Source organism: Carex rostrata, chromosome 19, assembly GCF_964058835.1.
Source record: "Carex rostrata chromosome 19, lpCarRost1.2, whole genome shotgun sequence".
Taxonomy (NCBI): Eukaryota; Viridiplantae; Streptophyta; class Magnoliopsida; order Poales; family Cyperaceae; genus Carex; species Carex rostrata.
Genome location: NC_135936.1, coordinates 8308028 through 8429923, shown reverse-complemented (window position 1 = coordinate 8429923; position 121896 = coordinate 8308028). Strand labels below are relative to the sequence as shown.

The following is a 121896-nucleotide window of genomic DNA, read 5'->3' as shown; positions in this document are numbered from 1 at the left end:
TGTTGATAGTATACTCTATAGTGACTGTTTTTCAATAAAAGGGTCAGTGTTGCCTCACCCTACAGTGACTGTTTTTTTAATAAAAGGGTCGGTGTTGATAGTATACTCTACAGTGACTGTTTTTTTAATAAAAGGGTCAGTGTTTCTCTCCGTTGTGTTTCATAAAAAACCTAGCTCTCTGACGGGTTTAATAGAACCGTCACTATTGAACTTTTTACTGACTTTTTTTTCTTATTAACAGTCAGTGTTGGTTTATTTTTGAAAGTATATAAGTCCTCCTTCCAATTCCAGCCGCCATTAATCTGATTTTTTGCGTTTTTCGCATTTCAGCTCTCAAATAGTGTTTTTTTTTGCACTCTCTCTCTCTCTCTACTTTTGTTGGGCGTTCTCTCTCTCTACTCAAATCTGTTGATCACTCTCTCCACCACAAGCATATTGATCACACTATATTTCGATCTACGGTTATATATAGGTAACTTTGTTTACTCTTAAATTTAATTAAATTTGTTGATGGCCGGGTTAGATTAATGGCTTTATATATGTTGATTGGTATTTCTAATTTTGAATGAATTATATATTGAATAGTTGGTAGTTTAATATTATTGTATTGTGCAATCTATCCAATTTGCCTTGAACATTTAGTATGCCTTTTAGGTCGATGCCCGTTCAAAATTAATCCAATAGGGATTAATTTTGAATTGTTCCCTGTTGGGACTGCTCTTTGAATGTTTTGTCTCATTTAGGATGTGGACACATGTCAGCAGATTTGGTATTTGAGAAAAATTCAGTAGCATTTATCCTTGTTGTTCCCACGAGTACGTATTGGATTTCATTTCCAAACGGATGTGATATTTACTCGTACTTGGGGAACAAAGGAGAAATGCTGCTGAATTTTTCTCAAATACCAAATCATGCTGACATGTGATCACTATTGAGACAAAGCATTCAAAGAGTGGGTTAGGATTGTGCACCGGCCCTATGTAAGCCCCAAATGGTAATTTTAAGAGTCATTGACCTCTTACCTAATTATTTTTGCAATTACAGATGGATCGAGATTGGATGTATGGAGGTCGTAATACCATTGAGTATTTGGAGGGTGTGAAAAGTTTTATAAAATTTGCTGAGCAAGACATGAAGGCAAAGGGTGATGATACAATTTCGTGTCCTTGTAAAGACTGTTTGAACTTGAAGAGGTTTCACACTATTGAAACGGTGAAAAATCATTTGATTCGTCGTGGTTTTAAAGAGCGATATATACGTTGGACTAGGCATGGAGAGAGTTATGGAGAAACAAGCACCGCTACAAATGCTGAGATTGACCAGGAGGGTGAGGATGCCAGTGTTGATAGTGGTCAGGAAATGGATGTGGATAATAATTTTAACCCGAATGAAAATTTAGGAGAAATGTTTAGTGATGAGGAAAATGACAATTTACATGAGTTGTATAATGAATCTGAAAAACCTTTGTATCCTGGTTGCGAAAATTTTACCAAAATACATGCTGTATTACAACTATATAATTTAAAGGCAAGTAATGGTTGGAGTGATAAAAGTTTTACCGCCTTATTAAAAATCTTAGGAGATATGCTTCCAGATGAGAATGAGTTACCAAGATCATGTTATCAAGCCAAAAAATTATTGTGTCCTTTGGGTCTAGACGTAGAAAGAATACATGCATGTCCGAACGATTGCATATTGTATCGGAACGAGTACGAGAAATGTGAAGTTTGTCCAACATGTGGTGAATCTCGTTATAAAAGAAAGAACCAAACTGATGGTAATGATGATACAAATAGAAAAGGACCTCCAGCGAAAGTGATATGGTATTTCCCCGTGATACCGAGATTCAAGCGTTTGTTCAAAAATCCTAAAGATGCACAGTTGTTGCGTTGGCATGCTGATATCCGAAAAAAAGATGGAAAACTCAGACACCCTGCTGATTCACCGCAATGGAGAAATATTGACAGAAAGTTCAAAAAAAAATTTGGTGATGAACCAAGAAACCTAAGACTTGGGTTTAGTTCAGATGGAGTGAACCCATTTGGTAACATGAAGGTGCAGGTGGATTCTGCCGTTGACGATATCTATCTCAAGTTTCCTCTTCCGACTAAAATTAATAAGGATTTTGTCAAAATCGAAGACACCTTGGGAAGTTTCATTCAATGGCCGAAAGATTCAATTATTTTGGACGAGGTAACATAATATTTTTATTTCTGATATATTTAGAAGCATGTGTTCTTTTCCTATTGCATGTGTACATAACATTTTTCTTTTTTGCTAGTCAACAGCAAGGAAAAAAAAAAACATGTTTGAACCAACATAAAAAATCCTAATCAGCATCTAACAAGCTCATTGCGTGTACCACAATTATTTTTATTTAACAAGTTATTATTTGTTCTAGTGTATAGAACAAGATGTCTCAATGCCAACTGAGTCAGCATCTAAAGAATTTGAGAAATCCATGCATCGTGAGGCGCTTATTTCAAAGAAAATGTTAGCTAAGGTGGGACCGGAATTCCAAGCCATACATGAGAGGGTGATGAAAGAACCGCCTGAAAATAATGGGTTCCTCTTGCCCATTAAGGAGGGTCTGTTGCTTCCTCAGTCAACGTTAATCAACTTAGGTTTTAACGACTTGAAGGATCTAGTGAAGCAAGACATGCTCGATGTTTCAATAATATCCATCTGGGTTATGTGAGTTTGTTTAACTTTACGCGTAGTGATTATTTTTACAATTAACTCATTTTAAACATTTATGTAATGATTTTCAGATATATGAAGAGATGTGTCACTGATCTAGGTCGCGAGGCTGATGTCGGTTTTTTGGACCCTAGTAGGATATCTCAGTCACTTTTTAGATCTGAATCAAGTAGTGCCGCTTCAAGCTACTTGCTCGAGTCATTGAATAATATGCAGGATAAGAAATTTATCCTTGCACCATACTTTGAGTTGTAAGTTGCTACTTTTATTGGAGTAGTTTATATATTTTTAACAACATATGTAGATTGATTATTATCATGTATGATGTAGTAAACATTGGGTGCTTCTTGTTTTTGTCATGCGTGATAATACGGTGTATGTTATTGATTCTCTAGCGCCAAAGGAACCAAATTATGAGATCATGGTGCCATTTATAGAGTGAGCAATAAATATAACATTTAGTCTAACTTCATTTACTTACAATCAATGTATTATTTGTTGGTAATACTAATTAATTCATTGACATTTAATAAAATTTCAGCATTTTTGAATCTTATGTGGAGTTTGGAGGAGTGCACAAGGAGGGATCCATGCAATGTGTGTGGCAATTCATTAAGGTGTGAACTTGTACACTTGAGTTTTAGTTTGACACTTAATTTGTTGCCTTCTTTGCTATTGAGCTCTCTTGGGTAATTATTTCACTTGCATTGAACATTTCAGAGCCCTAGGCAAAAAGGTGGCAAGGTGTGTGGATTTCATGTCATGAAACACATGCAAGACATAGTCACTACGCAATTTGACATTTTTCCTAATGTATGTATTTTATGATTGAAATTGATTCATTTTTCATATAGCTTGGATAAAATTAACTTCTCAATTTTTATTGATGCAGTGTGATTTACCGATAGAAAAATATACACCGACGCAACTTCATGCAATAACACGACAATGGTGTACATTTTTCTTGGACAACTTCTAAACTAGTCATAACAAATGCAATGTTGTTAATTTCAAATGTATATTTTGTTACTATATATGTGTTATGTACATTTTACTATAGTGTGGTTTTTTTGTGAATGAATATGTTATGTTATTAAATTGTGTTGTCTTTTGTTTATGTTGTGTACATTATTTGCATGATCTTCTATTTAATAGTCAATGAATGTAGTATAGTAATATATATGGCTAGCAAAAATATGGAGGCTAGCCCCGATACAGGCAGAACCATGCCAAAAATTTTACGTCAACAGTGACTGTTTTTTAACCATCAGTGTAGGGTGCCTACAGTGACTGTTTTTTTTAAAACAGTCAGTGTAGGGTGCCTACAGTGACTGTTTTAAAAAAAAAACAGTCAGTGTAGGGTGCCTACAGTGACTGTTTTTAAAAACAAACAGTCAGTGTAGGGTGCCTACACTGACTGTTCTAAAAAAAAAACAGTCAGTGTAGGGTGCCTACAGTGACTGTTTTAAAAAAAAACAGTCAGTGTAGGCACCCTACAGTGACTGTTTTTTAAACCGTCAGTGTAGGCTATCCATACTGACTGTTTTTTACCCGCCAGTGTTGAGTATCTATACTGGCGGCGCCATCACTGACGCCTCAATAACAGTCAGTAAAGAGGTTTTTTAACAGTCAGTAAATGAGTTTTTTGTACTAGTGTGTTTTAAATATCCATCCCCTGAGTTTGATGGGTTAACTTAGTCCTAAAGTTTAAATTGTGTATATATATATACAAAAAAACTAGAATCCATATATTTTGATATTTTTATACATTTAATAAATTTTAGTGAGACCAATATGTAAAAATATATTAATTATGAGCTTCATTATCTTACATATTTTGCACCCTACAATGATTTACAACCGTTCAACTAAAAATTACTGATTTAATTGCTAGAAAAAAGTATGAAAAAACTCAAAAATTTAGAGAATCCAAACCCTCTCATGATGTATGAGAGAGAGTGTTAATGTGATGAACTCATTGGATATAAATCTGCTGCGATGTGAAGTTCGGAAACAATAACCTTGAAATTTCTGCTTTTTCAAATCCAACCGTCCAATATTTTTTGTGCACATATCTCAAAACAGCTAGTTTTCTATGCACGCATCTCAAAACAATTCGATAATTGTATTTGTAAAAGCAGGGATTTCAGAATACTGTTTACATGTGAAGAATTGCAGTAGATTCGAATCCTGAACTCACTATATATGTGGATAGAGGAATTTATACGCCTGATTTATCAAAACATATTCTACTCATTTAATTAAAAAATATAGAAAATGTAATATGTATAGTACCATAGCCTTACTCCAACAGTCCTACTGCAATATAATATTTATTATTATTAATTATTCTAATATAACCTATTGTATAAAAAAAAATCTACTATTGATGTTTCTGACTGACAAAAGAGAAATCTTAAATGTTTGATTGATATAATGTTAAGAATTTAATACAAATTAAACAATAGAAAATAACAGTAGAGGAATAGTGTTGAGAAAACTTTGAGTACTATCAACTAGTTTATGGAGTATATATTAATTATGGACTTGGCACTAACTAAGAACTAGTTTATGAGTTTATTACGGGATTACTAGTGTCCTTCAGCTCCTTCGAGTCATTTTCAAATTCCATAGAAAAAACCATTTGCTAAATCCATGGCCAAGCACTAGAGGTATACATTATAACAACAAAACTAGGCAGTCATTTATTGCACAATTTCTGTCTTTAATTTTTGGACAGTCTTCAAGTCTAAATTTATTTACACTCCTCGTTCATTATAATACAAAGTAAAAAAAATTATAATATAACTAAGAACCAGCTTTTGACTTAGAGTTTTGAAAAAAAACCAGCCGGTTCAGATCCGGACCGGACCACCTACGAGACTGATCTGGACTAATCTAGATCAGGTCTAAAACCATGCCAATCCAGATTGGGGTCACGGGACGGATCTAGTCTAGGTTTGGGCTAGTTTTCTCTACTAGAACCGTGCCAACCCGGCTGATTCAAACCTCGTGATCCATTTTAGTCCAGACCGGACCATACTAACTCAGACCAACCCGGCCTAACCCGAACCAAACCCGGACTAACCCAGACCAAACACAAACCAACCTGGACCAAACTCAGACAAAAACCGAACCAAAACCGAACCAAAATTAATTTTTGTTAAAACAATTGATTAATAAAAAACAAATCATATCAGACCAACTTGGACCTGTCGGACCGAGACCATGGCCATGGCACAGATTTGGGTCGTTCCCTCCAAATCTGGCCTGCCTAACCCAGACTGTGCCAACCCGTAGACTGGACCAACCCGTGGACCGGTGCAACTCATAAACCGTGGAGATTTGAACTAAACCGAACCAGACTGATCCGTTTGCAAAATACTACTTTAACTTAGTGATAAAGGCAATATTTTCTGTTTATAAAGTTGTAGGTTCAAAATAAAAAATATTATTTATAAATATTAATAATTAAAGTCCAACCTTTACTTAAAAAAACTGTGATATAACTTAATTAGTTTATTGTTTATTAACTAATATATTATTGTCGTGTTCTATCACTGGAACGAGAATTCGTTAAGAAGATTAATATGATATTAATATAAATCAATATGATATTTGTTCTTTCAAAATAAAATGTTTCTCATATTTATTCTATTAAACTTTTAAAATTATATATTTTCTCCCTTAATTGTTACAAAATTAATACGATAACTCTCACATCCCTTTCAACGGTCTAGAATGCATTTTCGGTTTAGTTTCAAAATGGTTGCATATCAGAATGTAATATATTAAGCATCTTTGCATTACTTACGTCAAATAGATTAGCATTTGATACTAAGAGATAGGATGTAAAGATAAGAGAAGAAATTGATAAGGTAATAAATTCTACTTCACCACCTGTGCAGTGCACCTAGTTTCGAGGGAATACAAGTCGCAATCTTTTTTTCCTTTTCACTTCTTTTTATTAAATTGTGGAGCAAGTCGCATTGTAATTCTTCTGCAGCAAGATTTTATTATAAGATCTAGATGCCATTAATTTCTCGATTCTTTCTATTCTATTTTCTCAGCAGACAATGGTATGCAAAATGGCAAATTCTTTTTAGGGAAATTGCCTGTTCTGATTCTCTTCCTGAAACAAAACGGGCCTAAAATTCGGCAACGATCACATCAAATTTCTATTATCTTAAGTTAAAGGGAAATTAAGCTTACTTCCTTTTTGGAGCAAAGAAAATGAGCTTGTAATTTGTATTTTTGGTTTTCTGGAGTCTTCTTACGAGCTAGGCAGCTGGAAGGCTGAAACCAACGACTAAATATTATAAACTTAAAGTAAACAAATAATTGAATAAACAAAGAGATCTGTAATTGATTTGGAGTCGTAGTCAGCCGTGTCGTTGATCTTATCTCCTTCTCCCATTAGACTTTGAATGCCTTCTCTCTCTCTCTCTCTCTATCTCACTAGACTATTTCTTCCTGTCTCTCTCTCTATCTACCCCACCACTAACTCGAATTATACCAAAGATTCATTTCTGTACGCGACGCCTCGACTTCGTGTCCTTTTTAACCCTTCTTCCCTTTTTTATCCTTCTTTATTTCTTCTCCTTCGTCTGGCCGCCTCTTCTCATCTCCCTTTCACTTCATTGTATTTTCTTTTATTTTTCCTTTCTTTTGCTTTCCTTTTTCCTCTCCTTTCACTTCTTCTCCTTAGAAATTAACGTTGCATGCCCTGTTTTATCCCAAATTTTTCATGAGCGTTCATTATGGATCAGAAAATGGTAGACAAGAGAGAATATCTGAGCGCTCTTGAAGAAGAGAGAAAAAAGATTGAGATTTTTCAACGAGAGCTTCCTCTTTCCCTCCAGATTGTCAATGAAAGTACGCTTATTCCTTCTTTAATTTGTTCCAGCTACCATGGCTTTTACTTCAATTGAAGACATTATATATAGCAATTCTTTTTGTTGAATCTGAATTTAAGCATTAGAGAGCTCTCTTTAATTTTTTCTTGAATAAAAAAGGAAGGAAAAAGTTCAACCCTTTTACAATGATATGGGTTTTGGGTTGCTTAACCAACTTATTTAATTTCTCTTCCTTTTTCCATTGTTTTCTTTCCTTTATTATATGTAGCAATTGAGACTTTGACAAAGCAAATAGAGGAGCAACAACAGCAAGCAGTTGTGGAGGAGTCTATTCCAATAAATCTGAACCTCTCTTATTCTGAGAATGATGATGCGATTGAACAAGATAAATCTGACAACAACAAAAAGGATTGGTCCTCTTCTCTTCGGCTGTGGAGTCAAGAATCTGAAAAAGACAACAGTACAACGGTAAAGATAATATTTAGCCTGCTAATAATTTTATAGCAACAGTAACTGCTACAAACAATTTTTTTAAATGCATAATTTTCTTTTTATACTTCAAGTTTTCATCTAAAAAGTTAATCTATATTATATATAGCTGATAGCCTCTATCAGTTTTTTTCAAAAAAAAAAAAAAAAAAGTTAATCTATAATTCTATATTCATGATATTTAATAACTGAAACATTTTTTTTTTGTTAGAATTCAGGAACTGAACATATTTTTTTCATCTAGGCCTAATTTGATCTCCCATTGAAAACTCAAGCTACGTATACCATTAAAATTACTTAATTTGCAAACAATGGGAAATAAATAAAAATGTAGTGTTAGATAAATGACACTTTTGGTGCTGTTATTGTATAATACACTCGTGCAGGGCCTCTAACCTAGGCTGTTATCGATCCTTATTTCATTTTTTTTTTCTTAACTTTGTTGTCCAATATATTTTTTTTCTTTTCTTAATTTAAGGATAAGAGGCCAAAAGAAGCTGCCTTTGTGGATGCTAGATGTATTAATGAAGAAGGATTTAGCAATGTTGAAGAAGATTGTCAAAAGAAAATTGAGTCAAATGAGCAAGACAAAGAAAAAGAGAAAGAGGAACAAAAATCCGAGGCTAATAAAAAGTCGAGGCGTAGCTGGTCACAGGAACTCCACCGCCGGTTTGTTCATTCACTTGAGCAACTCGGTGGTGCCGATGGTTAGTTCCCAACCATATATATATATAGTAATTTTCTAATGTTCTAAACCAAACAATAATCAATAAGGAAACAAAAAAATTCATTTTTTTTTTTGCGAGGCTTTTATATACCATATGTTTCTAATATATATAGTCACGAGCCCCTTCCAAGGCTAGAAATTACAGAGAAACATTCCTTTTTAAACAATTAATGGTCTATATGACATCATGAATCTACAAAAAATTGTTGTTATGTCTACTTAACATAGCTCTCAAATTAGTAATTTTAGAATAAGAGTGCAAGTCCCTCCAACTGCCTTCAATTCTTTGCCAAAATTTTGAAAATGTTTTGAAGTTTTGAACTGATGGTTGCAGTGGCGACACCAAAACATATCAGGGAGTTGATGAAAGTGGATGGTCTAACCAATGATGAGGTCAAGAGCCATTTGCAGGTAAGATTAGTTACATGCATTTATATCATTTGAAACACACTGTTTTCATGTAATGCATTAGATTACTTGGAATAAACCCACCTTTAATTCGACCAATACAATCTGTCACCTTTAATTAGTTAAAAAGAAAATTTAGTAATAACTAGTTATTTAATTAAACTTAAAGAGACCTTGCTGTGTTTTACTCATAAATTGTTTATGATCACTAGCTGAATAAATTGATGGGTACTTTGGGCTTCACTTGCTTTGTAGGAGTTTTACTTGGAGAGAGAAATTAAGTATTCCAAACATGTTCCATTCGAAGAAAAATATGTTTAATTGTTTCACACTGCTATGTGATAGGAAATCAACTTACAGTGGAGGATTTACTAGTGTGTGTGTGTTTGTATATATATGCAACTTAATTTGGGTTTGAAAGTAGCTATCACCCCACATAAATGTTCTCCAATCGAAATTAGACAGCTTGAACCTGAATCTTGCAATATATGGGGTCAATTATTGATATAGACTACCTGTCTAGCTAGATCTGATCTGTTTTTTTTTTTTTATCTGATTTGATCCTTATCTAAAAATTTGTAGATAAACTTGTAGATAGTTTCTGAAGTTATCGTTTTATTTCTACAATTTAAAATAGTTTTATTTTGAAAAGTTAATATTTTTTAAATTAAATTTATAAAATCTGAAGTTAATCACTTTCCGCAACAAAACTACTTAATTAAGGTTTTGGCAAATGCAAGTAATACTTAGAAATTAAGCATAAGCTTTAAAGATACTTTTTCTAGTTGTTTTATATCTTGTGTCAAGTCGTATTCCTCTAATTAATCATCGCCATCAGATGGTACCCAAAATGGAAAGAATAATATATTGGCCCCATTAACGTAGTATTTACAAGTTAAAAGGACTATCTTCGTTACAGAGGAGTTAACTCATGATTGATTATTTTATAAAACATATTTTACAGAGTGTATATTTGGAATTTGAACAGTATTACCAAACAGTGAATTTTCAAGTCAAAAGATCCAATTTATTTTTCTAGAGCATTTGTATTTCTCTAGTTTATATGATAAAAAATTTATGAAATGTGGTTTTACTGTTGAGTGACGTCAATAAAATTCACTGTACATTCATTATGTATTTAAATATGATATGTGCATGAGCACTTGAACTAACATTTTATGATTGGTAATGTTTTGCATTTTGCATGTTTCTGCAGCAATTAATAAAACAGAAATGAATGTCATGCATTTATTGAGCTTGTATTTTCCCTTTGACATTTTATGACTGCTTACATTATTTCTTCATTTTGGTTGAATTCAAGCGCAACAATTATTTTTTGGAAGTACTCATAAATTCCTCAAAATTTACAGAAATATCGACTGCACACAAAGAAACCAAGCTCGAGAGTACGAAGTAGCAGTAGCAATGATTATGCATCGCAAGCTCCTCAATTTGTTTTAGTTGGAGCATGGGTCCCTCCAGCAGACTGTAGCGGCAGTGAGGACAGTGGTAGCCCGGCCAATTTTATACATCCTTCCTTGGTATCACTTCCATCACATTTGATACTGCCCCATCAAAACAGAAAAAAGAATTTGCATGGATCGCCAACAGGTCCACTGGAGAATCATCGAACTAGAGATAGAACAGCCAAATCAGCCTCTTCACAAATTACCAATGCCTCATTCTAGGTAACTTGCACCTTAGCTTGTTCCCTCGTCTTAATTTCAACAAGCTTCTATTTTGGATATTACTATATTCTCTATTAAGTCACTTGACTGTACTTCTGTCACCTTTTTTCACTAGGCAGTTCTAGTATACATATAATTTTATGGTGCTTTTGTTTTATATCTTGAACAATTTCGTTCAAATTAAGAAAATTCATGTAGAAGATTTGATTTTAGTTCATTAATTAGGGTTAAGGATAATAAAAGAATGTCACTGTAGATGTCGTTATATATAATTTTAATGGGGTTACGACCAACATTAACACAGACCATAAATGTTGATTTTTTTATTGGGACAATTTCAGAGACCGTAAATGTCAAAATGATTTACTGGACCCAATTAAGGGGCATAGGTTCGTTTCGGGAACATCATCAACCAACTTGTAGATTTAATTAATTTCAAAGAAACAAATTGAATCATTCTAATTTGTTATCAATATGCTATTTGTGGATCTAAATTTTAACCTTGCAATTTAAACAACATGCAGATTTAAGCGAGCAAGACATGAAAGAACAGAAGTTAGAGCTCCAAGAGGAAATCCGTGGCATAATATTTGATTTTTTTTAAAGAGTTGGTCATAAGTTGCTTCTTGGAGCTATGGTTTTGAGGTGTTTTCGGTCACAGAATCTAACTTCTGACAGTGGTCCCTACGAATCACCTATATTACTATACGTCTGATGTATATCTTTATGATTTTTTTGGGAAGATTCAGATATAATAATTCCTTATTTCTTGTAAATCATGTTTGTACTTTGTGGGAGAGAGAATTTTGCTATCTTGTTTACTTTATAGTTCTTATGTATTTGCATGAAATTTGAAAGATGCATGTTGTAATTACTGGATCTGAATCATATTTTTACGATTGTTTTATCCATCGTGTTTGGCATTAGCAGTCATATAGCTGGATGCAACTTTCAAGGGTCCGAGTGCCTTAGAGTTTGCCATCTATCTCTCCCTCTCTATCTATCTATATCTATCTCTATCTATATCTATATCTATCTACACACACACACCCCACACCCCTATAAGTAATATTTACATAATGGATTAAGCGCGCAAAGCTGCAAAAATTAGTTATTTGGAACGTTTGTAAAGCGAAAATTGTGAGTATATAAATAAAAAGTTTAGACATGTTTCCTAGCATGCATGCTGCATCTTTAAGACTAGAGAAGAAATATGAAAACATGCACATCCTATGAAGAGGAGGTAGCATAGTTGGTTAGGAAAAAAATCCTAAAAATAATGATTATTTAAATATCGAGAGTTTGATTTTTTTTTTTCACATTTTTTCTGTCTTTGTAGAGATTTTCAAAAAAGAAAGAAAGAAAGATTGACTTGTTGGAGTTGGTAGGCAAATTTGTCACAAGCATTATGATTTGAGGATAACGATTAATCCGTTGTCAAAATCTATCAGTCAGTTGTCAAATTGGAATTAATTGATCCAAGGATCTTCAAAGACTATGAGTCATGAGAACACGTTACACTCTAGCTTTGTTCTTCCTTTGAGCAAAGCTAGGGTGTGATGTGCTCATCAAGAGAATTTGGTGAGCACAACTCCAAAAGCATATCGGATCGGTTTCAAATGAAAAATCCAAACCGTTGAAATTCATGTATTTTATGAGTGATACATGTATATGCAAAATTTTGAAAGTATTGAATTTATTTGCTACATGGTCAAGCGGTCAAAGAAATGATGAAAAATGAACATATAAAACAACTCATAAAATAACTTATAAAATTTTTATTTCTTTGACCGCTTGGCCTTGTAGCAAATGAATTCAAAGCTTTCAAATTTGTGCATGTACATACATCACTTATGAAGTACATGAATTTCGACGGTTTGGATTCGTCGTTTGAAGCCAATTTAATATACTTTTAGAGTTGTGCTCACCAAGAGGGTTTGATGAGCACAACTCCAAAAACATATTGGATCGGTTTCAAACGGAGAATCCAAACCGTTGAAATCCATGTACTTCATGAGTGATGTATGTATATGCAAAATTTTGAAAGTATCGAATTTATTTGCTACAAGGTCAAGCGGTCAAAGAAATAATGAAAAATGAATATATATAAAACAACTTATAAAATAACTTATAAAAATTTCATTTCTTTGACCGCTTGACCTTTAAGCAAATGAATTCGAAACTTTCAAATTTGTGCATGTACATACATCTCTTATGAAGTACATGAATTTCAACGATTTAGATTCGTTGTTTAAAGCCGATTCGATATACTTTTATAGTTGTGCTCATGAAACTCTCTTAATGAAAACATCACATCCTAGGTTTGCTTCATTCGAGCACTTTTATCAAATGTCCCCATTTGCATTTGCATCCACCCCAATTTATTTTAACAATACATTACTTTTTGTAATATTTGGTTAGCTACTTTTTACAATAAGTTAGTTATTTTAAATATATATTCATTGAAAATATGCGTGTGATTGTGTATTTTAACCTAAAAGAGTTACTAGTAGTAAGAATATATATATATTTTTTTGAAATTGAGAAAGAATATTGCTCTTGTTAATATTTTATTAGTTTATTTTAACATTTGGTAGTTAGCTTTATCACTTGCATATATAGTTATAATCAAGGTGTTTAATAATATTATAATAATATAGATGTCATGTGGCCTGTCACCAATACATTTTTGTATGATCATCAGTCACTTCTTGAGAAATATAATTGTACAAGTGTTTAGCATAAATATATAAATTTTACAAGTAATAGTTAAGTTTTATATGTATACATTTTTGTTTAAACTAACTAATTTAACAATAAAAATAGACAGTAACATTCACATTTTTTGATAAAAATATGTGAAATATCTAAATATTTACATAAACAACATGCATGCATGTCTTTTAAATCAAGTCGCCAGTGTACACATCTAGGTGTGAAAACAAAGATGAACTCATGAACACTCATTGGCATAGTGACAAATGAATTATTCGGGTTCGGTTCGGCGAGATCAAAAATTCGTGATTCGGGTATAATTCGGGTATAATTCGGGAATGATTCGGAATTATCCGGACTAGAAATCTCAGTCCTGCAAGGGAGCAAAAAAAGAAAAAACCAAAAAAATAATTGTTCTTGGAAAAATTCAGGAAAAATTCGTGAATAATTCGTAAAATTCGGGAAAAGTTCGTAAAATTCGGAAATTATTCGGGTTTAATTCGGTCAAAATTCGGTCAACCGAATAATTCGGTGTTCGGTTCGGCATCACCCCAAAAAAGAATTAAACGGGTGTAATTCGGTTACCTTGTCACTATGCTCATTGGTGCATCAGTCGACTCTTAAAACATTCGTCTCCGCATATTTGTTGCCTTTGATACAAACGTATTAAATGATCCAAGTTAAATAAGCAAGCGACATCATGAGAATCAACATTCGATGTAGTAATAAAGATATCGTTCTCTCTAGAACAGAACTAGAAAATTTTGATATAAATAACTGAAAATTAAAATATACAATTGTAGTGAATAAAATTTGAATTTAAGATCTCTTAATTATAAAATAGAGTTTTAACCACTAGGCTACAATAAACATATATCAATTATTGGAGATGACTAGACTATAAAAAATTTAAAAAGGATAAAATTCAATTAAATTTATATACATATAATTAAAGTTTTAAAATCATAAAGGTGGCTTAGCCATCTTTGATTAAGTCTTAAATTTGTCCCTGAATCCTGATCCTCCCCCTTTAAGAGGTTGCATATTTGATTTTTTTTTTTTTTTAAATATTAAATAGTAAGGTGGTTGACCTCAACTCTTACTAATAAATTAAGAAGAGGTAGATTAAGATCTGGATCGAAGAACATTTTGACATATGAGATTAAAATTGCCAACCAGTGAAATATTTATCATGACCCAGTTAATTACCCGAAGAAACATTAAAAACTTGAAATGAGATGTTATGGACGGGTGGTCCCATCTTATCCACACAGGCATGAACTTTGAATTTGAGAAAAGTCTATGGGGGGTGTGGATAGGGATGAAAACGGTATGGATAATATATATTCGATCCGTATTCGAAAACTTAGATGTGAATATTTGATATCTGAATATCTGTGTACATAAGGATACTGGTATGATTTTACGTGTCAATTATTCGTATTCAAATAATATATATATATACTATATATTTCAATTATCCGTATCCGAAATTTTATGTTATTTATCATTATAATTAGATAAATATTATTAACTTTAATATTTCTTAATATTTTTCTATATTATTTTAATAAATATTCGATCTGGTCCGGATCCAAACCCGTATATGTCTGATATGTCTGATATCCGTTCTGTTTCCATATCCGGAAAATAAAATAAAAAATATAGACATGATTTTACTACTATGAGTCCGTATAGATCCACTCCATTTTCACATCTAGTTCCGTATCTTTCAGTCATGGGATGTGGGCATGAATTTGTAATAAATTTGCTTGAAATTCCTGAGGTTATGAAGTACTATTTTCACAATTAATGTCAAGGCTTGCCTCTATGAGAATAGGAACCAACTTTGTTGCTCTTCAAATAAGAGAGCAGAACTCTATCTAATCGTTGAATTTTTTTTATGCACGAATCTTAACACATATAAACAGTTAAATTTGAAATAACAGAATCAAACTCTCCTATTTCAAGAGCAGCGAAGTCAGATCCATGAAAATATGGGTAAACTAACACTGATCTGTTTTAAACTTAATTTAGTCTATCACTGTGCTTAACAATATTAAATTATTTACCCACTTCGCAATCAGCGCCTACAGCTACAAATTAAGTATTAGGTCCGTCAATATATTGATTCTCAATTGGTGTATTATCACGACTCACGAGCTAAAGAGATAAGATTAAATATATATACGGTACGGTCGTCAAATATAGTAATAGGTGGATCAGGTCGCGCACCAATTGCAAGATAAAATAGATTAGCTAGGCTAGGTAGGTTCCCGTGTCTTATTTCTTGTTTCAGTACCTTTCAGTTTCTGGGATATGCTTTTTATCCAAAGTCGCATTCTTCGGCCCCCCACTTCACATTACTATTCTGGAGTAAGCTTTTTTTTTTTTCTTCTTTTTTCTTATGATAGAGAATATCTTTTTATATATCGTACATTTTTTTTTATAAGAAACTAAGTCAAGTGGCGTTCAAGCCACGTTGGGTCATTGGTTGATATGGCTATTGAGGTTTTATTTATTAACTTCCGAAAAATGTAAAAAAAAAAATTAAAGTTGTTGTAGCTTGGATCCAATGTGAACAGGTCTGGAAATAAGCAATGCGGTTAGCGTGGTGAAATTTACTTTTTAATTGTAACTATAGTTACATGATTCACGAATTAAATTCAAATAATTTTTTTTTTTTGATGCCGAAGCAAACGCTGAATTATTCGGTTGACCGAACTTTGACTTAATTAAATCCGAATAATTCGTGAATTTTACGAATTATTCACGATTTTTTTTTTCTAAATTTTTCTCAAAACATTTTGTTTTGCTCTCTTGCAAGACTAAGATCTCTGATCCGAATAATTCTGAATTATTCCCGAATTACAAACTTTTGATCTTACCGAACCGAATCTAAATAATTCATTTGTCATTACGATTGTAACCACATCAATGGACATCTTCCCCTTCAATTATGGGTCAATTTAATGGTGGAGGAATTTTATGTGTATCTATTATTTTTTTTTTGAAATTATCGTATTTCTATCTTTAAAATTCATAATAAAATTATATTTATCATTCTAAATTTTTTAAAACTCATAAATTTATCCAGTTTATTGTCTTTTTTAGAGCATCTACATCCCTAAAACTCAAAAGGATTTCTAAATAACTGTTAACTACTTTTTAGAAATTATGGTCTTTAAAGTTTCTAACTCTCACATCCCTGAAAATCATTTTAGAGTTTCTATTAAGCCACGTCAGCAACAAATTAAAAAGGAGAAACAATTTGAGCCAATCATTTGGCCAACATAGAGTTTATAAACAGTTTCTTAATAAGAAATTTTCCTGCATAGTTTCTAAATAAGAAACTCTCCCACATCCCTGAAACTGGATTAAAAACTGCCACATCAGATTAGAAACTCTAATAGTTTCAGGGATGTAAATGCTCTTATTAAAACTAATTTCAAATTATAAAGTATACTTTTTTAGTCTTTATTAAAAAAATAAAAGAAAGTGTGATATGTTTAAGAGAAATGTTCAATCTTCTGATTAGGTGGTTGTGGGACAAATGGTTTATTTTCTTACTTACAATGCAGATGCAAATGTACGCTTAAATGTCAATGTGTATATACTTGTCAGAAATATAGTAATAATCATATGTCCTTAGACACTGACCAATTAGGAAATTGAACATTTTTCTTATCAGCTTTAGAAGTAATAAAATACTATCAAAATATGGTATTCAAATAGCTGAAAATTGTCGAACTAGTCTTTTCTATTTTAATTGTTTAATTTTTTTTATTATTATTTTGAAGGTTAGAAATAAAGGAGCATGTAGCATTTTTGGCTTCCATTGGCTTTAATGTAATTTCAAAAATACAATTCATTTAATTTAACAAGCGTTATTAATTTACTTATGATCAAATTTGCCCCTGATATGAAAATATTCTAGCTTCGTGGTTGCTTTATAGTACATTTAGCATGCCATCATATTAGTAGGAAGTGTTTTGATGAAAATTTAAATAAAATTGCATAAATTTTGACGCAATTCATTTCATCCTAACTATACAATGCAATTAATCTTATAGCACAAGATTTCATTCTCTTTTAGATGCGTTTGGATGAGTCAAGAATTAATAGAGCTAATTTTGATATAGTTCTACTATTTTCAAACCTTAATGATGCAAACATAAATTAGTAAATTGGGTTAGCTCAAGAATATATAGATTTATTCTAATCTATAGAAATGATGGATTAGCAAGAATAGAACTAATGGGGTGAGTGATATTAATAAAATATTTAATTTCTCTCAATTAGATTTAGTTTAAATATTAAATTAGTATTGAATAAAAATATTAGATTAGTATTAAAAAAATATTAGTTTAAATGTAATAAATATTAGTTTATATATTAATTATAATATAATATTAGTTTGAATATTAAATTAGTGTAATTATTATTTTATTCATTCCCTCTATCACTATTCCAATTATACAATCCAAACAACATTTTTGCTAACTCGAATAGTTCAAAATCAGCGCTATTCTCAAACCACTTGAGTTAGCAGTACTATTCTCAACTACTATCTCAAAAATCACTATTCTTTTTTTTGAAAACTTGGTAGTAGCTACCAAGGTTTGTGAGGAGAAATCGAACTCTCGATCTTTGAATATAACAACACTAGGACATTTTTCTAGCCAATTGTGTTACCTCCCTTTCTCCAAAAATCACTATTCTTGCACTAACTCTTGCACAATCCAAACGTATCCTTAATGTAATCCAAGAAAATTGATTTTAAATTTTTGTGCTTTATGCCAACTTACGAACTAATTGTGTGTGTTTCTGTTTTCTTAATGATATTGCTTGATGCTGATCAGTTGCTGACTGTTATGCTAATTCTGTTTGTGACTTAACAATATAATATTATCTCTTTCTTAAGGGAGCAAATCGATTCTTATTGTAATGCTGCTATTTTTTATTTTACTTTATTGTTAACTACCAATTAAGTGATGGAGCATATGCTAAAACTAACACTAGTAAGATATATTACCAAAGAATATTCGTACCCCCAACCACTGTACATGAATCATTTCTTAATTGTTGCTTTTCTTCTTCTCTAACTTTAATTCATAGACTGTCAATTTATAGAGCATTTTTTTTTTAATATAACATATAAAATACAAGTAGATATTGTTACAAAAGCACAAGTGGAATGTATCTTTCCTGTTTTAAAGAACAGCAAAATATATATATCTGAGAAGAAAAGGCGTAACTATACTATTGATGATTTGGCCTAGCTCCCAAGTTTGGATCTAACACTTCAAACAGCATTTTGCATAAGAGTTGAAATTTGGATTCCCAATTGATTCAAACAACTATAAACCACTAAAAAATGAAAAAGAAAAAGAAAAAGAAAAAAATGGATTTCCAACTGTGTGTTCTCTTATTGCCAGATGGCTGGGAGCAGCTGGATAAGGTATAGCTTAATTCTTTATTTTCTGTTAAAATGTTACAAATTTACTGTGCTATTTTTCTTAATAATTATTATTATTTATAAATAATGATTTTCTGTTTTGAGGAGAGGACTAGTTTTAGGATATTTTTTAAAATAGAACAAATTTTAATTATTATAAAAAAAAAACAGCTCCACCGATTTTAGGGATCGATGATGGGAGAAATAAGTTGAAATAACCAACGCAGATTCCTTAGAACAAAATTTAAATTCTCCACCGCTGTTTTTTTTTTATAAAAATCAAATCAATGGTGCTTGTTTTATAAATTAATTAAAATTGATTCTATTTTTTAAAAAAAATCTAGTTTTTTAATGAGCTTAGAGATAAGTTCCAGATAAGCCCAGCCCATTTATATTACAGCCCCAGAGGACTAACATGTTATAAATCATTCAAGACTTTTTCTGAGTCAAAAGAATTCAGAAAGCAAACCAGAATGGGAATACCATTTGTAAACCGTTACTTAGATATGCAAGCAAAACCTGAACATTTAACTTTACCTCTTATATATTGCTGTGGGCCTGTATATATATCTTCAAAGCCCAAAGAAGATGCCTCTTTCAGGTGCCACTCAACTAAGGAACCGAATCCTCTGCCCCTAGGGACAGGAAGTCTGATATATTCCTGCTCCCAGAGTCACTGCGTGTGAGTCTGAGTCTGAGGTGGGCTCCTAGTTCGAAAATTAAAAGTAATCGGCCTCCTTTCACAGTGACCGGCTCCACACGCAGTGGCTGAGGGGATAGAAAATTCCTGCCCCCAGGGGGGCAGAGGATTCGGAGTCCTCAGCTAATCCAGTAAGAACACTCTACATGCGTTATGCCGAAATTTTTTTATTAATATTAAAAAAATAGTCAAATTTCACAATCTATACTCGTTTTTAACAAAATTTCAAATCTAACCAATCCGCTGAATAATTTGGCGGATTTCAAATTCCTATCTTCGTTGAATAATTCAGCAGACAGATAATTTTCTAACTTTTTATTTTAATTAAATAGAAGATGTTCTGATTTTTTTTATTTGTTTGATTAAAATAATATAAATATTTTTTTTTTATTTTTTTTCAATAATAGATGGAGTACTATAGAATTGATAAATTGATGGAGTACTTTATAATTGAATTTACTTTTATTTTTTCAATTCTAAAATACTACATCTATTTTTCAAAAAATATAAAAAAATTATAATATTTGAATAGAAGAAAAAAAATCAGAACAACTTGTATTTAATTAAAATAAAAAATCAGAAAATAATATTTTCACTAAATAATCCAACAGAAATAGGAAATTAGCCAAATAATTCAGCGGAAAGTTCTGTTCCATTTTTGCTGAATTATTCAGCGGGTTTGGGCTGAATTTCCGTTAATAATTCAACATATTGTTGGATTTGGAATTGTCCATAAACAGGTGTAGATTGTGAAATTTGAATTATTTTTTTGATATAAAAAAAATTTCGGCGCGTTATGTTGTACTAAATCTATCTGTTCAATTGGTGAGCAAAAAAAAAAATCTATTTGTTGGACAAACCATTGAAATATAGAAAAAGTCTCGTAAAACAATATAAAGAAAGTTAGAAAAACAATAGAATTTTGAATAAATTTCAATTTCTCACTATTTGATAGTGTTCGTTTGAAATGAATCAATGATGGAAGAGTAAAATTATAAAAAGTATCGATAAATGAACAAATTTCCTTAATTGTAAAATGCAATTTTTTTTTAATTCCACCATCTCTATAAAAAAAAAAAAAATTGACTCATAAAAAAATAGAGAAAGAATCTAGTTATAAAAGAGAAAACTGTAACTACAAAAAATTATACTCAATTCCATTTTTTTTTTTTTTCATTTTCGCAGTTCTAATCAATTCTTTCCCCGTTCGACTGAAAGAATGTCTCTATTTTAATCTATTCCTCATATCCGAACGCATGAGTTGGAGTTTATATCTTGGAATGGAATACGGAAGTGAAAAAAACGCATGATACGAAGATAAAATATCACAAGACAAACACTGGTTAACTAAAAGTGATAGCCGTATGAATGCATATATCCTCTGCATTAACTCAAAAAGGAATCTTTTGAGTTAATGAATCACAACCGTTTGATTTTAAACGGAGCCAATCCGGCCTTGCTAATGATATAGGGGGCCCTTTAATATTAGTGTGTATTTAGTCTGCATGAATCATAAAGCAGATCGGATGGTCAATATTCATTAACTCAAAAGATTCCCTTTTGAGTTAATGCAGAGGATACGAATTGATACTGATGACCTACTGGGCTACGATATTTCCAGCCGTTCGATGAACATCAAGATTCGTACACTGATTCTAATGGCTGATTGAGGCAAACGGAGACGCAAATTACAAAATTTATTCGTTCTCTGCGCTGCAGGAGGAGCTGTAAGGCGGGGAGCTCTCGTTCTCTCTCTCCCTCCTCACTGCAGCGCTCGCTCCCTCTCTTCACTGCAGCAGCGACAACAGCTGAATAAGGTATGGTTTCAGATCCTCTCCCTCCCTCTAAATGCTCTCTTTCTTTCTTTCTTTCTGTCTCTTTGGATTCACGCTGGGCCGCTTTCACCACAAAACCCTAGAACTGATTTTTTTTTTTTTTTTTTAATTTTACCAATTTTGTTTGTCCTTTGAAATTTATATAAAATTAGCTAATTTATTGCAGAAAATTGCTTCATTTAGGAATTGTTTAGGATAAAAGATTGTTATTTTTCTTAAGAAGTTGAAAGAGGGATGGATCAGAAAAAAAATGAAGGGATTGTCAGAACTGGAAATCAGTAAATTGATGTGTTTTTCACTTTTTCCTGTAAAATTTGAAGGTACTTTGGAAGGCAACAAAATCAGGTCAGGTTATAGGTTAGTTCAATTAGCTTCCAGATTAGATAAAAATGTGAAGCTTGAATTCTATACCCTAAATCAGGTCAGATTATTATAGAATTGGCTGTGGTCTGATTGATCTTTTGTACTGTATATTATAGGTATTTGGAGGGGCACAAATTTTGCATTCTATGGATGCTAATGTAGAAGCTGGTGATCTAGTTTCCATTTGTGATGGAGGGGAGCCTGGAGGTGGTGATATTGAGGAAGAGGAAGTTAGACATGATGAGAATGTTGAACCTTTCGTTGGTATGGAGTTTAGTAGTGTTGTCGAGGCACAACAATTTTATACCGCATATGGTTGTAGACTCGGATTTGGTGTCCGGATCAATACCAACACCAAGAGAAAAGATGGACTTTCATCTGTTAGAATGGTTTGTTCCAAAGAAGGTTTCTCTATACGGCATAAGCAAGAGGAGATGAGAATGGTATCTGATGGCAACCTAGGGACACCTCAGAAAGAAAAATCAAATAAGAGGAGCGGTTGCATGGCTTACATAAGGTTTAAACGGCTGAATAATGGAGCCTGGAAAGTTAGTGCTTTTAATGCCAAACATAACCATGATTTAGTTGATAGTCCGGCCAAAAAAATAATTTCAAGATCTCTAAATGGCATGACCCAGGAGGAGAAGCTACTAGTAAGTGAGATACGAGCTCAAAATGTGTCGGCCTTAGAAATTTTGCACTACTTAGCAGAAAAGGCGGATGGGATTCATAAACCTTGTTCTAAAAAGAAGGATGTGAGTGATGTAATACCTGAGGAAAACAGGAGGCTTGTTGGTGTAGATGTCGAAACCACTTTGGTGTATTTTCGCAAAAAGCAAGAGGAGGATCCCGAGTTTTTCTTTGCCGTAGAGACAGATGATGATGGAGTTGCAATAAACATACTTTGGGTTGATGGTAGAGCGAGACGGGCATATGTTGAGTTTGGAGATGTGGTGACTTTTGACATGACACACAACACTAATAAAGATTGCATGCCACTAGGAGTGTTCATCGGGGTTAACCACCATGGACAAAACATTATTTTCGGGTGTTGTCTTCTTAGAAATGAGCAGGCCACAAACTTCAACTGGCTGTTCAGAACTTGGATGCAAGCAATGTACAACAAGGCACCAATTTCGATAATCACCGATCAAAATCTCACAATGAGAGCTGCTATACAAGAAGTTTTTCCAAAAGCTGTCCATAGATGTTGCCAATGGCATGCAATGAGGAAGGCGAGGGAGCAATTGTTGGTTTACTATGACACCAAGGATGGTTTTGAAAATGAGTTTTGTGATGTTATCAATCGAAGCTTGACAATGGCTGATTTTGAAAGCTCATGGAAGAAGATGCTTCAAAAGTACGAATTGGAAGACAATAGCCATCTCAACACGATGTATAAAAAACGAGAGGAATGGGTCCCTGCCTCCTTTCGTGGTACTTTCTTTGGTAACTTGTCCACAACTGAAATAAGTGAAGGAATGAATGCAGTCATGAAGTTGTTGGTAGATAACCATACCTCTATCTACCGGTTTGTTCTACAACTTGAGAAGTTGGTCGAAGAGATTTGGCAGAAAGAGAGTGATGAGGATTGCCGAACAATCAATGGAACCCCTCAGTTATGGTCAAGGAACAACATGGAGGTAGATGCACGTCGGGTTTATACTAGGAACATCTTCTCCATGTTTAAGGAGATTTTGAAGGAGAGTACCAATGGTGTTGTTGTGGAGGTCGAGCGAGATAGATTGTACCAGGTTGACATCACATGCCACCCTTTGGTTCCCAATTGGGTTCCTGAAACCCACAGGGTTTGGATAGACAGAACTGATGACACCATCTCATGTAGTTGCAAAGGGTATGAATTTATTGGATTATTGTGTGCGCATGCCATTAAGGTGATGCAACATGTCGGGATAGAAAGCCTTCCTTGCAGATATATTGTCAAGCGCTGGACCAAAGGTGCAAATGAGAATGCCAAATCTGGGGAGCTATATATTGTCGGGATGGAAAACCTTATGGGTCCCAGAAAATCTGGTGAGGTGGAAACTATGAGGTATGCAACTTTATACCCCAAATTGGTAGAGCTCGTGAAGTTAGCTTCAAAATCCGGAGAAGCATATAAATATGTGGATGGTAAACTTGATGAAATGAAGGCAATAATTCTGTTAATGATGACTTCAAAAGGGGTTGGGGCATACGATCCACCACGAGCAGGAGAGGTTGAAGCAGGTGTAACAACAAGCAGCCAAATTACGCATGCTGTCATTTCAAGCCAAGAGAAAACCTCACAAGCTGAAGAGTATGATGGCCCACCTTTGTTGCAGTGCAAGGGAAGGAAGAGAAAACTGCGGTAACCAGGAAAAGATTACAGTAGTCTGTAGTGCTGATGAAGAATCAAGAAGGAGAGAGCTGGAGAGTACTGATGAAGAATTAACATTGTATTTTGTTTATGTTGCAATGCTCTATGTTTAGATATAACCACAGCCCTGATACAAGTGGCTTAGCTGTAGATAGACTGATGTTCTGGCTATTCCAGGTTTTTGCTGATTGCAGGCTCTGTTGGTAGCCTTTTCTTTTGTGGTTAGACAAACAATGGTACTCTAGGGATGTAAGGTTCCTGGCACTGGATGTTAGTGCTAGGAGGGGTTTAACAATAACAATTTGCTAAGGGCCTAACAGAGTATGATCGATGTAAGTTAATATGTTTCAGTTAATGGAACGGGCTTCAAAGCCTTTTTTTCTCAAAAAAAGAGAGAAAAGAAGTATGTAGTGCTTGCGAGATCCTGCTAAGCGGATGAAAAAAAATAAGAGGAAATGAAGTCATTGGTGACAAGGAATCGAAACAAATGTGTCTTCTGGTTTTATTGTAATTTTGGTGCAATTGATATGCTAAATCCTTACATGTAATGCACAATGCAAGCTGTGAGTTCTTATAATTTTAAAGGATAAATATGTAATTATTGATTTTGAAGGGAGAAATACGTAATATTAAAACGTTTGAGGTGATACATGAAATTCCCCCATAGTTCTAAGTAGTCTTTGCGATGTCTTTATTTTATTTTTTTTATTTTTCTGGTGCAATAGTTGAACTTTAACAGTTTTGAGTTCAGATGGTTCTTTTTCAGAAAAAAAAAAAAAAGAGTTTCGGATGGTTCAATTCAACTCTTTAGCACTGGAACATATTCAACTCTTTAGCACTGGAACATATTCAACTCAACTCTTTAGCACTGGTACAGATTCAACTCTTTAGAACTGGTACTAGCATTTTATTCATGTCTATATATACTTTGTACAAATGTACGAGGCAATGTTCTTGCATACTACTTGTGATTGATACTTTGAAATAATTTAATAGATCAGGGATGGCAAAGAATTGAACTTGAACGAGCTACCCTTAATTCCAGGTTAATTTGAAATGTTACCGAATTGAACCCGCTTGAAATGGAATTCTTGTTTTGAGCTCATGGGCAGACTTTTTGATTCGTTAAGAATTCAAACTAGTTCGTTTGGTGGATTAATAACTTATCCTGTGTAAATTCGACTTTTTCTAGACATATGAAGTCATAATTTAGCAAATACTTAACAATATAATTAGCATAACCATTTTCTCGGTATTATATACATACACCTATAATATATGACAGTTTACATTATTACTAGATTAAATAAATCAAATGAACCAAAGCTTTAGCTAAACTATGATTCTGTGAAATCCTGCTCTTTCAGTATTATTGTATGTGCTTCAGCCAGAATTTTCATATGGGTGAAATTCAAGATATTGATGAAAAGGAGATCTCCAGTGGAAAGCCCGGCGTAGGCTCCAACAACTTTGCCTCAGGTATCTCCCGTGCCAGCATCTCCTGAAAAATGATAATTATATGTTGATTTTCTCATTAAATAATCATAACATAGATCAATCACCAACATCAACACAAAATAGAATACTAGTAGTATATATCTTAACAAAGATGATTACGAGATATAATTGCAATCGAAGAATGATTTGCAAAGCCCTAATTGGTCTAAAATATTTATATATGATATAGGAAGGAAAGAAGAAAAACAAAACTGAAATTAAACCTGGAATGCTTCCATGGTACCAGCAGATGAGAGAATGGCAGAGAGTATTCCTTTTGCATCTACATCACCATTTCTCATTGGAATTATATACCTGAAATGATTCAACATACATGACCAATTTCATTTCTTCCAATTTCAAAATAAACAAACAAAAGTGTTTTACTTGAATGTTTCTTAAGCCTCAAGAAGAACCTTGACACTTCATTGGATCCCAAATAAACACAATCAAGTAGAGTGAGGCTATGGTAATATGCATATTACAGATCGAAATGTAGATATGAGTCCCAAATAAACACACTTCATTGACTGTTTGAACTTTCTAAATGTAGATATGAGTCCATATAGCGGGCCTTTGTGTAATATACTAATATGTATATTACCATAGCCTCACTCGAGTCAAGTATCAGTATGTGTTGTTTGTTTTTGTGTGTGTGTTTATAGTTAGGTAGAGAGAGAGAGAGAGAGCGTGTATACTTTGCTTCTAGTAATTTAGCTAGCTTAATGGCGTCTTCTTGTCCGGAAACTAAAGTGAAGAAAGGAAGCAGTTGCTTTATGACTGGTGTTATTACTACATCAGCTCGATAATTTTCTAGAAAGGATTCATTATATACACAATGTGGTTCGTAGTAGAGCGACAGACCATTTTCACCTGCCTTCACAATGTACCTATCATTATCAAGTCATACAGACCAATAAATCTTTGTCAGAACCATCACAATGTACCTATCTATTACAATTTTTCAATTATACTGCTGATTGACAAATATTGTTTATGCCCAAACAAAAAATGACAATAATTGAACTTCAAATGTTTTCTATTTTGTTAAAGATGACAAACCAAATTACTCCTTTATTTACGTCATTTCAAAGGGAAGGAGGGTTATTTTTGTGACTATATTTTTTTTGAAAAAAAGTTAGTAAGGGTGATGAATGGGAAACTTAAAGTTTTCAGCTATACAAGACTATGAAAAACTTTTCAATTGTTTATAGGAATAGAAGAATATTATCATTTTCTATGATTATTCAAAAAAATTCAGGTTTACAAGGATACAAATTAAAATTACCCATTTCATTTTATGATGAGTTGCCATTGAAATGGTCTATTATAAATTCATAAAAGTTCCTACTTGAAAATGGATACAAATTAAAGTAAAATTAGGAACTTTAAAGTACCCATTTTCTGGCCTCTGCCAAGGGGGACCCAGTACTGGCCCCGCAGTGGCAGAAATGTTGACCTTTGCACCACTTTTTCCTTCCAGATCTGTTTTTTCGCCAGGCTCTAAATAGGTCACCTGAAAAATTTTCCAATACTTTTATAAGTTCAAGGATACTTAAAAAGTTTTAGTTCATAACAGAAAAGTAGCACAATTTTTTTTCAATTAGGAATTTTACTCTTATTACATGGTAAGACCATATTAAAATAAAATGCACCAAGTTTCTACAAAGGAACAACAAACTATACAAATGGATAACAAAAATGAACTTACATTACGAAAGAGAGGTTCCAAGATAGATTCTGCATTAGGGGTGGCAACTACAGGCAAGTTAGGGTTTCTTTGTGAGAGAGGAGTGAGAGTTCTTATGTGGCAGTGATCATCAAGACTCTGTGTGATTAGCAAGCAATCCAGCTCCGGCAAGTCGTCAATCTGCCATTTCCGATTTTACGCATTCACACAATTCAACAAAAATACCTCAAACGGTTTATAATTGTAGGTTCCAACTTAATAACTACTGGTATTGGCGAACACATTCATCCAGAAACAATGTAAAATTATACAAAAATAATAATCAATATTATTCAAATACCTTATAATTTTTGACGAATTTCTTTGCTCCATCAAAAGCCCAAGGAGCCCCAAAATCCAAATTTCCAACTAAGATTGGATCCACCAGTATATTAAACCCACTGATATCCCATATCCAACTGTTAATCTAAAAATTTGAAAAGAAATAAAAACACCAGTAGAATATAAGAATTGATTGATAAAATCAATAGTGCCTTCATATATATATATATATATATATATATATATATATATATATATATATATATATATATATATATATATATATATATAAGTCATTTTTGCGTTTTCAATGTCCAAATGATTGTTCTGAAGCACTCAACATGTTCTCCATATTAATACGTGTTTGGAGATCAAATTTTACATTTTTTGGAATTTTTTTACTAGTTTTTCAGAATTTTTCAAAACAGGATTTTTCATATTTTTTATTATATTTTTTAGTATTTTTCATGACTGTTTTTGAAAATTTCTGAAAAAATAGTAAAAAAATTTCAAAAAATATAAAATTTGGTCTCCAAGTACATTCTAGTATGGAGAACATGTTGAGTGCTTCAGATCGACAATTTGAACATTAAAAACGCAAAAATGACTTATAAGCATATGCCTTAATATGCTTATGGAAGTAGAGTAGCCAACTCCTCTCTATATATATATATATATATATATATTTGACAAAAGTGACACACCAGTACACCACATGTGCCACCTGTTTCATTCAAGACACTCAAACTATGAAATGTTTAACAATATTAACTGTTCACACTTTGAGCCCACATATCAGTCAACAAAGAAAATATACTTTGGTACCCACTGTACCGATACCCCCAGTACCAGTACTACCTAACCTACCTCCCTACTACAATTATTTTCATTCTATAGCTCGGTACCATTCGTACCAGTATCCAGTGTCTTCATACTTCCCTACAGAGGAGAAAAATAAACAAAACTAATACCTCTAGGTAAGTGAGCCTTATGGAGCTAGAAGTCGCTGATACGACAGGAGAAGAAGCAGCGGAGGAGGATATCCTCAGCCTGTTGTTGGTTCTCGTGTGGCTTTTTGTGCGGTAGGCAAAAGAGAGGGAAGAGAGATTCACAGCCTGAAGCGCCATTGAGGTGGGTGATGATTGGTTCTTCTCTTGCCATGGCTTTTTTTGAGGTGGGGAATGAGTAACGATTCGAGTCAAATAGAAGTCAACGGAAGGAGGAACGAGATTCGGACGCGATATCTCATTCTAGGCCACCCGTTTAAACGATGAGTGGTCGGCCCATTGGGCCTGATACGGACTGAGCGTCTTTCGTTGAGATATTATGCGCTGTTATCGACCTGGAAGCCTGCAATTAGATGAACACTTTCATAGAGCTCATTTCTTCCGTGGATTAATTAATATATTGTAAGGTTTCTAGCATTTTTATTTAGGATCATGATAACAATCCCTGCAGGTCTATCTCCGCAAAAAACTCCGCACAAACTGTCAAAAAAGTCATGGGGGGGACAGCTCAAATCATTAATACTCCGCAAAAACTGTTAGTATTTAACTTGAAGCATCAAAGTATTTATCGTGGATTTGCAAAGTATTAATCCCTATGCAATGATCTCTATTTATGACTGAATAAATCAATTCATTAATTGTCCCCGCACAAAACTTTTTTTTTTTTTTAATTGTCCCCGCACAATTGGGGACCATTAAATAAACAATCCCCTCATAAATACTTGTCAGTTATCCCCGCACAAAATTTCTTTTTTTTTTGGATTGTCCCCGCACAACTGGGGACCATTAAATAAACAATCCTCTCACCCAATGATAAATACTTCTCACACATAATGATAAATACTTTATGTTACATAGATAAATATTTTATGTTACATAAATAAAAACTTCTCAGACATAATTGCAATTTTTTAATAAAACATCAATGATAAATACTCTAAGACATAATGATAAATACTCTATGTTATATGGATAAATACTCTATGTTACAAAGATAAATATTTTATGTTACATAGATAAATACTTCTCAAACATAATTGCACTTACAGTAAAACATCAATGATAAATACTCTTAGACATAATGATAAATACTCTCATGTATAATGATAAATATTTTATGTTACATGGATAAATACTTTATGTTACATAGATAAATACTTTATGTTACATAGATAAATACTTCTCAAACATAATTGCAACTTACAGTAAACATCAATGATAAATACTCTCAGACATAATGATAAATATTTTATGTTATATGGATAAATACTTTATGTTACATGGATAAATACTTCTCAAAAATAACAAATAAACATTTATTAACGGGGATTGTTATTAGATAACAGTATAATTAATGCGGGAATTGTTTTTAAAGGAATAATTAATGTGGGAATTGTTATTAGAGGAAAGCATAATTAATGCGGGGATTGGTATTAAATGACAGTCTAATTTAATGCGGGGATAAATGAAAATTTTTAGTAAAATAAGTGAGGAGATATATGGCAGTTAAGGAAGAAAGAGAGTGCAGGGATAAATGGGGGGAAGGTGTGGGGGATTAGTATAATTATTCTTTTATTTAATATTTTCGTTGTACGTGAATAGACTGGTCCAATTTTAAATCAACTTCATTCCTAATATTAATCTTTTGGAATAGAAACTTTTTGTTACGGCATTGTTCTTTCTCCAATTCATTTGTGTAAACTTACAACTTCAAATTATTGATGTTATTTAGTCTTCATATCATGTGTATAACTTTAAACCATTATTTCATTTGTGAACTGGAACCAATAATTTTATCTTGGATACACAAATATTATATAATATAATGTGTGATTTAGTTATGACTTATGACTTATCTATTTCTGAAATATACAGTAATTAATATGGTAAAGTCGATCGGAAGATATTTAAAATGGGCCGTAATTGTTTACATTGAATAAAATTGTATTCGTAGCCAGTGCCAAGTTATTAAAAATAGATAAAAGAAGAGAGAGAGAGCATTAAATCAAGAAATGACAAAATCTGAATAAACTCATGTTGTTATTTGGAGAACATACTTGCTTCCACAAAGAAAATTCTCGAATTATCATATTAACCATAAAACAACAACATAGGTGTTAATATGACACAACTCAAACATGTATAAAAAATCCACAACATAAGTAGTTGGGTTTCTCTTCATAATTCCTAACGTTTATCTGGAATATTATATGACTTTAAAATCAAAGAAAATTCACAATTGGATCAAAGGTAAAAAGCAAACTAGTATTAGGTACAATAAGTACAAAGAAAATAAAATGGAAAGATCAAGACAGAAGTCTGGAGAAAACTTGCGGATCAAGCTTGCCCTAGCCTGGTGAGTGGCCGGTCCCACCTCCTTGGCAAGCAATGCCACGACACGTACACGATCCATGTAGAGTATGTAAAGTCCATTCATATTCTCTAGAATTTCTAAATCCTTACTTGCTTTTAGAATTGATCGCACCCATTCCTCGAATATTTCTACAAAATGTGTCTAATCTATCACAAGAACTTCAACTAGTTGAGTTTGGTTCAAAATAGCCTAAATTATTGTCCAACTGTGCTATTATGGTTCAATTTGGATCAGGGACAAGGGCACACCAGTGCACTTTTTTTTTTTTTCTAAATTTACCAAAATTTAGGCTGTACATAGGGACAGAGGGAGGGAGCACTAAATCTTGTCAAATTGCTCTGAATTAAACCAGGTCCTGATGTAGTCAGATATCATGAACTCAATTAGTTGAATCCTGTCAGATCAAGCAATCAACCGAGTTAGTTTCTGATAACAGTAGTTACTAAGACTAGATTGAAGAAACACAGAAATTTTAGTCACAAATTGGAATGTTGCAATTAAGCTACTGTGGGTCCAAATGAAAACCTTAATGAATACCAACCTACTGACCTGTTTACACCCCTAAGAATACTTTCATTTTAGCCTCTACAAAATATATATTTATATCAAGGTTCTAAATAGCTAGCTATGGGTACGCAATAGCTGAGCTATAGCTTTTTAGGACCTTAAAAGCTATAATGCTATTAACCGCTTTTCTTTTATAATGATTTTAAATAGCTAGCTATGGTTGCGCTATAGCCTTTTCGAACCTTAAAAGCTATAACGCTATAATCGCTATTTAGAACCTTGATTTATATAAAAAAATCAATAATAATAATAATAATAATTTGGGAATATTGTATGTTACATCCAAAGGAGTGAACCAATTTTCACTTTTCCACGGAACACATAAAAGCTGCCCCAGAAAAGAAGATCATGAAACATGGAAGCTTACAATAGAAACATGAAAGCATGCAGATTCGGGTAATTATCATGAAAAGGGTCAAGAAGAAGCAAATTTTCCACCACAATTGTGATCTTTTGAGAGAGAATTAGCATCGTTCTTTGACCAATAAATTCTTCTTTCCCAAGCTTTCGTATTATGTGCTGGGCACAGAATTGGGGATCCATATCATTGTCTAACCCCGATCCTGAAATTTAAGATTTTATAAACATATTTCACAGTTTAAAAGAAAAGGAACACACTTTATACATTGTGGCTTTGACATTGTACACCAGTTCACTAAGATAGTTAATCAAGCTTGAATTAGGGAGAAACTGTGGCTTAATTGACATTTGGGAAAGGCAGTATAATAGTACAGGGAGGAAGAGGGAGTACACATTCTCTTAATCAAGCACATTATCAGTCCATTAGTTATCTCTTCAAGAGGCTCTCTCTGTTCTCTTGATACCAGCACGTTCTTCAATGAGGCTTATATAGAATGAAAAATGTTTGGACAACAATATGTAAAAGTGAATTTGCATATCAACACTCTATGACGCTAATTTTTAAGGATTGTACTTTATTTGGTGCAAACCAGGGCACACCTAATATGAAATCGATAGCTTGGTGTGAGAATGTGGAGAATGATGCATCAACTTCTCCCTAGCAACCAATAATGCATGATAAATAAGTTAAGAAGAGAACAAAGATCAGTGTCGAACTTGATTGGTAATTTTGTACATGAAAACATCACCTTTGCTGAGACATTATCTGACAGCCCCACCAGGAAATCAATTGATATGCTAAGACGGCCTATTTCATCGTCAGATTCAAATTCTAATCCAGCAATACAAACATGTGTAATTAACAACAAGAGAAAATACACATACACACACACACACACACACACACACACACAAAAGTCAAATGCACACATTGTACACAAAGTAAATCTCCAAAAGAATCATGTTAAACCTTGATTGACAAATAAGCATCAAGTGAACTCAATTTGAACTCATCTATGCTAATAATTACAAAATTGATGAAAATAAAAGAGGAGAAAAAAAATAATTATAAGCTGATACTCGAGGGATATCCACCACTCCGTCCCGGCTGGAGTACAGAGGCAGACTAGACAGGTACCAATCATAATGACTGCAGGGAAATCAGTAATACTAATAGATGTATCATGGCAGGTATCAGGCAAAGCGGGTTTGGGTATTCTGGTATTTGATCCGTAAGGGGAACTGGTAAGGGCAAAGGGGAGTGCAGCAGTAGCAAGGGGACCACTTGAATCAGAGGCCACGGCACTCTGTAATGCCATAGACCATGCAAAAGGACAAAGAGCAGGAGAGTTTATCGTATATACGGATTGTAAGGCCCTGGTTTCAGCTATAAACAATAACAGTACCGATGAGATACCAGATTGGACGGTAACAGAGGCAATAGTGAATTGTGTGCTTGAATGCCATAACTTGCAAAGGAGAACATGTGGGAAGGCACCTGCTCAAGCAACCACATAATCTAGCAAACTGGGCAAGAAGGACTGATGGGAACTTTGTTTGAATACCAAGCGAACAATTCATGAAGGAACTACACCTGGAAAGAAGGATCAGCAGGTCCCTTTTTATTCTAGAGTGGGAACATGAATCCTACTAGCAAAAACAGGAGTAGCAGAACAAGAACACGGGGGCTAATGTGAGAATGTTTTTTCAGGCATCTCATGACTGCAAGAAAACAGCCCCACTTTACTTTCTCAGTTTTTTCTTTTTAATCGTGTCTTAATTGTAACACTTTTATTTTACCAGTATGAGTAGGAGTTTTATTGTAGCACTTTTAATTTACCAGTATGAGTACGAGTAGAGTAAATTTGTAATCTGTAAGACCTTCTATGTTTTCAATGAAATACACTTACGGGTTTATCATCAAAAAAGAGAAAAAATCAGTCTGCTTAGATCAGCAGAAAAGTTGAAAAGTATTATATCAAAATCTGGTTGTTCACCCTTTTTAGTGCTTGCCTATGAGATTTGTTCTCTCAATTGGCCTTTCAACCCTTCTCCTCCTCTCTTTCCAGCGAACTAAAATCCAAAGTTGGGTAAGCAAATAAACAAAAAGAAACATGTTAACATTTTGTTGCTAATTCTTTATATAACAGATGTGTCTTAGCAGGCAGGAATCAGGGATCAGGGATCAGAGATGTGGATTAAAAAATAATTAAAGAGAGTTGAGACCTAATCTAATGAAGCGCCTTCGCAGGACATTGTCTATCCAACGTTCATCTCCAGTAGTTGCATCTATGAGATGTGGGGTGAGCTCAGCGAAGGCTTCAAAGAAGTGGCAGCGACATGAGGCAATAGGCGGGTCCAAGTCACATCCAAATCCATCTAAAATGATACAAGCAAGGCACAAATAAAATTGATGTTTGTAATTGAGAGAGATGGGAAGAAAGAGAGAGCAGACCTTGAAGGAGCTTGATCTCCTCTCTGAGGTGCACAATTTTAGTCTTCCTATCCTTTGCCTGTGTAATAGGAAGGAGGGAGGGAAGGAGAGATAAGTGAGAGAGATAGATCACCTTTTGCTTCCAGTGTCGGATTTGGTCGGAGGTAGCAAGATGGGGAGAGGACGTTGAGAGGTCGATTAAGGTTAAGGGGGCGATTGGATCGTACTAGTGCCATGGCAAGAGCCAGCTTCACCGATGGAGATTCACCGACAGATGTCTCCATCCTCCATCAACGGCATCAATGGCAAGGCAAGAGCTTGGATTTGTGAGCGGGAATTCCCAGATTGGCCGCTGTTGTATGCTTGGGATCAAAACTTACAATTGAAATTGGGCTGAAAATGGGATATTCGGCCCATCTCCAATTTATAGGCCGCCAACAGCTGTTGCGTCGTACGAAATATCTAGAATAAGCTCAATATTTTTTTATGGTAGAGTTCACTTTCAAATAATGAGTGCACATTGATTTTTTCTTTTTTACTATTATATCACTTTTGCCCCCTAATAAATGATTATTTTTCTTTGTTCTACACTTAATCATTTTTGTAAACTATTTAATAAAATGAATGGAACAGCTATTCGATTTGACCTCTTTTTTCGGAAATAAATAAATTAGCATGAACAAACTTTGTCTTCTATCGCTTACATTCATATATAGTGTTGAGTATAAAATCAGAAACTTACATAACAAACAAATTGTAATGCATCATGCTAACAAATTTAAAACTAAGTTAAATCAAATCAATAAGTAAACCTAAATTAAAGAAAGAACCTACTTAACTAGCACTTGGGGGTAATATTAAATATTTTCAAAAAGACATCTATTTGATATTTTCAAAAATATCAAATATTATTCAAATTATAATACTAAATTTGTTGATGTATTTTTAATTTCTTAAACATCACATGTTATTTTCTTTTATGATATTCCAATTTAGAAATGCAATTTTACAATAACCTGTAGAGTATAAATATCAACTTATGGATACAAATTTTCAATGAATATATATTCCGTGTGTCATTTTCCTTCTATTATACTACAACATATATAATACTTATTATGAGAACTACATGTAACAATTTGCAATCACATGCATCTAATTTTTTTTATCAGTGTAATTCATGTCCGTAACATAATTAATCAAAAACAAATTAGATTTTTTTTTTCTAAACTTCCATTTTTTAAAGATAAATTTAATAAACTATTATCAAATAAATAATGATCTTCTATAGCAACCAAATTGTTAAGATGCAACCAAATTGTTAAGATGCAACCAAACTTTTTTTTATTAGAGTAATAATTATTGCGTACATCTATTTAATAATTTGAAAAAAAAATCATTTTGATATTTGAGTCAATTTGAAATTCAGTTAATTACTTTGTCGTAAAACAATTAAAATTACACTGTTAACATTTTTAAAACATTCGATGAAATTGTAAACATCTTTCAAATCGGTCATAATGCATTACATGTCATATTTAAGAAATGAAAAATACATCTACAAATTTATTTTTCTAATTTGAATAATGCTTAATATTTTTTTTAAATAAATAGACATGTTATTGAAAATATTTCATATTACGCAAGTGCTAGTTAATTAAGTTCTTTCTTTAATATATGTTCAGTTATTGATTTGGTTCAACTTAGATTTTAATTTGTTAACATTATGCGTTACAATTTGTTTGTTATGAAAGTTTTCGATTTGTACAAAACACTATATGAGTGTAAGCCATAGAAGATAAACTTTGTCCATACCAAATTTATTTTATTTCCAAAAAAAAAATCTAAATCAGATAGCTGTATTAAATAGTTTACAAGAATGACAAGTTTAGAACAAAGAAAAAAAAATAAGGACAGCATCAATTAAGAGTAAATGTGGTATACTGATAAAATAAATTTACTTTGCACTCATTATTTAAAAGTGAGCTCTTAGAATAGCGCTACTCTTTTTTTTAGAGAAAAGATTCTGGTCCACAAACTTTTGTCCACGGTCTGTCCACAACCTTATTCACTCTCTAGTTTAACTGTCTTTAACTACCTTCGGTACCCACCCTCATAAAAGACAGATTTCTTCTGATATTTTTCTTCTCTCTTTTTTTCCCCCAAAATAGGTCCGAACAGGAGAATTAGCAAGACGAGAGCAGCGAATCGAATCTCTTCTTCCTAATTCTTCGATCTATAAATCTGGACAAATAATTGACTTGATTTCGTTTGTCAACTAACTTTCGCTGATTTTTTGACGGGTGCAGCGAGACTTGATTTTGTTTGTCAAAGAATTGTCCATCTAAGAACCTGGTCTCACACATTCTTTCACCATGCTTTTCAAAAAAAGAAAAATAAATCGAATTCACTGAACCGATTTGCATAGTCCAGATTGGAATTCAGCGAGACTTGATTGTGATGTTCATTTTTTTTTTCGAATATAATTGGTTGCTATTTAATTTTTTTTTTTGCACGTGCAAGAAAAGATCAGTTTTCTTGTTTCTCTGACACACACTTGATTGGTTGCTATTTTAAATTTATTTCTTAACTGAAATAAAGGAACTTTCAAATTTCAACACCATAAAGGAAACTCGATGATATTTAATGGCGCATTTGTCTAAATTACTTAAATTTTAAATTCCGTATAAATTATGAATAGTTAGAATCAATTATGTTTTGTTTTTGTACTTTAAGTTGAAATTTTGTATTTTTTTTTACATTTTATTTTATCATTTTCATCTGCTTATTTTACATTATTGAAATTTTATAGTTTTTACGTTTTGTTTTCACAGTTTAAATTCACAATTTTGCAGTATTGAAAATTTATATTTTTTAAATTGTATTTTATCGTTTTCATATGCTAATTTTACATTGTTGTAAATTTATAGTTTTTACTTTTTATTTTCACAGTTTAAGTTGATAATTTTATAGTATTGAAAATTGACATTTTTAAATTTTATTTAATCTGCTAATTTTACAATTTTGTAATTTTATAGTTTTTTATCTTTTGATTACACAGTTTAACTTGATAATTTTACAGTATTGAAAATTAAATTTTTTTAACATATTATTTTATCGTTTTCATCTGTAAATTTTGCATGTCTGCAATTTTATAGTTTGTACATTTAATTTTTATAGTTAAAGTGATCAATTTTACAGTATTCATTATTTTAATAATTTATTTGTGTGTTCATTAAATCGAGAAAAAAGAATAAAAAAAATTAATCGGAAAATTTAATTTTGCGTTTTTATCACGTTTTTTGTCAAAATAACTGCTAATAACTAACACTAACTTCCAATAACTTCCTATAACAGTAATTTTCGAAAGTACAGTTTGAAAGTACATTTTTTTTGTCATGTTGTGTAAGTTGCAATCTGTTTCTAACTATCATGGGACAATTTCAAATAGTTGCTGGATGTTTTGTGATTAACTGATATATTTTATGTGATATATTATATAATTATACAGCATGTATAAATAGTTTTACAGTATTCGCGCAAGTCAAATCTGTGGACAAATGGTGGACAAAAGTCTGTGAACAATTAGACACTTCCTTTTTTTATGGGGCATAAATTATTGATTATATACGGATATTGGTGTCAGATGATATTAAATTTTAAATAAATTTCAACTTCTGGATACGTTTTATATAATCTATGTAGCCATCAAGAACAGAAATTTTTATTTATGCCATAATAAAAAAATAAAAATCTAAACACTCTTAAAATAAGAGATTGTCAAAACTACTCAGACAGCCAAATGGTGCTGCGACCCTGACAAAACCAGAAATACTCAAATTTCGGATGAGTTTTATAATAATTGTTTAATAAATTTTAAAAATAGAAAGAACACAATAATTTTTATATTTATTACAAGTGACTTTTGAACCTGAATCAATAATTCAGATTAAAGTATTTTTATTTTTTTTTCAATAACACACCAAAAAAATAGTTTTTTTTTTTTTTTTACAGCCAGAAAAAATCATGCCTAAAAAATGTTTCGAATTATAATATGTTTTATCAAGAAATAGTTTTGAATTACAATCAAGAAATAGTACATCTAAATTATAAGATGTTTTATCTATTTTATTTAATTTTCTTTCTATCTATCGTATTTAAATTATTAACTATTCTTTCTAATTCTGAAAACTATTAAACAATTATTATTTTTCTCACTTCAAATTCGAAGATTTTTTTTTGTTTTGTCAGGGTTCGCAGGACCATCTGGTGGCCCCTCGTTTTTAGGGCCTCATATTGACTTGACAGCTTGGATGTTTTTAAAATCTCATAAAATCATGATTTTTTGGTTTTTTTTTTTAGAATATGATATAAATAAAAATTTTGACAACAAGAATGAAAAATTTCTTGACAAAAAAAAAAAAAATTAACGTATTAGAACAAAGTTGAAATAATGCGAAGTTTATTATTTGCACAAAGTTCGACTAGTTTTATTATTCAAAAGTTGAAATTATAAAAATAGCTAAAACTTTGACAGCTATGCATAAAGATTTAGCATTGTTTGCACAAAGTTCGACTAGTTCGTCATTCCATTTATTTGACATGAGATTATGAGAACAATGCTAAATCTTTCAGCGTATTTCTCAATCTCGCAATTTTTATTCTCACGTGATTAAAAAAAATCGGAAAAATCTAAACACTCAAACCTGATTTCCGTATAAATTGAAAAATGAATTTAAATACTTTGAAACTCTCTCGGAAAATTAAATTATAACACAGACCACTTGTGAATTTGGATCAGCCCAGTTACCTGACTCAAGCAAATTACAAACGGACGGTTCAGATTAGTTGTTTTAACTTGGCACGAATCTCAAAACAGATCCCTGTAGTTCTACAGTCATCGGATTGACTTTGATCTGGATGTGATTAATCCGGGCCGTCTATTTGTAATTTGCTTGAATCAGGTAGCTGGGAGTTTACGGAGACGACCACTTGTTGCATACGCGGACCCACGTTGCAGTTACTTGAATCTGGATTGTGGACCATATATAGGTTCCTCCCTTATTAACGGATAAGCACCGTATAAATTGTCAATAAAAAATAAATAAAAAAATTAAACAAGCAGTAAAATATTTAGTGATGACAGGCACAGTCCCTCTTGCCTGTTTGATGAGCACCACAACCTGGGGCTGGGAGTGGCAGTCTCCGGGCCGGTGGGCCTACAAGCATCCATTGGAGCAATCCCATTGGATCCCCTCTAGATAAGGCGCTCCCACATCTACGACTCTCTGCCTCGCTGCCTCCGCTACAGGTTCGCTGTTAATCAATTTCTCTGCCGTTAGTCGCTTTCTCCTTCGATTTTGCTCTTTTATTAATGCGGGACAAACCCAAGTACACTCATGTCGCTGCTGGTCCCTGATTAGTGCTCATGCTTACTACAATTGCCTCTCATTTTTGTTATTATAATTTATAAATAAAGGAAGGCAAAGCAAGTTATGTAAGTGTTGACCAATGGTACTATATATAAGTTTTTCATAGACATTTTTTATTCTTTTTGAACAATTTTCTAACTTGTGGTTTCAGATTGATGATGAGGTTGGTTTCTCCTGCTACTAAATTGGGACAATCACATCAGATTAAAGCGTTGCCATGCCAGCACACGAGATATTCCAGTAGAAGAACTTCCATCTCCATCTCGAGGTTTGCATACAAAGGAGATTCATCTCAAGCTGAGGAAGATAGCAAAGAAAAGCAGCTGAAGCAATTAGATGATTATTTCAAGAAACTCAATCACAGCATATCAAAAAATGAGAGAACAATTGGAAAAGATAAAATCGGGATAATAGATTCTGCTGCCAAGAAGTACAATCAAATTAGCAACTTGGTTGCAGATGCAAAACGATCTGTGCTGTTTGAAAACACAGACAACAGGAGTGATGTCACATTTCTTTTCAATGAAGAGAAATTTAAGAGTGTACAAAGTGAAAGTGAAGATTCTGATTTCTGCTTGATGTAAGTCTTCTGTACTTCAATGCATATTTCTATGAGTTACTAAGCCTACTAATGTATTTATTTTTGTGTAGAAATTTGTTGGTGGCAATAAATATTGCAGTTCTGTTATTTGAGACAGCAAGCCCGATAAGGGATGATGACCTTGAGTATGTCTCGCTGCCCTTCTTCTATGGTGCTAAGGTCAATAAATTAATTCTTCTAGGAGAGTGGTGGAGACTCCTTACTCCTATGTTCCTGGTAAGTTTTAGTTTATTCTCGTGTTGAGGAAATAAATATGTTTTTTCAGTTTCCTTTGCTGCTAATAGTTTTTAAAATAGAATTGTGAAAATCAGAAGTGAAAAAAGAGAAGCACCTAAGTAGGTTTCAGGCCCTTTCTTTTAAATTATTTTAAAAAAAATGACAAAGTGATATTTTACCATTACTGAATTCCAACAGGAACCAAGCATTGAATTATTTGATGGTACTAAATAGGTGAGATCATACATGCTGTGCATATCACGAGCGGATGCTTAATTAGTACCCATACTGATCCCGCTGTAAATGCCCATGGCAAAGATTTCATTTCCTCCTTGATAAACACCATATTATCTGTACAAACCACTTGACAAGAATTTATGAATTTCAACTAAAAAGGTTATGATTTCTTGATTGGATTGACAGCACTCAGGATTCTTTCATGTGGTGCTTGGATGCTGGGGGTTGCTGACATTTGGGCCCCGCGTTTGCCGAGCATATGGTCCAGTAACCTTCTTTCTTATCTACCTACTAGGAGGGATATGTGGCAACTTCACGAGCTTTCTCCACACTCCTGAATTAACTGTTTGTGGCACTGTAAGTTTCAAATTTTTAGTATTAAATTTTCTGATATGGCTTCTGGGATGTAGATGCTGTATGGCTTCTTGGATGTAGATGCTGTATCAGTCAAATTTGGTATTATTACCTTACATGCCGGCACCAAATTGTGCTATTTAATTTCTTTGTATTCACTTTAGTTTTTTGTGCTATTTCTGTTTTAGGATTATTTAAATGATGTCAGTACCTTTTAAGACCATACTCCATACTGACTGACTGGTATACAGGCTGATTGGGCTTGTTGCAATTTTTATTTTTACTGCTGGATGTTTAGAACTTGGTGATTTCTACACAGAAACATACATATGGCCGTATCACAAAAAAGTTATCCAAAACCCAGCAGAGTCAGATCAGCACATCTCTATACTACCCAAATTGAAACACTTGTACCTGGTATTTATTGTGTTAATTCTTTATTTCTCGTAAACAGGGTCCCTTGTTTGCTATTATTGGTGCATGGCTTGTGTATCAAGTACAAAATAAGGAGGCAATTCCAAAAGATGTATTGGAGACTATGTTTCAGAGAGCTGTTCTTGTTACTGTTCTAAGCTTCATTTTAAGTTTCTTTGGACCAATAGATAACTGGTTAGTCATCCTCTGTTACAAACTTGCACTTTTCAATTGGGTAATTCTACAAATTTTGGGCATGAAATGATTATAGTCTCATTTTTGTGCATTATTAGCCCAATCACTCAGATAATTCTTTATTTAATCGTCTTTATTAGCCCAATCGACATTTGCCCTCCTCCTCAAAACCATCCTTCAATTATACCAAAAATATAAAGTTTATATGAAAAGGTATGTTGATTTAAAATGAAGTTATTTCAGGCTTATATTTATGATGATTTTTTTTTTGTTCGCTCTGAAGGTCACATCTCGGAGCAACTCTATCAGGGCTTGCGTTTGGCTATTTCACATGTCCTAGTCTTGAGCTGGATAATGCAGATGCCGGTTCCAAGGAGGGACAAAAAGAGGGGGTTGCTTTGATGCAGAGACAGATCAATCCATGTAAATCTGTGGCTATATTTACTGTCTTGGTAATTTTGTTGACTTCTCTTGTCTACCTGTATGGCATGCAGCTTGAGTTGTTGGAAATTTGAGTGAATTAAATTAGTTTATTTAGTTTGTAACATAGATATTAGAGGTGTTAGGTGTTGTTATTATAGTATCTTTTGGACCAACCTAATTTGTTTTTGCTTGATGTCAGCTTGAATATGTTATACAAAACAAAATGTGATGTTTCAAAAATGCCCCTCGATTTTTCTTATCATTCTATATTATGAATTTATTGAAGCCAGTGCTTTTCATTGGTCGAAAGTTTTAAATTTAAATCAAAATAAAACAATCATAAGCTAGCAGAATAAATTGTGACCTTTAATATCAGCATTATTCACATTTCTTAACTACAAGATGCGATCTATATACATGGGTATTTTCATTATATTCTATTAGTCGTCCTATTTTTGGAATATATTTACTAGTGTATACAGATCATTTGTTTGCAAATTTTTCAACTTGAGAGATGTCAGCGTACTCCTTTGCTCCACTTGGAAGTAAAAAGCTGAAAGAAAAAAAATGCAAAAGTTTAGTATTGTTCTTAGGAGATTAAACTTCGGTTATAAAGTCAAATTGCATTGATACCCTCTGAAAATAAATTATTTACCTGTCTAGAATAACTTTTGCAATCGATTGGCAACCACCTATAACTGAAGATTGCATATTGATGGCTATATTCGGGTTATGAACGCTTTGTCGGATGTGTATCCAACCATGCTGCCCATGCGCATCGTCAGAAATCTTAGCCCTGAATAATAATTTTAGTTTCCAAACATGCATTAATAATTAGAAAGTTGCCTGGAGACCAATGGAATGTGAATTCCACAACTTTTTTTTTTCTTGTTAATATTATAGCCTCCTTACACTAGTGGAGAATGTACTTTTAGTATCGGTATATCAGGATCGGACAAGCAAAAACACGATATTGATATATATCAAGAATAGACAACCTTAAAAGCCGACTCTGAAACTAGGTATCAAGAACGGTCATTTATAAAAAAAACTCAGAAACAGTAACGGCTCTTTAATAAACGACCGTTCTTGATTGCAGAAACAGTAACGACAATTCTTTATTGTAGAAATAGTAACGGCTGTTTAAAATCGTCCTTGATTGTGCAAACAAGAAGGAACGGTCGTTTATAAAAAAAATGTTCTTGATTTCAGAAATAGTAACAGCTCTTTAATAAACGACCGTTCTTGATTGCGGAAACAGTAACGGCTGTTTAGTAAACGACTATTCTTGATTGTAGAAACAGTAACGGCTGTTTAAATAACCGTCCTTGATTGTGCAAACAAGAACGACTGTTCAACCGATCCTGATTAGAGGTACAATCAGGAACCCCTGGGTCAAGAATGGACATAGGTCCGTTCCTGTTATCTGTTTTTGATCGTTCTTGATTGCTGATTCTCCACTAGTGTTAATCTGTGCTCATAGAATTCCCCACAAACATTAATACTGAATTTGAAGCCTAAACTAACACTCATTTGTACAATAAAAAACTGTATTTCCAATGGACTAAAATGTGGCCATTTACTTCCGACCAATAATGTAACCTGACTGAAACTGGAAAATAGGCTTGATGGATGGCAATCAAAAATCATTTCGAGGGGGGGGAGGCTGCAGCTAATTAAGTCGGTGCTCACAACAATTCCAATCTACCATATGGCATGCTTCGCTTTTCCAAGATGGCTGATTAACAGGATTGAGATGCTATGTCGAAGGTTACTATGGGGCAGCAATGATAACCAAAGGGTCGCAATGGCTCTTATCAATTGGGAAACAGTAATTTTGCCAAAGGAATGGGGAGGAATTGGAGTTCCCAACTTGCAATTACGGAATATGTCGTTGTTACTCAAGTGGTGGTGGAAGGGGTATACGGAACCAGAAAGCCTTTGGAGCATCACCATAAGGCCAATTAGAGGACTCAGTCTGTCACCTCTTATCTGGAAAACAACAGGGTCTTTCTTCTGGAATTACCTCATCAAGATCAAGCACATTTTTCACTGGTGTGCAATTTGGGAAGTGGGGGACGGCCGCTCAATCGCGTACTGGTTTGACACGTGGGCAGAGGAGCCATTGAGAGCATACAAAGATGGCCTTCCCAGGCCAAGATCGCAACGAATGTCTCTGCGAGAGGCAGCTATGTCACAATCCCAGCGACCTCATACATTCGAACTGGAGTCGCTAAACTTTACAGGTCAACAAGATCTGTTGATTTGGCGATGGGGGATGCAGGGGGTATATTCAGCAGCCTCGGTTTATAGAGTGATGGTTTCCGTTGGCCTAACCAGATGGAATTTTATGGAGGTTTGGCATGCCAGAGCACCATCGAAGGTTAAGCTTTTCACCTACTTGATGCTGCAAGAAAGAACTTTAACGCGTGATGTGTTGGCAAGAAGGGGTATCCCCTGTCAGTTACAATGTGAAATGTGCCGACAGGGACAACAGGAGACGGGCCTGCACCTAATGTACACATGTACATATGCGGATCAAGTTTGGAGAACAATTGAAGGGAAGAGGGGTATTAAAATGAGACAAGGCTCCACTTCGATACAAGAGACATGGTCCCAATCTTGGAATATAGTAAGAAGTCAGGGTCTTCTAAGTAAAAGCGAATGGGTGGTAAGGAAGATGGCGGTGCTGTGGGGGATATGGAGGCAACGAAATGAGCAGATTTTCAGAGGGAAATCACTGCCAAGCAATATTCTGGCAGAGAGAGTATGGGAAGAAGGGGAGTTGTGGCTCAAATGTTGTGGAGAGGGAAAGAAATAGTCTGAATAAATTACTTTAATGGGTGCTGAATGTAATAGTAGAATTACGAAGGATGTAATCAAAATTTTATTTTAATGCAATTACTGGTAGCTGCTACCAGTATTTCTCAAAAAAAAAAAAAAATAATGTAACCTGACTTGTGCGGTGTTCAACATAGAACATATAGACAGTGTACTAATTACAGAATACATAGAAGTTCTGGCATTTTGTCTCATTTTAGTTAACATCTTTTTTATACAAGCCATTCTCTAGAACTAAAAATTGATTTGCATATAGTATGTTTACTGAAATACCTGTACATGTAGGCGTCAATATCAGCTGGTGTCTCATTTGTGTCTAGAAGGCACCCCTCACTTACCCAGCAATCACCACATGAATCAAGCTCCCATCCATTAAGTTTCCCATCCTATATGATTTAATAATATTTAAAACAGAAGGATAATAATTATTAAAAAAAAATATACTATACTGAAAAAAATTTCAAGTATAATTTGAAACATACCTGAATGTATTCCTTCAGAGTCTGCACTGCTTCCCTACCTTTCTCTTTTGCATATCTCGGTGGAGTCACTATGTTCAATCTGAGTTCAACTGAATCAGCTGGCTCTTTAAGATCCCTAATCAATGTACCAATTCCTTCATTGTTTCCTGAAAGTTTCATGCGCACCATCTCTATGATAATCTTCACCGCCATGTATGCTCCTGTGAACGGTTTTACCAGTACCGAATCAAGTTATAGTTACAGCTCTAATCAAATTATTGATGCCTCTCCTAAATTTATCATTTGCATCACCATTTGAGAAAATGACTAACCATCATCTAGGAAGTAGTTCTCTTTAAGAGCGCCATGGCCAGTGGTCTCCATCATGAGGTGGGTCTCCACACCATCGCTGTTGAGATGTACTCCCTTGTCAATAACATTTCGGTAGCCAACTCTGTATAGGCAGTGATTGCCTCCCCTTGCTGTGATGAACTCTGTCAGACCAACGCTGGCTCTTGCATCCGTCACAATTGTAGTGCCTGTTCATTGTGCCAATTTGACTCAGTTATGTACTTATTTGTTATAACAGTTAAATATGAGGAGCATCAGCCATATATATTTATTGGCTGAAAGTTGTACCTTTTTCTGTACAACCTTTTGTGTTTCATTTAAGGATGTCACATAATCCTGCTGTTCTATTTTCTTGATTGATGATACTTGTCAATCATTCCTATGATAATCATTTTTCAGACCTTCATTTGGACACGATTATATATCAATCAGGTCATCTGTCTAAGACTATCCATATTTCTGTAATATTTGGGTATCTAGTATGATCGGTATTGGCCTTTTTGTTTCCTTTTCTGATATTGGATTCTTCGTATCATTTGACCATTGTTGAAAACTTGCTGCTAATGAAATCCAGCCTCTGGTCTAGTGGTAAAGGCAATGCTCTCCGTGTGTGAGGTCACAGGTTCCAAACCCGGATGGGGGATCCTTTGTAGATATTAAATAGTTGGGTGGCTTGACATCCAACCATTACTCAAAATATTTTTTGCTGCTAATCACCGGTAATACCTACACAAATATATTACCAGTTCCAACAGTTAACCATCAATACTGGTAAGCATGTACCTGGGTGCTCTCTTAGTACAATTGCTGACATCAGAGCAATCAACTTATCTCCATTGATGGCAACCCCAGTGCTATCAACGACACCACTGCGGTCAACATCAGTATCAAAAACCACGCCAAGGTCGGCCCCGTTAGCTAGCACTGACTCACGTGTCATTGCCATTGCCTTGGGATCCTCTGGGTTAGGTGTGTGGTTTGGAAACATGCCATCTGGCTGCAGGTGAAGACTTCCAGACGTGTCGGCTCCCAGCTTTTCCAGCACAGCCCAGGTGAAGAAACCGGCAGAACCGTTTCCAGCATTGACTATCACCTGCATAACAGGCATCAATATGACACAGTAAGTTCAATTTTTTTTTTTTTGGGGTGGTGGTGGTGGGTGGGGGGTGGGGGGGCTACCTTAAAGCCCTTGAGAGGGGTTTGATATTGTGTTGGATGGGCTATCCTTTCTATGATTATATTTCGCAGGTGCTCTGCATAGGCACTCATGAAATCAACCCTTGTCACTGTTGGAGGCATCCCGGTAACTCCAATTCCCAATTTTCTTGCAACATACTTTCTTGCAGCTCTTTCACATATCTCTTGCACATCTGTTGAACATAAGCCGCCTTGCCTTGTGAAGAATTTCAAGCCATTTCTTGTGTACGGCAAGTGTGAAGCCGTCATCTACAGTTTAATTCATGGTAATCTATGTAAGATAACATGTTTTGTGGTATGATATATTATATCCCTAGCTCCTCATTAAACTGGTGATGACCAGATCTCAAAATAAGAAAATAATAACTGAATTTGGAGCACAAACCTGTTGTCAAGTCGTAATGTAGATAAATTCTGATAGTATGGACCAATGTAATAGATATAATTATAATTAGTCACTCGAATTGAAAATATACCAAATTGCCATCAATACCCATTTTTTGGTTTTTCTTATTGATCTCAGCATATCTTGCTTGAACTTCGTCAGAACATTTAAAATAAAATTAGTCGTATAGTCATAAATTACTTAAAATGTCAAACATGATTTCTAGTTTTCTACCATGATTGAAGCATCATACTTGAATGGTGTTAGCACAGTACTCATGAAGCAAGCCGGTGTAGTAGCCAGCCCCATGTCAACCACCACACAACCTGCCTTCGCTAGACCAGAAAAAATCCCTGTTGCCAACCGGTGACCAGACAATCTTGGATCCCTCCCAAGTGACACATGGACCAGGGACCCCACTGCCATGTCACCACCTCCATCCTTTTTATCCCTAGTTACTCGCTCTGTCACCCATTCACCAAAGCTCTCAGCAATCGCTTGTGCAGCCTGTGGTGTTAGATCCACTATTCGACCTGGCTCCCCGTCCATTGCCACGCCACGTACATCAGAACCATTTTGTAATCGCCGAATAATGTCACCTATTAGCAGCATGTGTTAGAATGAATGAAAATAACATTATAACAGTGGAACAAATATTTCCTTTTTGCATTACCATATTCATCTGAGGCTGTGGTTCCAACGGATTCAAGCTGACTGGTTCTTGGTTTCTGGGTGAATGCTTTGTGACTAGATTTGATGAATAGGTTTGGTTTGTGTTGGTTCTTCAATGCAATGTAAGAGAGAGAAGAAAGGAGAGGTGTTCTTTTAGAGTTGTGGGAGAGAGTTGGAGCTGAAGGAGATGTGCTAGCAGTTGCCATTGCTTCTTTGGTTTGGAATTAATTGTAGGTAACTTTAAATGATTTTTGAGCTATGCATTCTCACTAAATATCTTGCATGCCTGACTTGTCCCTTTTTCTTTTTGAATAGTACACACTGATCCTATGGAATAGAACATATATTATTCGTTTGTTGCTGTTCTCATATTAATTTTTGAACAGCAGTGAGAAACTAATGGCAGTAAGAGTCGTTTTTTTGACTGAAATCTAATGCAATTAATAAAATATCGCATTTGAAAAATCAATTATAGTCTCACATCTCTCTTGATTTTTTACGAGTTTATTGCTAGAAGACAGAATTATTTTGTTGTTTGGTCGTCTGGATATGCCTTGCCCCAAGGCATGATGCATGGTAGCTGTGAGGTTAAAAATATATGTAGGTTGAGAGTTTGAGAGAGATAGAGAGCGAGAGGATCGGAGCGTGGTGGAGATATAAGCTCTGGGAGATGGTGTTTGTGAGGTCTAAATTTAATCTCTTTTGATGAAGAAAATTAATGCAAGCCATATGCATGCACTACTAGCTTTTGAGTTTTTTCTGAGGCTATGCTATTTTCAAGGAGAAGAGAGGCCGTTGGAAATAAAATCATTTTTTTTGACACACTTAATAATTTTCAACGGCAGGTTCACGGAAATAGTGGCGCATGGAAATCATTAATGTTTATCTTTGGGAATGTCTCCTATCGGTCCTTGGAAATACTCATGACCCATCAAACAGACTAAATACTATATTTTATTGATAGCCCATGGAAATAGTTGACCCCATGCTCTTGGAAATGTTTTGGAAGTAGTAACACATTATTTCCATGAGCTACCATTGGAAATGTTTTAGTTATTATGTTTATATTTTGGTCTAGATTGGTTTAGCTCGATTCAAAAAGTTTGTATAATTTATTTTCTTCTTAAAACAAGATCTAACCAGATCCAGTAAGCCAGCTCGTCAGCTCATGAGCTAGCTCAGACTGGCTTGTCACGAGTTCAAATTTAGGTTTTAGCTCAGATACCCTAGGTCCAGCTTACTCGACTGTAGCTTGGTTCATAATTAACAAGCCGAGCTAGAGCCTAGCTCGAACCGAGCCAACTCGTTGCCACCCCTACTCAAGGCATCCACCATGCACTTGATTTCAACGAACCAAATGACATTTGTTCAAGATAATTTTTTTTTTTTCAAGGGATCGTCCTACTTTTCAAAAGAGATATATTTTTAGAAGAACAAGAAACAAAAAAAAAAAAGTGGCATACGCACCAACTAGTGTTTTAATTAATTTTCAGTTTATATGCATAATGAGAAAAGCCACTGCATACCGCATATGTAGTATGTAGCAGTATATGCAGACTTATATGCAGCGTAAAAACACTCAGCGAATAGAAAATTATTGGAATAAATAAATGAGAATTCATATATATATATATAAATAAGTATATGATAATATGTGGTATAAACCACTGTTAATATACTTTAAACCAGTATTTTTATTACTGTTAATATACTCGAAACCGTTAATATACTCTAAACCGGTAACATGTGGTATAAACCATTATTAATATACTCTAAACCGGTATTTTTATTTTTATCATTGTTAATATACTATAAACCGATAATATGCTCTAAACTTCATATTCGGACCGAATATAGATATTTTATTCGAATTACAACCTAATAGAAATATTCAGCCGAATAGACCGAATATTACTGACACCAACACTTACAATCATATATACATATGAACTATGGAGTTGGACATGCTTGGGGCCAGAAGATGGGCCCAGTCATTCCATGTGGTTCAGTAGACCACAATTCAAAGCTAAAATCGCACATGTTGTAGGAATATAAATTAAGGCCCAAATCGTACAATGCAAGTAAACTTACCTGAGAGCCGATCTCTGTTAAAAGATGGGGCGGCTTGCCTGTTTCACAGTATTGGCTCTCCGTTCAAAATCCAATTCAGCCAATAACTACACTAGCACGTACTTGTCAAAATTGCTGCAAGATGGCATGGATTAAGCTCATATCATGTCTTGGGAAATCAAACGATACATATATAACAGCCAACCATCTCAAAGCACACTTGCAAAATCAAGCACAACCGGGGCATAACTAGAAAATTAGATACGAGGGCTAAATTTTAAATGCATACGCATGGCCGGGATTTCTCTTCAATAACAAATTGGAATTCATACATGTGATTTATGAGGAGCTGAATTATATAAAAACAGTAAAAGAAAAAATACAATTAAATTTCAACATACATGATTAAAATATTTGAAATTATCGGTGTGGCTAAGCACCCCTGGGCTATAAATAAATCCGCCGCTGAACACAACTTCCCATTTTCCAGCTCTTTTGTTCTAGAAACGCTCTAAACCCCTGGCACCTGGGATCATGCCCCATGTCAACCTCAGCACAATATCGCCACACTGGACATCCTTGAGACGAAGAGTCAAGTCTTGCATGACCGTCCCCTCAGCCTTATAGATGCCGCTCTCTTCAGCCAGACAATTCTGGGGGCTTGGGGTGATCTTCTGGATCACAGTGCCATTTGGAACATTCGACAAATCGCGCTTCACGACCTCAATGAATGTGCGGATATCGATCTCTGCATGGCCCATACTGTCGTCCCTGCTGAGTAAGTCCTCGTCATACACATTCTGTATATATATATTAACAAGAAATTATTAATAAGATCGATTTACTCGTATAAGTGACATCAATGTTTTTGTAATCTGGTTGCTTGTAGTGTGGTTAATCACCATTACCATAGTACCCACTATAATGAGGTAAATGACTACCTAATTGTAATTTGTCCCACATTTGCTTCAATTATGCAATTAAGTCCTTCAATGCGATCAATTGTGCAATTAAGTCCTGCAATGCAATATTGCATCCATGAACAAAGTTCCACAAATGTGACTTGACCAAAACAAGTGAACAGAATTTTGAAATTGAGGCCGACTTACAACACGAATAGGAATATTTGGATCCTCAATAGAAAGCGTTAACTCCTCATCCCACACTGGATTTGTATTTTTCTTTATCACTTTTGTCTTCAGTTTCTGTAAAAATATAAAAAGAAGGCATTATAATGTCAGGGTAGAAAACCCAGAAGAAGATTACAAGCCAACAAACAGATTAGAACACGCTGCCCAGAATAACCCACTGGTGCATATCAGCATATCTGGTATTGAAAATTTCTACAAGTTTTTTTGCTTTTGGTTAAAGGGATTACGGTTCAGCAGCTTTAAATTATGCAGGCTCAATTGGATATCTCAGTATATATTTTATTATATATAGCCCCGTCAATTTCAAATCAGACAATATGGGCAGCTTTCTAGTATGTATGTGAGCTTCAGCCCATCTGCTCTACAGCTGACTTGTGTGGGACCCCCAATTGTGTCCATGAGAGATGGGGTTGGGACTTGGGAGTTGGGACTGCTGCGGTAAATATATTGATAGAGCAGTTTTCGCTTCATGCACAGCGCTGACAATAGGGCTAAATAGCACTGCATATGACTCGTACGTTGCATGAAGCAAAAACTGCTTTGTCAATATCTTTACCCAGACTGCAGTGTCCGACCAGATACCACCCTGATACTTCCCGCAAGATTTTACTAGAGGTTCATCTGGCAGCAATACAGCAACAGGGAAAATTAGAACGTCTAAGCAACTGGTCTATCTCTTTCTGAGGTAGCATCTATTGAATTACTTAAAAAGTTCACACTCAAAAGTCCTAATCGGATTCTTTGTTTAGTGTCAATATCCTATACTTTTGTTGCAACTTTGTTCAGTGTCATTGTCATCTACTGATAACTGAATCCACTCAGCCAAAAGCTTAACTTTCAATAAAATATCTTAATGGATTCCATCAGGAGGAGCGTCTAACTAATCAGTGTGGGCTTAAAGCATCTAGCATCTGACTTTAATATAAGCCAACTAATGCCTAAATCACAAAAAGACATAAAAAGGAAACTTAATACACTCTCCTTAATTAAAAAGGAGCAAGTACAGAACTGGGGGTGTCAATGGTAACTTTTTAGCCGTTTACCTGACCCGTATTGTATTCGATAAGGTAGGTATGGTTAAGGTTTTTTTTTCGTTAGCTTATTGGGTATGGGTATGGGTATGGATAAGAATTTTTTTTTTTTTAACCAAATGGGTAACGGTATGGGTAGTGACTATTTCATTCCCGTTACCCTATAGAGTAATTATAAAATCTAAATATATATTCCATTCAATTTCCAACCCACCTAAATATATATTCATATTTTTTTAATTTTCTTTCTTTATAAAAAGCAATTTAGTTGAAATTGATTGCACATTTATTTTTTATTAGAAATACAATTACATATATGTGAAATGAATGAATTTTTTATGATGTTTAATTTGTAAAATATAATAAAACTAATAACTATATTAGTATTATCCGTTATTCATCCGCTACTATTTCGTTACCCGATAATATTAACGGGTAAGAATAGGGTAAGGTTAATTTTTAATGGGTATGGGGAGGGTACGAGTAAAATCAATTTTAATGGGTATGAGTATGAAAATGCCTCCAACCGACCCGTGCCATACCCATTGACACCCCTACACAGAACAATTTTGTTTTCCATTGTCTTAAATGAAATTGGAAGGTACATTATTGGCAACAGGATAGCAGAAAGAGCACAAGAAGATAGAGAGATTCCCAAGTTGCAACAGATTGCTATTCTTCCAGAAGGATTTAGGGAAGTCACAAAAAAGGTTGAATGGTTTGGTGTTCTGAAAAATACTTAATTGTTTAGTAAAAGAAGAAGGGCCCTGGATCTCTCCATTTGTAGGAACAGGGGTATCGATAACAATGCATCTTAGGCGCTATTAGGTAATAGAACAACTCAAAGAGAAAAAACACAAAAAAAAAAAAAAAAAAAGTTAAAACCTTTTGTCCCATGCGCAAAACAACGTAAGGATCGCTGCTGGATACATCTTTTACGGCGAGGTTGACGCCTTTTCTGACCTTGACCTTCAACAGACCCAACAAGTGCTCGACCATTATTCTCTTTCAATCTCGAGCTCTCTCTCAGAGTTCCCCTTTTGAAGAAGAAGAGAAGAAGACTTCTTATAGTACAAGAGGGAGTACTCCCCGACATTATTGACAAGCACACAGCCCGAGGCAATAAAGTAGAACCGTAGTTAGTGTTTCGCCACTAGGCCCACCGCCCACTACCCACTAACATGGCATTAGTAGTCTACTAGTCTTTACGAGCAAATTATTCCCAGAAATTTGTGCCCCGCACCAATTGCGTCCTTAATTTCATAGGAGACCCAATTCGGTCACTATGTTTCGTCTGGTCTATACAGGGTGTTCAAACGGTCCGGTTTGTTCGGTTTTTAACCGAATTGGAATATTTCGGTTTAAATGGATCGGTTCGGTTGAAATTTTGAATAATTCCAGTTTAAATGGATCGGTTCGATGTAGAATTCTCAAAACCGACTAAACCGAACCGACCGATTTATATTGGTGTTATAATGATTTCATTAAACAAACCGGATCGAATCAAACCGAACTTTAATTATTGTGTATGACAATGTATTTTTTTTCATTAATAATAGTACCAATATGTTTACTTCGTTTTGAACCGAACAAATCGAAATTTACTTCGGTTTGTTTCGGTTCGGTTCTTAATTGGTTGATAGGTTTAATCAGTTCGGTTCAGTTTTAAACTTGAAAACCGAAAAAAAGTTTAGTTTGATAATTTTACTTATGTTTGAACCGAACCGACCGTTTGAACACCCCTAGTCCTATATGCGTATTTGATTCTTTTAAAGTTACATGCGGAAATCTTGAGGGTGTTCAACTAAATTTGAAGCTCAGTTTAAGAAAGACCTGTTCGGCAACAAAAAAATTAGAAAAAAAATAGATATTTAGCTTTTTTTTTAAAAGAAGATTCAAGTACTTAGTCATATAGAATTGTTTTTTAAAAGTTTAAAGAAGCTTAAAAATATAGGCAAAAAAATACTTAAGAAGATAGTTTTAAGCTTTATAAAAAAGTAAGTGTAGTAAGTTTAAGACTCTTTAGAAGCTTCAAAGAACTTCATAGAGGGTGTATCAAACACTACCAACGGCCTAGAAGCAATTCATCAAAGGAAAGAAAAATGAAAGATAAGGAAATGATGAGGTGACCAATCCTGGTCGAAGAGGTTTACTTTTTTCAGAAATATAAATTTTGAGAGAGAACAAAGAGAAATGGAAGGAAGAGAGAAGAGAGTATATTGTCTTTTAAAACTTTGTAATCTTGTTCACCTTCAGATCGGAATATAGAGGAGGTGAATTCACTTCCAGTTTCCTTCCATTTATTTATGTCCCTTTTCTTTAACCCCATCCGTGGAGCACAACATAAGATGAAAAGGACAACTCTGACTAAATAGTTTTCGATTTATTGGCAAAGACAGTATCTTTTGTGTAGTAAGTCGAATGTTCGAAATCTGAATAAAATATGTTTTGATAATATTAAATAGTTTAGTGATAACCTCTAACATTTATTAATTAAAAAAAAATTGATATTCAAATTTTGATTGACTCCTCATTTTTCATCTTGTTCTACTGAATATTGTGAAGTTATTATCGGTCACTTTCCTGATTGTGCTTGCGAAGTGATCATTCAGATTTTTTTAGTTGTGATTTTAATTTTTCACAATTGAGACGGAATACGCTTAAGGACAATACTTTGAACGATCTGATATTGTTTCAACTTGATTAATTTTGAGTAAATTTTAAAGTATCCAAATTTCCGTAAAATAACCCTCAACAAGTCGGCCTCAAATATTTTTGTAGGCCTACAGGTAACATATGCGCAATTACTGCAAGATGTGCATAGATTAAGCTCATATCATGTCTTGGGAAATCAAACGATGCATATCACAGAATCTAAATACGACATCGTCTTAATTCCAAAGATATATACACAAGGGAGAAGTCCATACTACCAACCCTCTCAAGGCAAGCTTGAAAACCAAACACGACATCGCATTTTCCAACTCTTTTTTTCTAGAAACGCTCTAAACCCCTGGCACCTGGGATCGTGCCCCATGTCAATCTCAGCTCGACCTCGCCACATTCAACGTCCCTAAGACGAAGAGCCATGTCTTGCATGATCGTCCCCTCAGCCTTATAGATGGTGCTCTCTTCAGCTAGACAGTTCTGGCGGTTTGGAGTGATCTTCTGGACCACAGTGCCATTTGGAACATTCGACAAATCGCGCTTCACGACCTCAATGAATGTGCGGATATCGAACTCTGCATGGCCCATAATGTCGTCCCTGCTGAATAAGTCCTTGTCGTACACATTCTGGATATATTAACATGATAAATTATTAACAAGACAGATTTCCTCATACAACAATGTTTTTGTAATCCGGTTGCTTGTTGTGGTGTTAATCACCATTACCATAGTACCACTATAATGAGGTAAATGAGTACCAAATTGCAATTAAGTCCTTCAATGCGACATTGCATCCATGAACAAAGTTCCACAAATGTGACTTGACCTCGATTAATATTATTGTTATACAGTTTACATAACCTCAACATTGCAATTGGACCAAAACAAGTGAACAGAATTTTGAATTCGTGGCCGAATATGTACTGAGGTCAGCTGCAAAGGCCATAAAACAAGTTTGGGCTGAAATTTAGTATGAGAGCTTTGATTGAGTGCACATTTAGGGCCTGTTCGGCGGAGGTTTGGGAATAGGAATAGGAATAGGAATGAGAAATTTTGAACTGAAAAATTACTGTTCCCGTGGGAAAAAAAAAATTCAGTCTGAGTGAATTTGTTTTTTCCCACGTGAACAGTAAATGCCGAACAGGCCCTTAGGCTTCAACCCCTACAAAATAATAAATAGTGAAGTGATTACAGAGTACAAAAGATTAATAACGACAACTTACAACACTGATAGGAATATTTGGATCCTCAATAGAAAGCGTTAACTCTTCATTCCACACTGGATTTGTATTTTTCTTTATCACTTTTGTCTTCAGTTTCTGTAAAAATATAAAAAGAAGGCATTATAATGTCAGTATAGAAAACCCAGAAGAAAAAGTACAGGCCAACAAACAGATTGAAATGCACTTTAAAGTTTGAACAGACTAAACCATCGACACCCCCTTTAGTACCAGTAAAATAAGCTCGGTGTGAACCATCAGATAAGAACTGCTTGGCAAAATGACACTCAACAAATTAGAACACGCTTCCCTGAACAACCCACTGGTGCATATCTGGTATTGAAAATTTCTACTAATTTTTTTGCTTTGGGTTGAGAGGATTAAGGTTCAGCTGCTCTAAATTATGCAGAAAACTTGCTTGGGACACCTAATTATGTCCATGATATTGCCATATCAGATAGGATCTGATAGATGGCGTTGAGACTGCTGAGTCCGACCAGATACAACACTGATACTTCGCAATATTTTACTAGAGGTTCATTTGACGGCAATACACTAGCAGGGAAAATTGGCACAAGCAACTGCTCTCTCTCTTTCTGAGGTAGCATCTATTGAATTTCTTATGAAGTTCCCCCTCAAGATATAATCACAACCCCAATCATGGAGCCCTAATCGGATGCTTTGTTAGTGTCATTTTCTATACTTTTGTTGCACCTTTGTTTAGTGTCATTTTATCTACTGATAACTGACTAGGGCTGCAAACGAACAGAACCGAATCAAATTGGGCCTAGTTCGAATTCTAATTCGAAATTATTTCGAACCGAACCCAGTTCGAAATTGAAATAGATTTCAAACCTAAAAGGCCAGTTCGAATTTGGTTCGGTATAATTCGAACTAATTCGATTTGATTCGAAATTAGTTCGAAATTGAGAGAAGGAAAACCCTAACCCTAGTCGAGGGGTTGGTAAGATGAAGCAATATTTCTTGGATTGAACTCTCTGGCTCATCTTACTAAGCTATAAAATTGTATGAACTGCTAGATAGCCGAGATTGTATGGGTTCTTTGCTATTTATTGTTTCTTTGCTTTTTTTCTTCTTGCAAGAGTCTCTTTGAGCTTTCAGCTGTTGCTCGAAACGAGAACGATTGAAAGGTAGGAAGAGAAGAAAGAAAGAGACATGGATCTACTGTTTGATATCTAAACAACTCTGTGTATCGGCTAAAATTTCCACGACTATTAACCCGCTACAGAGACTGGAGGGCACGGTTTAGGAACAAAGGCCCCCACCTTCTCTCTCCTTGACAGCCTGTTCCGCACTACGCTCGTATGAGGAAAAGAAGGGGAAAGGAAGAAGAGAAGGTAGGCCATCATGCAGGACCTTCAAAAAAAAGAAGGGCCCTTTCTAAGAACAGGTATATATCGGTAAAATATATCTTCTTAATAGAATTTGGATCGTTAATTATGAAAAAATTGCCAAAATCTGGCTCTTGTAAAAACGGAGAGCCGTGAGCTGGTGCATAACTAAATCGGACGGCTCAAAAGTAGCGGATCAGAACAAAGTGAGAGTCGTCGAGTGATCTAAAGTAATAAACTACATATCACCTCTGAATTCATGGCTTTGGATCGATTATGATCAGTCCAAAGAACAGGGAGACAGACCTAGCCACTTTCCTCCCCAAATCAAGACGATCAAAATTAAAATTTATAATAACTTGAACGACAAAAAACACAACTCAAAGAGAGAAAAGAAAGAAATAAATAAATAAAAACAAACCTTGTTGCCCATACGCAAAATAACGTAAGGATCGCTGCTGGATACATCTCTTACGGCAAGGTTTACGCCTTTTATCACCTTCACCTTCAACAGACCCAACAAGTGCTCTACCATTATTATTCACTCTTTCAATCTCGAGCTCTGTCTCGCGGAGGGATGTTAGTTACCCTTTTGAAGAAGAGAGGAAACCTTCTTATAAAGAGCAAAGAGGAAATCAGAAATGGTCCCTTTTTAGCAAGAACAAATCCCAAGGCAGTAAGGTAGAACCGTAGAATTCCGTAGAATTATTAGTGTTTCGCCACTAAGGTACAATTACACAATCAGTCAAACAGTCTTTAGTCTTTACTCGCATACATTTTCTAACAAAATTGTTTGATTTTCTTACGCGCTATATGAGTTTTATATTACGTCGTCAATATAATTAACTGTTAAAATAATAACATATGCAAGTGTGAATTTCATATAATTTAATTACTGTATTCGTATTTTGGAAATAAATCTGCTTTGATTCTTCTGTGAAGAATCACATCATCCAGCTATTCCAAATTCTACCCTTTATAAATCTCAAAATCAAGTAATTTTATGTGCATCAATCTTGAAATAAATGAAGGGATGGATTTGAAATAGCAGGGTCATGTGATTTCTAAAGATTTGGAATCACAGCAGATTTATTTCTGGGGATGTATGTACAAAAATAGCGCGACTTGCTAAAAATGATCGGTACAAATTGTATCGGATGATGTTTAGTTGGTCTCGAATATTTTTATTTATTTTTAAGGCTCATAATTTTATATACCTCCAAATTATAACTGATTAGAGTTGGAAGGGATGTTTTTAAGTTCACCCAGTTTTTTGATAAATTTAGTTTTATAATTTATTCATAATGACTTCAAATAATAAATCAAAACTATTAAAATCGATCTACTGAGTGATATATTTACATATTAAATTGATATTTTTTTATTTAATTTAGTATAAAGTCAAACAGTAAAAAAATAAAAAATAAACATATTAAAATTAAGTTATATATAAATCATATTTTATTTTTCATGCTAATTATATCAACATCAAACAATTAAATAACCTGATAACGTGTTAATATAGCAGCTTGTTTTAAAAGTAAAACGAAAGAGAAAGGGGATTAAACGAGAAAAACATAAAGAGCGCTAGAGCATCCGATTTTCAACTAACGCGCTAGAGTCTAATTTTTTTTTTTTTAGTACCATCCCAATAAATCGGAATTAAATAAATACCACCGGATTTCATAAATTTAAGATTCCGCCACGTTCACAAAATGAATTTGCGCACCGATCCGTTCCCGACCGACCCGTTTTCAGACCCGTTCACAAAACCATTATGCGAACCCACCCGTTTCCGACTGACCCGTTCGGACTGATCCGTTCACAAAACCATTTTGCGGACCGACCCGTTCACAAAACCATTTTGCGGACCGACCCGCGAACCCGTTTCCGACATGACCCGCCCGCCTGACCCGCTACCGCCCGACCCGCTCCCGATGACCCGTTCGCAAAATGGTTTGGCGAACGTGGTGCATCTGGATAAAAGGAATGACAGTGGCATTTTTTACCAAGCCGAACTCTCCTCTGCCTGTGCACCTGACGGAAAAAAGGTAAATTTTATTTTTTATTTTAAGTAGTTTAATTTATTTAAGTAGTTTAATTTAATTAAGTAGTTTAGTTTAAGTAGAATTAATTAGTTTAGTTTAATTTAATTAACTAGTTTAGTTTAGTTTAAGTAGTATAATTTAGGTAGGTACCAAAATAGTATTATATTGTAAATTAGACCATTTTTTTAAATATTTTGTAGATACTTGTGTAAATTAGACCAAAATCGTATGTTGTAGTATATTTGTAAATAATTGTGTACATATTTTATTAAATAGTAGTATATTGTAAATTAAACCAAAATAGTAGTTTAGTTTAGTTAAGTTGGATACCAAAATATTTGTGTATTTAAACCAATTTAGAATTGTGAATTGTATTTAGAATTTATAAATTATATTTAGAATTTAGAAATGTACCAATTTAGAAATCGACAAATTTAGAAATGTCCAAAAATTGTAATATGTTAGTATTATTATTAAAGTGTTGTATTTAGATCAAAAGTAGAGTGGAAATGGACCAATTTGGAATTTTTTTTTTCTGAATTAGCGTAGATTGTATGATTTTTTACCGATTCATCCAAGAATGGTGATATATTATTGAATTACCATAGATATTTGTACTGTTTGAAATTAAATAAAGAGGTCAAAATTGACAAAATTGATAAATTTGATATTAGTATGGCGTCAACCAGCGGTACCAATGAAAACCGTACGCAAGATGATTTACAGTTGGATTTATCACTGGCCCGAAACATATTTCCAAATATGACGAAAGAGAGTATCAGCCCTCTTTGCTGGTATAAATTCGAGAAGCACAAGATCAGAAACGCATATGTAAGTTTACGTTTTGAGAAATGCAAATTATTTTAATTTTCATTTAGATAAAAATAGGTAAGTTATATGTTTGTATGTTTTGAAATTAAATGCAGACTCATACCTTGACGGGGACGCGGAACAATAAGATGAGTATCCTCTACGACGAGCGTTATGCTCCCGCGTTGAAGAGTTTAGGTCTGTGGCATGTCTCACAGCTGACCCTCATTGTCGCAGATGTCGCTCTTCTATCTGCGTTAGTCGAGAGGTGGCGGCCAGAGACACACACATTCCACCTGCCCGTTGGAGAGATTACAGTGTCTCTGCAGGATGTCAGTTGTCTCTGGGGACTGCCTATTACTGGACGGGCTGTGACGGGTGTGGAGTACGGGGACTTCACAAAAGACGTTGAAGAACTGTTGGGACCCAACCTGATGAAGGAAAGGTCCCTCAAGAGGTCGAAGGTTGCATCGAAGAATGACATTAGTATCCCTTCTTTGCAGGCGGCATTCAAGTAAGTTGCATTTTTTCTAATAGTAAGTATTTGATTGTGATGTTTCATACTCTGTACTAAATTAGTTCGTATTTGTAGTGGTAAATTGGAAGAAGAGGCGTCTGAGGAGATGATAGATCGGTGGACACGGGCTTACATAATGGAGTTGTTCTCTTGCTGGTTGTTTCCAGATTCCTCTGGAAACACAGTCCCTGCTTGTATGCTCCAGTGGCTAAGGGACTTGGCAGACCCTCCACAGATGAATTGGGGGGCAGCGGTCTTGGCATGTCTATACCGAGCCTTATGCATTGCGTGTCGGGTATAAAATACTTTCTCTTCTTTTTGTAAATAAATTATTTTCTCTTATTGAATTAAAAATAACCGCAACTTGTATAAAAATAGATCGACAAAGCTGGTCTGTACGGACCGATTGGTCTCCTTCAGCATTGGTCGTGGACGAGATTTCCATTTGGTCGTCCGCAACCACTAGAGGCTGGTTGGGCTCCAAACTGGGGTAGGCCGGACGGGGAGACCTGTCCTGCGTATGCTCAGAGATTCTGCGCTAGAAAGAACTTTGTTGCGACCCCTCACGGCAAGCCTTCAGGAGTTTTCTTTTTCATAACTCAATTCGAGCAGATGACTCCGGATCTACATGTCGAGTGGAGGCCGTATGATTTTCGCATCACAGTTTATGGACAAGATGAAGAACCTTACTCTTTCCTTACAAAACTTCCTTCGATTTGCAGTCACGAGCGACAATACTGGTTTGCTCAGGTGCGAGTGGATTTATTTTTTTATTTTCTAGTTTACATTTCATAAACATATTGTAGTTTACAATTGGAACTTAGACTATGAAAATATTTGTAGGTGCCGCTTATCTACTACCAGGTTGTTGAGCATTATTACCCTGGACGGGTAATGAGACAGTTTGGTATGGCCCAGTTTCTTCCAGTCCCGGATCCTATCACAAAGGACGCCTGGTATGAACTTCACCAACCGTTATGCACTACCGTGATGAAGGATTGGCGGACGGAGCACGCCTTGCATGTACAACAACTGGAGGCTATGAGTCTGGATGACATGGTTCCTGATATGTATCAGATTTATGCTTTCGAGGAGTGGGACCAGCAGTATCGGCAGTGGTATCAGGAAAATTGTGCATTCACAGTGTACATGTTCGGTCAGATGTCAGAGATCAATAAGAAGCCGCTTCATGTACCACGCGACACGATTTGGCCCAGTTTCTTCTCAATGTGCTTATCCAGCTTCTTATGTACGCGAGTGGAAAAAAGCTGACCTGCTGCTTGCAATTGCATAGCCGCCTCTCTTCTTTGCTCAAACCAGCTGACACACTTGAAGAATGTCTCCTCAATGATTGCGGCAACTGGTAACCTACGAGAATTAAAAATTACAATTAAATGAACAAAACGATAATAAAAAATAGGACGATTACAAAATACAAACCTGCGAGAAGTTTTGAAGACATGGTTGAGCGATTCGGAACCGTTGCTAGTCATTATTTCCCAACGAGATCCATCATCCATAGATTGATACACCTTCCATGGCTTAGGCTGTTCTTCCTCGTCATTTTCATTATATTTACCGCATGTATCCAAATAAGACAACCAAGCAGGATTTCGCCTCCCGATTGCATCAAGTCCTTCTTGCAATCTTCTTCTCTTCTTCTTTTTAACCATAACCTTGAAAAAAGTGGAAGCTACCTTATCCTTAGTGTGCTTTCCAAAATTCTCAAACACATGTTGAGAGCAGTAGCGGTGAGCACACTCCCCTTTCTCCTCACACCAACCCAAATCATCTTGAATAAACACTTTTTTATGCCCTTGTGTCGGTCAGATACCACACACATGTATCTATTTCGCCCAATTACAAACTCCCGCACCCACTTCATGAACCATCCCCAATTCTCAAAATCCTCGTTCTCTACTAGTCCAAATGCTAAAGGGATTAACTGGTTCTCTGCATCATATCCGGTTACAATTAACAGTTTACCCTTGTATCTGCCAGACAAGAAACAAGCATCGATACTGATGACGGGTCTGAGGTGACCGACTGCGGCAATACATGGTCCCCATGCCCATGCTGCTCTCATGAAAAAACGATACCCTGGCTTAGTGGTTGGCTTTGAAACAATTTTATATTGGGTTCCCGGATTTGACCTTTTTATTGCCTCCAACAAAGGAACAATCAGCCCGTAAGACCCCTCCCAACTACCGAAGGCCCGAGCAATTGCTAACTCTCTACCACTCCATAATTTGTTGTACTTTGGAACGATGCCCTCGTACCTTTCAGCACATAAGTCAGCGACTGCCCGGATAGTAATATCAGCATTTTTTTCCAATGACAATTTTATACAGTTGGCGACCATAGCGGACGTCGACTGTGCATGATCTAACCTGGATGCCGATGCGTGACATGTGTGCTTAGCCGCATTCTTCCTGATGGCCCAAGTATTACCAAAGCCTGTAGCCCTCGCAACCAACGCCCACCTACACCGGGCGCTAACACACTTGTACCTCAACATGGTGGTATCGCTGTGTGTATTTTTTATCTCCCTATTTTGTTGAATGTGCCAGTGGTTAATTGTATCTTTCATCTTATCCTTGCTGTCATATGTCATCCCTTCAGACAATTGATGTCTTTCTCCCTTTTAATTTACAAAAGAAACAACAAAAATTAAACAACATCAATTTAATAATTAAATTAAAATTAAATATAAATTAACAAACATACCTCACAAGTCACAAAAAAAGAGCTATCGGGCTCTGCAAACCCTGATGTGTCATGAAATTGCTCAAACGGATGTCTTTCCCCACGATCCACTATAGGCCACTTCCGTCTACCAAGCACAGGAATACCAGTATCCTCATCACTGTGATCTGATACTCCACCGTTCCCATTATCATCCCAATTAGCCTCTGCCTCCCTTTCTTCAGGATCCTCGTCCGTATTATCACCATAATAAAGTCGTTCTGGAGTTTCAGATCGGTCCCTCTCAGGTTGGACTCGGCTAGAGGACGAGGATGGAATCGGGGATCGACCCCTGTCAGATTGGACCCTACTAGGGCCAGCTACAAATGGGGCCTGACTAGGACCCGCTACAGATTGCTCGAGCCCCAAACCCTGAGTCAACTGCAACAATTGTCTGTTGTTCTGTCTGGAGTTCTGTCTAGGGTTATGTCTGGGGTTGGCTACCACATATAACTCTAAGAACTTGAAAGGGGTGGTCATATTCATTATCATATTGACATATAACCCCCAGCTGCTATCGTCTTGTACCGGAAGCTGTTGAAACCATGTTTGGTTGCCTTGGCCAATATTGATTCTTGCGGAAATTACCAGTTCATAATTACAGTGGTCAATACCGAGTTGTTGGTACACTTCCCTATTTATACCCCTAAAATCCAAACCTAAGTCGATATTGAACATTCTTGGTATTTGGTGGCTATAATAAGCGCCATTTGGTCCTTGTAATACTTCACCACCAAAATAACAAGCAATTCCAATCATAATCGGTTGAATGAACCTAATATTACAAAATAATGCACTAAATTAAATAATACTAAAAAAAAAAAAATTTAAAAAGGATGGAAAAAAACGCACCTTTGCTGCTGCCTTTGGTGAAGAATGAATAGAGAATGGAAACAGAATCGATCTTATGTATGCTAAAGTTATGAGTCCGCAGAACCATTTTGTGAACGGATCCGTCCGCAAAATGGTTCTGCGAACGGGTCATGGAACGGGTCAGGCGGGAGCGGGTCAGGCGGACGGGTCATGTCGGAAACGGGTTCGTGGGTCAGTCCGCAAAATGGTTTTGTGAACCGATCGGTCCGCAAAATGGTTTTGTGAACGGGTCGGTCCGAACGGGTCAGTCAGAAACGGGTGGATTCGCATAATGGTTTTGTGAACGGGTTTGAAAACGGGTCGGTCGGGAACGGGTCGGTGCGCAAATTCATTTTGTGAACGTAGCGGAATCTTAAATTTATGAAATCCGGTGGTATTTATTTAATTCCGATTTATTGGGATGGTACTAAAAAAAAACGGGTCTAATACCAACCTGAATATTAATGTCACCGATTTTTTTATTTTTATCCAAAAATTAAATTGAATTTTAAAAATTAACCGAACCGGCTGTCTAATTTTAAAACTATCCAAACCGGTTAACCGTTAACCGGACCAAATTTCTGGTTAACGGTTAACCGGATCCTTTTAAATGGGTTCGGTTAACCGTTAACCGGAAATTTGGTTTCGGTCCGGTTAACGGTTAACCGGATCTGTTGGTTCGGTTAATGGTTTAGCAGAAACATGGGTTCGGTTAGCCGTGAACCAGACAGTTTTTTTTTTTTTTTTTTAACGCGTGGGGGTCATGCAGCGCGGTATCGACACATGGCAGAGGCAAATAGCGGTTCGGTTAACCGTGAACCGAACTTCCTTTTTTTTTTTTTAAATCGTGGGGGTCATGCAGCGGGGTGTCGACATGTGGCAGAGGCACTGTAGATGGCTGAGCTGCTGAAATATCCGAAGTTTAGAGATGTTTTTCATACCTGTTGGTGCGGGAAGAAGAGAAGAGAGGTGAAGAGAAGAGGTGGCCACAGAAATCAGGTTTTTTTTTTTTTTTTGAATATTAAAATAGTTTATGATATTAATTAGAATAGTTTAGAATATTGATTAGATTGTTTAGAATAATGGAATATTGTTTGGATTGTTTAGATTGTTTAGAATCATAAAATATTGTTTGGATTGTTTATAATTATTTGGAATATTGTTTAGATTCTTGAGATTGTTTAGAATTTGTTTGGAATATTATTTGGAATATTGTTTTGATTATTTTGAAATGGTTTAGTTCCATTTAGAAAATTTTAAAATAGTAGCCTGAATAATTTAGAAAGTTGCAAAATAGTGTAGAATAATTTAGAAAAGTTCCAAAATAGTGTAGAATAATTTAGGAAGTTGCAAAATAGTGTAGATTAATTTAGAAAATTTTAAAGTGGTGCTCGAATAATTTAGAAACTTCCAAAATAGTATAGAACAATTTAGAAAAGTTCCAAAATAGTTTAGAGTAATTTGTAAAATACCAAAATTGTGAAAAATAATTTAGAAAGTTCCAAAATAGAGTAATTTGTAAAATTCCAAAATGGTGAAAAATAATTTAGAAAGTTCAAAATAGTTTAGAATAATTTAGAAAAGTTTCAAAATGGTTTAGAGTAATTTGTAAAATTCCAAAATGGTCAAAAATAATTTAGAAACTTCCAAAATAGTGTAGAATAATTTAGAAAATTTCAAAATGGTTTAGAGTAATTAGTAATTTGTAAAATTCCAAAATGGTGAAAAATAATTTAGGAAGTTGTAAAATAGTGTAGAATAATTTAGAAAATTTTAAAATGGTGCCCGAATAATTATTTTTGTTCCAAAATAGTTGATAATAATTTAGAAAAGTTCAAAAACGGTCTAGAATAATTTAGAAAATTTTAAAATAGTATAAAATAGTTTAGAAAATTTAGGTAATCTAAATTGGTTTAGAAATAATTAGAAACATCCAAAACGGTTTAGATTAGTTTAAATTTTTTGAAAATAATGAATTAACTTTGAATTAATTTTGTAGCATGGCAGACAAAATCAATGATGAAGTACCTATGGCGCGGGATACTTTTAGTGATCTGTTGTGGATACCGCATAGCAGTCACAGGGTGTGTCAGGCTTCTGAGGAGGTAAGCAATTACTTATTTCTTTTTTTCTGACTTGTTCAGAAATATCATCTTGTTTTAATTTCTAATTTTTATTTTCGGTAATGTTGAAAAAGGAGGTTATAAACGTGAAGCATTACCGTTGCATGACCGCGTACCACGCTGCATACGCGCCATTCTTGATTCGATTGGGTTTATACCAGATCGCAGTCATGCCTCAAGAAAAAATCGATGCGATGCTGATACACGGACTTGTGGAGCGGTGGCGTCCTGAGACACACACCTTTCATCTTCCCTTCGGAGAGATGACCGATATTAACTTCGAAACTATTTCAAATAAATCTGTTCTTTGTGATAATTTACTGACAATTCAAATGAAGAAATTTATATTTTTTTATTTGATAAATTACAGTTACTTTGGAGGATGTGAGCTGTTTATGGGGTTTGCCTATTACGGGAGTCCCAGTGACGGGGAGTACAGACGGGAGGAATGCAAAAGGCAGGCTCTTCGAATTGTTAGGAATCAAAGAGCATGAGCAGAGTGAACTTTTGAAAAAACGGGGCATAGAGAGAAATGAAAGAAGCATGGAGTTGACTTTCCTGAAATCTAAGTTTCGTGAACGATTTGGGAAGCTACCGGCAGATCGCGACGAGCAGATGCTGAAGTGGTAAGGAATCACAGTCATGTCCCTTCCTTTTTCGATACGCTTTTGCAATAACTTAGTTACCCTGTCGGACCACACCTGACCATCCTGAAATCTCATTTGAGCTTTGTTCCATCGGTCAAAAAACCACTTATTCAACTTATAAAACGTGTCCTCCACGACCGCTGCAACCGGTAATCGCCGACTAATTTTGAACACGGCGTTCAGTGACTCTGACCCATTTGTTGTCATTATCCCCCATCGGTGACCTCCGTCCTCTGCTTGATACAACTTCTCTGGACATGGAAGCTCGTCTTCATCATTAGGGTTCCTCTTACCCACCTTGTTAAGGTAGTCGATAGCCTTCGGACAACCAATTTCAAAGTCTTGTAACATCTCCTGCAACCTCCTAGGTTTGCATTTGTTCACCCCAGCTATGAACCTATCGCTAACCTCTCTCTTACGGCCCACGTGCTTGTAGAGATTTTCGGCAACATGTTGAGAGCAATACCGGTGCACACATTGATCGGTAGTCTCATCCCACCCGAGATTTGGATCCTGGAACACGGCTTTAATTACCAAATGTCTATCAGATATGACACAAAAGAATCGATTATCTCCAATTACTTCTAGCCTCAACCATCTCATAAAAAAACCCCAGTTGTCAGCACTTTCTTTCTCCACAATTGCAAAAGCCACTGGAAGTAATTGATTTTCGGCATCGTACATACATGCCATCAGCAGCCTACCTTGGTACCGTCCCGACATGAAACATGCATCGATACTAATCACTGGTCTGAGGAACGGTATCGCTGCAATACAAGCTCCAAATGCCCATGCCGCTCTGTGGAAAAGCCTGTCAGTTTCTCCATCAATCGGGGTCGAGATCACACAATACTTGGTTCCTGGATTGTTTCTTTTGATGGCTTCTAATAGTGGAGTAAGCAAGTTGTACGAGTTCTCCCAACTCCCAAACAGATTTGCAATAGCAAGCTCACGGCCTCTCCATAATTTATTGTACTTGGGGGTTACCTTATTATATTTCTGCATTACGATATCTCGGATAGGATTTATAGGAGAGCACACATCCCTTCTAATAGTCTTATCAATCGCAAGGGCAACCATCTCTGCTGTCAGCTGACAATGATCAGTACGTGTTGCTGATACTCTGCACGTATGAGGATACGCTTGTTTGGTAATAATCCAAGATTCTGAAAGACCGTTTTGCTTGGCGCATAACTTAAATTTACAAAAAAACATCTCTGCACGCCACCTCGTAACGTCTGGGTTCGCTTCTAAGAATCTTGCACTCACAGTTCTTATCGAGATGGAACTCATTGATTGCTATCCTTAGAGCCGTTTTTGACTCATAAACTACATCCTTAGCCAACGAATTATCGAATGTTTTTTTTGAGCTGCCGAAAAAATTGACATCCGCAGGCCGAAAACCGGATATGTCATTGAAACTATCAACCGGATGTGTCATATTTTCTCGACCAGTTATCGGGTACTGTGATTGACGGGATTTTGTTTGACGAGACTTTGATTGTGACTGGCTGAGCGGTTCAATATCATCGTCGGAACCCAATGACTCATCTGAGAGCATCTCATCTCCACTTTCCAAACTGTCAGAATCAATTGCATCCACAGGTACATGCGAATAATCACGTACCTGTTTACGGACCCGACTGGTACTGGGTCGGGGTCTAACTGGTAAATCCACAGAGTTTCGACTGGTACTGAGTCGGGGTATAACTGGTTGATCCACAGAGTTGCTACCGATACTGGGTGGTGTCTCATTGGTACATCCACAGAGTGCCGACCGGTACTGGGTCGGGATCTAACTGGTATTGGGTCGGGATCGAGGTTCAGGAATCTGACTGGTACAGTTCAGTTCCAATTCTACATATAACTCTAGAATCGGTAACCTTTGTGAAAAAGACGACACAATTCCTAACATGAATTCGAACGATTGTTGGTCCATTACCGGTACTAATTGATAGTCATGTTGTCCATCGGTGGACATATTAAACCTGGCTTGAATTTCCAGATTTGCTTGACTAGCATTGTACCCAACAAATTTATAAATCTCATTCTGAAGATAATCAAAATTGTGGTTCACGGTTAGCGGTAATGAGTATTTAGCTCGGGTACTGTAAAAGACCCCGTCATCATTGTATTGGATTTCCCCTCCAATAAAAATTTTCGCACAAATGGTTGTCATTTTTAGTTTCGATTGGTCTGGCAATTTAAAAAATAACAACATGTAAGTAATTATAACTTGTCTGGACCTCTACAAATTATTCTATATCATTTTACATTTTTCTAAATTATTCTGGACCATTTTGGATATTCCTAAATTATTCTACACCATTTTGGAATGTTCTAAAAAATTCTAAATTATTTCGACAATATTCTGAACCGTTTAAAATGAACTAATTAATTATATTATCAATTAAAATAAATAAAAAATACTAAATACCTGAATCGAAGAGCCGATTGATCAGACAGTCAGAGCTCCGTAAGGGTTCCTAAAACAATTCTAAATCATTTTAGAATTTTTTTGTCATATTCTAAACTATTTTGGAACCTTGGTAGCTACTACCAAGTTTTCAAACAAATAGAATCCGTAATTTGTTATTAATTTTGAGTATTTATAAAAAAATCAGTATTCTTTATCTGTTTTGAATATTTTCTGAATTAAATAAAATTGATTATAAAAAAATAATAAACTATAATTTATAATAAATTAAATAATAAGTAACATTATTTCTCCATTACTTTCAATTTATATTTTTTATAACAATAATGAATCATTTGTTAATTTATTTTATTTATAACAAGTTGGTCAAAAAAAAAATTGTGGTACATATTGAATAACAGTAATATATGCAAATATTACGGTTATAATATGTTGTGTTTTGGTTGGAGATCATATTTTAACTTCTTCTTCTCCAACAAAAAAATTTCAAAAATCGATAGTTAAAAAATTAACTTATATAATTTACAAATTAATTATAAATAAAAAAATATTACCTTCTTTTTTCTTCTTTTCTTCCGTTCGTATCTCAAACTGGTTTTTTTTTTTTTTCTTCCGTTCGTCTCTCAAACAACGCTCCGTCGGATTGATATATATAGAGCAAAATATTTCCGGTATACCAAAAACCGAACCAAAATGGCTGTCCGGTTCACGGTTAACCGAACCGTTCTTTTCGGTTCACGGCTAACCGAACCCATGTTTCCGCTAAACCATTAACCGAACCAACAAATCCGGTTAACCGTTAACCGGACCGAAACCAAATTTCCGGTTAACGGTTAACCGAACCCATTTAAAAGGATCCGGTTAACCGTTAACCGGAAATTTGGTCCGGTTAACGGTTAACCGGTTTGGGTAGTTTTAAAATTTGACAGCCGGTTCGGTTAATTTTTAAAATTCAATTTAATTTTTGGATAAAAATAAAAAAATCGGTTAATGTCACCTTCTGAAAAAAATATATATATAAATATATAGTTGAGCGGCGTTACGACGTACCTAGATTAGATTAGATGTATGTAGGTTATCTCCGTAATATTTGATGCAATAATTCAAACATTTTTAATTCATACTCAAAATTTGAAATTATCTTAAGAATTTGAATCCAGTAAAACTTTGGGCTATTGCGGATAGTATAGATCTGAACCAAGAAATTAGTTTGACATAAATATTAAAAAAATTACGTAACATTTGTTACTGACGTGCGTTATAGAAAGTCTAAAAAAATTTAAAAAGTTATTAACATTTATTTATTTAGATAAATGAGTTGATGAGTTGGAGTCCGAACTATTCCGGATAACTATTATGTGGCCGAAATCATTCATTTTCGGAGGATTCCTACAAGACAAGACGTAATGTACAAGGCAGGTGCTTATTGACGAGTGTCCAGTGGACAGTTGACTTGACCAGGCTAATTCTCTCAATAAAATTACTTTATTCCATGATTTTTTCTTTCTAGCGGAAAAATTCTAAAGTAGCTGCCCTTTTCTTCCACGTCTTGCTCTCCTTTTCCATAAATTAATCCAGAAACTTCTCCAATAACAGGCGTTCAATTCAACGACTTTAAACCGAAAATAAATCTGCTGTAATTCTCGGGGAATTACAGGACCCTGAGATCCCAATCTGAACCGTTAGTATTTTTCGAGATTTGTGCATGAAAACTTACTTTTTTTTTAGATCCGTGCAGAAAATATTTGAAGGGTTGATATTGGAATTTCAGGGTCCTGTAATCCCTTTCGGGATTACAGCAGATTCGGATTCCGTTAGATATAAATCTGCTGTGATTTTTTTAAATCTCTTGACTCAGTTATTTTAAATCTATTCATTCATTTCTTTTCAAATTTGTGTATAACAAAATAACTGTCTTTCAAATTCGATCTTTAATTTACTAATTAGATATAAATATTTTTCTTATTGAATATTATAGGTTTAAATTTCGAATGCAGATCTTTTTTATGGATATAAATATATAACTAAGAACTTAATCCTTCGCATTTTCTTTTCAAAAATAATATTATACATAACCATAGACATTAATCGCTTTGGTGTTATGAGTACTCTTTTTAGAGGCGGTGTTATGTTAATTGAATGGGAGTCAATTCATCTTCTTCTTCTTTTTTGTATTATTGTGTAGTTCTTTAATATAATTTAGAGTAAAATATTATGAATATTACTATATTTTGAAAGTCTGACTCCGCTTTTTTTTCATAATGTCAAATTATTAATTCATTTTGCATGTTATTTTTAGATTAATCTTTTTTTGCATTTGCTATGTCTCAAAAATTAAATTGCATTTTTAATGATAATTTGATTAGTTTTTTTAACATGAATAGCTTTCTATATTAAAATAATAACATGAATAGCTCATATAAACTATATTACGTTTCCATTTCCATTAAAACGAACGAACAAAAAAAAAAATCCTTATAAATATACATGAAAATTCTTTTCAATTTCCTCCATAAAATAATTAGATGAATTACTTTGCCGAAACTATCCTTACAAATGAACAGACCCAAGCTAAGGATATAGTGGTAATTTACTAATTTTTAAAAATGAAGATGGTGTATTATTATTAGAGGAGGGTTCAAATGCCTCCATTTTTTGTGCCTCCGTTATACCTCCATTTTTAAAAACTTTAATAACTCAAAATTTAAATCTTAAAATTCAAAATAAAACCGTTGGATATGAACTAAATCATTTTATCTATACACGTGTAAAAAATTAAGGCATTTCAACTTTGTTTTGGTTATCATCTTGAGCTTGTAAAAATGTATACTAATGTGGATAATTTTTAAACGTTGATTTTTTAACTTATTGATTCACATAAAAGCAAAATCAAAATGTGATAATTTTTTATGAACATATAGAGAAAATAACATAGATCACATCTAAAGGTTTTATTTTAACGTTTAAGTTTTAAACTTTGAGTTATTTAAGTTTTTAAAAATGGAGGTATGATGGAGACACAAAAAATGAAGGCATTTGAACCCTCCTCTTATTATTATATGTCAAAAAATTATTATTTATTGGTACCCAAAAAGTCGGTGGTGTTTGGCAATCAATTTTAGGAAAGGTGTTTACTACTGTTTGTGCGTAGCGTATGCGTATGTGCCTAGGTGGGGACAGATTCTACATAATCTGTTCAGATCAGATTTTATCTGTTTTGATTCCATACGATGGGAATTGGGAATCCGTATCAACCCAGGTATCTATCTGAGGTGCAAGCTGAAAATCAGGACCGTTCTTTCAGTATGGCACAAATCTTAAAGCAGCCCCTACAGTCACATCAGCTACCATGCGATGGAGGGGATCGGAGGGCATTAATCCCACTACGCTACGCGTTACCGATAGATTCCGACTTCTTTAAGCTTTTAATACGAGATGACAATGGAAGCACCAACCAACCGCAACCGCCCCAGCGCCATGATCCTCTACTTTAATATCTCCGGACCAGCTACCAAATGGTTCGTGTACAACTGTACAGTAATTAATTTGTTGTGCAACTCCTATTATTTTTTAATAGGAAAGATCTGAATTTATATTGGTTGTTCGATCTTGAAACAACAGTTCAGATTTTTAATAACGTATATGTATCCTCTTAATGACTTCACTGGAGATTGGAGAGGATCCGATCGAAACACAAATCGCTCATCATCATCACCATTCACCCAATTCCCTTGCCTGGCCCACCACTACCGCTACTACGTTCAACATACATGCATTTATATATGTAACATAACATAACATAACATGATTTCAATAAAATTATTCTGTCCGCTATTAGAATTCAGATTAATCTTGTCTGCGGTAAAATGCACTGACTTCCTTTATTATTTATATCAAAACAGATTGAACGGTTCTAATTTGAACTCAAAAATTATATTACCTGATCTGGTGATATGGATTAATTATTATAAAAAAATAGTGCGTAATTAAGTTTATTTTATTCTTTGTAGAGGAGGGTTCCAATGCCTCATTTTTTTCATACCTCATCATACTTCATATTTTATATTTTCGTTTTCAAAGTCCAAACTGTCGATCCGAACCGTTCAACAAAATATTTATACTAAAATATGCATGGAGATGAAATTTTATATTTTTTGAAATTTTTTTTGCTATTTTTTAAGATAGGTACAAAATCACTGTTTTTGAACTGTTCAAAAAACAGTGATTTTCTATCCATCTTAAAAATTAGTAAAAAAATTTCATTCCTAACCATATTTTAGTATGGATATCATGTTGAATAGTTCATATCGACAATTTAGACTTTGAATACGAAGAAAATGAAGATATAAAATATGAGGTATCATGAGGTATAAAAAAAATAAGGCATTGGAACCCTCTCATTCTGAAATTTGTATGAACAAGTCACATCAGTGTCAGTTCCTACCAAATATATTGTTAAGTATTATAATATAAAACTGTAAAATTAGCTAATGTTAATTAATTAATTCGCAACTATCAATAATGGACTAAATCAGCACCAATTCCCACGCAATTTGCATTTAAGTATTACCCAATTGTGACATTAATATATAGTTCTTGGGGATCAAGCCTTGCACTTTCGTCTAATTTATATTGTGAAATCTTTTTTTTTTAATAGTGTCAACGAAAAATTGGACAAGTCGTAGTCAACTAAGATGTCTCTAGAACAACAAAAATTTGCAATCCCAGCTTGGTTTAACTTTGTACTTCATATAATTTGTGTGTGTTGCATGAATTAAAATCTCTTTGTTAAAATTTGTATCCAATGACTGCACATAGAAAAATTAGAAAATAAAGATGAAAGATCATATAAAATGAATATCTGCAATCGTCGATACTAAAAGATTTTTTTTTAAATATAACTGTTTTTTAATTTTTTATCTACAATCAATACTATTGGTGGAGCAAAAAACTTCAAATTTATCTAAAATTAGCACTATCGGTGGTCTGAAAATGGCTCCACTGATCTTAGAGATCGGTGGAGAAAATGATTTTTTACCTCCTAGGATCGGTGGAGTCTTTTTTTATAACTTTACCACAAACAATGCTTGTTCCATTAAAATTAAAATGATTAAAAACAGTTCTATTTGAAAAAAAATCCAAAATGTCTAACTCTTCTTCCAATTCTGAAATCTATACTTTTCTTTTTCGACTTTAATCCTCAATTTCTGACAAAATTTAGAGCAGAAAAAAACTGTTCTACATTTTTATCTTAAAATATAATCTCTATCTTGAAAAATGAAAACGAAGTCCAGTATTAGCTTCTAATTTAAAATAAAAAGAAAAAACATTGCATCTACAAGTTGCGAGAATAAAAGGAAAAAAAAAAAAACAAGAAAGACAAATTCGCTTCTATATATCAAATTTATTAATGTGAATTTAATAGTTTGACAGTTCAAAAGTCCCTCAAACCAATTTTAAGTTGATAGAAAACTAATCCATTTACCCCTTTGAATTTTTCTAGTCGATAATTCGATATCATATGAGTTAATATGAAATTTCTGTTTAGATCGAGACTTTTCAACTAGGATTCGGACTAATTTAATTTGATCTGAAATAAAATACACTGAGCTCCTTAAATATTAAGTGCATATTCTAATCGGACGATTTGCATCTAAAAAATAAAAATTGTTAGCTTAGGTAGTTTTTTTTTTTTTTTTTATTAAACCTTCACAAATTTTTTTCCACGCGTGACTCGAACCAGGCGCTCTTGAATTCAAATTCGAATTTGTTACCTTAGGTAGTTAGGTGATAAGAATTCGAATTTTTTGGCAGACTTTTTACATACACTTTTTCCTTATTCCTTTTGAGAAGTTTGACAGATGCTACTTCGCACGGAACACGTATCCTCTGCATTAACTCAAAAATGAATTTTTTGAGTTAATACAGAATATGGCTAATATAATATCAGTGTCATTTCAGTCTATATAACACTAACTTCAAAACTTAACAAATCGAGTTCAAATGGTGAATTCAAACCATTCAAACTAATTTACTTTTTTATAAGTGATGCGTTTACATGCAAACTTTTATATTTTCGAGTTATTTTAGTATCAAATCAAGCGGCAAAATAATTAAAAAATGAACGTATTAAAATTAACTTAAAAATTCACACATTTGACCGCTTGACTTGATACCAAATAAAATAAAAAACTTATAAATTTTACATGTAAACGCACAACTAATGAAGTAGATCGGTTTGAACGGTTTGGATTCACCATTTGAATTTGATTTGATAGATTTTGGAGTTGGTGTTATATAGATTAAAATGACACTGATGTTATATTAGCCATACTCGTTAATACATGTCAGCCGTCTAATTTTAACACGGGCTCTTTAATAATAACTAGCATCGTATCCGTGTGTTGCAATGGAAACAAATTATTTCATTATAAAATATTATAAAATGAAGAAGATCAAGTGTTTTATTATTTCATTATTTGCGTGACTTTTTTGAAAATCAACCGCTCAAATACGTGATGCACAAATCTCAAAGCAATAATAATACTGATACAATACGATACGATACGGATACGGCGATATGGTAATTTTCATAAATGAAGGATACGATACGGCTATTAATATATATATATATTTTTTATTTATTTTATATATGATATTTATATAATTATAATTTAAATCAAATTTGTAGAAAAAAATAGTTAAATACTATATTTATCTACAAGATAACATATGTGAACTCTAGTGTAGTGGTAATAATTTTGGCACCAACAGAACCCAACTGGGTTCGAATCCCGCCTTCAGCAGAAAAAAGGGTGCGTGGTGCACAGGCTCGATCCGCAGGCGACGTGCGTTGTTCAGAGGCACGGTCCACGGGTGCGGCGCGCGGTCTACGGGCGCTGGGATCATATGTGGTGCGACCAGTGCATGCTTAAGTGTTGAAGCGCATAATTTAGAAAATTCGTCTATGTGCGATCTGAAAATTCAACGGCTGAGCATCCTTTCGAAAAAAAATCAGTAAATCAGAACCTTTGCAGGATCTAGACATTAAGCTTCTTAATAAGAAAGAGAGATACAGATCTAATCCGCACAAATTTTAAAGCAGATTGGATGGTTGAGATGCATTAACTCAAAAGATTCTCTTTTGAGTTAATGCTGAAGAAACGAATTTCTTCGTATGCACTTCACCTCTGAAAAACATGCATGTTATATGTGTAGAAAATGTCCCGTAATTTTTCTTCCCTTGAAAGTCCGAGAGTAACACCTACATAATTACCTTTTTATTTTGTCTCGTCTATATTAATTGTTTTTTTCTGACATGCCGGGAGGTAATTGATGTCTCGGTAACTATTATTGTCTTAATTTGACTATTTATCCTTGAGCATATCAACCGCGATGATAAAATTAGAGGCAGAATTAGACTTTCAAGCTATGGAGATTAAATATGAATAAAAGTTGATAGGGTTAGCAAAGTTCATACTATGAGAGTTCAATTTAAATTTCTTACTATAATGATTAGAAAAGTTCTAGAGTAATCAAGCTAGTACATAAAGGTTAGTGAATTTATCAAGTGGGTTAGAATTTTTCTAAAATTGTTAATATTTAAATAGGATCTAAAGGTTTTTATAGCAAGTATAAATAGGATGCCTTCTCCTCATTTTGATCCATCCAAATAAAGCAAAAGAACAAGCAAGAGAGAAATTAATATATAGTGTTGTAGTAGTTTTTATGTGAGCACTCAACAGTGGTGGACTTCTCTCTCACAAAAAAAAAGTAGTGGATATTAAAACAATTTTTTTGACAAAAAAAACATCATTGTAAGACCCAAAAGTTTTATTTATAAGAAAATTAAAAAGAAAAATATTGAAAATAAGAAATTTCATGCATAAATTTTAAAAATGAGAAGGTAGTAACAAACTATGGTGTCCCTACGGGATGTCATGGCACATCTCAATCCTGTGAAAAAAAATCAATTTTTTTTTTTTCAAAAGTGGAATGCCATGGAGCAACCCAACTCAGAAAACGAAAAAAAAAAAAAGTGGGACGCCATGGGACAACCCAACTCAGGAAACAAAAAAAAAAAAGAAACAAGTCTCAAAGATTAAAGATGCAAGATTTTTTCGTTTTATGGGTTGGATTGTTCCATCCCATGGCATCCCAATTTTTTTTTTTTTATTTCCTGAGTTGAGTTGCCCCATGGCGTACCACTTTCTTTCTTTTTTTCTTTTTTTTGTTTCCTGGATTTGATTGCCCCATGGCGTCTCACTTACAAAAATTTTTTTTTTTTTTTTTTTCACGATCTTGAGTGTGCCATGGCGTGCAAGGACGTCATGGCCCCTACTGTCTTCCCATTTTTCAAATTCCCATGCGATATTTTCTATTTTTAATATATTTTTATTTTCTTATCTATAAAAATTTCGGTAGTAAGACCCCTTCACAATATCTATTTTTGCTGTGAGCACAAACTTCAGTTTTATTGTGACCACCAACATCTATATTTCCTTGTAAAATAAAACTATAAGTTTATTTTATTGTTTATTATACAAGTCGGATCTTTTGTCTTTATGAAGAATTATGCATAAATAAAAGCGTGTATTCGGTAGAATTCGGATCTCCAGACTCGTATGAAATCGCATCTTATGAGATATCTCATGTTTTGTGTGACTTTCTAGAAAATCTCAAGCGTTCAAATACATTCTGCACAAATCTCAAAGCTCAAATAATACTAGCCCCTGCGCTATCTTCGAATAGGCACCGGACACGTCGGTCACGCAAAATATGAGATATCTCAGAGGATACGCACTCGACTCGTATTCGGTATGGTACCGAACGAGATCTAATTAGTTTCAAGCCGATCAAATCAATTATTTTACAGATCCACCTTAGATTAACGGAGCTTTTTTAAGATTCGTGTCATATTAAAATAGATGGTTCGGATCTCACTCTACGAGGTGCAATATCTCGCAGTATCTCACTATATAGAATTACAGAGTATTTCTCCAACACTTTATGTGACTAATATTATTATAACGGATTATTATTTATTAATATTTAGCTAATTAGACTCATTCAAGTCAATGATGACATTGGCGATTCTTAAATAAATGTACAAATTGGGATCAATCAGTGAAGGCATATTCAATTGTGAATTATTTATTTAAAAAAAAAAAAAGATAATGAAAAAATTGTATTAGTCGTAGTCAACTAAGATGTTTCTAGAACGACAAAAAAAAATGCAATCCCAGCTTGGTTTGAATTTGTACTATGACAAATTTTCTTTTGAGGAATTCTCTCCTGCTTCTAAAACCAAAGACAAAGAAATATATAGAAAATAAGTGCATCGACGAGACCTACTTGGATGCTGTTGGTCCGGTGACAAAGAAATATATAAAAAATTGATTTTTTTTGTTCCTTGATTCCCCCACAAATAATAGCTTTCCAATTATATCTTATTCGGCCCACAATTAATTTTAAGCCCAGTAAACTCGATCTTACATATTCCATGACGGCCCACCTGTTCTACCAAAAAGGTTACCAACCCTGGAATACTAACTATTTGTGCAAACAAAATGTCTACTTTTGACGATTGGAAACAGCTCCTTCATGACGCCAGTGACCATAGCGGGCACAAAATCCATGTTTTTATGATATCACTTGTTGACGACAAGATAGAAAGAGAATAAGAGGATCACTAACTAGGCTTTATTTTTGTAGGAGGAGCTTTACAAGTTACAACTATTCAAGAGACGAAATTTTATACTACCTAATAGTAATATGAAGACTTGTCTTACCATAGCCATTTAATCCAATGATGATATATGAATTTACAACGAATGCTGCCATTTTAACCGTCATATTCTTAATTTTGAGAGGAGAGAGAATATTTTCGTTTGGTGTACTATTTTTACCTCTAATTACCCCTCAATAATGTGTCATGTTCTCACTCTCAATTAAATAAATCAAGCAGAGAAACGCTATTTGAACAAGAGATCAAACTAATTTTATTGAGAATTGGAAGATAAATGAATTCGGCAAAGCCAGAGTCAAGAGAGACAGGAGCAGATTTACTTGGAAAATATGGAGGTCAATTGGATCTATTTTTTTTTTTAATATTTTTATATTTATATGTGATTTTCTATGTAATTTAAACTAAAACGATATGATTCTGTAAAATGGACTCCTCATTCTTCAAAAGAAAATTTGATAATAAGTTACTATATACACCTCTACTTCACAAAAAATGTACTTTATATTCTTAAATTAATTTATTAAGTTACTATATATATCAATGATTTGTTACTTATATTTTATTTATTATGTTTATTATTTATATTTTTAGTTGCACAATATTGATATATGACGATTGATGCAGCTAGTTCAAGACTCTCTTTTTTGTCCTATATGCTTAGAAAAAAAAAACATTATTAATCTTGGATTGATATATTCTGATTAACATTATAATATTATGATATAATTAGTGACAAATGTTTTGATGATATGATATATATTTTGTTTTTTTTTAAATCAATGATATATATTTTGTAACCAACAAACATATTATGAATAAAAAAAACTATATTTATATGTTATACTTTATTAGAATGTATATTAGTAATTTATTTTTAGTTATCCGAATTATATTCATATTCCATATTTATATCAGTTTATATCCAATTTGTATCTGTATTCGTATCCAAAAAATTATAACAAATCAGAATCCTATTTGATCACTATCTGATCCGTATCCGATCGTTTATGCATGTATTCCCGGGACCCAAGCGCACTTATTCATATCCATTTGAATTGATTTAAATTGTTGCCCGGTCCGCTGACCCTCTTGCCCGAATCGATTCCCTCTTCTTGTCTGGCTGGCTTTGTTTAATTTGTGAGAAACGGATGTGATTATTTGTTACTTCATCAATGTGATCATGATAAAATAAAAATATTAATTTTTTTTTCTGATTATAGTATATGATTATATAAGAAAAACCGAGAGTTTAAAACACAAACATGGAATAAAATCCGAGTACTTGTTAAGGGTAATCTTCAATGGTTTTATATTTGCTCTCAAAAATAGAAAGTTAAGTGTTGAAAATAATTGGCCTCGAGAGACTGAAGAGAGATAGTGATGCGGTCAATTAATTTTCTTTATTAACAGGCGGTGATTATTGAGGGACAATTAGAGGTAAAAACTGTATAAAAAGAAACAAAAATAATCTCTCTCCTCTCAAATTAAGAATATGATGCTGTATTTTTATCTTAATTAGCTATCAATGAGCTAGCTACTAGGCCATTGGTTACAGTATGTATATTTTATTTATAATTGTTTTTGCGGCTGAAGGGAAGAACATATGTTGAATAAAAGTCTACGAAAAATAAAATAACCAAATCATGAAACATCTATAATAATATTGTTTTAACGGAGAACAGTAAACATTCTAATCAACATAATCATAGGTCGTATCAGTTCCACCTGTACAAATTAAAAGGAAGACAACATAAAACCGCATACATTCCAATCAATAATAAATTCTCGAACAACGACTGAATCATTACTTTAAAACCATTTTTTTTTATATTGAAGAAGGCATCTATATTATCAGACATGAGACATCAACATAGGCATTCCATTATTTAATAATTACTAATTCTGGTAAATGTCATTATGAGAAAAAAAAAAAGAAAAAAAAAAAGGGAGGTCGTGCTAATTTAACAGAGAAGTAAAGCGCCATTTTTCAAGTGACCCCATCATTTTCGCACCTAAACCAAGTGTTACCAACCTATTGCATTATAAACTATCCATATTTAGACAAAAAGTTTAAGCTTTCCCAATAATGAAGTGTTTCAAAACTGGAACTTTACAAAAGCATTGAACTTATTCTTCACATTCTTCACAGTTCACACCCTCATTCATTCAACAACATAAAATGTGGCAAATGGAGCACATACCTTGATGTCGGTAAAACAAAATAAATAAAAAGAAAAAAAATAAACGACCATTTTTATTGAACTCCAACAAGAACACAAAAATAGCCTACTCTTTTTACTGAAATCCAACAGGACCTCCCAAAGAGCCAATAACAACAATTAACACACTCAATTCCCCTACCAGGGAAACAAAGACAAAACAACCAAAGCAAGATAACTTTATTTTGTTTATTACCACACACCTAATAATGCCAGAAAATCAGATTCTAAAACTTAGAACCTTGTTAACACCCGATTTCCAGCTTAATAAATACCCTTTTTTACCGGTTGCAACAGACCGTGATATGGCCTTCTCTTCTACTTTCTCATCGACGGCTTCTATCTGCTTCTTGCACAGGAAAAAGTTTCTGGCACCATCAAAGCTGATTACATATCCTGGATCCAAAGCTGAAAAAAAAATAACAATTATACATTAATGAGCTACTAACAGATAAAAATATTATTCTCTGCAATTACAAGTTATAAGAACTTCAAGCACAATTACCTTTCTAGCTTGGTAATTATGCCCACATCCTGATGTTTTAGAAATTACTACATTTAACAACATTTTTTTGTGAATATTATTCCACTTAAATAAAAAAGGTGCAAGTTTTAGGAATTGGGAAACCTGAACACTAATTTTTAAAGTTCTAATTAGGATGTTCAAGAATCAAGAGCCAAGTAGAAGGTTTCCAATATATTGTCTTGTGCTAGCATAGGGTTTCTAAATCATTGGATTTTTTTTTTGTAATTGCTATGCTATTCTAACCAATACTCAGATGAATAACAACATTATTATAACAATTGGGTCAATATGGAAATTATCAATATTACCACAATATTCTTTTATAGCCTTGAAAACCTGTCCATCGAAATAACAACATAATTTCAATCAGAAAAAAGGTCAGACCGAATAATAATAAAATAAGAGAAAATTTACCATCAAATCCACCATTAGCGTGGTAGAGAAGAAACTCATCGAGGTCAGTTCCGAGCACAGGTAACCTTCCCTCTCTTGCATAGGTCTTAAGCGCCGTTCTAACGACGCCTGATGCCATCTCTCCTTCGTTGACAAGAAACCTCAGTGGTCCAGCGCTGCCATACACCGTAACAGTGACAAGCAGCCTGCCACGCCCCTTCACTTTGTTTTGTCCCCTCTTAATCCCCATTGCCACTAAATCTATCGATTAACCAAAAAGTTCGCAAAAAGATCGGACCTTTTTGTGAATTCACGGATCGAGGCCGAGGCACCGGTAGTGCCAGCCCTGCATGCACGAGGCGAAAGGGGAGGAAGAATTGGCGAGAATTGGATCGTGCGATCTCACCATTCACGATTGAGGCGGAGAGGGAAAGCGAGGAGGCGCGTTTGAAGAAGAGACACAAAACAGCTGGAGAGCAAGAGCTAGGGATTGATTGTGGAGAAAGGGAGCGTCTTCAGGGTGTTTATAAAGGACGGGATAGAGAACAAAAAAGGCCAAGCGGTGGCGGTAAGTTCAGAATGTATGTGCCACAATAAAACTATCTTACGGTGCAGCGATCTACTGACATTGTACAACAACAGTTATGACTTATGACACCGGCACGGGGCCACGGGTCACAATTTATTAAATGAATGTATGTAAACAATGCCACAATGAATCTCATATAAGGGCCAAAATAATACGGCTGGCGTTTGACGTTCCGAACAAAGCGGCGGCTAGGGTTAAGGGCCGTGTCCGAATTTCCGGTGTGCCAGGTCCATCTCCATCGGCTGCGTGCATGCGTCAGTCGCACCCGAAACCCGATAAAGACGCGACGCCCCCGCCTTAATTAGACAATTCAGTGTTAACTGCGTTAACTAACGGAATTGCCACCCAAGCTCTGACGCTAATTCAGTGATTTTACAGCATCATTAACTAACGGAATTGCCACCCACGCTCGGAGAATTTTACAACATGATCACTTATTTTTATTTTTATTTTCCAAAAATCATAAGATCAAAATATCATTTTGATACCGAATTTTTTTTTGAAGACAACCGTTTTCACAAATTTAAGGAAAAAAATACATTAAAAAATTATAAGAATACTTGGGACCGAATTGTCATTTTGATCCCAAAAATAAATCATGTTGGTTTGGTAAAACTTTTTTTTTTTTTTCTAATTGTGGTTTATAAAAAAAAATTCAATCTAGGCTAATATGACAACATCATTAATTCTGATATATTAATCAAAAATAATTTTTACCGTATGATTGATTTTCGTAATATTTTTTTAACAAATTCTATAATTTTAATTTCAGTTGTGTTTAGTATATTAAGCACTTTTAAATTATATTTTTATACTTGTCAATTGTAATCGAAGTGTCGTCTATTTGAAATTCAATGTTATGCCGAGAATAAATTTATTGACTTTGGTCCTAATTTTATGCTTAAATTACATTATGGCATGCAATTTTGAAACATATAATTAATTTTACGAAATTGTAAAATTATTAATAATCTACATTTCTGTAAAAAAAAAATGGGTCGATGATTCTGTAATAAAATTGTAATTGTCTCGTCAGAAATTATATTTATTTTGTAAGTTTATTAAAAGTTTTATAATAATTTGATTAGTTCATCCGAACGAAATGGATGTTAAATTTGTACATAATAACACATCATATACATTGTTGATCAAAAGAAATTATAAAGCATGCGGTAGTACAAATTATAAAGCAAACGAACTAAGAGCATCTACATTTTTGGTATTATTAGAGTTTTTAATTTGATGTGACAGTTTTTAATATAGTTTCAGAAAAGTATGAGAGTTTCTTATTTATAAATTATGCAGGCAAGATTTTCTGTTTTTAATCGAAAAAATTGAGAATAAAATTGAAGGTTGGCTCGGCAAACTATTGTCCAAGGGAGGCCGATTACAGCTCATCACCTCTGTGCTTTGTAGTGTGCCTATCTACTTCATGACGTGCTTTGCCTTGCCCAAGTGGGTAATTCAGAGAATTGAAAGACTCTGTAGGCAATTCTTATGGGGTAAATCACAGGGAGATGGAAAGGGCATCCCATTAATTAATTGGGAAATTGTTTGCACTCCGAAGCAGTTTGGTGGATTGGGAGTCCCTGATTTAGAGTTACGAAACTGTACGCTTCTAATGCGTTGGTGGTGGAAGGCCACAAGCCAGCCAGGAGGTTTATGGTACGAGGTAGTGAACTCTCTACGAAAGCACCGACCGCGTAGACAAGGGCCCAAAGTCTGGTTCGTGGATGGTTCGTTCTTTTGGAAGCACTTGATTAAAATTCATCCTCTCTTTCAATGGTGTATTCAATGGGATATAGGTGATGGTAAACTAATCTCTTACTGGTACGATAATTGGGGAGAAGAGGGCTCACTAAGAGGGATTCGTGATAGACAACCACGGCCTTCTTCGCAGCTCATTTCACTAAATGAGGCTATTTCTGCACGCTCTGACCTGCTGCAGCAGGTTGCTGGTACGGTACCAGTACCGGTACCGGTTCTGACAGACCGGGTAGATGCTATGAGTTGGCGCTGGTCGGGTACAGGGCACTACTCGGCTTCATCTCTATACAATTTGATAATCACTGCTGGGAAAATTAAGTGGAAATTTATGGAACTTTGGGCTTCACCAGCACCTTCAAAAGTTAAAATTTTTTGTTATTTGGTTCTTCAAGATAGGGTGCTAACTCATGAGATATTACAAAGAAGAGGCATGACCTGTGAATTGAAGTGTGTCATGTGTGATACGTGCCCTCTCGAAACTGCTCACCATCTATTTTTCCAATGCCCAAATGCAATTGAGGTTTGGGGAAGATTTCCACATCTCTTCCAACTTGCTTACACAGTAGAAGATACATGGGAAGCATCTTTGCGACATCACTGTTACACAACAGGTCAGAGAAAAAGTGAATGGGCAACTTCATTCATGGCAATTCTATGGTCATTATGGAGGCAAAGAAATGAATTAATTTTTCGAGGTGCTAAACTGCCAACATGGCTAGTAGCTAATCGGGCAAGGGAGGATGCGGGTTTGTGGACCCGATACTGTGGCAACTCAAATGTAAGAAGGACTTATCAAGTGAATGGAGGGGGGGCTATAGAAGGGGTCACTTAGTTTTCAGTGTAATATTTGGTGTATTATCTAGGGTTGGATGTTGTAATCACGTTTATTAATATAATCTTGGTAGCCGCTACCAAGTTTTCAAAAAAAAAAAAAAAATTATGCAGTAAAATTTATTATTAAAAATTGTTTATAAACTATATGCTAGTCAAATAATTGGCTCAAATTGCTTCTCCTTTTTTAATTTGTTACTGACATGGTATAATAGAAACTCTAAAATTAATTTCAGAGATGCGAGAGAAGAAATTTTTTAAGACCTTAATTTTTAAAAACTAGTTAACAATTATATAGAAACTCATTTGAATTGCTGAGATATAGATGCTCTAACAAATTCGAATAGTAAATTTCCATTGCAAAGAATAAACTGATTTATAAATGATTAAAAGTTTACACTATTTATCAATCGGACATGGAAATATTAAATTTGGAATTGACGGATCAAATTTCATTTCGGGTTCAAGATATCTTGTTTTGATCAGATTTAACCCGGTACTACTTAGAAAGGGTATCTTCGGATGCAAGTCTGTTCAATTTGAGGGTTTTATTTTTAGAAAGGGTACTTTCAAGTCTGCTTCTTAATAAAACGTTTCACTTTACAAATGATATCATTCCATTATGGAAAATTACTGCTATATTGAGAACAACAATGAAATTATTGATTCCAAAAAGTAATTTTTTTCTTCAAACTCAATTTAACATTTTATAAATTATTTTAATTATAATATATAGAAACTTACTAAAAGCTTGTATCAAATATGGAAGGAAAACTATTCAAGGCAATGAAAATATGGCTCGGCATATTGTTTTTTTTTTCTATCAAGTCATTATTACATAAATTGAATGAATTGAGGAAAAATTAACATGTAACTTTAAGGAAATAATAAATTGAATGATTTTTGTTGCAAATCGTAAAAAAACAACAACAATTGTCTCTGTGAAAATGTGACTTTATCTTTATCACATACTGAGTTTTAGATATAAAATTCTAACATCACATACTGAGTTTTATTGAAATCTTTTACCATAAATACTTTTATTGACACGCTCAGTGCATTGTTAAAGAAAGAAGGTAAAGTATGCTTATGAAATAAAGTATTAATTTTTTCTATATTAATAGAAAAATTTTAATTTGTAATTTATTTTCTAATATAATATGAAAAATAAACATTAAAAATGTGCCTGTTATGGTTACTAAAGTTGATATAAAAATATAAATTAGAAAGTGGACTTGAGTTATTCCAGCTCCTTGGGCCTGTTCATCTGACAAATATGATTTGTTTTATTAGGAGTACAAACATTGTCTAGGGGTGATGAATTTTACCACATGGCTAGTTCATTCGATGCATCTTGTTCAATGTTCATAATTTGGTCATCTGCAAGTGGATCTGCCATCTGCTGTCGCTTAAGATTTTTTTTTAAATATATATATATATATATATATATATATAGAGAGAGACTAATGTGCATTCGAATGTATATGGGCCGAAATATATACGATCCAAATTCGACTTTTCAAAATTTCGACCGTTCATCTTGTTCTCCTTATTAATATGTGCTTGGAGACCAAATTTTACATTTTTCTGAATTTGTTTATTATTTATTAAGTATTTTACAAAATTATTGATCTAACGGTGGCTGCTGATTTTACTGTTTTGTTAAGTCACCGTTGGATCAACAATTTTGTAAAATACTCAATAAATAGTAAACAAATTCAGAAAAATATAAAATTGGGTCTCCAATCCCATATTAATATAGAGAACAAGATGAACGGTTCGGATTTGGACCGTATGTATTTCGGCCCATATACATTCGAATACACATTAGTCACTCTCTCTCTCTCTATATATATATATATATATATATATATATAGGATAATGCTAATAAGCTATGCATAGCATAGAGGACCTCCGTGCAATGGCTCAGTATTTGAGTTTTTAAAATCCTAACGGTCAATGTCAATTCGAACCGTTCAACATGATCTACATATGAATATATACTTACAAACCAAATTTTACATTTTTTAGAATTTTTTTACTATTTTTTTAGATTGATAGAAAATCACTTAATCTGAAAATTTTGTACCATTAATTTTTTTACTATTTTTTGCAAGTACATATATTTTTATATTAAAATCAGTACGAAATACAAATTGTTTTGCTGGTAATTTCGTCAAAAGGTAAAAAGTTCACAGGTAGAAACAAATTTAGCGAATTATTGTATTTGATAAAAGCTTCCAATCTTTAAAAAAAGGAAAAAAGAATTGTTGTATTTGACGATCAATATAACTCCGTCAAATATTTTGTTCCGTGAACAACACAGATTTTTCCCACATAATAATTTATATGGAATTAAATTATCAGAGGAAATTTATATAGTTTTATGGTTCCTGCCTGCCTTAGATTTAAAACAAAGAAAGTCGTTTTCGAAAACTTCAAATTAAATTAGTGGAATAAACTTGCTAGATCAACAAAATAATTAAAAAAGTAATGAATTAAATATTTTGAAATTAAAACACTAAACTGGAAAATGAGGCTAAAGCAGCGTACCGAATTAAAATAAGATTGTATATACTTGCCGGCCACATTTGATCATGATTATTTAATTATGTGGCACAATTAAGGCTTAATATAAAAGAGGAATATTTTTACTTGTTTAATGAAAGCATCTTCTATCGATCTTAGCTTATTCACCAAATCAGGCTTAAGACCTGACAATTGGCTAGATACTATTTATCAAAGCATAGATATATCTATAGACATGTTTTGGTTTTATTGTTTGTATGTTGTATAAAGCAAAAACTGTTTTTTCAATATCTTTACTAGATAGACACTCAAATTAGATTATTTTTAGAGCAGAAAGATAAGTTTTATTATTGGTTTGGTTTGCATTCTCTTAAAGCACCTACATTATAGTTTTTTTTTAATCGCTAAACTAACGTGGATGTATGGTAATTTTTAAATTAGAAAGTTTTCTTTAAAAGCAAATGTTTTCTTTTGAACACGCTGGCGCTTTCTCTCTTTTCTATTCGCTCCCGTCTATATCTTTCTAAAAAAAGAAGATTTTTTTTTCTGACCGGTCATCAGTCACTAATCACTGGTCCGTAACCCAAGCGAAAAAAAGAAGGAAATTCACTCTTTTGCTATTATCGATATCTCATATTGATTCGTGTTTCAATTCTTTACATTTTGAGATCCCAATTGCTGGGTGTTTCTTTTGATGTCCAATTCTTTGAATTCGTCTTTTAGTTGTTTTGAATATTTTATCCAATGATTGAACAATAGAATAAATAAAATGAATCAGGGGCGAGTGCTAAAGTGAAGTGGGAGAGAGAGAATTTGAGATACTTTGTCGAATGAAGGATAGATGGAGCGACACACTTCGAGACGAAAGAGGAGCCCAATTTTTAATTTATCATCGTAGTGGCATTAAAAAACTTAATAATTATAGATGCTCTTAAATACTTAATTATCTATCTTTTAACTTGGCATTAGGTAACGTGACTGACACTTCCTCCATCGGTGATTTTTAGGTAGATTTGAATCCTTGATTTTGGGACACTTCACGATTTTAATCAATAAGATTTTGAGAATATTCGAGTTTTTAGTTGTTAATTATCAGCACTGTAACACTGAGATGTACTCTCTGACCTTTATTTAATATATCAACTGGCACTGGCAGCATCTGTCAGTTCGTTCAAAAAAAAAAGATTATGAGAATATTCGGTGATTTCTTTGAAAGGTTAGGCTAGGCCAGAGTAATTAATTTATGAATATCTCTGCGCCTTTCAGCGCACGTGGATACACCAGAAACTAGGATTTATGTCAATCGAAATGAGCTGTCTCTGTCTGTCTTAAATTATTGATAAAAATAAATCGGGCATCATAATGATAATGGGGAGGCAATTTATACAGAACACTTTTCAATTTTTACAGAACATTTTTTTTGAAAAGACCATTTTATCCTTCATTTAATAACTAAAATATATAGCTGATGGCTCACTTGATTGGCGGACCAAGCATTGAATAATCATGATGACACGTGTCATCTGAAAAGCATCAAATCAAGCAGGGCCATTTAATATTAAAATAAAATTTAATTTCAAGTCCGTTAGATTATCAAGTGAAATTGATATTTTTAAGTCCGCTGAATAATTATTATTCAATAAAAATGTTATTTTTTGAATTTTACAGAAAGATTTATTATTTTCATTTAATTTAATTTAATATTTTTACATGTTATTAATAAAAATTTCAGAATAATTTGGTTTCTTTACGTTTTCAATTAACGATTTAATTATTTCTATGAGATATAAATTTTTAGAGAATTCATCTATTTTTAAAAATAAAAAATTCTGTTCATATCCTCTCGATTCTCTTTCTATACCTAGCCAATCTTGAGTCCGAATTCACTGAAGGGTAAAATGGTCTATTCAAAAAAAGTGTTCTGTAAAAATTGAAAATTGTTCTGTATAAATTGCCTCCCGGATGATAATGGGTCACGTGTGTGGAAATGATTGGAACTTGGAAGCATCGCTGATTGTATGTGAACACTATCCAAATGGCCTGTTTGTGTCTCTCCAATTTTACATTAATTGTTGGAAACATACTGTCAAATGAATTATTCGGGTTCGGTTCGGCAATGTCAAAAATTCGTGATTCGGGAATAATTTGGCCCAGAGATTTCAATCCTGCAAGAGAACAAAAAAAAAAATCCGAAAAAAATGTTCTGGGAAAAATTTAAGAAAAATTCGCGAATAATTTGTAAAATTCAGAAAAAATTCATAAAATTCGCGAATTATTCAGGTTTAATTCGGTCAAAGTTCGGTCAACCGAATAATTCAGTGTTCAGTTCGACATCACCAGAAAATAAATTATTCGGTTTTAATTCGCGAATCTTGTGACTATAGTTGGAAATGGTTGGCAACATTTCTTATTGAAGTAACTCAATTTTTAAGTTTAGAAACGGACTGTCCAATCATAATTTGGACTAATCCGGTTCGAAATAGAATGTATAAAGTTTCTTTAAAGATCGTGCAAAAGTAGATCGGACGGTTTGAATCTATACTCAAAATTGGGTGATATGAATTCGTACAAAATATCTGCAGCTAAAGTATATAGTGCAAGTTAATTTGAAGTATTATCAAACTATCAGCTTTATTTTTCAACTAATATTTATTTCTTTCTTTTTCTTTTTCTTTTTTCTTAGGATACAAATTATTATAATAATTGCAACTATTTTTCTAATTCATAATTTCTTGCTATATTCTTCATCGGAGAAAGATATTTTAATATGCAATGATTGCGAAAATAATATTTAATTCATAATAACTTGGGGCTTGTTTTGTAAAAAAAAAAAAAAAAATCAGAGAGTGGGGGCTGAGTTTTTTAAAAATACCCAAATTTATTAATATTTTATTATAAATAACCAGATGTTTGGCAAAATTATATTTTTGTCCAAACCGTAAGGAAATTTTACGGTCTGGAATTTTTTTTTTTTTCAAATCGTAAGATTTCCTTACGGTTTGATTTTTTTTTTGCTTTTTTTTTTAGCCCAACTTTGCACCTCTGGTTAACATATCAAAACACCTTCAAAAATCATGAAAATTTACCGACATACACTCTTGAATTCATAGAATAAGACTGTGAAGTTTCATATAAAATCTCAAAACAGATCGTGAGATATCGGCTCTCAAAAATTGCCCGAACTGCTGAAAGAGTGCTTCTGAGCCCAAATTTGCACCTCTGATTAACATATCAAAACACCTTCAAAAATGATGAAAATTTACCGACATGCATTTTTGACTTCATAGAATAATACTGTGAAGTTGCATGTCGGTAAATTTTCATGATATATATTTTTGAAGATATGTCTTTTTTAAAGAAAAAATTAAAAATAATCATAATATATATTTTGTTGTAACCAAAAAATATTTTTTAAAACTAAAGGAGTAAATTGTAAATGTGTTCTCTGTAATATGAAACAAACTCATCATCTACGTACAATTAATGGACTCACTCTCTGGATATTTCCATAAACTTTTCGTACACGTTAAAATATACGCTCATCCGTGCCAATGCACAAGCAGTGTCTTTTGTGTTGACAAACACTTATCAATACTATCGTTGCGCACTAACTTATTATAGTTATAAGACATAATTATCAGCTGTTATATTATGAGATTTTAGTCATTCTAAAACTCATTTTGATAACTGCAAATAGTTGTATTAATTATCGAGATTCGTTTTCCAAACTTTTTAAAATGTACTTTTCACTATTACTTATTTTGTTTGAGTATTACACCAATATACATTTGACTATTGTATCATTGCTTATAATATATTTTTAAGAACTTGACAAAAAAAAAAACAGATTGGAGTTATTTAGGAGGTGAAGATTATAGCTACATATAATATTCCAATTTAAAAGGATCTTGTTTCTTTTGTGGTGTAATTTGAAGACTTGAAATTTATTTTTAATATAAAAAAGCCCATGATTCAATATTGGTGTTGTACTTTTTTTTAAAAATTATTACGATTGACAAATATATTTGGCATCAATATGCATGCCTTTCCTAATTCCTAGTTCATACTAAAATTCAGAATTTGCATCTAGTGCGTCTATTTTAAGCAGCAAAGTTAAACACGTTTAAATAGTTAAGAGTTTAATGACAAACCTCTCTCACAATTATTAGGGAAATGTCAATTTCTCCATCAAAAAATTAAAATATCATATTTCTCATTCTAAGTTGAAATCATTTCTTATTTATTCATGTGTTGATTAAATCTGAAAATTTAGACTAAATTTATAATTTTATTTTATTTTAAAGTTTAAATGTCTATTTTGCTCCTCTTCTAAAATTAAAGTCTCATTTCTTCTTCATTCCATTTTTTGTCAATGGTGTCACTATCAAAGAATCCCTTTCTAGTCCCAACAGAACATTTATTGAAAACACATTTCCAATTCCAGTAAAGTCTTAACTTATCTCAACTAAGAAGAACATCGTCAAGACCAACTTCTTCTTCCATTCTTTGTGAAGCACGCACTTCCCAGATGTCATGCTTCATCAGATATATTACCGAATTTTTTTTTCTTACCACCCCCATTAAATTCGAATTAAATGAATACCACCCATTTAATCAGATTTCAGATTTCACCACGAACTCGGACTGAATCTGCAGATGGATTCCGAACCCGTGCACATATTGGGCTTGCAGACCGATCCGTTCACAGATCCAGTCTGTGCACCGATTGTTTTTTTTTCTTTTTTCCACTTCCAATTTTCTAATAAACTAAAAACAGACCCATGTGACCCAGTCAGGTTTGGATTGAAATGACAAATATAGGCTGATTAGTTATGTGGATTGGGTTCACACTTCAACGGCTCAGATTTAATATTCAGTGTTTTAGATGCAACATCAGTGGCTGTCAGATGCTACATCTCGCATGGGTAGAGGATGTAAATAATGCCAAGACCAAGGGTAGGTTTGTGTTTTAAATTTGAAATTGTTACTGCTTTAACATAGGCAACGACGCTCGTGCGTTCGCAGATTCAGTCTGCGCACCGAATCGGTTCGCAGATCCAGTATGCGAACCGATTAGAATCCGTGCGTGGTGGAATCTAAAATATGATTAAATGAGTAGTATTTATTTAATTCTGATTTAATGGGGTGGTAACAAAAAAAATTTCGGGATATATTATGAACTAATTTATATTACAGTCAAAAACTTAAAACTAATTTAATTTCTTGAAAAATTTCGAGACCAACATTTGAATTCTTTGTCCTTTTATTTCTTGAGTCGCACTTGAACTCAGATCTGCTCAATCAAATTAGGCTCCAAAATCTTTTTAGCCCATACTCTGCTTGATATTAAGCAAGATTGCTAGAATTGAAACTTCAGCTTCTACCGTGCACCAAGTTCCTCACATGTGTTACATTGATTTAACACTGCACAACACACACAAGTGATCAATTCAATTGCAATTGATGTACATTTTAATTTGTAGTCTCTAATACTTTGATTTGAAAACAGAGAAGTTATTATCATCAATTAAAATAAATAGTTACAATAAGAATAAAGTTATTATCATCAAAGAGAGAACTACAAATCATCATTTAAAGTGATTTGTAGTTGGTCTTGACGGTGTCGTACTTCTCAGGTGAGACAAGTAAAGATTTCATTGGGATTGAAAGGGAGTATTCAGAAAATGCTCCGGTGGGATTAGAAAGAGATTTTTTAAACACCATTACCAGCAATAGAATGAAGAAGAAATGAGATCTTAGTTTTGAAATAGGGGCAAAATAATAATTTAAACTTCAAAATAAAATACAATTATAAATTAAATTTTTAGATTTAATCACCACATGAGCAAATAAGAAAGGATTTCAATTTAGAATGAGGAAATAATTTTTTTTAATATTTTAATGAGAAAATTAATTATTTTAAAAGTTTGAATGGTACACTGGATATTTTCCCCAGTTATTATTGGTTTGGAATTTCGGATTTTGTTGCTTTTCCATTTAAATTTCCCCGAATGTTCTTGGCAAGAAAATACGTTCCCTGGATGCGCGCTGTCTGACCTGACCGTGACCGATGTGGCGATGTGTAAGAAGTAAAGAAGAATAACGGTCCCGGGTAATTAATGAAATTGATGTGATGATGAGGTGAGATCAGCATCCAACGGCTAGTCACATCACATGCATGTGCATATCTTCTTCATTTTCAGATCTTATTCTAGACCTTATCTACAATATTGTTTCTTTTTCATCATGAGAGCTGCAGTATTTGATATGATACATTGCACACGAATTCAATTAATTTAATATATAATTAAATAACATGAATTTTTAGATATAAAATAATGAAATTGTTGGGTTCCTTTTTAAATTATAATTTTATTGCAAAATAGTAATAGTGATCGCATTTTGTTATTTAAGAAGTATAAAATTTCTAAATAAATTTCTAAAAAATTATAGAACGAATTTTAAAATTTTGAAAGGATGTAACTTATAATTTAGGCCTTTTGAATACATGAGAAAAAAAAAAAGGTTGTAATGAATCCGTTGTTCGATTATACAGCCTTAAGAAAGAATCTAGAGGTTTCATTTAATTTTTTTTTTAATACTATTGATTTATAATATTCAGTTTCATCCAGAGACAGATCTAGAATTTTCATCAGAAGCAAAAAAATATTGAATCAGATTTAAACTCATTAACTAATTGTATACTTGATAAAAAAAACAATGCTTTGTCTTATATTTTTCAACGCTTTGACTTGTAATTTATGATGTTTTAACTTATAATTATAATTATCAATTATAATTCAAAAAAAATTATTTTGATTTTAACACTAAATTTAATCCGAATTACAAATTAAATATTCAGAGAGAGACAAAAAAATTTCAGAAAGAACAAAGTCGATCAGTACTAACAGATAATTACTAAAACTTAAGATTCAGAAAAGACAGCTGCCCCTCCTATATAGTGTTGGGTCCGTCCTGATTCCACGTTCATGTTAGGAGTCAATCAGTTTGTCGTCGACTTCAAATCTAAATTAAATTAATGTAGCAAATCTCTGAGGTAGATCTCACTTTGGTGGTCAACCATCTACTCTACACAAACCTACAATTTGGTACAGCTGTACAGCTGCCATGATTCATGCACTTGACAGAATTGTAAACCAAATTCACAACCTTCAGATAACAAATATAATAAATAATTATCTCATATAACGGAATAGATGGCGCCTAGTGTACAAATTTCGACACTAATTCTCAAGTTGGTCCATCTGTTTATCCTCTAGCATCTTTTCCTGGAAAATGTCAGTACATTAATTCTCAGTAGACAGTAGGGACTAGGGACCCCCATTGAAAGAGGCATAATTAAGTTGGTATCATATGTATATAATGGATAATTAACGAAAACAAATTTGACTATAATTTATTAATTTTGAAGGGTCAAAAAGTTAACCAACCACCACCAAAGTCCATAACATCTGCGCTCAAAGTTGTCAATTCAAAGATATATTTGACTGAAAAAAGATGACGGCTCAAATGTCAAATTGTTTTGTACTTTAATCGCATTCCAATATTTTTATCTTTAATTTTAAAGTTAAAACAGACAATTCAAACCGCTCAACATGATATTCATTTTAAAATGTGTTTAGAGATCAAATTTTATATTTTTTAGAATTTTTTACTATTTTACTATTTTTGGAATGTGTTTAGAGATCAAAATCGTTGTCTTTAAGGAAATTGTGGACCATCGACAAACAATGATTTTGTACATATTTTAAAAGATAGTAAAAGAGTTTCAAAAATATAAAATTTGGTCTCCATTCATATTTTAATGTGGATATCATATTGAACGGTTCGAATTATCTATTTAAATTTTAAAATTGAACTTAAAAATATTAGAGTAGAATTGGAGCATGAAACAATAGGACAGTTGAGCCCTCTTCCTGAAATAATATGTTATAACGGAAAAAAGAAACCTTATATTTTAATGATTTTGGAACGGAGGGGAACATAGACTCCGTTAAAAAAAATTTGTAGTTCGATACGATTTTGCACGTTTTATATATGGTCAAATAAAAGTGTAACGTGGTATTAAAATAATGGAGAGAAATTAATTTATGGTCGGATGTATTCAACGGTGTTTATGTAGAACTTGATGCTTCGGGGAAGATTCACTAATTTTTGTTATAGTTGGTGCATCTGGAGATCTGAGTAAATTTCATGATAAGAAGCATATGGTTTAAAACTTCCGGTTTCTCCTACAAAAGCTGTCTTCCACAACTGTGTGTAAAATATATATAATTATCTAAAATCAGCTTCTCGCTTTCTTCTTATTCACTCAGTTATAAGAACTTTAAAAATTACTGTTAACATTTTTTTTTCTTTTGAAGGCTTCACAAAAACTGCCAAGTTATGTGAGGAACTCAAACTCATCTTTGGATAACCACATTTCTAACTAACCGACTGTGTTAGTGTTGTAAAAAAGTAACCGTTTAGTCTGATTATTCAGTCAATTAGTTGTTGGCGGTAACTAAATTATTAGAAATTATTTGTTTTCTATATGTACTGTACTTTATCTTGTCTTTTCTGAGTCTTCCTAAATGACAATTTCATAAACTTTATTAATTAATAATGACATTAAGTTAATATGATGTACCCTGATAGTGCATTCATTAGTCGTCAAATGAACAAGTGCTATGTTACCCCGATACTCCTATATAGGCTCCGTATCCATATCAGATACCGACACGCGTCCAATACAGTCACGATACGCCAGCTAGCATATCGGCTTATGTGGCGTATCCTCAATACCATGATACAGTCTCCAATACGTGGTCAAACTGTAGGATACAGCTTTGGATCCATGCGTTTTTTGCTCTTTGTCCGACACGGTTTAATTATTTAAAAGGTGCGGCCCATTACCCTTCTATTTAAGAGGCGGCCCATATATTTAAGAGGTGCGGCCCATATATATGTTTGATCTCTCGTCATGTGGTTGTGTCAAAAGCATTTGCCACTGTACTACATGATCTCAATGATAAATACTAGTATATATCATATATAATTTATATTTGAGGTTAAGCCTCAGTTTTTTATACAAATTTATTCAAGTTATAATTATGATTAATCTAAATATCATAATTAATAAAAAATATATATATATATAATAGGCGTATTGTATTCTAGATTTTTGAAAATTGACGTATCGCCATACCCATATTGTATCCAATACGATACTCGTACCCATATTCATGTAACATAGAACAAGTGTGAATAATAATGTTCCTTGATAGTGCATTCATCTGTTGTCAAAGATACAGTCCTGTCTGATACTGCATCTTTCTCGCGTCTCCGTGATTCAAATTCAGAGATCAAAACGGAATGGGAAAAGAAAATATAAGGCAGAGAGTAATGGGCCAATGTTTTACCAAATTTCTTAACATTTGTGAAATTTGAAAAACGCAAACTAATGTATACGACGACATTTTTGGTACTGATTCACTTTGCTAAAATATTTTTTTTATACAGACTGTACTTAAGTTACCCGAAGAATTCATAATTAAGGCTTACAAGTACAGGAGCAAACTGTAGAGGAAATAATGTTAATATACCTCAAAAAAACAAAATTTATCCGAACTTGGTGATTGGCCTTAAAACGAACCGAGAACCTGGTGCACCGGAAGCGGATTACCATAAGTCCATGAGACCGACACAGCCACAAATTATTACATGAAAAGATTGGCCACCTACACGCTACAGAGCCTAATACACCCGTGAGCTATGCCTATGTAAGCTGCACAGTGGGAATGTGTACGTTGGGACATCCTTAAATAGTTAACATTCAGGAGCATTGACGTGTCACATGAGGGACCACAGAGCATGTGACACATCCACAGATGCACGCTCTCCCTCAATTCCTCAGCAGTCACCACTCGAGAATTTCCAGTCTAGATTTATAGCAGATTGTGGTTAACTGGTTATTGGGGCCGCTCTAGTGTATTAAAAAAACCAGGCCCGAGCTGGCTGAACCGTGGATCAAATTCGGACCGATCTGACCCTTTAGACTTCTAGATTGGACCAGACTAATTTAAGGATCGGATCTAGCAAGGATTTGGGTCGGATTTTTTCACTAAATCCGTTCAAATCCGAGACCCGCCTAGACTCGGATCGGACTAACTCGAGACCCGTCTAGATCCTGACCGGACCAAACTCAGACTGGACCGGACTAAACAGAAACATGTTTTGACCGACAACAGTCTTGTTTCAATCGGGAACAATCCTGTTTCGGCAAGTAACAGTCCACTGTTTTTAAAAAAAAAAAAAATGGATCCAGACCGTCCAGTGTGAATTTTGAACCATAACACCTTGTTTGGATGGAGAGTAGAGGAAGGGAGGGAATGGAAAGAAACAAAAACTTTCCATTGAATTGTGTTTGGTTGTTAAAATTATGTCGGAGGTGAAAGGTTTAACCTTGTATCATTATAATTAATAGAATCAGTTTCCCTTCCAAATTGGGGTGTAACGGATGGAAAGAAATTTTGTTACAAATATTTTTAGAAAAAATAACACAAATGCCTAACCCTATATTTTATATATATAATTCTCATACAAGATTTTTTCCTCAAACCTACAACAGTCACCGAATTTCTCATTAACCTCCTAAATTTTAATCAACCAAACAAAAAATAAGACAGAAATGAAAGTTACATTTATTTTCTCTCATTAATCATCCAAACACGAAGAGGTTAAATATATTAATCTTCCTTTCTATTTCATTCCATTCCCTTCTATTCTTAACCTCTTATTCCTTCCTCTACTCTCCATCCAAACATGGTGTAAGTCTAGTACGGATTTAGACCAAGTCGTCCAAATTAGATCTGTCAAACCTGACGAGTGCTAACCCGTAGATCTGCCAAATTCGATAACTGTGGGAACCATGGCCTGGGTCGGGACCGACCCTACCCGACCCGACCCGACCCATTTTCAATTTACTAGGCCGCTCCAATACAAACAAGTAAATAAATACAAAGCCTATGAATCAAGCCACATGCTGACATGCACGGATGCACACCATGCACCCCTCCTCTATTCACTATTCGGGATTTCCTATGGCAGGATTTCTTATTTATTTTTATCTGTACAGTGTACAGTGTTGTTCTGAAATATCAGAAATAAATTGTTAGCAGCTGTTCGATGAAATTGAAGACCAATCAGCGGGCCCAATGTATGAATTCGTATCCTCTGCATTAACAAAAAGGAATCTTTTGAGTTAATGTATTTGGACCGTCTGATTATCTTTAAGATTCGTGCAAATTTAACAAATTAAATCTGAATAAATATTAATGACTTCTATGTTATAAACAAGAGCCGAATGAGCCCTGTTTACAATCAAATGGTCAATATGTATTAAGTCAAAAGAGAAAATAAGATGCTCTTTTGAGTTAATGCAGATGATGCGGGCTCCCAATATATACAGTTTCTCAAATAAAAAATATATATATACAGGTTCTGTCATAATAACCTCAGTGTCAGATAATCATCTCTGTCAAGTTGTCCTCCTGACAAATTTTTTTTTTGATCAGATTCACTCTGTCAGCAAATATGTAAAAAGATTGTTACGAATTTAAATATTTCATAATTTCTATAACATAAAGTTTGAATATCTCTGTCAGCAAATATATGTAAAAAGATTGTTAAGAATTTAAATATTTCTTAATTTCTATAACTTAAGGTTTGAATATTTTTCTTTGTCCTTATTATATTTTTATTTTAATAATTTTAATAACTTTAAAAAATAAAACTCAAATATAAAAAATAAAAGCATTAGATGAGAACTAAAATCTAATGTAGTAGTAAAGACAATACTTTCCGTGTAGCAGGTCGTAGGTTCAAAATCTTGATTGGAGATTCTTTGTAGATATTAAAATAATTGGGTGGTTTGTTAGGTATAATCTAATATCAACTTTTTAAGCTCATGTTAAGAATCCTGACATTCGACTTTATTTTATTTGATTAAGAGTTTAAAAAAAAATATCAGATGGATTATTTATGGACCCTGGTTTTTAGCTTATTGATTATTATAAAAATAAAATTAAAAAGTTCTAATTTTGTAATTTTGCATGTGCATGTAGATTAGAGTTCAAATGTCTTCATTTTTTGTGCCTCCTCCATCATATCTCTATTTTTAAAATCTTTAATAACTCAAAATCTAATCTAAAACTTTAAAAGTCAAAATAAAATCATTAGATGCAATCTATGTTATTTTCTATGTGCTCATAAAAAATTATCACATTTTAATTTTTTTCATATGAATCAATAAGTTAAGAAATCAACACATATACAACGATACATAAATTTTTAAAAGTTAATGATACAATATGTCTATCAAATATATATTATTTTATTATTTTAATTATGTTTTTAATCCATATTATATAAATTAAATATTAAAATACAAATCCATAGCTAAGTATAGATTATATATAACAGATACTATTTACTAACAACAAAAGCAATATGGAGCAGCAGTAATGCAATATGGATATGATGCCACCAAGTTAATCCGTATCAGAGACCGTATCAAAAAATTAAAGATACGTCACGTAAGCCGATATGTCAACTAATGTAACAGTGTTATATTGGACGCGTATGCGTATCGGATCAGATACGTACCCGATACAGATACGGAGCTCTCATATACTAGAGTATCCGAGTTGTGTGTATCAATAATTCCGCCATGTAAAGCTAACGTAATATTGACTATAAAAGTATAGGGTAGCACTGTACATCCACAGGACAAACACAACCTGTACAGCCTCAGACGGACAACATAAATGCTTGGCACAGGGAATCCGGTACGGTCAGAAGGGGGACCGGAGCGCAGTTCATGGATGGTTTAACTACGCTTTTCTCTATCTCATCATTACCTCTGAAAGTTTTAGAATAGCTGCAGATGAAGAGGTTACTAATACTGGTTTTACTACGGTACATGAAACCAGAAAGACATGAATGCCCTCCTTTGCAAATTGGTCCTTATATTTGTTTGTAGTACATGATTGTTTTATAGACAACAAACAGACACATACAGAAGCCAAACTTACCTTTCCGACCGTTGGCTTATCCGATCCCTCACAAATCAAACAAGCGGGAAGAAAAAAAAAAAATACAAACCTAATAAAAACAGCTAGGTCATAATCATATCAGTTTTGGTTTTTTTTGCTTTTTACCCTTGAAACAATATTTATTTTTTGTATCTCACTGGTGTCTCGGCAATTTTACTGAATTTAGGAGAGCTTAATACTAAAAGTCAAATTTTCCCTCCAAAATCAAGTCAATTTCAAGAGAAAAGAGATTGCAGATTTTGAAGATTATTCTTGAAAGGGGGCACTCTACAATGATTCAAACAATGTACAGTTATGTGTTTCAATTTCTTTCAAGGGTAAAAAAGCAAAACACCAAAACCTAAAAATAAAACATCTAACCTCTAAAGAATTTGAATGCACAACCCTCCTAATCAATCTCCTCCAGTGCTAGCGCTGCTACTACACTGTTCTGGCGGTCTGGACTGGAGAGGACCTGCATTCACCGGACAATTTGATCCAGCAAGAGGCGGCACCATGCAATTATAAGAGAGACACAATGCAACTGACTCGGGTAACGGGTCGGGTTTTGTTGGAAACTCCGATAAGAAGTTGTGTTGTGCATAAAATGTTGTCATTTGCCCCGTGTAGACGCTCCGTACCACCCGGTCTGGTACTGATCCAATTAGCCGATTGCTGTTTAAGTATAAGGCACCGGCTGAAGCTACCTCGGCTGGTATCTGACCAGAAATCCCATTGTGACTAAGATCTATGACTGTCCATGATACAGGTGTGTCTGTCACTGGTACAATGAGTGTACCAGTGAAGTTGTTTCTATCAAGCAACATGGAGCTCAAACTAGGAATGGAGAATACAAATGAAGGTATTTGGCCAGAGAAAGAATTCATGGAGAGATCAAGATATGCGAGATCAGGAACTGTAGTGCCAGATAAAGCAGTTTCCAGTGTACCACACATGGAATTGTCAGCAACAGACAGGTACCTAAGTGTCGCTGGCAACATAGGAAGCTCACCATAAATTGAATTATGACTAAGATCAAGATGTAAAATTTGGGAAGTAGAGAAACCGGAAGGTATCTCGCCAGTAAGATTACCATTGTTCGAAAGGATAAGAACTTTGAGATTTGGAGATGATGGGAGAAGAAGGGAAGGTGGTATCGGGCCAGACAGTCTGTTATTGCTAAGATCCAATGTATGTAGATCCGGTAACCCAGCAAGTGAATCAGGTACTGGACCAGTAAGCAGGTTGTTAGTCAGAGAAAGAAGGCGGAGCTGGCGAAGAGATGAACCAAGAGAAGAAGGTATGGGACCAGTCACCTGACCTGGATAGAGAACTAAAACCGTTAGCGAAGTCAGATTACATATGGAGTCTGGGAGAGTACCAGTGAGGCCAGGCGAGTCGGTAAGACCGGTACCAAGAGTAAGAACTGATACGCGAAAGTCTTGTTCCTCTTGAGAACAAACAACTCCAGTAAAGGTGGTGCATGGGTCTTCACTGGAGAAGTCCCAACTGGAGAAGAACTTGCTTCCAGGAAGGCCTTGAAGTGAGGTGTGGAGGTCATGGAGAGATGACAGGTCCGTTGGATGGAGGGAGGTTTGCTGTAGAGAAGGAGAAATTGAGATGAAGAGGAATAAGATAGAAAGGGAGCAGTATAACTTAGCCATTGCTAGAGAGGAGAGAGAGAGAGAGAGAGAGAGAGAGAGGTTGAAAGAAGACAAGGAATTGGGTTTTAAAATTGAGTTCTGAAATGGGTAAGCATTGGGGAAAGTGAAGCAGTGAAGTGAGGGGAAGAATGTGTTATGAGTTGGTACTAGATGTCACAGGAGTAGTTTACTTATTTGAAAAATAAAAATAAAAGAATTGAGGTGCCAGATGAAAATTTATTGGTGTTCCCGGAATTTATGCTGATTCTTGGCTGAAAAGTGGGCCATGAGAGAAGACCTAGCAGCTTGTCGCTTCCCTGGTCGTTTCTGGAACACAAGGGTACCATTATCTTGGACGCAGAGAAGCCATTACAATAGACATGGTGCATCATTGATTGTATCCTACAATGAGTGTAATGAATCCAATCTTAATAAGTGCTATTTTTAAACAGCCAGCGTGGTAAGGAAGGGACAACAAAGATCAAACATAAAACTAAGCAAGAAAATGGGAAAAAAAGGTGAAAAGGGAAGAGAAGGTAAACAGGATTGGAACTCCAATAATAAGATATACAGACTACCAGAGGAGATCTTTCTGATGCGCTGTCGGATCCATCGTTGCCGATTCTTTTTATTTTTTATTTTTCTAAAAAAGCTGTGTTACTTTACTTGCATATTCATAATCCCTCGGTCTGTTGGATGGTTTCTGTACTAAAAGAGTGGGTCAGACTCAGACTCAGAGATGCATGCAAAGATGGCACGTACAGTGTTATGAAAAGGTCAAATTAAAACCTCAATAAAAAATGTTGGAAAAAGAGGTGCTGAAGGTGAAGCATGCATGCATGAGTGCAAGAAAAAGGCGATCATCATGAATTTTTATTTTTTTTTGAGGAAAGCGACAATCATGATGCGTGTTACTAAAGATGTCGAAGGGTCCCCATGCACCAACAAACATTAGCAGTCGGAAATTGGAATGGTCTCCTTTCCTTGTACGGATTTCGTATTCATATAAACTCTCATAAATCATAATTTTTTTATTTCTACAAAGAGAAGAATCGGATCACACTCCTTTTTAGTGATATCGGATGACATCGTGTAATTTTTAAGTTTTCAAAGTCTAAATAGTTAGATTTAAACCATTAAATATGATAAATATATTAAAATATACTTGCAAATTAAATTTTATATTTCTTTGAATTTTTTTTACTATTTATTAAGTATTTTACAAAATTATTATTTTCAGACCATTGAATTTTTGTATCCATCTTAATATATAGTAAAAAAAATACAAAAAATATGTAAAATTTGATCATGCACATTTTAATATATCAATTATATTTAACCGTTTAGATCGACTGTTTGAACTTTGAAAATACACGATGTCATCTGTGTCACCAAAAAATAGTGTCATCTGATCCCTCCACTTATATAAATTAATAAAAAGTTATAAAGGATATTATAATTTTATTGTCATGGGATTTTTGATGCGCAGAATAAATTGTAAAAAAAAATGGGCTCCAAATAATAGATCCGACTCCACTGTTTGCATTATTCAGATCCTATATGGCCAAGTCAAGCAACATATGTGGTGTGTGATGGATTTAATTGATTCGAATCATAAATTCTGTGAAATTTATATATAATTTTCTCTTATTTCCAGATAAATATGAAAATCCCTCGAATCTAGATTATTTTGATTTATCTTTTTTTTTTTGTGCTGCAAATAAAATTTTCGGTGAATTTTGTGAAATATGTATTATTATTTTTGACGGGATATTTCATGTTGGCCTAACCATATAATTTGCTCCACAATTTTCGCCTAATTTGAATAATAGCTCTTCAAAAAGCGGTCATTGACCACCAAGACCGCCAATTTATTAAAACAAAGTTAAGTACGTACCACACCTCGGTATTCGCGAGGATGTTAACCTACCATCTCAATTTTAATTTTTAAATATCACAGAATCCAAATTACATACAGGTAAATCTATGTTTATTGAAAGTTTGAAACACACATCACACATGCTTGACAGCTTGAGCAGATATGATCAGAATATAAAGTTTGCAGGTACAAAAGTTATCACAACCGCTGTCCGCTGTTAGACGTACATATTTTCTCTTAAAAATAAGGGAAAACTTCATATACCCATCCAAAACTTTGAAATTAATTTCTTCCTCTAAAATTCATAATATTATATTTACCCTTCTAAAATTTAAAAAACACACAAATTTATCTATTTTATTACTCTTTCTATTAAAATTCATTTTAAATATATAAAGTACTCTTTTTAACCCTTTATATTAAAAAAATTTAAATATGTTGCATGTTTCGGAATAAAATGTCAGTCTTTTAATTGACCAGTTTATGAGAACAAACGGGTCATTTATCTACTTCTCACGCATACAGAACAACAATTTGGTTATATGATTGTATAGGCAATACATTGCTCTAAAACACCGACCAATTAGAAAATTAACAATTTTCTAAAACATACTACATTTTTTTTAATGAAGGGTAAATTGGTATTTTTATATACTTAAAGTGTGGTTTATTTGAAAAGAAAATAAATAAGTAAATTTGTGAGTTTATGAAGTCTAAAAAGGTAAATATGACATTATCAATTTTAGAGAAGAAATTATGTTAATTTTGATGTATTTAGGGGTAAAAAGTTCTTCCAAAAAACAACAATTTTCTTCCGTACTAACATTCTTCTTGTAATTCGAAGGACCTTTAACCATATTACAGTAAATAACATTTCTGATCCATACTACATTTACAATAAATAAGCTGTAATTTTATAAATGAAACTTTTTGTAAAGATTGACAACAAAAGGATGTAAAACTTATTATAAAAATTTCCATTACGGAGTTACCATTTCTCCTTTATAAATTAGGGTCCTGATAATTATCTCTCCACTCTCATTCTTCAATTTTATTTGTTCAATCTCGTTCACATTTTTTACGATCTATAAAAAATTTTGCAAATCTAAAATCACGAACGTCTTTTACGCAATTTTATCTTTCAAATGAGATCTGTGATGACATATTTTCGAGCTCGTCGTCATACAAGTATTTATACCTCGTCATTTAAGTATTTATACCTAGTATTTTTCACATATGACACTGCTAACATTTAAATGTATTAATATCAAATATTACAAGTATTTATACCTATGCACCGAAATATTTATACCTATGTGGTTAACTATTTTTGTTAGAGAAAGGTTGACGCAGGAACAATTGGGGAAGGTTGATGCAGAGATGCGGGATCCACGATTGGGGATAAATACTTACAAGTATAGGTATAAATACTTGTGTGACGATGAGACCGAAAGTATGTTATCATGGATCTAATTTGAAAGATAAAATTGCATATAATACGTTCATGGTTTTAGATTCGCAAAATTCTTCATAAATCATGAGAAATGCGGACGACATTGAAAAAAAAAAACTCATCTCTAAAAACGTGTATGATTCTTTTTCCCATGTTATTTGAGTGACCCCACCATATAGTCATATCAAGTTAGACATGCAAGTATTAATTTATTATCTTCCAAGTATTTATACCTATGAATTTAATTAAACTTGGAAGACGAGTGTTTTGAATAAATTTAATTAAACTAGTTAGTTAAGTTAGTTTATGGAAGTTAAAATCTGCTTAAGAAATGGGAGGATAATGGAGGGTTTCATATAATTATTCTATAAATTAACCTATTTCTTTTTAGACATAATATCCACAACAGAACTCCTTTGGCTGTTATTCTACCATTATTTTTTAATCTTGTAATGGTATTAAGTTGTCAATATTTCCAAGTTGTTCTACAATATCATGATCAGTGTTCTAAATAACATACTATAGTTACACAATATCGGCGTTATAGCATTTTCGGACCTTAAACGCTATGCTATAGAATAAAAGTGCATTATTTCAGCTACGACTGCTATAACAGTAATAGCGGTCCGCTATTTGCGCTAGACGCTATGCGCTATAGCACACACTATGCCACATAGGCTTTTATATAAAGGTCCAAACTGAAAATTTATTTTAAAGATCATTTTTTTCAAGATTCAAATTGATTTTTCTTTTAAATAGAAAAAAATGATAAATAATTTATTCCATGATGCTTAGGTTATTTGAATGGAAAAAATATAGATAGTTTATGATGTTATTAGTGATATTTTGAATAATAATTTGGACTTTATACTTGTTCAATATGAATATTTTAATTTCTTAATAAATTTTGTGTTACTTATTGCTCTATGAGACTTTAGATAATATTGATAATTAGTATAAATATAAAATATAATTTTCTAAATAAAAATGCTATGTAGGATAACTTTCGCTACTGCTACGCTATTCGCAATAGCTTTTTTTTTAGTCTTTTCGCTTGACGTGATAATCACTATTTAAAACCTTGATCATGTTGAAATAAGATATTATTATAGATCCAGAAATCCAGGACAATAGACATTGTACGAAAGAACATAATACAAATACAAAGAAATAGTTCATTTTTTTTAAAATTGCACTTAGGATCCTCTAACCACCCATTTTAAGGAGGTTATTTTCAGTTAAAAGTTTACTTTATAACCAAACAAAAAAAAAAATACTTTGATCTTTAGACTGTGCTTCAAAAAATTCATGAGTGGTGAAGGGAAGAGGGACAACGTATAGAGTTAGATCATCCACATTATAATTTTAGAGTTATAAAATTTGAATAATTTGTATATAGAGCTCAGCTCCTCTCTCTACTCTCGTCTTCTCATCACTCAAAATTTAGTGTTTTAGAACAAGTAAATATGGACTTATTATGTTTGATCACCTCTCCTCTCTCCGGATCCGTATCCTCTTAGGTACCTGACTCAACACAATTGAAATGGACGGCCCATATTTAATTTCAGCCGGTGGTTGATCGGGAAGGCAGTAGGGGGCAGCATTATTTGTGCTTTGAGATACGTGTCAAGTTAAAAATTATATTTTTGGACCGTCCGATTCAATTCTACTCAGTCAGATAACTTGAGAGGATACGAATTCTCCCCTCACCTCCCCTTCCTATATATGTACCCTCTTCTAGAACACAGAGTTAGTGGTATTTTAGCTCCGCATGAAGTTTGATATAAATTATTGGCGGCCCTTCCAAATTCCAACCAAAATTTTCCACCTTCAAAACACAAATTCTATCGAATTCCTCCTGCATCAATTTTAAATCTTCTAACCTTCTAAAGTATTTTTTTTTTTTTTCTTTGTTCTGATTTGCAGTTGCAATTCCAATCCCCAAGTTCTTTTCTGAAAAATGGCATCTTATTCTTTTAACTAATATATATCCAAATTCGTCCCTGAAAGCGGAAACCCATTTCATAAAGATTCCAACATTTCGCTCAAACATGCTTGAATCAACCCAAACTTTTTCAAACCTAATGAGCTTGTTATCAGTATAAATATTAGTTCTAGGAGTAGAACTAGGGTGTTCTTAAGTTCACCGAGCCCGTTTGTGAATTCAACTCTAAAATTTATTGAATTGACTTCAAACGATGAATCTAAACAGTTGAAATTTTTCTATCTTACAAGTCATGCATCTACATGCGAAAATTTTAAAATTATAAATTAATTTTATACATAGTCAAGCTGGTCAAAAGGCATTCAAAAAATAAATACATTAAAATTAAGTTATAAACCTTCTAATTTTGACCACTTGACTTTATACTAAATTAATTTGAAACTTTAAAATTTTAATATGTAGACGCATCATTCATAAGATAAAAGAATTTTAATGGTTTAAATTTGTCATTTAAAATCAATTTGATAAATTTTAGAATTAAGTTCAGTACTTGATAGTATGCCATTATGGTCTGATTGAACCTAAGTATAGATCTAACTATGCTATGTTCAAGGTGGTCCAATTTTTGATTAGACAGCTTGGAATCAACTGTTATTCTCTGAACTGGTTGAAATTTGCCACTCAGGCCCTCAGTATTCAAATTTGTTGTTTTGTACCAACCAATTTAGACTGGCTACTATTTTTCTGATCTCGAAATATCATATCATAAATTGTCCCTTTTGGGCTAAGCTGTGTAGCGTTGAATAGAATGCGAACTCCCACTAGTGTTGCATTTACAAATGTGCATGTTCATTGCCCAGCAAAATTAAAAGCAAAAACAACGCATTAAGTGAAGATTATGTCTTCGCATGTTACTCATGTCAGCTGCATAGTGCAACTTGAATGGTGTAATTCTGACAACAACTCCAGTAATTAGTTTACATGCGAAGATTTTTTTATTAATGGAAATTATAAAATTTGAATGTATAGAAATAGAAATAATACCTCATTTTTATCAAATTTTCTGTCCAGTAATCTTCACTTAATTTTCTGTCCAGTAAACTCCAGTAATTACTTATTGAATCCGATTCATAATTTTTTTATTTTGCAAATTTTCTGTCCGTTTTAAATTTTTTTTTTCTTTTATGAATTGGACTAACTAAGTCGGATCCATCAAGATGTTGATTTTATGTGGCACAAAATCCTATGTATTCGTAGAAAATCAATAGTTACAGAGGATTTTGTGCCGCAGAAAATCAACCCTCTTATGGATCGGAATCATTGAGTTTGATCCATAAATTTTTTCTTTCCCCACTACCACAATTCAAATAAAAAAGAAAGGAAAAAAAAACTATGGATCGGACTCAATGAGTCCGATCTTACTATATTTGATATAAACAAGATACTCTTTCTATTTTTGTACATCCGAATTTTATAATTTCTACGAACAAAAAAATTCCTTTAAATGCCGGGTCTGGAAGTAAGAACATTTGGTTTGGATTTATATAGTGTATTTTGAGTCAGGCTATCGTACACAATTTTAAATTTTGGTCAATATATATTGAGCCGAATTACATTTAGATAAAAATTTGTTAAAATATTATTTTTTTTACTAAATTTGAAACAAATTAATTATTTTAATCTTTGAAATCTGACTCTAAAATTAGGTCTTTAGAAACACAAATATTTGCGAAAAGTTATGTCTTTAAAAAATCCAACACTAGTAAATCTTAGTATTCTATAATAATTTTTTAATACTATTGAGCTTGATATCTGCAGAAAAAAAATAAGGTACATATTTTACATTAAGTGACGATACAATGAATATCGGATACGGGTACGGGATCATATATAAAATATTGGAGTAACATAATACATTTATTTGATATTTTAAAATATATTGTTTAAATTTTCACAAAAAAATGTAAATATTGTGCTCAATAATTTTAGATAAAAAATGTAAATATTCTGCTCAATAATTTTAGATAAAAAATGTAAGGATTCTGCTCAATTATTTTAGATAAAAAATGTACAAATTTGAGTTAATTTATACTTTTGACTGGAAAAATATTTTTCAAATCAGACCAACTTTGATACAGGTGTTATTTAAGAAATAAAACAAATCTATACTTTTAATTTAATAATATCTTTTAAATAACAAATAAATGCATATGAAAGTAGAATGTACTTTGGAAGTACTTATTTAAGCTTCTGAATCTTTAGTAATTTCAACCAACAAAATTAAATGGATCACATCAAGCCGATAAATTTTGATCTAGACCTGGCTCACGACCTCATATATGAACCAATAAGTTCCATACGCGCGGACCTCATAGGCCAGCCGAGCAAATTCGATATGAAATACACATGTTATTTGAGCTTTTGTTTTCGAGAATTCTTTTGTCTTTTTTTCTTTTCTTTAAATTGATGTGTTGTAAGCAACACGTTATTTAAACATAAATAAATAAATAAATAAATAACATGCTGCTTACAACAAGTTATTTTGTAAGCAACGTGTTATTTTTTTAGAAACAATAAGAGTTTAGCTCTCATTTCATTAATCAATTTTGGTTACATGTGTTTGGATTTCTGAGTAGAAATAGTGTTTGGTAAACGGGCCGGGCGGTCCGGACAAAACCCGGGCACGGGCACAGGTAGCCACGGTAACGGACGTCACGGGCACACGGGTACAACGAGCCGGGCATGACGAGTTTTTTTTTCAAAAATCATGCCCTGCCCGTTTAATACCCGTGCCCGTCACGGGTTCGGGGGCAGGACGGTCCGGGTACGGGGGGCCGGGCGGTCCGGTCCGGTCCGGGTCCGGATCCGATTTTTTTTTTATGTTTTTTTTAATGTTTTTTTAATGTTTTTATTTTTCTGTTTTTTTTTCTGTTTTTTTTTTTTTTTTTTCTGTTTTTTTTTTTAATTTGAAAACCAATAAATTATAAATCCAAATTCATACCAATTAAAATTCATTTGACATGGTTGTATATTTGAACTCAATAATTTTTGTTATAATAAAATATAAATCAAAAATTTCTTAAATCAATTACTTTAAAAATAATTAAGCTCTTATTTTAAAACAATAGATTAAAAAATAAAAATTACCCTCCTCTTTTATTCCGGGCTTGGAACCGGCTATGTAAAATAACATAGGCAGAGTTCTAATATGACGGGTTGAGGCAGTTTGCGATAACGGAGTTCGGGTTGTTCAAAGACTCGATTTGTTTGGTGTTCATTCAAATTGAAGTATTTCAGTTTAAATAGATCGGCTTTTCGATTTAAATGTATCATTTCGGTTGAATTTACAAATTATTTCAGTTTAAATGAATTGGTTCGGTTTATGTTTCAAACCGATTAAACGGAACTGACCGAATTAAATGGTTCAAGCATAGTTTATATTTTATTTGATTCAATTATCGCTTCCTTCTATTTTGATTTGGATATTTTAAAACATCTACATATTTTATATGGAATTGAATAATGTGTATATTTTATTTTTTATATTTATTTCTATAAAATTACTAATAATCAGTGTATGTATTGAGTTTTATTTTTTCTTAAATTTGATCTCTCTTATTTGATTTAATCAAACAAACTAAAATTTAATTTGGTTTAAACGGTTTGGTTCTTATTATGTTGGTCATTGTAATTCAGTTAATTCGATTGAAATTTTAAATACTGAGAACAATTTGGTTTATCTATTTTATTCGGTTTCAACGAAATTGACGGCTGTTTTGAACACTTATAAATGCAGTATCTCCTAATTAAGGTACCTGATCGTATAAAAATCTCACATTCTAGACAAAATTAATTCCATGCTTGTTTGAAATATAGGAATGGTTATGCCGTTATGGTCATAGGATTTGTTGTTTGAAATATAGCTTTCTATTAGCCTCCTGTTGTGCCATTTTTTTTAGTTTTTTAGAAATAAAAAAATTGTCAGAAAAAATATTTGAATTTAAAATAAACTGAAAAAAAAAACGGGTAGGGGATGGGGAGAAATGGGGGGAAGGTTTAAAATCAAATTTTAAACCAAAAGTAAAAAAAAAAAAAATTCTGTCACGGGCTCACGGGCACGGGCATGGGCATGGGCGCACGGGTTCACGGGCACGGGCTCACGGGTATGGGTTCAAGGGTATGGGGGTCCGGGTTCTCACAGGCTTTTTTTTCAAAAAACCGGGTCCGGCCCGTTTAATACCCGTGCCCGTGTACCCGTGCATACCCGTGGCACGGGCACGAGCGGACCGGTCCGGGTTGAGCCCCCGGGGGCATTTAGCAAACACTAAGTAGAAACTCTGGAATAAGCAACGCGTTATTGATCTGTCTTTTGGAAAAATATTTATTAATACCCCAATTTTTTATAAAATTATTCAATATACCCACGTTTTTATGGGATTTTGAAATCTGCCTCTTTTGGTGACTAAATAACTGGACAAATCCCCTCTTTCCGGTTATTTAGTTACCGGATTCAAAAATTGAGACCGGTGACTAAATAACCGGTTTTGTTTTTTTTTATTACAAAACATAATTTTTTTTTTGTATTGAAATGTTAGAAATGTTGAATATATTTCTTTGAAAATAGATGTAATTCAATATAATTTGATTTATTAGAAAGGCTGCAAGAAATAACTCGGATTAATATTTTTCAGACCAGATTTTTCACGGCTGTAAGAAAAATTAATATATTTTTTTGTGTTATTGAAAAAAAAATATGCTTTGAATGTGAGTTATTGATCACGGTTCAAAAGTCATTTCTAGCTAATACAAAAAATATTGGGATCTATTTTGAGAAATTTTTTGAATAACAATCATTAAATAACTTAAAGTTTTTTTTTACAAAAATAGATACAACTTTTTAGAAATTAAATATACTAGAAGGATGACAATATTTTTTGTATTTACCAAGAAGTGACTTTTGAACCGGGATCAATAACTCAGAATCCAAGCATTTTTTTTATTTTTTTTCCAATAACACTTAAAAATATATATTAATTTTTCTTACAATTGCGAAAAATTCGGCCTGAAAAATGTTGATCCGGGTTATTTGTCACATTCTTTCTAATAAATCAAATTATATTGTATTTCATCTATTTTCAAAGAAATATATTCAACATTTCTAATATTTCAATACAAAAAACCCGGTTATTTAGTCACCGGTCTCAATTTATGAATCCGGTGACTAAATAACCGGAAAAAGGGGCTTTTCCGGTTATTTAGTCACCGAAAGGGGCAGATTTTGAAACAAATGACCAATTCAACCCTTTTGATTGAGCAATAGTGCTCATAAAAATCTGAAATTTGGAACAAAAATTCTTGACACGATCCTCTTTGATTATGTAAAATAAAAATCATACATATTGCATAAAATTCAAGAGAAATTAATTTAAAGATATTGAAAAATGTATGTTCTTTGTATTATTTTGATCCAAAGTCCAATTCAAGCAAAATTGGAGTCCCCGCAATGTTATAAATCCTTTCAAATGATCTAAATGACTTCTCTGGACACTTGAATTTGCTTTAAACCTTTTGTACCACTCATCGGTACCAAACTAGTATAGAAACCGATACCAAAAGTCCAAATCATGCTCAAATCCCCTCCAAAGATTAAATTGATGCTCCTAATGTCCTATGTGACTCCATACAACTTCAAATGACCAAACAATTGGAAGAAATCCCAAAGAAATCAATAGAAATCAATCTAAGTCTTGATCGGTACCGATAGACACTGTTCATGCCTGTTCCGCCGTCTCCGGTGGTCCTCAGCCGCCGACAATGGTACCAATCAACTCCTGACATCAAGGCGATCACAGCCATGCCCTTGGCCGGAGCCGCCATGGCCGGAATCCACCGCATCCAACCTATCAGAGATGAACCCTATCTCGAATAACCCTTAACACAGTTATTAAAGCAGGGAGCACGGATCTCAAAGCATCTCTTTTGATCAAATGACCTAAATTCAAACCAAACCAACGGCCCTCTGACAAGTTGGGACCCCTCTGTCAGTAATTCAAAAGAATTAAAATGATGGCACCAATCTCAAAGCCCAAATGAATGGCATCCAAAGCCCTGCACATTAATTGTTATTCAGTGCACTCATTAAAGGCCTAAAAGCCCAATGATCTCAATCCAATGGCTTGTGCACATCTCAAAGGCCCAAAAGCCCAAATCCTAAAGCTCTGCACCAATCTTAAAGTCCATATGTGACCATAAGATCCCCTTTTGCATATAAACCCCTCTGTTTATTGCAGAGAAGCCCCTGTAAATTTACACAAAGGCCCCCGTCAGCATAAAACCTTTTCAAACAAGCCCTTAAAGGCCCAATATTCATTCCAGACCTTGTCAAAAGCCCAAATCACAGCCTCAGGTCCCTGGAAAAGTACAAACAAGTCCCTGAAAATATAAAATCTTTATAAATAAGTGCTGTCAAGTCCTTTTTGGCTATAACTTTGTCACACTAAGTCGAAATCAACTCAAATTAGTCCCAAATGAACCCAAATTCAATTCTCTACAATTCTAAATAATAATTGAACATATCCAAGTCCCAGCCATAATCTAAAATGACCAAAATGCCCCTCTCTTGACATATTTTTATAAATAAAAATATAAAAATGATATTTAAATGTTTTCTTTCAAATTAAGAACACATAAATGATATTTTCATGTATATTCTCATATTTAAAAATATAAAATCCATATTTTCATAGCAACTGACCAAAGATGACCCAAAATCTATGAGAACCAACCACATGACCAAAATAACCATACATGAGCCCTTTTAGCCCCATTATTCAGTTCACAACCCATAGGCACAAATCCTGGAATGAACGAGGTATTCAGTCTGACTCGAAAGGTCTTTCTGATGTAATTAACGGCAGGGGCTTGAATCCATCGGGAGTTAAACGTCCTCACAATCGAAAATAATAAAACCTTCGACAACTGATCATGAACGTAGGTTGTCACAAGGGGTGAACCAGAAGGAATGCAGAAAGAAATACCAAGTGGATGTTGATAACCATGAAATATGTATACTTTTGCCTAGGGTTTAATATCAATAACTGGACCAATTTCCATGCATTTAGGTTAATTTAATTTAATTTAGTTTAGAATTATAACAATAATCAAGTTACTGCTGAAGTCTATTTAAATTACAGGAAATGAAGCAAATTATAGATCTTTTCGCAAGCTTTCCGAAAAGTGGTAGAACACTGAAAACAAAGTTACGGATAATGAGTTATACCCATTTGAAGTTTGACTCACAGCATAAACAGAGGCAGGACGCGGGCCGCGCAGACTCCAAGCGGGTCGCGTCAGTTGTGATGCGGGTCGCGCAGAAAGCCGACGAAGCAAATATGGAAATTCTAGCTTTTGACATCTTTTCTTATTTTGACCATATCTTGGTCATACGAACTCCGTTTTAGGCAAATAAAAGCTTGCTGGAAAGAGGACAATGAGATCTACATTCTAGGAAGGTTATAAATCAGAATTTGTACTGTGAAAATCACAGAAATCATTGTAGAAATGCATCAGCTGAATTTATTGCAATATCTCATGAGATCTCGATTGATTCACCTTCCATCCTTGGTTGCTTGCTCCCCAAGTCACAAAATAGCTATAAATAAGGGGGAGACAGCAGGAAGAAGAGATATCTCTCCTTTTGGGAAGCAATCTTTGGAGATGAGGCTCAGCTTGGAACTTGTCTTCTTCAGGTTTTATCATGATTTTTTATTCTCTCACTTGTTTTATTTGCTTTTTGATCATGTCTGAGTAGTTTATTTAGTTTCTAGGGTTATGATGTAGTCCGAAACTCTGTTTTTATATGCATGTTACTTGGATCTAAGTTGATATTTGTGTTTATTTGTTTGAGTATTATTTCTATTGCTTGATTGAAATTGATTGAATGATTCTTGTTGTCTACTGTTAGATGCTGTACACATCTTTCTAGTAATTTGATCTTGATGTTTCTTTCAACCAGACAAGTATTTGAGGTAGGTCTTTAAAAGCCAAATAGTAACCGAGAGGTGAAACTTTTCAATTATCGAAAGATAATGGATGCCTTTAGTAAACCTGACAAATAACTTAGGTTGAATACCAATGAATGAGAGTTTAGAGTTTGAAACTTAAGAAGGCAAAATTGCATTTCCGTAACCAAGTTTATTAAGCCAACATACGAGAGTTGAGGTTTAGGAACATTACGTACGGTCAGTAGAACCTTACACAAAGAAACAACAAAGAAACAGAGAGCGTGTTGTATTATCCTCGAAGCCCACGCGGGCTGCGTCATACCTGACGCGGGTCGCTTCTGAAAGGAAGTGGGTCGCATGGCTGGTGCTGAGAGACTGAAAGATGAAATAAGAAACCCTGGAAACATTTTTTTTTATAATTGATAAAAACCAAATTTTCAATTACTGTCATTTAATTATTGCAATCAAATTTTCAATTGAACTTAGGAAAATTAAACAAACCAAATCAACCTTCTTCAAACTTCTAGTACCTAATTAATTTAAGTAAAGTCCGGTTGATATTTGAATCGTCCCTTGGATCGATACCTGATTTACTATACGATGGGATTGTGCAATTGCAGTCTTCATCGGTAGTATATTCGAGGTTTAAAAAGTACAGCTTGCTGTACTGAAACTTTGTAGTACATTTTTGTGCAAACATATGTCTTCCCCTGAGTTCGGTGACCTGCTTATGCTCATTTTGGAGAACCAGAGCACTGAACCCACGCGGGAGCATTTCCACTCACTCACACATAAATCCGCACCATTAGCTAACCTGACGTCGTGGAACTTTCTGTGCCCTACAAGTAGTGTATTGCAAGATAATAGGGCATTTACAACCCTAATACAACACTCCAATTGAAGGCGTTTGGAGCACTCTAGTAGTGTCTCCAGATGGCAAGATAATACGGCATTTACAACCCTAATACAACACTCCAATAGAAGGTGTTTGGAGCGAGTATTAGTATCTCTAGTTGGCAAGATAATAGGACATTTACAACCTTAATAAAACATTCCAATTGAAAGTGTTTGCAGCACTCCTGTAGTGTCACTATAAGGCAAGATAATAGGGCATTTCCAACCCTAGTACAACACTCCAATTGAAGGTGTTTGGAGCACTATTGTAGTATCGATATATGGCAAGATAATAGGACATTTACAATCATAATACAACACTCCAATTGAAGGTGTTTGGAGCACTCTAGTGGTGTCTCCGGATGGCAAGATAATAGGCATTTACAAACCTAATAAAACACTTCAGTTGAAAGAATTTGGAGCACTCTTGTAGTATCTCTATATGGCAATTTAATAGCACATTTACAACCCTAATACAACACTCCAGTTGAAAGTGTTTGGCGCACCCTTGTAGTGTCTCTATATGACAAGATAATAACGCATTTACAACCCTAATACAACACTCCAATTGAAGGTGTTTGGAACACTCTAGTAATGTCTCTATATGGCATGATAATAGGGCATTTAAAGACCTAATACAACACTCCAATTGAAGGTGTTTGGACCACTCTAGTAATGTCTCTATATGGCAATGGAAAAATGGCATTTACAACCCTAATACAACACTCTAATTGAAGGTGTTTGGAGCAATCTAGTAGTATTTCTATATAGCAAGATAATAGGGAATTTGCAACCCTAATTCAACACTCCAATTAAAGGTGTTTAGGGAACTCTAGTAATGTCTCTAAATGGCATGATAATAGGGCATTTAATGACCTAATACAACACTCCAATTGAAGGTGTTTGGAGCACTCTAGTAGTGCGTCCATATAGCAAAATAATAGGGCATTTACAATCCTAATACAACACTCCAATTGAATTTGTTTGGACCACACTATTAGTGTCTCCATATGGCAATATAATAGGGCATTTACAACTCAAATTCAACACACCAATTGAAGGTGTTTGCAGCACTCCTGTTGTGTCAATATATTGCAAGAAAATAAGTGATTTACAACCCTAATACAACACTCCAATTGATGGTGTTTGGGGTACTCTAGTAGCGTCTCCAGATGGCAAGATAATATTGCATTTACAACCCTAATACAACACCCCAGTTGAAAGTGTTTGGAGCACTCTAGTAATGTCTCTAGATGGCAAGATTATAGGACATTTACAACCGTAATATAACACTTCAATTGATGGTGTTTGGGTCACTCTAGTAGTGCATCTATATGATAATATAATAGGGCATTTACAACCATAATACTGTTAGTTTGTAATAATCTAGAAGTCAATAATACGATAAATTATCATAAAGCTTTGTTCATGAATTGAGTGATTAATAAACTGTCATTTTGTTGCCTTGAGTATTATTGTATTTATGAATCATTCCTTTTTCTGACTAGAGTCATTAATTGGAATTGTGAAATTTCATAATGTAAATGATATATATTCTTAAAAGTCTCTAACCAAGGTAATTAGTAGGAATACTAATTACTGCTACAAGGTTAGTGTGTGGATTAAAAGTTTAACTAGTTTTACAGACCACTGACAAGAGATGTCATTTTAATCACACAGATATATGTTCTAGAAACATGATATTAGATAGACCCCGAATCAAACATTAAATGGAATTGTGTTCGTGTCATTAATATTTTCATTCAGTGTTAAATTCTAAAGTATGAGGTATTCATCTTTCCTACTAAGAGATGTGTATGTGTGATTGTTATCTAACGCTGTCGGTAAAACGCAGTTATAACGATAGCTCTTCGGTATACATAGCTTAGCTGAGGTAGTGATAGTTTATCAAAAGTACTATTGTCCATCGTATCTCTATACGAGTTATAGCATCACTGGGCCCCTTGGTAGAGTAAGATTATCTGCTAGCGGTATAATTACAAGAGTAATTATATTTGATAATCTGTTCAAGATCAAGAAAAGATTAAGTTTGCAAGGATGACACACACCTACCTTGAAACTGATATGATAGCTATGAGACGAAAGAATTAACACGAGTAAAATAGTTTACTGGATCGTGGTGTTGTACAGTACAGCATCATCTGTGTAATTGGATGGTCATAGTGCAGATGTCAGATGCCTCCTATGATTATAGAGGTTAAAACAGTTTTTAATTCTATTTACCAACATAACACAGATCCTATTGGGTCACACCGTATAGGAGCTAATTGGAGAATCTTATTGATTAATTATAAATTGATTATAATTAATTATACGTGATATAATTAAATTATAAATGTCATATAAGATGATAAGCAGAAACAACGGTTAATTTATAAGCGTACTCGATACATTGTATAAAACCGTACCGAATCCGAACTGTGAGAAATATAATTGTTTAGAACAATTATATATATTTGATTTAGATTTTAAATATTAATTATGGTTTTTGAATTTTTAAGCTAACAAGCATTAGCAAAATTGATACCTTAATTGAAAATTAAAATCCAAAATAAAAATATGTATCAAATTAATGTATGTTGGCCATAGTGCCAAAATACAAATTGATTTTCTCAAATGGCCGAACCGCCATAAATGACATTTTGGTAATTTTGCCAAATAGGTGTCATGCAAGGTGTCGAGGGCATTTTGGTAATTTTATACATATTGAAACCTATAAATAGAGGGGTGAGGTCAAAGAGAAAAATCACTAATTCACTTATATCGTATCAGATCTGTATGATCGATTCTAGTTTCTATTTTCTCTCTTTCTCGGTTATGATTAGTTTACGGGATTTGGAAAGAATATATATTTGCGAAAGTTGCGGTATTTCTATTTGAATAACTGCGGGTCGTAAATATAATTATTTCATCCTTTTCTCGGTGAATAGTGTTTTTGCATAATTCCATGATTTACGGTATTTCTGGCAAAAGAAATAAACCGCTCTCTGGTTAGTCTTGGTGGATAACTGATAGAGGTATCATACATTTGATACTCCGGGGCAACCATTCCTGATCGTTCTTCTCGCTCGGTCTGCATTCCAATTAGAATTTGGAATCAAGGTATAACCATGTTATATTAATCTATTTAATTGGTAAGCAGATTAAAGTTTTAGAAATCAATTATGGAGTAGATCTGTAAAATGATTAAATGAGGTTTTGATGCCGAAGGAATACTGAAGGTGGACCGCCTTGGAAAGTTTCCTGACATACCTCGTTTAATCCTTGGCTTAAGTTAGAAGTAAATTTTTTTGTTTTACGTTCTTTCCGCATCTTAAGCAAATAAATGGGTTTGAACAGTCAAAACCCCAACAGACTTAATCAATGAGTTCGAACCGTCAAAACCCAACAAATAACACACTCCAATTGAAGGTGTTTCGAGTGCTCTAGTAGTGTCTCTATATAGCAAGATAATAGTTGAAGGTGTTTCCAGCACTCCTGTAGTGTCTCCAGTTTGCAAGATAATATGGCATTTACAACCTTAATTCAACACTCCAATTGAAGGTGTTTCCAGCACTCCTATAGTGTCCTCATATGGCAAGATAATAGTGCACCTACAACCCTAATACAATACTCCAATCGAAGGTGTTTGAAGCACTATAGTAGAGTCTCCAGATGGCAAGATAATACGGCATTTACAACCCTAATACAACACTCCAATTGAAGGTGTTTGGAGCGCTCCAGTAGTGTCTCTATATAGCAAGATAATAGGGCATTTACAACCCTAATATAACACTGCAATTGATGGCGTTTAGAGTGCTCTAGTAGTGTCTCTACATAGCAAGATAATAGGGTATTTACAACCTTAATACAATACTCCAATTGAAGGTGTTTGGTGCACTCTAGTAGTCTCCATATTGCAAGCTTATAGGGCATTTACAACCCTAATACAACACTCCAATTGAAGGTGTTTTGAGCACTATTGTAGTACCTCTAAATGGCAAGATAATAGGGCATTTAAAGCCCTAATACAACACTCCAATTGAAGGTGTGTCAAGAACTCTAGTATTGTCTCCAGATGGAAAGAAAATAGGGTATTTACAACCCTAATACAACTCTCCAATTAAAGCGTCTTCGGAGCACTCTAGTAGTGTCTCTATATGGCAAAATAATAGGCCATTTACAACCCTAATACAATACTCAAATTGAAGGTGTGTGGGGGCACTCTAGTAGTGTCTCCAGATTGCATGATAATGAGGCATTTACAACCCTAATACAACACTCCAAGTGAAGTTGTTTGGAGCACTCTAATAGTGTCTCTAGATTGCAAGAAAATAGAGCATTTACAACTCAGATTCAACACTCCAATTGAAGGTGTATGGAGC

General features: G+C 33.9%; 13 protein-coding genes across 18 annotated transcripts; 5 read left to right on the top strand and 8 right to left on the bottom strand.

The window, feature by feature from the left end:
- Window positions 1-1447: 1447 nt before the first annotated feature.
- LOC144571901 (uncharacterized) lies at window positions 1448-2202 on the top strand. Its single transcript, XM_078321297.1, has 2 exons — window positions 1448-1474; window positions 1528-2202. The coding sequence occupies exons 1-2, from the start codon at window positions 1448-1450 to the stop codon at window positions 2200-2202; spliced, it is 702 nt and encodes a 233-aa protein (XP_078177423.1).
- Window positions 2203-2437: 235 nt separating this feature from the next.
- On the top strand, window positions 2438-3747 carry LOC144571790 (uncharacterized). 2 transcript variants are annotated; one of them, XM_078321169.1, is made up of 6 exons: window positions 2438-2694; window positions 2772-2951; window positions 3031-3138; window positions 3242-3317; window positions 3421-3513; window positions 3609-3747. In XM_078321169.1, the coding sequence occupies exons 1-6, from the start codon at window positions 2462-2464 to the stop codon at window positions 3639-3641; spliced, it is 723 nt and encodes a 240-aa protein (XP_078177295.1). In that variant the 5' UTR covers window positions 2438-2461; the 3' UTR covers window positions 3642-3747. The 2 variants fall into 2 exon arrangements, with proteins under 2 accessions (XP_078177295.1, XP_078177294.1); XM_078321168.1 differs by having other exon boundaries at window positions 3593-3746.
- Window positions 3748-7233: 3486 nt separating this feature from the next.
- On the top strand, window positions 7234-11775 carry LOC144571881 (transcription factor NIGT1-like). Of its 2 annotated transcripts, none has more exons than XM_078321278.1 (6): window positions 7234-7575; window positions 7825-8024; window positions 8524-8752; window positions 9107-9183; window positions 10551-10887; window positions 11408-11775. In XM_078321278.1, the coding sequence occupies exons 1-5, from the start codon at window positions 7461-7463 to the stop codon at window positions 10866-10868; spliced, it is 939 nt and encodes a 312-aa protein (XP_078177404.1). In that variant the 5' UTR covers window positions 7234-7460; the 3' UTR covers window positions 10869-10887; window positions 11408-11775. The 2 variants fall into 2 exon arrangements, with proteins under 2 accessions (XP_078177404.1, XP_078177403.1); XM_078321277.1 differs by having other exon boundaries at window positions 7236-7575; window positions 10551-10868; window positions 11393-11775.
- A 9666-nt stretch (window positions 11776-21441) lies between these two features.
- Window positions 21442-24615, top strand: LOC144571922 (protein FAR1-RELATED SEQUENCE 5-like). Its single transcript, XM_078321316.1, has 2 exons — window positions 21442-21558; window positions 22056-24615. The coding sequence occupies exon 2, from the start codon at window positions 22086-22088 to the stop codon at window positions 24291-24293; it is 2208 nt and encodes a 735-aa protein (XP_078177442.1). The 5' UTR covers window positions 21442-21558; window positions 22056-22085; the 3' UTR covers window positions 24294-24615.
- An 891-nt stretch (window positions 24616-25506) lies between these two features.
- LOC144571766 (Metallo-hydrolase/oxidoreductase superfamily protein) lies at window positions 25507-29051 on the bottom strand. The gene is made up of 7 exons (XM_078321140.1): window positions 28778-29051; window positions 27826-27951; window positions 27507-27665; window positions 27193-27311; window positions 26494-26685; window positions 26020-26110; window positions 25507-25799 (listed from the first exon to the last, which is right to left on the bottom strand). The coding sequence occupies exons 1-7, from the start codon at window positions 28931-28933 to the stop codon at window positions 25710-25712; spliced, it is 933 nt and encodes a 310-aa protein (XP_078177266.1). The 5' UTR covers window positions 28934-29051; the 3' UTR covers window positions 25507-25709.
- Window positions 29052-30879: 1828 nt separating this feature from the next.
- LOC144571882 (protein MULTIPOLAR SPINDLE 1-like) lies at window positions 30880-33587 on the bottom strand. 3 transcript variants are annotated; one of them, XM_078321280.1, is made up of 5 exons: window positions 32864-33587; window positions 32715-32772; window positions 32122-32317; window positions 31467-31581; window positions 30880-31315 (listed from the first exon to the last, which is right to left on the bottom strand). In XM_078321280.1, the coding sequence occupies exons 1-4, from the start codon at window positions 33044-33046 to the stop codon at window positions 31506-31508; spliced, it is 513 nt and encodes a 170-aa protein (XP_078177406.1). In that variant the 5' UTR covers window positions 33047-33587; the 3' UTR covers window positions 30880-31315; window positions 31467-31505. The 3 variants fall into 3 exon arrangements, with proteins under 3 accessions (XP_078177406.1, XP_078177408.1, XP_078177405.1); XM_078321282.1 differs by having other exon boundaries at window positions 31484-31581; XM_078321279.1 differs by lacking the exon at window positions 30880-31315 and having other exon boundaries at window positions 31356-31581.
- Window positions 33588-33601: 14 nt separating this feature from the next.
- Window positions 33602-35258, bottom strand: LOC144571900 (protein MULTIPOLAR SPINDLE 1-like). Its single transcript, XM_078321296.1, has 5 exons — window positions 35253-35258; window positions 34682-34774; window positions 34570-34627; window positions 34341-34493; window positions 33602-34187 (listed from the first exon to the last, which is right to left on the bottom strand). Exons 1-5 carry the CDS (start codon window positions 35256-35258, stop codon window positions 34117-34119), a joined length of 381 nt encoding a protein of 126 aa, XP_078177422.1. The 3' UTR covers window positions 33602-34116.
- Window positions 35259-39687: 4429 nt separating this feature from the next.
- Window positions 39688-42660, top strand: LOC144571879 (Rhomboid-related intramembrane serine protease family protein). Of its 2 annotated transcripts, none has more exons than XM_078321275.1 (6): window positions 39688-39859; window positions 40132-40560; window positions 40632-40797; window positions 41221-41391; window positions 41843-41997; window positions 42281-42660. In XM_078321275.1, exons 2-6 carry the CDS (start codon window positions 40136-40138, stop codon window positions 42510-42512), a joined length of 1149 nt encoding a protein of 382 aa, XP_078177401.1. In that variant the 5' UTR covers window positions 39688-39859; window positions 40132-40135; the 3' UTR covers window positions 42513-42660. The 2 variants fall into 2 exon arrangements, with proteins under 2 accessions (XP_078177401.1, XP_078177402.1); XM_078321276.1 differs by lacking the exon at window positions 39688-39859 and adding an exon at window positions 39867-40045.
- Window positions 42661-42713: 53 nt separating this feature from the next.
- On the bottom strand, window positions 42714-48698 carry LOC144571878 (phosphoglucomutase, putative / glucose phosphomutase). Its single transcript, XM_078321274.1, has 9 exons — window positions 48329-48698; window positions 47890-48254; window positions 47253-47519; window positions 46857-47166; window positions 46055-46261; window positions 45744-45943; window positions 45535-45647; window positions 43076-43216; window positions 42714-42973 (listed from the first exon to the last, which is right to left on the bottom strand). Exons 1-9 carry the CDS (start codon window positions 48531-48533, stop codon window positions 42904-42906), a joined length of 1878 nt encoding a protein of 625 aa, XP_078177400.1. The 5' UTR covers window positions 48534-48698; the 3' UTR covers window positions 42714-42903.
- A 2037-nt stretch (window positions 48699-50735) lies between these two features.
- On the bottom strand, window positions 50736-53719 carry LOC144571542 (GTPase activating protein 1-like). The gene is made up of 3 exons (XM_078320869.1): window positions 53465-53719; window positions 51507-51602; window positions 50736-51197 (listed from the first exon to the last, which is right to left on the bottom strand). The coding sequence occupies exons 1-3, from the start codon at window positions 53576-53578 to the stop codon at window positions 50898-50900; spliced, it is 510 nt and encodes a 169-aa protein (XP_078176995.1). The 5' UTR covers window positions 53579-53719; the 3' UTR covers window positions 50736-50897.
- A 1664-nt stretch (window positions 53720-55383) lies between these two features.
- Window positions 55384-58510, bottom strand: LOC144571541 (GTPase activating protein 1-like). Its single transcript, XM_078320868.1, has 3 exons — window positions 58240-58510; window positions 56470-56565; window positions 55384-55873 (listed from the first exon to the last, which is right to left on the bottom strand). The coding sequence occupies exons 1-3, from the start codon at window positions 58351-58353 to the stop codon at window positions 55574-55576; spliced, it is 510 nt and encodes a 169-aa protein (XP_078176994.1). The 5' UTR covers window positions 58354-58510; the 3' UTR covers window positions 55384-55573.
- A 23461-nt stretch (window positions 58511-81971) lies between these two features.
- On the bottom strand, window positions 81972-83416 carry LOC144571669 (uncharacterized protein At4g22758-like). The gene is made up of 2 exons (XM_078321017.1): window positions 82905-83416; window positions 81972-82372 (listed from the first exon to the last, which is right to left on the bottom strand). The coding sequence occupies exons 1-2, from the start codon at window positions 83131-83133 to the stop codon at window positions 82185-82187; spliced, it is 417 nt and encodes a 138-aa protein (XP_078177143.1). The 5' UTR covers window positions 83134-83416; the 3' UTR covers window positions 81972-82184.
- An 18198-nt stretch (window positions 83417-101614) lies between these two features.
- Window positions 101615-103430, bottom strand: LOC144571622 (uncharacterized). The gene has a single exon (XM_078320971.1). The coding sequence runs from the start codon at window positions 103356-103358 to the stop codon at window positions 102108-102110; it is 1251 nt and encodes a 416-aa protein (XP_078177097.1). The 5' UTR covers window positions 103359-103430; the 3' UTR covers window positions 101615-102107.
- Window positions 103431-121896: the final 18466 nt, after the last annotated feature.

Excerpts from the sequence above, each read along its gene's own strand:
- LOC144571669 (XM_078321017.1), bottom strand. The coding sequence starts at position 83,133 with ATGGGGATTAAGAGGGGACAAAACAAAGTGAAGGGGCGTGGCAGGCTG. Across the intron at positions 82,373-82,904 it reads CGCTAATGGTGGATTTGATG|CTTTGGATCCAGGATATGTA; the intron begins GTAAATTTTCTC and ends TTTTTTTTTCAG.
- LOC144571881 (XM_078321278.1), top strand. The coding sequence starts at position 7,461 with ATGGATCAGAAAATGGTAGACAAGAGAGAATATCTGAGCGCTCTTGAA. Across the intron at positions 8,025-8,523 it reads AAAAAGACAACAGTACAACG|GATAAGAGGCCAAAAGAAGC; the intron begins GTAAAGATAATA and ends TCTTAATTTAAG. Across the intron at positions 9,184-10,550 it reads AGGTCAAGAGCCATTTGCAG|AAATATCGACTGCACACAAA; the intron begins GTAAGATTAGTT and ends CAAAATTTACAG.
- LOC144571622 (XM_078320971.1), bottom strand. The coding sequence starts at position 103,358 with ATGGCTAAGTTATACTGCTCCCTTTCTATCTTATTCCTCTTCATCTCA.
- LOC144571542 (XM_078320869.1), bottom strand. The coding sequence starts at position 53,578 with ATGGTCGAGCACTTGTTGGGTCTGTTGAAGGTCAAGGTCAGAAAAGGC. Across the intron at positions 51,603-53,464 it reads TTTTGCGCATGGGACAAAAG|AAACTGAAGACAAAAGTGAT; the intron begins GTTTTAACTTTT and ends ATATTTTTACAG. Across the intron at positions 51,198-51,506 it reads CAAATATTCCTATTCGTGTT|AATGTGTATGACGAGGACTT; the intron begins GTAAGTCGGCCT and ends ATATATATACAG.
- LOC144571878 (XM_078321274.1), bottom strand. The coding sequence starts at position 48,533 with ATGGCAACTGCTAGCACATCTCCTTCAGCTCCAACTCTCTCCCACAAC. Across the intron at positions 48,255-48,328 it reads CACAGCCTCAGATGAATATG|GTGACATTATTCGGCGATTA; the intron begins GTAATGCAAAAA and ends TGCTGCTAATAG. Across the intron at positions 46,262-46,856 it reads TGTACTAAGAGAGCACCCAG|GCACTACAATTGTGACGGAT; the intron begins GTACATGCTTAC and ends CACAATGAACAG.
- LOC144571882 (XM_078321280.1), bottom strand. The coding sequence starts at position 33,046 with ATGTGTGCATTTGACTTTTGTGTGTGTGTGTGTGTGTGTGTGTGTGTG. Across the intron at positions 32,773-32,863 it reads CAGATAATGTCTCAGCAAAG|GGAGAAGTTGATGCATCATT; the intron begins GTGATGTTTTCA and ends ATTGGTTGCTAG. Across the intron at positions 32,318-32,714 it reads AGCTATCGATTTCATATTAG|GATCGGGGTTAGACAATGAT; the intron begins GTGTGCCCTGGT and ends CTTAAATTTCAG.
- LOC144571900 (XM_078321296.1), bottom strand. Across the intron at positions 34,628-34,681 it reads TCCGACACTGGAAGCAAAAG|GCAAAGGATAGGAAGACTAA; the intron begins GTGATCTATCTC and ends CCTATTACACAG. Across the intron at positions 34,188-34,340 it reads AAGGCGCTTCATTAGATTAG|TTCGCTGGAAAGAGAGGAGG; the intron begins GTCTCAACTCTC and ends TTTGGATTTTAG.
- LOC144571766 (XM_078321140.1), bottom strand. The coding sequence starts at position 28,933 with ATGGCGCTTCAGGCTGTGAATCTCTCTTCCCTCTCTTTTGCCTACCGC. Across the intron at positions 27,312-27,506 it reads TGGAACCTCTCTTTCGTAAT|GTGACCTATTTAGAGCCTGG; the intron begins GTAAGTTCATTT and ends AAAATTTTTCAG. Across the intron at positions 26,111-26,493 it reads GCTAAATTACTAGAAGCAAA|GTATATAATTCCAATGAGAA; the intron begins GTATACACGCTC and ends GAATCATTTCAG.
- LOC144571901 (XM_078321297.1), top strand. The coding sequence starts at position 1,448 with ATGAATCTGAAAAACCTTTGTATCCTG. Across the intron at positions 1,475-1,527 it reads TGAAAAACCTTTGTATCCTG|GCAAGTAATGGTTGGAGTGA; the intron begins GTTGCGAAAATT and ends TATAATTTAAAG.
- LOC144571922 (XM_078321316.1), top strand. The coding sequence starts at position 22,086 with ATGGATGCTAATGTAGAAGCTGGTGATCTAGTTTCCATTTGTGATGGA.
- LOC144571541 (XM_078320868.1), bottom strand. The coding sequence starts at position 58,353 with ATGGTAGAGCACTTGTTGGGTCTGTTGAAGGTGAAGGTGATAAAAGGC. Across the intron at positions 56,566-58,239 it reads TTTTGCGTATGGGCAACAAG|AAACTGAAGACAAAAGTGAT; the intron begins GTTTGTTTTTAT and ends ATATTTTTACAG. Across the intron at positions 55,874-56,469 it reads CAAATATTCCTATCAGTGTT|AATGTGTACGACAAGGACTT; the intron begins GTAAGTTGTCGT and ends TAATATATCCAG.
- LOC144571879 (XM_078321275.1), top strand. The coding sequence starts at position 40,136 with ATGATGAGGTTGGTTTCTCCTGCTACTAAATTGGGACAATCACATCAG. Across the intron at positions 40,561-40,631 it reads GATTCTGATTTCTGCTTGAT|AAATTTGTTGGTGGCAATAA; the intron begins GTAAGTCTTCTG and ends ATTTTTGTGTAG. Across the intron at positions 41,392-41,842 it reads AATTAACTGTTTGTGGCACT|GGTCCCTTGTTTGCTATTAT; the intron begins GTAAGTTTCAAA and ends TCTCGTAAACAG.
- LOC144571790 (XM_078321168.1), top strand. The coding sequence starts at position 2,462 with ATGCATCGTGAGGCGCTTATTTCAAAGAAAATGTTAGCTAAGGTGGGA. Across the intron at positions 2,695-2,771 it reads ATAATATCCATCTGGGTTAT|ATATATGAAGAGATGTGTCA; the intron begins GTGAGTTTGTTT and ends AATGATTTTCAG. Across the intron at positions 3,139-3,241 it reads ATCATGGTGCCATTTATAGA|CATTTTTGAATCTTATGTGG; the intron begins GTGAGCAATAAA and ends ATAAAATTTCAG.